The sequence below is a fragment of the Hyperolius riggenbachi genome, chromosome 9 (assembly GCF_040937935.1).
Source record: "Hyperolius riggenbachi isolate aHypRig1 chromosome 9, aHypRig1.pri, whole genome shotgun sequence".
Classification (NCBI taxonomy): Eukaryota; Metazoa; Chordata; class Amphibia; order Anura; family Hyperoliidae; genus Hyperolius; species Hyperolius riggenbachi.
The window spans coordinates 275,414,749-275,558,927 of record NC_090654.1 but is presented as its reverse complement, the minus strand read 5'-3'; the positions used below and the strand labels follow the sequence as shown (position 1 = coordinate 275,558,927).

Genomic DNA, 144,179 nt, shown 5'->3' with positions numbered 1-144,179 from the left:
TGTCTCAAGCCATAGTGTTACAATGAGACTGCTAGTTCTGGTTCCAGCCAGATGGGAACGTGCTTTCTTTGTGATAAATGAACAGTTAACTAAAGTAGCTAGGTTCAGTAGTCGACCAATAGAGATTACAGCATTGTTTAATTGGACCAATCACAGATAGTCTCGTGTTATACTGTGGGCCCAGCCCATTTCTTTATGTAAGGAGTTTTAGGCGGGAGTGGGTCATTCTGCCATTTTCACTTCACAGACACACACATACTTTCATACATACAGACATACAATCAATTTGTTCATTTTTTGTAATCATTTGTAATGTAACCAAGATTTGTACCTTTATTGATTTATTTTTGAATATTCATGGAAGATCAATAATGTTAAATAAATAACCACATCCTTTTAAATGATTTACTCTGGTCTCTGAAAGACTTTGTGTTCAAGTTACAAATCCCACATTTAACAAGCACTGTAACCATGGAGAGGACACAGGGGGCGCTGCAGGGTGATGTCAACGATGTACGCATGGAACCTGTGAGCGTCCTTTTGTATGGGCCGCTCGCTTCTGCAGAAGGATGGAGGAGAAGAGGATTTGCACTTTGGGCGGCTCGTGAGTCATGACACACCGCCTTTCCCAAACCAGCCGCCTGTAGGCACGTGCCTACTTTACTTAATGGTAAATCCGGCCCTGCCGCTCGCTCAGCCACACTATATAGCATTGTGTTTACTGCCACTCTGTGTACCTCGCTCAGCCACACTATATAGCATTCTGTTTACTGCCACTCTGTGTACCTCGCTCAGCCACACTATATAGCATTCTGTTTACTGCCACTCTGTGTCTGCTGGGAACAGTAGTACACCGCTCGCTCAGCCACACTATATAGCATTCTGTTTACTGCCACTCTGTGTACCTCGCTCAGCCACAGTATATAGCATTGTGTTTACTGCCACTTTGTGTCTGCTGGGAATAGTAGTACACCGCTCGCTCAGCCACACAATATAGCATTGTGTTTACTGCCACTCTGTGTACCTCGCTCAGCCACACTATATAGCATTGTGTTTACTGCCACTCTGTGTCTGCTGGGAATAGTAGTACACCGCTCGCTCAGCCACACTATATAGCATTGTGTTTACTGCCACTCTGTGTACCTCGCTCAGCCACACTATATAGCATTGTGTTTACTGCCACTCTGTGTACCTTGCTCAGCCACACTATATAGCATTGTGTTTACTGCCACTCTGTGTCTGCTGGGAACAGTAGTACACCGCTCACCCGCCACTGTATAGCATTGTGCTCTGTGTCGCTGCTGGGAATAGTGGTACACCGCTCACCCGCCACTGTATAGCATTGTGCTCTGTGTCGCTGCTGGGAATAGTGGTACACCGCTCACCCACCACTGTATAGTATTTCTGTACTGCCACTGTACTGCTGCCAGTCAGCGTGTACTTTAAGGATAAGTGAAATGAGGAAGAAATCCGGTGAAAGAGGGAGGGGCAAGGGAAGAGGTGTTTCCCCTGACGGTTCACGTACAGGCCACAGGGGAGCACCCAAGAAAACCCACTCAATACCGCCCATGTTGTCCAGGACAACAACCCTCACAAATCCAAAAGAACAGGACCAGATAATTACTTGGATGACCTCTCAAGCGTCCAGCAGTGGGTTAAGCAGCACCAGCACATCACGCACGAGGACCGAGTCCTCAGCCAGTTACAAGGAGCCAGTGGGCACAAAGCTGACACAACCGGCAGCGACACCACGCACACAACTGCCAGATAACCAGTCCGATGAATTACCTCAGGACACAATGGGGTATTCGCAGGAGCTATTCCCAGCCCAACAAACTTCCACCTTTCAAAGGTCAATGGAGGAACAGCCAGAAATGTTGTGCCCGGATTCACAACCATTAACTGTGGGAAATGCACCGCGCACTGAAATACAAGGCGAGTCCGAGGAGGACTCGGAAACCCAAATCCCAGAGCAAGTTGGGCAGGAGGGGTTGCAATTGCAGGAGGTCGGCCGACAAGATCTGGAAGACGACGTTGGAGTGAGCTGCGCAGAGGTTGTTCTGGGGAGCTCTACTCCACGGCAGCGGCCCCCCACAATGACATATGACGAGTTTCAGGAGATGGAAGAGGAGGGTATGGACAATGTGGACATAGACCCAGATTTTGTTTGTGAACGAGAACATCGCCATCGTAGCAGCAGCACAGATGAGTCTGTTGAAGAACCCACTGCTGCACGAGTTCGCCTTGTGCCACAAGGTAGGCGGCGCGCAATTTCAGGCACCACAAGCGTGGAAGTTCAAGTGAGAGGCAAAAGAGGCGCAAACAGAAATCGCCAGCAAGGCAGGTGTTCCAAAGTCTGGGCTTTCTTTGAAGACTGCACTGAGGATGTTACCATGGCGATTTGCAAGGTGTGCAAGACCCGCCTGAGCAGGGGGAAAAGTATTAACAACCTCTCCACCACCAGCATGAGCCGCCACATGCTATCCAAACATCCCACTCTGTGGGCAAACGCGGCAGGACAGGGTACCAGCAACACTACATCCCTTGGGGTCACCAGACTCACCACCAGACCCGCCTCAGCAGCAGCAGTAGCCCAGCCATTGCGTGGTTCACAACATTCACAAACATCAGACGCTGACACTGTCACTTTCCGGAGTAGTGCTCTTGAGGTCTCCCAGTGTTCATCAAACACAACAACCAACAGTCCTTCAGTGTGCAGCCCTACGATTCAGTTGTCTGTCTCGGAGATGTTTGATCGCAAGAGGAAATTGCCAGCAAATGACCCCCGGGCCGTGGCAGTAACAGCCAGCATAGCCAAGCTTCTGGCCTGCGAAATGCTGCCATATCCAGTGGTGGAGATAAACAGCTTCAAGGGCATGATGTCAGTGGCCATCCCACGTTACGTGGTTCCCAGCCGCTACCACTTTGCGCGCTCTGCAGTGCCTGAGTTGCATGAGCACGTGGTCAGCAAAATAACCCGAAGCTTGAAGAATGCCGTTGCCTGCAAGGTTCACCTCACCACTGACACCTGGACGAGTGCGTTCGGCCAGGGTCGATACATCTCCCTTACCGCGCACTGGGTGAACCTTGTGGAGCCTGGCAGCGATTCCTCACCTGCTACAGCGCGGGTGTTGCCCACGCCGCAAACAGCTGCACCGCCGTCCCTCCCACTGGATAACAACAGCAGCACCTACCTCTCTGACTCCTTCTCCTCCAACGCATCTCAAAGCTGTACCTCATCCGGAAACGCTAACCCAGCAGCAGTAGGATCGTGGAAGCAGTGCAGCACAGCTGTTGGCATGCGTCAGCAAGCGTTGCTGAAGCTGATCTGCCTTGGGGATAAGCAGCACACAGGGGAGGAAATTTGGAGGGGAATAAAGGAACAGACGGATTTGTGGCTGGCACCGCTGGACCTGAAACCGGGCATGGTTGTGTGTGATAATGGGAGTAATCTCATTCGCGCTTTAAGGTTGGCTAAGCTGACACACATCCCTTGCCTGGCGCACGTGATGAACCTAGCAGTTCAGCGGTTCCTGAGGACATACCCAGGCGTGGCCGATCTTCTGTTGAAGGTGCGACGAGTGGCCAAACATTGCAGAAATTCTAGTACTGCTTCGGGGGCACTCGCCAAGATGCAGGAGCGCTTCAATCTCCCCCACCATCACTTGCTGTGTGATGTCCCTACGCGCTGGAATTCTACGCTGCACATGCTAGCCCGCTTTTGTGAGCAGAAGAGTGCAGTGGTCCAGTACATGACAGCGCAGTACCGAGGCGCATCCGGACAGCTGCCAAGCTTCTGTGGATCCAATTGGGCCAACATGTTGGACCTCTGCCAAGTCCTCCAAAATTTTGAGCAATCCACGTTGCTTGTGAGCAGTGACAACTCTTCAGTCAGCATTACCATACCACTGCTGTGTTTACTGAAGAGGTCAATGTTGAAAATCAAGGACACAGCTGTCATGATGCAACTGGGGGAATCTGAAGGAGAAAACGATCAGCGTGATGGTACCAACATCAGGCCATCCGCATCTGGAAACGCTGGCCCCAGCAGCTATGACGAAGAAGAGGAGGAGGAACAGCTGGAGTTGGAGCAGGAATTTCCTGCCACCACTGACGAGGGCCAGAGCGGTGCACATTGGACTTCCACAATTCAGCGCGAATGGTCAGCAGAAGCAGACCAGGAAGAAGGTGACGACTATGATGCATCACAACAACTATCACAACGCTCACAAGAGGATGATGAGGATTCTGGCAGGACTCTGGCACACATGGCTCAATTCATGCTAGACTGCATTGAACGCGACCCACGCATTGTGCGCATTCTGGACAACACCAATTACTGGGTTTATACCCTTCTGGATCCACGGTACAAACACAATGTTCCAAAACTGCTTGAAGAAAGAGTCAGACAGGTCAAAATGGAAGAATACCAGCAGGCCCTTGTGGAGACTTTAGAGAGGAGATTGACATCCTCCCCCTCCTCTAGCCAGTTGTACGCCGACAGACTGACTTCCGCAAACCCAGGACGACCAGGAGGGCAGCAAACAACACAAGCCGCAGCTAGTGCCCAAAAGGGAATGGTATCGGCAGTGTCCTTGGAGTGGGAAAATTTTCTGACACCCATGCAGCAGCAGCCCACAGAACAGCAAGCGTGCAGATCCACCTCCAACACCGATCGCCTGGAGAAGATGGTCAAGGACTACATGTCAAATGGCGTAGCTGTGTTGAACAATCCATCTGCACCCTTCAACTATTGGGTATCAAAGCTAGACACCTGGCACGAACTGGCAATGTACGCAATAGAGGTGCTGGCTTGCCCGGCAGCCAGCGTTATGTCGGAACGCTGTTTCAGTGCTGCCGGAGGCATCGTCACAGATCGGCGTATCCGCCTCTCCACAGAAAATGCAGACCGTCTGACTCAAATTAAAATGAATCAATCCTGGATTGGAAACGACTACGCAACACTCCTGGACCCCAACCAAGTAACATGAACAATGACCATCTGTGATGGGTTAGCGTTTCCGGTCCCTGTTTATTGAACCTCTTATCTGTATTACATTTATGACTGCATGGCGGCAAAAAGCATTGCTATATCCGCACGCTATTTGTCCTCATGCAAGGCCTGGGATGCTGTGTCTCAAAAAGCGTGGCCTTCTCCTCCTGCGCCTCCTCCTGTTCCATCACGTGTGCTGCTGCTGCTGCTGCTGGGTTAGCGTTTCCGGTCCCTGTTTATTGAACCTCTCATCTTTATTACATTTATGACTGCATGGCGGAAAAAAGCATTGCTATATCCGCACGCTATTTGTCCTCATGCAAGGCATGGGATGTTGTGTCTCAAAAAGCGTGGCCTTCTCCTCCTGCGGCTCCTCCTATTCCCTCATGTGTGCTGCTGCTGCTGGGTTAGCGTTTCCGGTCCCTGTTTATTGAACCTCTCATCTTTATTACATTTATGACTGCATGGCGGCAAAAAGCATTGCTATATCCGCACGCTATTTGTCCTCATGCAAGGCCTGGGATGCTGTGTCTCAAAAAGCGTGGCCTTCTCCTCCTGCGCCTCCTCCTTTTCCATCACGTGTGCTGCTGCTGCTGGGTTAGCGTTTCCGGTCCCTGTTTATTGAACCTCTCATCTTTATTACATTTATGACTGCATGGCGGCAAAAAGCATTGCTATCCGCACGCTTCTTGTCCTCATGCAAGGCCTGGGTTGTGTCTCAAAGCGTGGCCTTCTCCTCCTGCACCGCCCTCCTCCTGTTCCATCACGTGTGCTGCTGCTGGGTTAGCGTTACCGGTCCCTTTTCCTGGAACCTCTTCTCTGTATTACATTTATGACTGCATGGCGACAAAAAGCATGTTACCTGTGCAAAGAAACATGACATTTTCTGCATTTAAAAGACAGTTTTTCCTTTGAAACTTTACAATCAATTTTCTCAAAAACTATAAGCTCTTTTTCAAATATTTTTTTTCCTCTTGTACCCACTCCCAAGGTGCACATACCCTGCAAATTTGGGGTATGTAGCATGTAAGGAAGCTTTACAAAGCACGAAAGTTCGGGTCCCCATTGACTTCCATTATGTTCGGAGTTCGGCGCGAACACCCGAACATCGCGGCGATGTTCGGCGAACATTCGCGAACCCGAACATCTAGGTGTTCGCCCAACACTAGTGAAACCCCTCCCACAGTGTGATGTCAGAACCATGGTTCTGACATCACGCTGTGGGAGCCCTGTTGCATTGTGGGAAACAGCAGCTGTTTACAGCTGTTTCCAACTGCCAAAAAAGCAAGCTGTATCTCCTTCTACTGACATCACCTGCCAGCAGTAAAAATGTCACCAGGTGATAAATGTCAGAATGTAAATCAGGGAGAGGAAATACTTTACAATGGGAGAACACTGACTTATTCATTTATACATAATTATTGTAAAAATTAAGCACTTTTGTTCATTACGTTACTTTCCCTGGAGTTCCTGGTTCACAGTTTTCCTATGCAGAAAATGCCCTTAGGAAAGATACAAATCAAACATCAAACAATGAAGTCCAATAAATTGAATTGCATAAACATTAGTATTAGAGATGATTGTAATGTGCTAATTATGATTTTGTGCACTTTACACACTTTTCATAAGTACGATTTACAATCGCAATGGAAAAATCTTAATTGCAGAAAATTATGTGAAATTTTGTGTAATTGCGACCATACACAGTTTTTTCATAATTACGATTGTTTTCGTGATGACATTACTAAAATGTTTGCAACTATGAGTATTTTGTGGGTCGAATTTTTGTGTACTTACTTACGGTAATCCTGTGTCTCCCACTGGAGCAAAGGGCCTCAACAAATGCATACCACCAGTTTCTGTCCTGGGCGTTTGCTTCTATCTTAGTCCATGATGTTCCTGCCTTCTTTATTTCTTCCTCCGCACTTCTTCTCTAAGTTATCTTCAGTCTTCCTCTTTTTCTGCTTCCTAAATGTAATTTTAAGGCTTCTTTCTCAATTGATTTGTCCTTGTGAAGGGTATGGCTAATCCTTCTCCACTTTCTGCGTTTCATCTGCAAGTCCACTTGCTGTTCTTGCGCTCTTTCCCACAGCTCTTTATTTGAAATTACATTTGGCCACCAGATGTTTAGTATTCTTCGAAGGCAGCGGTTTATGAAGGTTTGGACGCTTTTTGTTGTCTCTGTCTCACCGCCCATGTCTCACATCCATACAGGAGGACTGTCTTCACGTTACGCTCGAATATTCTCAGTTTGTTTTTTGTGGAAATATCATGGGATCTCCACATTTGATACAGTCATGCAAAGACTGTGTTTGCCTTCTTGATTTGGCTTTTCATATCAGCACTGGCACCACCATCCATTCTCATCAGGCTGCCCAGATACTGAAACTCAGTCACAGTATCTATACGTTTTCCATACCCACTCCCCCCCTCCTTTTATGCCCACCAACAGAGATGTATGTTGGTGGGCTCTGATCACTGCTGCCATGTTTGTTTATTTTTTTTATTAATTTATTTATGAATTTATTTTTTTATTAATACATTTTTAATTTATTTTTTCCCTCCCTCCCTCCCCCCGCCAGCCAATCACGGAAATCCTCTCTCACAGGCATCAGCCTAGGAGAGGGGATCGCTCTCTGAGCCTCTCCAGGGGACAGCCGAGTGACACAGCTGTTCCCAGTACAGTGCTGCCGTAGATCGCAGTGCTTTACAATCTCACAGTCTCCTAGCGGCGATCGGCGCTGGTAGACTGATCAGCGAATGCGATCCCCTGTAAAACCCCGCCCCAGGACTTGACGCCTATCGGAGTTAGGTGGCCGGAAAAGGATTAATTACGAAAATTTAAAAATTTTGGCGCATCCCTAAATTTGTACCGTACATAAACTGTACATACATCTGCAAACATTTCCCCTCTTGCAAAAATGTGGTTATGTTTTGTGCAGGAGTGTAACTACAAATAAATTATGACCCCCGCCCTCAGCAGAAATGTGATGCCTCCCACCAATGTTCTCACCCTTCCCTTACCTCCCTTTGATGAAACTCACAGCCTTGGAAGAACATACTGCAAGTGTCAAAAAATCAGAATCTTCACACCCATATCAAGAATAGCCACAAACACACCTGATCTGAAATGTGTACCCAGTGGTGCTCACCGCCAGGTCGTGATCACGCTTACGCGTGGATTCACGACCATTTTGACGCATTCCGCCTCGGACACGAAAATCCGTGAATAGATTTTCAACCACGAAAATCTACTTCGGCTTCGCGTCAATGCAGACAGAAATCCGCATTCACGCTCGTGAAACCCGGTGCTGAAGTCGTGGTTTGCGGAAATGCGTCAAACTATGCGGAAGTGACACATTGCAGGCCAATCAGAGTGCCCCAGCCAGGCCCTAGCAACCAATCACAGGAGGGGAGCTATGCCCTCCCCTCCTGAATATAAAGCGGCGGCCGTGATGGAAAAGCTCTGTCCTTGCTAGACTGTGGTGCTGAGAGGATTATCTCCAGGCCATTGTTGTTTGAGCAAGTGCATTTATTGTGTTAAAAACAAAGCGTTTTTTTTGCTAACACTGCTCTTATACTGTACACAGTTAGCTAGTCAGTGAGTGATTGCTGTAGTTAGTTGTAGTCAGTGTAGTGTAGTGGGAGTGTGGGAGTCTAGTGATTATTTAACTGTGTGTAGTGCTGTGCAGGCAGGTTCAGTGCTGCAGTGTAGTGGGAGTGGGGATTATCTGTGTGTAGTGCAGGCAGGCAGGTTAGTGCAGCTGCAGTGTTCACTTGTATATTCCAGTGACAGTTATACACTTGTACTATTTGCAGGCAGCCAGTCACACCGCCGGCGCCGCCACTCTCTGCCAGCGCTGTTCATTCATTCTGTCAGTGGCCTTGTGCCGTGCCCAGTGCCCACTGCTCGCTCGCTCACTGGCATATGAGCATCTCATTACACAGTGTGACATCCTTGTGTGCCCATTGCATCCTTCAGTGACCTAGTTGTATATCCAGTGCCCACTGCTGTGCCCACTGCATCCTTCAGTGACATTGTACTGTGGCCACTGCATCCTTCAGTGACCTAGTTGTATATCCAGTGGCTACTGCTGTGCCCACTGCATCCTTCAGTGACCTTGTACTGTGCCCACTGCATCCTTCAGTGACCTTGTACTGTGGCCACTGCATCCTTCAGTGACCTAGTTGTATATCCAGTGCCCACTGCATCCTTCAGTGACCTTGTACTGTGCCCACTGCATCCAGTGATTCATTACTAGCAACATGTCTGGCAGGGTTTCGCGGGGTGAGAGGAAAGGGAGTTCAATTGCCTCAGCCACTTCTGGGACTGCTCCACGTCCAGGGAGAGGACGCCCAGCTGTACGTGGTCGTGATGCAGCAGAAAGGGGGGCAGCAAAGCCTGGGCCGAGTCAGCGGACGCCATTGTCCAAATATTTTAAAGTTTCTGGTCCCCGTGTGGTGGTTGAGCAAATGGAACCTGACGTACTCATGGACATCATGACTTCCTCCCAGACCTCTACTGTGAGCACCACTCCAAGCAGTAGCAGCAGCAGCCAACATCCCACGCTTGTTGTGACATCCACCCCAGCACCCACTGGTCAGCAGCCCTCCCAGGATGACAGCGTTCTGTCCCTCAGTCCGGCATCTGGGAACCTGCTGATGCAAGAAGCTCAGGACTTACTGGGGACTGATGTGGCAGAGATTGAGATCGGGCCACAATCACAAGCGTTGTTGAGTTCTGGTGATGAAGAAGAGGGGTCTGTGTCTGGGGATGTAGGGACAGAAGAGGAGGCCAGGGAGTCAGAGGAAGAGCTGGATTATGATGATGCTGCTGATGATGACGACGTTGTGGACCCTAACTATGTGCAGCCTGCTGAGTCCGTGGAAGAATGGTCAGAGGCAGAGCAGGATGACGAGTCACCTCGGCCTAGGCAAGGATATCGCCATATGTCAGGCAGGGGCAGGGGCATCGGCAGCAGTGGGCGTGGAGGAAGTAGACAGGACACTGCTTCAGCCGGCACCACCACCATGCAACCCCCGGCAACTACTACCACACATTGCTCCTCTGCACCCTCTGCTAGTGGGGGCCGCAGTAAATTAAAGTCACCAGTGTGGGATTGCTTTGAGGAATGTACTGATGACAAAAGGTATGCGGTGTGCAGGTTATGCAGCAAAAGACTGAGCCGTGGGAAAAGTCTGAGCAAGATGGGTACCTCATCCCTCCAGGGCCACCTGAGAAGCCGCCACTGCCGCGAGTATGCGGACTTTAAGAGGAAGCAGGCACTGCTGGCAGGGGTTCCTGAGAGCAGAAGGCCCACCAGCGCAGCAGCATCCTCCCTCCCTCAGGGTCGAGAATCCCCCACAGCAGCAGCAGTAGTAGCACGCAAGCGCTCTTCCACCTCGGCTACTCAGGACACAGACATTGAGGCTGGCAGCCAGTGTTCGTCTCTCTCCTCTGTCTCCCCTGCATCCCAGCGTCGTCAGACCCTGCTGAGCGACACCTTTCAGGGTCTGACCAAGCCTCTGCCTCCAAGCCACAGGCGGATCCGCAAACTAAATGGCTTGCTGGTCCCCATGATTACTGCCACTCAGTGGACACTGATGCAGCAAGTATGCCTGGTGCTGAGTCCCTTCCTGGAGGCAACCAAGATGGTCAGTGAGGAGCGGGCCTCTGTGTGCCAGTGGGTGCCCTTGGTTTGTCTACTGGAGCAGGCAATGGACAATTTAATTGAGCGTGGGGATGAAGCCCTGAGGCAGTTGGAAGAACAGGAGCAGATGGCCGCACAGTCCAGCTCAGAGGAGGGCTCACAGCAGGTAGTGGAAGAGTTGGAGGTCCCTAACCTGAATGAGGAGGAGGAGGAGGAGCAGAGTGCAGCAGGCGTTGTACGTGGATGGCGGTTTGAGGAGGACAACGACATGGCACAGGAAGAGGACAGGCATGCGTTATGGGACAATGGCGAGGACGAGGAAGATCTTGCTGGCAGGGCCCACTTGTTTCCCATGGCTGTGCACATGTTGCGCTGCCTTCGCAGGGACCCCCGGGTGATCCAGATGCGTTCAAGGGAGGACATCTGGATTACCTTGATGCTTGATCCCCGTCTGAAGGGGAAGCTGGGAGACTTAATGACGCCATCCACCACCAAGCAACGCACAAGGGAGTTGAAGGAGGCCCTTGTGCGCAGACTACTGGAAGCATTCCCCCAGCCTTCCACCCCCACTGTAACTGCTCTGCCAAGCCAGCAAGAGGTGCCTGCCATTGCCACTAGCAGCACAACAACCACCACCAGCAGCAGCAGCAGCAACTGGCGCCCCGGAGACCTGAAGAGCCTAAGCAAGAGCCTGTATGCAGTGCAGCAGCCCAGAACAGAGGTGCCCGCCACAGCATCCACCACCAACCAGCACAAGCAACGACTGACCACCATGGTGTCTGACTATATGGGGTCATCCAGCGGGCTCAATGACACCGACAGCCCCGTGGACCCCTTGGAGTACTGGGTCAAGAGACTGGACATCTGGAGCGAGCTTTCCCAGTACGCCCTGGAACTCCTATCCTGCCCTCCTTCCAGTGTCCTCTCAGAGAGATGCTTTAGTGCGGCCGGTGGTGTGGTCACAGAGAAGCGCTCTCGGCTCTCCCACGCCTCTGTGGACAAACTCACCTTCCTGAAAATCAACCAGGCTTGGGTGGAAGGTGAGTTCCTGGCCCCTATTGTCGGACACAGGGGGACATGAAGTGGCTGCTGCATGTGCTGTTGTTAACTATGCCTGCCTTTATAAAGACATTTACTACCTGCCTAGTGCCTACCTTGGTTAATTTTTTGGTGTTATGGTACTACTACCAGTAAGTTGCCATGGTCCTCCTTCTGAGCTGCTGAACTGACCGCCCGCTTTGTCCTCCTGACTCAGTCGCTACTACACTCTGCGTTCACACTGCCCGGGTCACCGGGTGCATTTAATTTTTTGGCCAGCACTATGACGCTGTGCTGCTACTACTGTGCTGCTGCTGCTGAACTGACCGCCCGCTTTGTCCTCCTGACTCAGTCGCTACTACACTCTGCGTTCACACTGCCCGGGTCACCGGGTGCATTTAATTTTTTGGCCAGCACTATGACGCTGTGCTACTACTACTGTGCTGCTGAACTGACCGCCCGCTTTGTCCTCCTGACTCAGTCGCTACTACATTCTGCGTTCACACTGCCCGGGTCAGGGGCGTAACTAGAAATCACTGGGCCCCCCTGCGAATATTTGGATGGGGCCCCCCCATAGGTGCCAAATAATTGTAATGGGGCAGCGTTTCACTGTAAAGTAATTGTAAAGTGGGCAGCATTTTACCAGACAATCGTAATGTGGGCCAGAAAATTGTAATGTGGGCAGAGTTCACCAGAAAATCGTAATGTGGGCCTTTAGAAAATCATAATGTGGGCAGAGTTCACCAGAAAATCGTAATGTGGGCAGAGTTCACCAGAAAATCGTAATGTGGGCACCAGTCACCAGAAAATCGTAACGTGAGCAGCAGTCACCAGAAAATTGTAACGTGGACATCATTCACCAGACAATCGTAATGTGGGCAGCGTTCACCAGAATATCGTAATGTGGGACAGAAAATCGTAATGTGGGCAGAGTTCACCAGAAAATCGTAATGTGGACAGCGTTCACCAGAAAATTGTAACATGGACAGCATTCACCAGACAATCGTAACGTGGGCAGTGTTCACCAGAAAATCGTAATGTGGGCCAGAAAATCGTAATGTGGGCAGCGTTCACCAGAAAATCGTAACGTGGACAGCATTCACCAGACAATCGTAACGTGGGCAGTGTTCACCAAAAAATCGTAATGTGAGCCAGAAAATCGTAATGTGGGCAGAGTTCACCAGAAAATCGCCATGTGGGCAGCAGTCACCAGAAAATCGCCATGTGGGCAGCAGTCACCAGAAAATTGCAATGTGGGCATCAGTCACCAGAAAATCCTAATGTGGGCAGCAGTCACCAGAATATCGTAATGTGGGCAGCAGTCACCAGAAAATCCTAATGTGGGCAGCAGTCAGTCACCAGAATATCATAATGTGGGCAGCAGACACCAGGAAATCGCAATGTGGGCAGCAGACACCTGAAAATCGCAATGTGGGCAGCAGACACCTGAAAATCGTAATGTGGGCAGTAGACACCTGAAAATCGTAATGTGGGCAGCAGACACCTGAAAATCGTAATGTGGGCAAGCAGACACCTGAAAATCGTAATGTGGGCAGCAGACACCTGAAAATCGTAATGTGGACAGCAGTGACCAGAAAATCGCAATGTGGGCAGCAGTGACCAGAAAATCGCAATGTGGGCAGCAGTGACCAGAAAATTGTAATGTGGGCAGCAGACACCTGAAAATCGCAATGTAGGCAGCAGACACCCAAAAAATCGTAATATGGACAGCAGACACCAGAAAATTGCAATGTGGGCAGCAGACACCTGAAAATCGTAATGTGGGCAGCAGACACCAGAAAATCGCAATGTGGGCAGCAGACACCAGAAAATCGCAATCTGGGCAGCAGTGACCAGAAAATCGCAATGTGGGCAGCAGTGACCATAAAATCGTAATGTGGGCAGCAGACACCTGAAAATCGTAATGTGGGCAGAAGACACCAGAAAATCATAATGTAGGCAGCAGACACTAGAAAAAAAAATGCACCTGTGAAAAAAAAACAATTCACTTACCTGACAGAAGTCTTCTCCTCTCCCGGCATCTGGCTCGCAGCTCCCCGAGTCCTCCTGCAGCACATCTCCCGCGCTGACAGGCAGAGTGCAGGGCTATGGCAAGATGGCTGCCGAAGCCCTGTACTAGAGACACAAATAGTCTCCAGTGTAGGGCTTCTTCGGCGGCCATCTTGCCGTAGCCCTGCTCTGCCTGCCGGAGACTATGCAGGCTGCTGGAGCGGGGCTGCGGGGAATGAACTGGCGCAGCGTCTATTAGACTCTGCGGCCAGTTGAGCACCTTGCTGGGGGGTCCAGAGCAGCGCTCCCCCCACGCACAGTGAGCGGGCCCCAGAGCAGCCCCGGGCCCCCCTGCGGCTGAGGGGGTCGCATCCCCGGTAGGTACGCCGGTGGCCCGGGTCACCGGGTGCATTTAATTTTTTGGCCAGCACTATGACGCTGTGCTACTACTACTGTGCTGCTGCTGCTGAACTGACCGCCCGCTTTGTCCTCCTGACTCAGTCGCTACTACACTCTGCGTTCACACTGCCCGGGTCACCGGGTGCATTTAATTTTTTGGCCAGCACTATGACGCTGTGCTACTACTACTGTGCTGCTGCTGCTGAACTGACCGCCCGCTTTGTCCTCCTGACTCAGTCGCTACTACATTCTGCGTTCACACTGCCCGGGTCACCGGGTGCATTTAATTTTTTGGCCAGCACTATGACGCTGTGCTGCTACTACTACCACCAGTATGTTGCCGTGGTCCTTCTGTGCTGCTGAACTGACCGCCCGCATAGTCCTTCGTCTGACTCAGTCGCTACCACCACTGCACTCTGCGTTCACACTGCCCGTGTCCACTGACAACTCTGCTGCGATGTCATTGCTAATTGCTGCAAAAAAAAAACAAAAAAAAAAATTACAAAAACCTCTCTGGAGCGTTTTTGCCATCAGCCACTCATCCTCCTCCAGCGGTACCTTCGCTGCCAAGTGCCATTGGAACTCGCCTTCACCTCTTTGACTGCTTAACGCGTATATCCCTTTTTAAAACCACTTATTACCAATTAATAGCCCCATTTAAAGTGTTGATTTCACTTTAAAATCCATTTTCTCTAGAAAAAATTTTTTTGGGGGAATTTTTTATGTTGAAGTTATGTTGCCCCTTATCACCTCAATAATCCATGCTATTTGGGGGACTGTAGCATGTATGGGGGCTTTGTTATTAACATTAAAAGAAAATCCGCCTCCGGGCGTGAATCCACGCGTGATTACGCCATTCACGGGAAAAAATCCGCGTGGTTGCGTGGACGCGACCGCAAATCCGCATGCGGCGTGGCCGAATGCGGATTTTTTTTTTCAACCACGCGGATTTCCGAATTCGTGGATGAGGCCCATCCGAGCATCACTATGTGTACCCCTCTATCTAAGGGAGGGAAGGTTAGTAGTAGCTCTTGGCCTGGTACCCTATAGGCCTTGATTCATAATGCATTACCGCAGACATCAAACCAACAAATGTTGAGTCCGGAGAGTCTGAAGCCTCCTAAATTACCTCTTTTTTTTAAGCCAGTCTTCTTAAGCATTAATGGCTTAGCTGAAATGCCGCATTCCCATGATGAGGCTTTAATCACCCCGAAATCCCCGGGGTAAATTGTGGGGCTCCTTCCTGTTGGAGGCAGAGCTTTGAGCTACAGCTCTGCCGCCATTTTCTTCCTTAACTGAAAGGGGCGGGGGAGGTGGAGATCCCCGGGAGATTGAAGCAAATGGAGACAGAGCTGCAGCTCAAAGCTCTGCCTCCCTGAGCAGCAAAATCCAGGTGGAGCTACAGCACACGTGACTGGTTGAGGAAGTGAAATGTTAGGAGTGCACGAGCGAGCGTGGATCTGAGGTGGCATCTGCTGAGCGGTGACCCGGGGACCGAAAGTCTTATGCTTAATGCCTGTTTTCACTGCTGGAATGTGAGTGCACATTTGTTTTAGAATCTTTTAATACATTTTACAGTCTATACCAGGGGTCCCCAAACTTTTTTGGTCAAGGGCCGGGTCAAAATACTTCAGACTGCTTGAAGGCCAGTGAAAAAGCCTCAGGGGGCCGCATTCAGCCCGCGGGCCATAGTTTGAGGACCACTGGTCTATACAATGTCAGTACTTTCAGTTGCAGTGGTTTGTGAACTAATCCTGTGAACAGAGGAGCGGCTTGGCGGTTCCTTATCCCCCACACGCTGTCAATCCTACCTCTGGAGATTAAGGAGGTGAATAGGGTGAGTGCGGACACATTGGGGGAGTGTCCTTGCACTGGTGAGAGTTAAGGTGAGGGACGTGTTATACACGGGGAGAGGAGTGAAGATTTTTTTTAAACTCAATTATACACTTTGTTTTACTTCTGTGTCTTTGCATGTGTGACGTGAGAGTTCAGATTTGAGCCCTGCACAAGGAGGTTACTGGCCATAAACTGTGAGACTGTTAATCCCTCTCTTTCCTTCAGACTGTGTGTGCGTTTTCCCCTTTTCGAATCCCAGCCAGGTCAACATCTACAAGGAGTCTGCGTGGGTTTCCTCCGGGTACTCCCCTTTTCTCCCACATTCCAAAAACATACAGATAAGTTAATTGGCTTACCCCTAAAATTGGCCCTAGACTACGATACATGCACTACACAATACATACATAGACATAAAAGACTATGGTAGGGATTAGACTGTGAGCCCATCTGAGGGACAGTTAAATGACAAGACAATATATATACTCTGCACAGTGCTGCGGAAGATGTCGGCGCTATATAAATACTAAATAATAATAATAACAACATGATGTCACACAGTTATACTCCTTTGAAATGTAAAAATACTTTCTCAGTCCAATGAACTCTGGCAGCATTTGTCATTACAGATAAACACACTGTCAGGCCTGTCTGGTCAATGACTACAGTTCAGACCGTATACTCATGTGAATGACCCAGAGCCCAGCCCATAACGCCTGTGCAAAACTCCTACCTAACACAATACTATAACACAACCTGCAGCAGGGGCAAACCCAGGATTTTCAAGGGGGGGTTGTTATTCCTGAAAGGTATCCTCAGCTACGCAAAATACAGTATAATAATATGGTAGGACACAGTGGCGTAGCTTAGGAGCTGTGGGCCCCGATGCAAGTTTTACATGGGGCCCCCCCAAGCAATCTCCATACATATCAATTGATACGTCGCGCCAAAACCTGCCAATGGCAACTACAGTGTCAGAGGTGCAAGAAGGGAATAGTGAGCAGTTTGTTAATGGTTACCACTATTCAAATTATCTATAGAAGTGATTATTATGAGCACAGGACCAATAGAGAGCTGATACTGCAATTCTGGGAGGGCCCTACGGGGCCCCTCTGGCCCAAGGGCCCCGATGCGGTCGCTACCTCTGCACCCCCTATTGCTACGCCCCTGGTAGGACATCATGCTAGGTACACATTTCCTGCCCAAGAGGATCTGACAATTATTTCCTAAAGTTTCCCAGAGCTTCCCCATGCTCTGTACACACACTGCTGCTCCATGTTCTGTACACACACTGCTGCCCCATGCTCTGTACACACACTGCTGCTCCATGCTCTGTACACACACTGCTGCCCCATGCTCTGTACACACACTGCTGCTCCATGCTCTGTACACACACTGCTGCCCCATGCTCTGTATACACACTGCTGTCCCATGCTCTGTACACACACTGCTGCCCCATGCTCTGTATACACACTGCTGCCCCATGCTCTGTATACACACTGCTGCTCCATGCTCTGTATACACACTGCTGCTCCATGCTCTGTACACACACTGCTGCTCCATCCAAAGTAAACTGTAGCAGGGAAAGAAAGGGGACAGTGCTGTGAGCTGCAAGATGCCTGCAGATGTTCTGGTGTCTCAACTTGTGCCTGTCCCCAAACACTGCACTGGCCCTGGTCTGAGGGGGGATTCTGGGCAGCTGTAATCCCCCCCTGCGTTGCCTATGCTGCAGGTAGATGTAACTTACAAATTGACAGGTAGTAATCCACTGAACAGAACCTGATTATACTTGGCAAGCAATGGGCACAGTAGTAATATAAGTATATATGTAATAGTCACCTGAGGCCGAGTGGATGAGGCTATCCAGACGAATGAATCAGATGACAGCAATACTTTCCAGAAATGCCATAGTCAAGGTAAGCCCAGGTCGGTCCAGGCTGAGTTCATGCAAATCCGTGTCCAAGCAAGGTTCAATCCAGGAGGGCTGGGGAGTCGGAGTCGTGGAGTCGGAGCAATTTTGGGTGCCTGGAGTCGGAGTCGGGAAAAAACGCACCGACTCCGAGCTCCGACTACTAATTAATTTAAATTCTAATTAAAATAGAAGATATGATAAAATAAATAATGTATATATACAGTAATAGCTGTGCTTAGTCCACAAAAATGAAATAAACCAATCAAAATTAGTTACTTGTGCTGCTTCAATAAAGCAGTCTTTAAAGTCAGATATACATATCTGATTGTGACTGTACAGTATATATGATGTGTACACAGGAATCTCTTATATATACTAAATAACATCTATGCTGTAAGAATAAAGCCTGATGTGTAGCTGTGTCACTAATAGAGATGGTCAATGAGATGGAAATAGTTCTGTGTTGATTCTGACTTATGCAAATGTACTTTCTTTGCTCATGAAATCAAATAATTTGATGTTGTTAAAACTTGGTTTGGTGACTACGAATTAAAGGGTACCTGAGATGGATGAAAAGAAAAGTTTTTTTACATACCTGGGGCTTCCCCCAGCCCCCTTCAAACCAATCAGTCCCTTGCTGCCCTCCTCCACCACCTGGATCTTCTGCTATGAGTCCCGGTAATTCAGCCAGTCAGCGCGGTCCGGCCGCATGCTGCTCCTACAGCCAGGAGCAATAGTGCTGCGCAGGTGTAGTACGCTCCCGGCGGCGGAGTGTGTGCATGCACATTACGCCAGACTGGCTCAAGTACCTGGACTCGTAGCAGAAGATCAGGGTGGCGGAGGAGGACTGCAAGGGACTGATTAGCCTGAAGGGGGCTGGAGGAAGCCCCAAGTATGTATAAAACTTTAATTTCATCTGTCTCAGATTTACTTTGTTACACAGTAGTACTATACTCTACATATGCATTTCCCAAAGAGCTGCAGGGAATCCACTGAGAATGTTGTGCACATTGAACACAGAGGTGTTGTCTAGACAGTCTAGACTATCACCCATAAACCTGGTTCAGATTGTGCATGAAGAGTGTGTAATAGAGGAAGAATCTCCTCATTCCCCTGCAGAGTACCTACATATCATTCTTTCATGTACCCACAGTTACTGTTAAGCTTGGAGGTGTAATCTCCACAGTCAGCATGCAACACATAAGCTGACGTGAAGGAGGTACACACACCAGCACAAGGAATCAGGATATCCCCAGTTTAGTGGAGGAGAGGACTGACTCCAATAGGAGATTGTGGTGCACAGAGCCGGTGCAGATCCGAACAGCCACAAACAACACTTTCGTAATAACGTCTTAGCGCAAAGTAGCGCTGAGCGCATAAACCAGGACTGAGGAGATCAGGACAGGTAGACAGAATGAACGTTTGCTTAACTAGCCACTACTTAGTGACAGCAAGCGTCCACAATAAAACAGACTGGAATGAGGTAGCCAATGCGTTTGCAGCAATGGCGTGCCTCACCAAGACAGGACAGGATAGTCAGGAAATAGCAGGATCAAGATAGATGAACGTAACACAGATAAATATACAATAAGTATGATATCCTAGCGTATTACAATTACAGCTATCAATGAAACTATTTGTAACGTCTGACTAACATATGTATATATCGGCAATGAACCGATATATGACATAAGCAGGAACTCTGACCAAGACTGGAGTAATACAGGGGACAGGACTCAGAAGGATTCGCTATCTCTTCGCAGAGATGAACGCAATCCACAAACAGGACCAGGAACAGGATAACTAGCTCAGCGTGCTGGAACGCTGACTAACGGAACACAGGATATAAACAGTTCGTGTACGTATATATCAGCGACACTGATGTATCAACGTAACACGAATACAAGGAAAATAATAAACGTGCAAGTATGCGTATATATTGGCGATGAACCAATATATGACACAAGACAAGCAAAGTAACAACTTCTAGAACAAGAGCAGAACTAGGAGGACTCGCTGACCCCTTCGCAGGAGTCAGCGCAGTCCACACGGACCAGGAACGAGGTGGGGCACGAGCAGAGTAACAGACAGAATCTGAGACTATGGTAGCCCATGAGGCATTGCAGGAAGCAGTTCTTTATACTGAGGTCATCCAATGGGAGCAGACCTGCAGATTCCCACACAAGTGAATGGTAATTAATCACAGGCTGATAGCAGGAAAAGGCAGACAATGATATGCAGCCTGCAGGAAAGGGACCGCCCCTCCACTGCAGCAGACAATGTTTGTTTACACAAAAGCATATTAAACTGTCATTAACTTCAGAGCGACTGCAGATGGAATCAGCAACTAGTTTAAGTGCAAACCAAACTATGCAAGCAAATGCATGTAATGACATTAGAACTGCTTGGTTTGCAATACCACTGCAGTCAGCAGTAAACGCTGCAGAAGCGATCATAACAGTTACATTGCCTAGGGCCTGATAGATGTTCTCTGTGTCGGTCTGTACCTTTTTCAAGTACTCTTACCAAGGACTAGTTTTAGTCTATTACTAAAGGGAATAAATATGGCAGTCTACATATCCTTCTCACTTCAGTTGTCTTTTAAAATTCCTAAGTGTTGGCAGTTAAGAGACGAATTTCATGTTACATAATTTCAATCAACAAGATTGTAATATGCAAGTTAGGGGAGTCGGAGTCGAGGAGTTGGAGGCAGAGTCGGAGGAATCCTAAACTTAGGAGTCGGAATCGGAGTCAGTGGATTTTTGTACCGACTCCACAGCCCTGCAGTCCAGGCAGCAAGGCAAGGCGTACTCCAGGTACAAAGCAAGGTTGGCAACAGGAAATCCAGGAGAGTTCAACGTGGTCAGGATACAGGCAGAAGTCAGCAACAGGACTCAAGTAGAGGTTAAACGTGGTCAAGATACAAGGCAAAGTTCAGCAACAGGAGTCCACTGACAGTGAGCGCTCACCCAGCAACAAGCCAAAGCTAATGCTATCATGGGCGATGACTGGGGGGCAGGGGCCCTCACCAGGTTTAAATACAAGAACTAACCAATGAACATAAGCAGAATTGAAAACAACCAATAATGATCCAGAAACGCGTCCTCCGCTTATCCAGAGAACCACCCTGCGTTCCACTGATGTCAGCGGCTCGCCGAGACCCGGAAGTAGAGTTGTCTTGAACCTCTGATTTTAGATTCGCAAACCTCCAACCCGAACATGCGAAAAAAGTTTGCGAACATGCGAACTTTCGAACCGTCATAGACTTCAATGGGCAGGTGAACCTTCAAAACTACAAACATTAATCGTGGCCACTAAAGTGATGGAAAAGATGTTTCAAGGGGTCTAACACCTGTAGGGGGGCATGGCGGAGTTTGATAGACGCCAAAAGTCCCGGGGAAAAATCCGGATTTGACGTACAGCAGGGTTTAAGGGCAGAAATCACAAGCCTAAAGTGCTTTAAAACATCTTGCATGTGTATACATCAATCAGGTAGTGTAATTAGTGTACTGCTTCACACTGACAGACTAAACTCACTGTGTAATGCACCGCAAACAGCTGTTTGTGTAGTGACGGCCGTGCTGGACTGGTGCGCACCATGGCGAGAGTGCAGGCGATTGCGGTTCTCAAGCCCATATGGTCGGGCTGAGGTAGCTCAATGACAGAACAACAGTGACTGAGTGTCCAGCTGATCGAATTTGGTCTGTCCACAATGAAGCAACGACCTTATTATCTCCTTGGGTCAGGTGTGCCCCCCAACCCCAACACACTAATTTAGCCGGTCATTGCTTCATTGCGATATGCAAGCCCCTTCACCATGGCAAGGTAATGATCACGAAGGAGAATTGACACATGTACATGCCTTTTGTTTTGTTGTTGCAGCCGCAGTGCAGCCAGAAAAATTAGGCAGGCATGTACATGCACCAGACAAATTATTATAGTGGCCGCTGGTAGCAGCGGCCTTAAAAATTTAGGAATCCACATGGAGTCCTGGACCCTGTTGGTGGTGGCGGAGAAGGCAGTCAAGCGGCCTGCAGGCAGAGATGCTGTGTGGGGACTGACTTAGTCTTGGAGCAGGAAGTATCTTACACTGTGGTGTATGGCTTTGCTTTTGTGTGCTGCTTTTCCTCAGGTGGTCACCCCATTGCAGTTTGTGCTTTGGGTCTTGGTCTTTCCATGGCTCAGTTTTTGGAGGCAGAGAGTACAGATGGCATTGCTCTCATCTGAGGCACACACACACAAAAATTTCCACACCTGAGCCCTGGGATGATGGCACTTTGGTGATGGTTGCGGACGGAGTGTTAAGTGGGGTGCTAGAATCATAGCAGGAGGAGGAAGATATGTTCCGCTTCCGTGCGAAAGCTGAAGAAGATGAGGTGTTCTGTGTTAAATAGTCAACTACGTCCTGACAATATTGGGGATTGATGGCACGTGCCTACTTCTGAACACTGTACTTTGGTCGAGGGCCGCACAAAATCACGACAGTGCGACCTTGAACAGACTGGCCGGGTGGCCTGCCTCTGGCTCTGCCTCTTGTTTTGTCCATATTGGGGGGGTGGGGGGGGAATGAAGTGAAAGGTATGCACTGACTTGACTAATACGATGTGTGGTTACACAGGTGCAGTGAAAAGGTTGCAGTGACTGCTGTTACAACAATGTGCGGTTACACAGGTGCAGTGAACAGGTTGCAGTGACTGCTGGTAGAACAATGTGCTGTTACACAGGTGCAGTGAAAAGGTTGCAGTGACTGCTGGTACAAGAATGTGCGGTTACACAGGTGCAATGAACAGGTATGCAGTGACTGCTGGTAGAACAATGTGCAGTCACACAGGTTCAGTAAAAGGTATGCAGTTACTGCTGGTATATAATACAATGTGCAGTCAGTCACAGGTGCAGTTACAGGTATGCACGGACTGGTATTACACAATACAATGTGCAGCTGTCACACATACAGGTCCAGTGAAAATGAAGGCACTGACTGCTGGTATATAACAATGCGTGCTGTCACGCAGGTGCAGTGAACAGGAATGCAGTAACTGGTATCAATACAGTGTGCAGCTGTCACACGCACACAGGTGCAGTGAACATGAACAGGTATGCACGGTCGGACTGGTATTACATATGTGCAGCTTTCACACACAGAGGTGCAGTGAAAAGGTAGGCACCAAATGTGCTGGGCCTTGCACAGTATAGCAATAAGCAAGGGCCAGCTGCGACACGCAGGGCTGTATAATGCAGTGTCAGTGGCACAAAAAAACCCCATAAAGACTTCACAAGAGCATTAGCTCTGAAAAGAGCTCTTTTTGTGGTGCTTTTCAACAACAAATATCAGCTAGGAGCACGCTACAAGAGCCTAGCTAAGCTTTCCCTATCTCTGCAGCAGGTTCCTCTCCCTTCTCTCACTACTGCAGCAACACCGAGTAAGAAAATGGCCGACGCAGCTGCCTTATATGGGAGGGAGGGGGGGGGCTCCAGGAGGGAGTGCAGCCTGATTGGCTGTCATATCTCTGCTGACTGTAATGTAGAGGGTAAAAGTTTAGCCCAATGATGTAGTCTAGCGGCGGGTCGCCATAAAGTTCGCGTTTCGACGCGAACGCGAACCACCGATGTTCGCGCAAATAAGTTTGCGGCCAAACCGTTCGGGACAACTCTACCCGGTAGTCAGAACTGCAGGCTGGGTCTCGTCATAACGCCACCGCCGGAACGCAACGAACCTTACACACACACAATAATCAACTTATCTCTCAGCCAGAGAGCCTCTGTCCTTTCAAAGGTTGTTTTTGTTATACTGCCTCTGCTCCCTCTGAGTCTGTCACTGGTCGATTTCAGCCATTGATCGATCGATCTATTCTATTCAATCAAGCAGAAATAGATTCTTTAAAATCTATCGATTGATCGATTTGTGGCCGATTTTGATTGGATTTGATCTGACAGGATGGAAAATCTAGGTCGATCTGCTGCTGGCAGCAAATCCATGGCCCATAGAGTTACATTAGATCTAATGGTCCAATATTGCATTTAGATATATTTCCAATAGATTTTACTCTGAAATCTATTGGAAATCTGTTCTTTGTGTGTGGCACACATCAGATAGATTCCTGTCAGATTCGACTTGACAAGCATCTGCCAGATATTTATCTGATGGTCGAATCTGCTGCAAACCTATAAGTGTATGGTCACCTTAAAGGAATACTGTAGGGGGGGTCGGGGAAAATGAGTTGAACTTACCCGGGGCTTCTAATGGTCCCCCGCAGACATCCTGTGCCCCCGCAGCCACTCACCGATGCTCCGGCCCTGCCTCCACTTCACTTCTGGAATTTCCGACTTTAAAGTCTGAAAACCACTACGCCTGCGTTGCCGTGTCCTCGATCCCGCTGATGTCAGCAGGAGCGTACTGCGCAGGCCCAGTATGGTCTGTGCCTGCGCAGTACGCTTCTGGTGAAGTCAGCGGGAGTAAGGATACGGCAAAGCAGGCGCAGTGGTTTTCAGACTTTAAAGTCGGAAATTCCAGAAGTGAACCGGAGGCGGGGCCGGAGCATCAGTGAGTGGCTGCGCGGGCACAGGATGTCTGCGGGGGACCATTAGAAGCCCCGGGTAAGTTCAACTCAATTTCCCCGACCCCCCTACAGTATTCCTTTAAGGAAGTCTTTTTACATTTCAAAGGGGGCACAACTGTGTGCCATCATGTCAGATTCAGAGGCTTAGCTAGGCTTTCCAGTGCCTTGGGACAAAGACAGTTTTTGCATGCCCTCTGGACAAATTGGGCATGGCCATGCATCAGAATGTGGGTGTGGTCATGAGTGGAGTAAAATTCTGCTTAGATAGCCCGATGTGCCCCCCCTTCCCCCGTTTGGATAGCCAGCCAAATGTGTCCCTCTTTAGATAGCCAGATGTACCCCCTATAGTTAGCTAGATGTGCCCCACTTGTTTTGCTGCTGTTCACACTGCTGCACTCCTCTGCAGAGGGAGGGAGAGAAGCAGGGGCACTTCGGGCAGCCAGTTAGCTGCCTCTCTCTCACTGGGAGGTGCAGTGGCCATGCTCTGCGCCCCCTTACAGCGCTGCGCCCTGGGACATGTGTACCCCCTTGCTCACCCATAGATACGCCTTTGGTCAGATTGAGCCCAAACTTCTCTTTGTACGGTTCTGAACCAGTTCTGTATAATGTCTGAAGAAGAAACAGTTAATCATTAAAGGTATCACCGAAATCAATGTTTCTTGGTTCGATGTCTGCATTTATGCTCCTCGACTAACAACGGACCACACTTCACTTGCCAAAGCATTACCGCATGAGAGAATCCTGAAAACAGCTGACTTTACCAAGCACTTAGGAAACTGTCAGTTCATAAAGGTTGTTACCGCATGGAAAGCTAAAATTACTGAGCGGTAAAGTAAAGTACTGACTTGTTCGGTAAATACCTCAACTCCTCAGTAAATGTCAATTCATAAAGACTACAACATGCAGTAAAGACCAGAAACATGTGTCGTGATTACCGGCAGTGCTGGTCTGTGGTAAACAGTGCAGAGACTGTGCGGGATCCATGACTTACAGAAGCAGAGAGGGATTACCTATGGCTGACAGGAGCAGAGAGCCAACAGAAACAGCCCATCTCCTGCAAGTCCCTGTGATAAGAACCAAAGCCTTCTTGGGAGGAACAAGCTTCTCTTCCCCCCGGCAACAGGTGAGAGAGAACGGACAAAAAGAGTAGCCCTTCAGATGTTTAACCCTTTAGATTCCTGTTTAAAGATGCAGAGGAGCTAGTGGGGAAATCACTTAAGCATGGCATGTTTAATGTTTCTTGCAGTTCATTTAACCTCCCTAGTGTTCTGGATGAGCTAGGCTCATCCAAAGACGCCGGAGGTCACTGCTCAGGCCCCGCTGGGCCGATTTGAATAATTTTTTTTAAAACACGCAGCAAGCACTTTGCTTGCTGCGTGCCTCACCCGATCGCCGCCGCCGATCCGCCGCTACCCGCCGCAATGCAGGGCCCCCCCAGGTGAGACCCTGTGCGCTGCCTGGCCAATCATTGCCAGGCAGAGCTGAGGGGTGGATCGGGTCTCCCTGTGACGTCATGACGTCGCCGACGTCACGACGTGCATTGTCATGGCGACGGGGGAAGCCCTCCTGGAAATCCCGTTCAGAACGGGATTTCCGGATGGGTGATTGCGCCGGTGGGGATCGGAGGGGTGGGAGGGACGCCGCAGTGAGGGGGGAATCATGTGCAAAAAACGTGGCCGCGGGAATCAGAACGCCAGGGAGGTTAAGCTGTGACAATAAAGTAAAATGTTAAAGACTAATGGACAGACTCAGAGGGAGCAGAGGCAGTATAACAAACATGTACATTCCAAAGGGATGTTGGGGATGCCTCTTACTATTGTAATGCTCTCACTGCACAGAACAGCATGTAACAACACAGAGACAGCTCCACAGTCTTCTGCAGTTACCGAACAGGTTTTTGTCAATTGAAGCTGGTACATTATCAAACCTCTACTGCACCTGTGAAATGTTTTATGAATTAGCACACAAAAGTCTATAATAACAAATACGGTATTTAAAAAAACAGATTTTTTTTTTTTAAATCGCACAGCCCTTTATGAATCGAGGCCATAGTTAACAAGTGTAAGCAATACAAGTATAGCCACATGAACACCTGATCTGGAGAATGGACTCCTGTATTGGAGGGAGTCAAGGTTAGCAGCCAGTTGAGGGTCATCCACAGTGCTGGGCCCCCTTGCAATTCCAGGGATGTTTCCGCCATAGTTATGCCCCCAGTTTTGCAAATTACACAAATTCCTGCTTTGCAGGAGCACTAGTCTGTTACACAGATCAGCAAAATCAATGCTGGTCCTTAATTGGGGGGGGGGGGGGGGGGTCATCAAGTGGTTAAAGGCCAGCTTTAGCATGTAGTGTGGTTGGTGGTCTAGAGGGTAGGACAGATACCTACTACACACTGATACCTGGGTTCAAATCCTGGCAAAGGTATGTAAGCTTAGCTTTTAAAAAAGTACAAATCCTTAATCATGCTACTTTTTCTATTGAATTGATGATAATGGTACATGCTAGGCCAGCTTTAGCATGTAGTGTGGTTGATGGTCTAGTGGGTAAGACAGATACCTACTACACACTCAAGCCTGGGTTCAAATCCCAGCTATGGTATGTAAGCTGTTTTGAAAAACTGCAATTCTCTAGAGAGAGAGAGAGAGAGAGAGAGAGAGAGAGAGAGAGAGAGAGAGAGAGAGAGAGAGAGAGAGAGAGAAAATTTCCGCGGAATTCCGTGGAACAGCTCCAGAATTTAGGATCTGCGGAATTACCGTTGAACGGAAAATTGCAATTCCGAGCATCCCTAGAAAAAAATAAAAAGTGGTTTATGCATAAACTATTAAACATCCTTCTAAAATAGTGTAAAAAGTTCTTTTTTTAAATTAATGGCTTCAGCAATACAACATTAATTGTAAATAATGACAGCTGGGAGGCTAATCCATTTGTTAGGGGTGGTGTTTTTTTTACTTTCTTTTCACAAACATAGCTCCTGCCTAAGTAGTTTTCAGTGGTAAAACCCACTTCTAGCAGGAATCGCTGTTATAGCCCTAACCTCTTAGCTCCACTGAGCTGCTAAATATGTGTTTACATTGTTGCTAGGAAACCAGAGGCAGTGCAGAGACTCGTTTGTGAAAAAGAGTCATAAGGTGCTGGGAGAATGAGTCAGTCCCATCTACACCATATGATTCTTTGTCAGATTCGATTCAATTTAATTTGATTCATTGATTTGATGTGATTCAATCTGACATGTCCGATTCATGATTTAATTCAATTTAAATCGAATTGAATCGAATCATGAATTGGACATGTCAGATTGACTCAAATCAATGAATAAAATCAAATTGAATCGACAAAGAATCATATGGTGTAGATGGGACTGATTCATTCTCCCAGCACCTTATGACTCTTTTTCACAAAGGAGTCTCTGCATGGCCTCTGGTTTCCTAGCAACAATGTAAACACATAATGAGGAGCTCATCAGAGCTCAGCTGTTAGGGCTATAATGGCTATTCCTGCTAGAAGTGGGTTATACCACTGAAAACTACCTAGGCAGGAGTTATGTTTGTGAAAAGAAAGTAAAAAAAAACACCCCTAACAAATGGATTAGCCTCCAAGTCCTTCATACGTCCAGGGGCGCCTTTACCGGCTGGCACTACAAGCGGGTGCCTGAAGCGGCATGAAGAAAGGGGGGCGCGCTGCTGCGGGGGGTTAGACTGCGTGCGTGCGGCTGATCGCCGCTATTAAAATCACCTGCAGCTGCGCTTGTCGGCGAACGTGGTTTATTTACACCACGTGGTGCTCTGCCTCTTCTATGCACGCCCCCCCCCCCCCCCCGCCCAGCCAATAGACTTGGTGGAAAGTCCCGCCCACTCCACCTCCTCCAAATCGCCTTGCCGGCCGGCCGGGCTTGCCCGCCCACCGCCCCTCTCCCTAGCAGCAGCCGCAGTTTGTTTTCTGCGTGGTGCGGCGCTGCCTCTAACTCCGCCCCCCGCCTGAAGGCAGCGTGTAGTGATGGGAATTCCGGCTCTTCCGACCCATCACTAGCAGCGTGACTCTACTGGCTGGCGCGACGGCGCCACATGCCTGAGGCTGGGGACAGGGAGATTGCACTATTGTGTGTCGTCTGTGACCCCTGCTGAGCCCCCCCTTGGCCGGCCTTGCATGTGTTCCGCGCTCTATCCCCCTCCCCTCCCCCCCCAAACAAGTGGCTGCATTAGGAGTGCAGTGCTGCTGAGGCAAGTAAGGTAAGCCCATACTAGGCTAAAGTTGTGAACATTGCGGGCCCCCCACCCGGATAGCTACCCACCCACCCACCCGGCTACCTACCTACCTACCTACCCACCCGGCTACCTAACCACCCACCTGGCTACCTACCCACCCGGCTACCTACCCACCCACCAGGCTACCTACCTACCCACCCACCAGGCTACCTACCTACCTACCCACCCGGCTACCTACCTAACCACCCACCCACCCAGCTACCTACCTAACCTAACCACCCACCCACCCGGCTACCTACCTATCGGGCTAGTTACCTACCCACCCACCAGGCTACCTACCCACCCGGCTACCCAGCCACCCACCAGGCTACCTACCCACCCGGCTAAACCCACCCACCAGGCTGCCTACCGACCCACCCACCAGGCTACCTACCGGGCTAGTTACCAACCCACCCACCCACCAGGCTACCTAACCACCCACCCACCAGGCTACCTACCCACCCACCCACCAGGCTACCTACCCACCTGGCTACCTACCCACCAGGCTACCCACCCACCCACCAGGCTACCTACCCACCCACCCACCCACCAGGCTACCTACCCACCCACTAGGCTACCCACCCACCCGGCTACCTACCCACCCAGCTACCCAGCCACCCACCCGGCTACCTACCCACCCGGCTAAGGGCTACCTACCTACCCACCAGGCTACCTATCCACCCAACCACCCATGGGAGCTGCGCGCCGGATGGAGGCTGGGACAGGAGGTCTGCTGCTGCAGGTGAGTAAATGTTTTTTTTTTATTTACATTAGCAGGTGTATGTTCTGGGCAGGTCTGCCACATGATTGCATGTATTTTCTGGGCAAATCTGCTACATGATTGCATGTATTTTCTGGGCAAATCTGCCGATATGATTGCATGAATTTTCTGGGCATATCTGCCGACATGATTGCACGTATTTTCTGGGCAAATCTGCCGATATGATTGCATGAATTTTCTGGGCATATCTGCCGACATGATTGCACGTATTTTCTGGGCATATCTGCCGACATGATTGCACGTATTTTCTGGGCATATCTGCCGACATGATTGCACGTATTTTCTGGGCATATCTGCCGACACGATTGCACGTATTTTCTGGGCATATCTGCCGACATGATTGAATGTATTTTCTGGGCATATCTGCCGACATTATGTGTATTTTCTTGAGAAAACCTGCACAATTATGTGAATTTACTGGGGAAAGGGTCACCAAAACTTGGGCCCACTGTCTTTGCGTTGCATTTTTCAAGGGAACCTGAGGTGAAAATAATATTGAGGCTGCCATATTTCTCTCCTTTTAAGTAATACCAGTTGCCTGGCTGCCGTGCTGGTCCTCTGCCTCTTATTCTTTCAACCATAGACCCTGTACAAGCATGCAGCAGGTCAGGGGTTTCTGACAATATTGTCAGAACTGAGAAGATTAGCTGCATGCTTGTTGCTGGTGTAATTCAGTTTATTACTGCAGCCAAATAGATCAGCAGGACCGCCAGGCAACTAGTATTGTTTAAAAGGAAATAAATATGGCAGCCTCCATATCACTCTCACCCCGGGTTCACTTTAAATTACAGTTAGCTCCGCCCTCATCCGGTCATTGCCATGCCCATTTTTTGCTGCGGTGCTACGCGCTGCAGGTTCTGTCCACACCCATTTTTTGCCACAGCGCGCTTTGCGCGCTGCAGGTCACAAGGGCCCACAATTGCAATTTTGCACAGGGGCCCACTGCTGGCTGTGTCCGCCACTGAATAGTGCTACCCAGTATGCCTCTATTCTGCTCATATCTATCTGCTCATGCATGTCATCAATTCTCACCCTCTACCACCCTTCCTCCCTCCATTCTACTTCTCTTATCTTGTCTCACTTACACTACAAACACACTGTGCTTATTTCCAGAATGGGTTATGAATTGCTAAACTATTATACCATCTGACTATGTCAAACCTTTAATGTCATGATGTACCCACTCCAGTACTATCCTAACAGGCGGTAACATATCTCATAATGTTTGTGAAAAAGTATGCTGGAATCAGGGGCACCTGATCCACAAGGCCATACAGGCGGTCACTTGGAGCGATGTGCGGGGGGCTGGGCCACCCCCCAGCCGGTAAACTGGCTTGTGCCGTCTGATAGACGCAGCACCAGTTCACCAGCCGCAGCCCGCAGCTCACCTTCAGCCTGTGGAGTCTTTGGCAGGCAGAACAGGGCAGGCAGCCGCATCACATTTATTTTCATGAGGAGGCACCACAGGGGCGGTGGGGAGCATGTCGGGGTGCCACGGGAAGAGGGGTGGGGGGCACCACAGGTTTTCTCGCCTGGAGTGACAAGATGGCTAGAGGCGCCCCTGCATACGTCACTATTTACAATACATGTTGTATTGATCAAACCATTCATTTTTTTAAAAAAAACTTTTTTACACCATTTTAAAAGGATGTTTAATAGTTTATGCATAAACCACTTTTTATTTGTTTCCTCATTCGCAGAAGAACCCCTTTAAGAGAGAGCATAGGATGTGTCCCACGATGCATCACTGCTGAATATGCAAATCACCCCCTTTGCTTCCCTGTAGGCTTACATTATGGTCAGGAGCTTTTATAGTCCGAAAAATACAGTGTATTCCTCAGTATCCAAATGAGCATCCCGAGGCATCATTCTGATTCAAAACTTCTTGCTAATAAAGAGTATCATCCTTTCGCAGCGGGTCGGAGCTTGATTTACTAAAGGGTTTATGTATAAAGCAGAGATAGGCAGTTTAATGGCCATTATGGTGCATTGCTCTGCTGTGCATATAAAGTATAATTTACTAATGGAACTTCCCTCAACAAGCATGCAGCTCTTTCATAGAACATATTGTACATCTTAGGTAATATGTCTTTCTTGGCCCTGCAATGATGATATTGATGTCTGGTTTACAGGTCAATAAGTAAAGAATTCCCCAAAGTTAAACTTTATACCTGCGTGTATGAAATAGTGGAGATGTTTTCTGTGGGGTTCACACTGCGCACCTACACAGAGGTAAGTTGTCATTTTTCTTGAAGAACAGAGAGGTCTGTGGGTGGGGATTGGTCTACCAGTCATGGTTTCTTTGCAGTGTATTCGGGAATGGTTGGTGGGTGAGGTTTTATTCACACTTCCTCCTGTGGTTGCCTTTGGAGGGAATGAAATCCAAAGGGGAATGTGTTTGTCCAGCTAGACTGGGCCACCAGGAACACTGGAGAATTCCCGGTAGGCCTAGCCTCTTGTACTTTAAATGGTCCCTCCCAGGCCCTGCACCAAGCAGCAGGAGGGTGTATCGCAGGAAGGGGGGCTTGGGCACACAGTGGCAGGGAGGTTGCCCAACTCTCCCCTCCCTCACCTATGGCCCCCCTTTCTGCACTCCCCCCTCCAGGAGTGCTGGAAACTTTGCAGGTGGGCCCTTAGCATCCCAGTCCATCCCTGGCTAGACCCCATAGGATGAGGGTGATGTGAGGGGTGGTCAGGTACTCGAGGAATGACCCTAGGATTTCAATCCCAACTTTCAAGTGTAGCACACCCTTTTATGGTACAGAATATCTCATTTGTAAGGTAAACAGTTAAAATGTTGGGAAACACATTTTTCTGGGGATAGGGCTTTAGAATGTAGTACCTTTCAGAATGGGATGCATTTTGCAAATCAGACACGGGCCGCCATATCTCTGACACATCTGGGTATCTAAGTTTGCAGATGGTATTTTTAGACCCCACCACCCAGGGTTTAAATTCCGGCTCAAGCCAGTACAGAAAAGCATAAGGAGTTTTCGGGCAAGGTTTCATAATTGTCCTGGACACCGGTGCAGCATGCCGTAAGTGGCTGCAGCTCTAAAGCACTTTAAGTCCGCCAGGGGAAAAGCACAATATAAGTGTTATGTGTCTTGTCCAGGGACGCCTTCAGGCCAGTAGAACCCATGCTCCTGTATGGGGCCGGAAAAGAGACTGGGGCCCAACCAAGGCAGGCTTTAAATAAGTTATACAAGCCTCTGCTCTAGCAGAATGGAGGCTTGTACTTCAGGAAGCAGTCATGATGCATCGCTCCGACTCTGCCCCCTCCCTTTCTCCGGGAGATTATAAATCTCTGCACTGGCTGCTGCTTAGTAAGGGGGCTTTTAGGACCATTGTAGTCCCTTACACACTCCAATGAGTTCTGGGTCACCATGAGCTTGCTGGTTAGTCTGTGCCTCTCGGATTCACAAGCCCTACTCCATAGAGCCAAATTAATCCATGCCATGCACTGATGAGGATCAAACAGTCCGAAACAGTCTGTATGCATGTTGGATTATTATGGCTCTGTACAAATTAACAAGCTGACACATCATTGCAATCCAGCGGTTCTGGAGGTGTGTTTAGCTTCTAAGGGTACAATGGTTAATTTGCATATATTCAGCAGTGTTGCTCTGGGAGACATCTCAAGCTCACTCCAACCTGAATTATCGCAAATTCTTTCCGTTTTAGGAAAGCAAACTTTTGTTTTTCTTAACATCTTAGTAAGGGGGCTTTTAGGACCATTGTAGTCCCTTACACACTCCAATGAGTTCTGGGTCACCATGAGCTTGCTGGTTAGTCTGTGCCTCTCGGATTCACAAGCCCTACTCCATAGAGCCAAATTAATCCATGCCATGCACTGATGAGGATCAAACAGTCCGAAACAGTCTGTATGCATGTTGGATTATTATGGCTCTGTACAAATTAACAAGATGACACATCATTGCAATCCAGCGGTTCTGGAGGTGTGTTTAGCTTCTAAGGGTACAATGGTTAATTTGCATATATTCAGCAGTGTTGCTCTGGGAGACATCTCAAGCTCACTCCAACCTGAATTATCGCAAATTCTTTCCGTTTTAGGAAAGCAAACTTTTGTTTTTCTTAACATCTTAGTAAGGGGGCTTTTACACACTCCAATGAGTTCTGGGTCACCATGAGCTTGCTGGTTAGTCTGTGCCTGGCTGCTGTTACACAGCACTGCATGGCCCAGGCACACACAGTCTTGTGTTCGGCTGTGCTCTGCAGAAATGGTTTCTTTTCTTTTCTGAAAATCCTTCGGCAGGACCGTTTATGGCCTTTTTCTCACCCCAGGCAAGAAAACCTGTGGTGCCCATCCCGCCCGCACCACAATATTAAAGTTCAGCTGTTGATATACAGTACTTTCAAGGTACTTTTTATTTCATTTGGGCCCACCAAATGCACTTTTTGCCATTTCTAAATGACCTGGTACCAAACAGGATAAAATTTGCAATTATGTTTATTATATTTTATCTTAATTACATTTTAATTTAAAACACATCCCATATATAAACCATGTGCCATATGAAACATACTGCCTCCATGTCCATGAAATAAAAACAGATAACATGTTCACTACAAAAAAATGATGTCCCCCACAGACAGGATGCACATATCAATTACACATGGCATGTCCCCCACATATCAAATGCACATGATATCATGTCCCCAACAGCTCAAATGAGGATGTCATGACCCCCCCCAAGCTCAAATGCAGATACCATATCCCCCGCAGCTCAAATGCACATGACATGCTCCCAACAGTTCAAATACAGATATCATGTCCCCCACAGGTTAAATCTAGATACTGTATCATGCTCCTATAGATTAAATTTACATGATACGTCCTCATACATCAGATCCATACAAATGTCTCCACAGATTATGGCAAATGCAGATATAATACCCATGCAGATCAAATGCAGATATCATGCCTCCGCAGATCAAATGCACATATCATGCCCCCCTTCCCCCCAGATCAAGTGCAGATATCATGCCCCCACAGATCAAATGCAGATATCATGCCCCCACAGATCAAATGCACACATCATGCCCCCCTCCCCCCCCCCCAGATCAAATGCAGATATCATGCCTCCACAGATCAAATGCACATATCATGCCCCCACATATCAAAAGCAGATATCATGTCCCCACAGATCAAATGCAGATATCATGCCCCCATAGATTAAATGCAGATATCATGCCTCCACAGATCAAATGCACATATCATGCCCCCCTTCCCCCCAGATCAAGTGCAGATATCATGCCCCCACAGATCAAATGCAGATATCATGCCCCCACAGATCAAATGCACACATCATGCCCCCCTCCCCCCCCCAGATCAAATGCAGATATCATGTCCCCACAGATCAAATGCACATATCATGCCTCCCTCCCCCCCCCTGATAGAGTGCAGATATCATGCCCCCACAGATCAAATGCAGATATCATGCCCCCACAGATCAAATGCAGCTATCATGCCCCCACAGATCAAATGCAGCTATCATGCCCCCACAGATCAAATACAGATATCATGTCCCCACAGATCAAATGCAGATATCATGTCCCCACATATTAAAAGCAGATATCATGTCCCCACAGATCAAATGCAGATATCATGCCCCCATAGATCAAATGCAGATATCATGCCTCCACAGATCAAATGCACATATCATGCCCCCCTTCCCCCCAGATCAAGTGCAGATATCATGCCCCCACAGATCAAATGCAGATATCATGCCCCCCTTCCCCGACAGATCAAGTGCAGATATCATGCCCCCACAGATAAAATGCAGATACCATGCCCCCACAGATAAAATGCAGATATCATGTCCCCACAGATCAAATGCAGATATCATGCCCCCGCAGACCAAATGCCTATATCATGCCCCCGCAGATCAAATGCTGATATCATGCCCCCAATAGATCAAATGCAGATATCAGGCCCCCACAGATCAAATGCATATATCATGTCCCCACAGATTCCAGTAGATGCAGATATCATGTCCCCACAGATTACGGTAGATGCAGATATCATGCCCCCACAGTTCAAATGCAGATATAATACCCATACAGATCAAATGCAGATATCATGCCCCCAAAGATCAAATGCAGATATCATGTCCCCACAGATCAAATGCAGATATCATGCCCCCACAGATTAAATGTAGATGACACACCCCCATAGATAAGATCCAAACATTATGCCTACACATATCAAATGCAGATGATATGCCCCCACAGATCAAATGCAGATATCATGTTCCACATATGAAGCAAGGCATTTGTCTTTGAAATTGCAAGTGCACTCTTTAGTTCTGAATTTATTTGCACAAACAGGAAGTATGCACAAATAAGTGGCAATGTGCCAGAATAGATGTGTTGTGGACCATTTATACTTACCTGGGGCTTGCTCCAGCCCTATGAAGGCCCAGACCATCCTCACCATCCTCCTGGGCTTCTCCATTGTCCCGTGGTCAGCATATACAATTTTGGCAAAATGTCAAAACCTGACCATGGGGCAAAGAAGAAGGATGGTGAGGGAGCCTGCATGGGGCTGGAGGAAACCCCAGGTAAGTATTAATGGGGAGCTACTGTTCTTCTCAGGTGCACTTTAAAGTATTAAGGCCCCACAGTATTGTCATTGGCAAAGAGGTGAGGCATTGAACTTTGCCAATATAGCCCAATATAGCCCCTTCTAGTGATGAGCACAAATTTTGCATAGTAAGAATTTTGCATTGTAATTGTAAATTACGATGCAAAATTGCGATGTGAAATTTTGTGGAAATTTGTACTAAAATTTTGCATGTAAACATAACCCATCCATTATTTTGCCTAATTTCACGCAATTTCAACTTTGGCAGTTAATAGCAAAGCCCCCGTACATGCTACCATCACCAAAATCGCAAAGGGGAAAACTGGGAACAAGTCAAATCATTTTTCAAAAAGACCTTGAAGTTTTTGAGAAAATTGATTTAAAAACGCAAAGGAAACGTGGTTTTTAAACTGTCACTTTTCCGAGTTTAAAAGCCATTTTTCCTTGTACTTTTAAAATCTATTCTCCTTAAAGAGACTCTGTAACATTAAAAAGATCCCCTGGGGGATACTCACCTCGGGTGGGGGAAGCCTCCGGATCCTAATGAGGCTTCCCACGCCGTCCTCTGTCCCACGGGGTCTCGCCGCAGCCCTCCGAACAGCCGGCGACTGTGACGACTGTCAGTTCAATATTTACCTTTGCTGGCTCCAGCGGGGGCGCTGTGGCGACTTTCGGCACGGAAATAGACGGAAATACCCGATCTCCGTCGGGTCCGCTCTACTGCGCAGGTGCCGGAAACTTGCGCCTGCGCAGTAGAGCAGACCCGACGGCGATCGGGTATTTCCGCCTACTTCGGCGCCGACAGCCGTCAGAGCGCCTGCGCAGGAGCCAGGAAGGTAAATATTACGTCACCGCTGCACGGAGGGCTGCAGCGAGACCCCTGACGGATGGAGGACGGCGTGGGAAGCCTCATTAGGATCCGGAGGCTTCCCCCACCCGAGGTGAGTACCCCCAGGGGCCGTTTTGTCGTTACAGTTCCTCTTTAAGGGCTGGAACCCACTAGAGCGATTTTCTGAGCGTTTAGGGAGCTATTCAAAGCGTTAGCGATTTCCCTTAAAGAGACACTGAAGCGAAAAAAAAAATATGATATAATGAATTGGTTGTGTACTATGAATAATTACTAGACGATTAGCAGCAAAGAAAATATTCTCATATTTTTATTTTCAGGTATATAGTGTGTTTTCTAACATTGCATCATTCTCTAATACGTGCAGATTACACAACACTCAGCATTCAAAATGATTCTTTCAGAGCAGTTTGTGAACTAATGACCTCTCCTCTGGCAGAGAAAAATAAAACTGTTCACTTACAGTTGAGATAATAAGTCAGAAGACAGCCCTCTCCACGACTTTGAAAGTCGTAGAGATTAATGGCTTTTTTGCATAGAGATAACAAATGGAGTTTCTCAACTCTTCCTGTACTGGAAACAATTACACTGAAGTATCTGATCTTAATGTTTTATTTCTTAGCTGTGCTACATATACAAATCATAATATAATAAAAAAAATTTCACTTCAGTGTCTCTTTAACGCTCAGCTAATGTTAATGGGTGGGCCAAATTCCACTGGATCGATTGCGATTACCAAATCACAAAACTCAGAACATGCAGCATTTTTGAGTGTCAGCGATTAGCGTTAGTGTTTCTGCAATGTCAAGTATATAAATGCTGGCGTAATCGCTCGTCAAAACCTACACAGAGTGATTTTGCTAGCGTTTTTACAATACTGCACACTGTAAAAAAAATGTACATTAATTGAAAGGACCAGAATCAGAATTAAAAAAGCTAACTGTTAATCGCTACACAATCGCTTGCAAAACGCTTGCACTTTTTTAAATCGCTACCCAAATCACTAGAAAACGCCCATGTAATTGCTTACAAAATGCTTATACAAAACGCTAGCGATTATGATTAGCGATTTGTACTGGGTTCCAGGGCAGGCCTAACTAATGTAGCAGTTTTGGTGTCAATAGCATGTATGGGGACTTTGCTAAAGTCAGCACAAAATTATGTGAAAATGATGCGAAATTAAGAATGCGTATATGAAATCACTTGAATTCACAAATTGTAATCACGCAATTGCAAAAAAAGTATGCAAAATTTCTCGTAATTAGTTGATTAGTAGCATCACTAGCCCCTTCATTGTGTACTCAGGTCCTAATACTAAAAGGTTTGCTAAGATTTGTACTGATAAATGATTTGATTCACTATAACAAATAGCGTGCCTTATCAGAGTTAACATGCCTTAGAGTTAGCGTGCCTTATCAAAGTTAGGCCTATTGGCCCAATAGGCTGCCTGTCAACTTTCCTGTCAAGTGACAGGCAGCCTATTGGGCCAATCGAAGCGCGGGGATAATGTCCTTTAAAGTGAATGGACCCACAGGGGCTCAGGGCAGGACGAGTGGAGCTCTCGTCATTGCCAATTAGCAGGCATAGGTTCGTAACGCTCGCTATGCTACTCTGATAAGGCACGCTGACTCTGATAAGGCACGCTAACTTTGACAAGGCACGCTAACTCTGATAAGGCATGTTATTTGTTATAGTGAATCAACCCCAATGTACTGTGAAATAATGGCCACCTTTAGGCCTCATTCACACTATATGCTGTGCTGTGTGCATTTTGGCAGCACGTATAGTGTGTGATCAACGAGAACATCAGCAGTGCATAGACAACACTTCTGACATTTAGACTCTGCAAGCTGCGCAGCAGTGTGATGTGCTATCGCACTGCTGCACGCATTTTTGCAAAGCGCACTGCTGATCCCAATTATTGTAATGAATGGGATCAGCAGCGCTACACACGCTTGCGAGGCTTGCAATCGGGTGTGCTTGTGTCCCAAACGCACGCCCATACATGTTGCCTAATGTCAGAGCCGGATTAAGGCTAAATGGGGCCCTAAGCAAAGTAACTGATTTGCCCCCCCCTCCCCATCATGTCGTAATAGAATCAGAAGATGCAGCTGTACAGCAACATGCCACACACACCGGGGCAGCCGAGCTACTGGTTGCTATGGGCAACAGCCCGCTTTCCTCTGTGGGTGCACAATGCAGGGAATAGCAGCGGCAAAATGCAGAGTGAGAGATGAATGGCTGGGACATTTGCACTCAGGGGATGGGGCAACCCTGTGAAGAGGGCGCCAGATATCACAGCAGCAGCACTCTCCCCCTGCATCTCCAGCCTGGCAATAGCAGAAAGCTCTAGACACCGCCAAACCGGAAGCCGTTCCCCAGACAGACTTACATAACCACCCCCACCACCGAACAACCGATTTCCTCCCAAACTAGACAGCCACCATGCAGCCTCCATCCCAGTGAATACGATAGTCCAGCAGAGAAGGCAGCCGCATCGGGGGAGAATGACAGCACCAGATGACTCACTTTCACCTATTGCGATCCAAGCAATAGAGGTCCCATCATCCGGAGCCCATCTGTCTCCTCTAGAGTGCTGCCGCTCTGTTACTACTACTATTACTACTTCCTACTTCCTGTCTGATCTGAGAATTAGGAAGTTCAGAGTGAGCAGCTGCACTGTAGAAGAGACAGATGGGTTTCAGATGACGAGATCTCTATCGCTTGGATCATGGATAGGCGAGTGAGTGTTTGCCATCTGCTGCTATCATTCTTGCTGCAGCTGTGGTTCTCTGTGAGAAGGGAGGGAGGAGTGGGCAGCGGCAGAGCGCACAGTAGTAGGAGGGGGACCTAGGAGAAGAGCCTGGCTCTGAAGACAATCAGCAGCGCACGGCATCATTTGACAAGACAAGACAAGAAAAATAACATTTATATCACGCTTTTCTCCTGGCGGACTCAAAGCACCAGAGCTGCAGCCACTAGGACGCGCCCTATAGGCAGTAGCAGTGTTAGAGAGACTTGCCTAAGGTCTCCTACTGAATAGGTGCTGGCTTACTGAACAGGCAGAGCCGAGAGTCGAACCCTGGTCTCCTGTGTCAGAGGCAGAGCCCTTAAAGGGACTCCGAGCAGTACCTGTGGGTATGCCTTTAAGCATACCCACAACTAATTAATTACATCCTCACACCTACCAGCATGATGTTTGTAATTATATGCCCCTAGGTTCCTTATATTTCATTGCTTTGTGCTGAATCAAGCTGCCGACTTTGGAGAAAAGTCGTCCTGTGTAATACAATGTAACTATTGAAAGATGCATATCATTTTGAAGCTCTCTCTCTCCTCTTTCCAATGACGTTGCCGCCTTGAAAGATAAACTGCCACCCTCCGCCTTTTAGTTTGCTATTTTCGCAATCGAAATTGCAGTGGCCGCGATTTCGATCGCGAAAATAGCGACAACTAAAAGGCATAGGGTGGCGGTTTATATATTATTGGAAAGAGGAGAAAGAGAGCTTTAAAATGATATGCATTTTTCCATAGTTACTGCACTGCTCAGAGTCCCTTTAACCATTATACCATCCAGCCACCGCTGACAGGATGGCGAGGGCTGGTTTATGTACTGATGGGGCCCCTTTGACTCTGAATGGGGCCCCAAGCGACTGCTTTTGTTGCCTGGTCGGTAATCCGGTCCTGCCTAATGTGAACGAGGCCTTAGTAATATTTTGATCCTAAAGTCTGATTTAAAGGAGTTATCAAGTGCTATTTACCCGGGGCTTCGAACAGCCCCAAGCTCCCAGCATGTCCCTCGCCACAGCTCTGTTGTCAGCCGTTCGCCGCCGATGCCTCCTGGTCCCCGGCGATGACGTCAGGCCGACCTGGAGGTCAGCCTGTACTGCGCCTGCGCGAGCGGCGCTGTCAATCACTGCCACGTGGACCGGAGCGTACTGCGCAGCCGCAGAACTACTGCGCTTGCGCAGTACGCTCTGGTCCACATGGCAGTGATTGACAGCGCCGCTCATGCTGGTGCAGTACAGGCCAGGATCTGTTGAAAAGGGCTCCTGAGCTGCCTGTATGAAAAGGGCTCCTCCATAGACAATGTTATTTCTGCAAATATGGGCTACAAGTTGGTGAAAAGGGTTCCCGAGTTTTGATATAGGCTACAAGCGGGCGCCCTTTTGTAGCCCATATTTTTTTTTCGGCTACAGTAGGGCACCCCTTTGTAGCCCATATTTTTTATTCGGCTACAAGGTTTTCGGCTACAAAAGGGCACCCCTTTGTAGCCCATCTTTTAGGTTTAGGCATCCTAAGCGGGGGGGGGGGGTTCTTAGGGTTAGGCACCACCTGGGGGGGTCTTAGGGTTAGGCACCACCTGGGGGTCTTAGGATTAGGCACCACCTGGGGGGTCTTAGGTTTAGGCACCACCTGGGGGGTAAGGGTTAGGCACCATCAGGGGAGGGTTCTGTGTGAGAGTAGGGAGCAGTTAGGTCATAATAATCACTTTTTTTTTAGCTATATCTAGAGCCCTTTTATAGCCCAACAAATTTTGCCTATAACAGCATCCTTTTTATAAACTAAAACGAACGGTTTCCACTACACCAGGTGCCCTTTGTAGCCGAATTTGGCATATATGGGCTACACCAGGCACCCTTTGTAGCCGAAGTTGGCATATATGGGCTACACCAGGTGCCTTTTTGTAGCCGAATTTGGTATATATGGGCTACACCAGGAGCTCTTTTTTCCAGGAGCCCTTTTCAAATAGACGCGTACAGGCCGACCTCCAGGTCGGCCTGATGTCATCGCCGGGGACTGGGAGGCATCGGCGGCGAACGGCTGATGGCAGAGCTGCGGCGAGGGACATGCTGGGAGCTTGGGGCTGGACGAAGCCCCAGGTAAGTAGCACTTATTTTCTTTAAAAACGTCTGATAACTCCTTTAAGTCTGTAGTATTTATTTTGTGTTTTTATTCTTTTTATAGTATGGATTCATGATATCATTAACTTATGGTGGATACGTGTAGACAAACCCACAAAGACGTTTCTTCAGACTCCCTCAGCTCATACATGAAGCAATGTATTCATCTCTGGAAGTCACTCTGAGGGCAGCAATCCAATAAAGTAATACATCCAAAATTATTCTTCATCCAGCCTTGTGTGTTGTCTTTTCTTACAATAAAGTTTAATAGAAATCACTGTGATAGAATCTGATAGAAATCTACTACCCCAACATGTCCAACTGATCTCATTTTAAATCGATTTTGACCTAAAATATATTAAAAAGACAAAAACTACCGACTGTACAGGACCAAAAATTTTAGGAGTGGTGACCAATCATCAGGGTTGCTCAAATCCGATCCGGGAGATAGCCGGATAGTTGCACAAGCTTACCTGTCTGACATCTTCTTAGGTATGTCCCTCGGCGCCTCCCACGGTGCGCTCCACGCGGCGGTCACGTGAGTACAAACAGAGCCGGGACAAGGTCCTTCAGCACCCAAGGCTGAGACAGCAAAGTGCGCCCCTCCATTCCTGCCTCCCCAGCCGTCACACACTGATTGCTATTAGACTAAGAGGCGCCACAGGGCCCACAACCTCCCCAACACCTTAATATCTAGTTATCTGGCTTGCAGTCACTGCCATGTATCCCCTTTTATTATTTCTTTCTGCTTTAAACACAATTAGGAATGACAGCTGAATGAATTCTGCGCCCCCTCCTACACTGCGCCCTGAGGCTGGAGCCTCTCCAGCCTATGCCTCGGCCCGGCCCTGAGTACAAACACTTCCTCCTTCTGGGTTGAAGGAGGAAGTGTTTGTAATCGACGTCAGACAGGTAAGCTTGACCCCCGCCCCACCCCGCACAGCTTTCCTGGGAGATATCCGGATAGCAACTATCCGGCTATCTCCCGGATCGGATTTGAGCAACCCTGCCAATCATTGGCCATAGTGGCGAATTGCATCAAAGGGAAATGGCTTGACCGATTTGAACGAAACTTGGTATACAGATCTCTTACTACCTGGGATGATCTGTTCTCGGGGTTTCGCTTCCCCCCTGCTTACCTGGGCGGAGCTAAAAACAGCAAATCAGATTTCACCCATTCATGTCAATGGAAAAAATGGAAAAGGCTGCCATTCTCACAGTAACCAAGCCAGAGTCCCCACCAGGGTTGCCCGAATGTACCCCAATTCGATTCGAGTACATTAGAATTCGGGTCTGGGTCAAATCCGGATTCGGCCGTGATCACGATCATAGAATTCGATTCAAATTCGAGTCGTGATCACTAATTGAATTCAGGTAATAGTCGTGATCACGGATTCGGATGTCCTTAAAACTATTTTTTTTAAAGGGAAATCACAATTAAATAGGTGTAATTAAAAAAATGGATCCTCCTCCTCCTCATGTTTTTTCCCTTACAGAACTCAACTATTTTACATTTTTTTCTTCAACAGCATAGCTAAATTTGTGGTGTAATAATAGCTAGTGGCGCATGGCAGCACCGCATAATTCTGTGGACCCTGGCGGTGGGAACGCAGACAGCAGAAGGTTAAATGCAGCAGCAGCAGGAAGAGGAGTGACGTGTGGCAGCAGGCAATGTAACAGGCCAGGGCACTTAGCGTTGGTACCATGGCTGTAATAAACACCAACAGCAGGAGGTTCTGGAAAGCAGTCGTGAAGCCCACAACAAAATGTAGCTATTGTAGTGACATAATAGCTAGTGGCGCATGGCAGCAGTGCATAATTCTGTGGACCCTGGGGGTGGGAACACAGACAGCAGGAGGTTAAATGCAGCAGCAGGAGGAGTGATGTGTGGCAGCAGGCAATGTAACAGGCCATGGCACCTAGCGTTGGTACCACGGCTGTAATAAACACCAACAGCAGGAGGTTCTGGACAGCAGTCGTGAAGCCCACATTGTGCCCAATACACAACTAGGAACGCACAGTTTTCAACCCAGACACCTCATTTTTTTTAACAACAAAATGAAGCTATTGTTGTGGCATAATAGCTAGTGGTGCATGGCAGCACCGCATAATTCTGTGGACCCTGGCGGTGGGAACAAAGACAGCAGGATGTTAAATGCAGCAGCAGCAGGAGGAGGAGGAGTGACGTGTGGCAGCAGGCAATGTAACAGGCCAGGGCACTTAGCGTTGGTACCACGGCTGTAATAAACACCAACAGCAGGAGGTTCTGGACAGCAGTCGTGCAGCCCACATTGTGTCCAATACACAACTGGGACAGCACAGTTTTCAACCCAGACACCTCATTTTTTTTTACAACAAAATGTAGCTATTGTAGTGGCATAATAGCTAATGGTGCATGGCAGCAGCACATAATTCTGTGGACCCTGGCGGTGGGAACACAAACAGCAGGATGTTAAATGCAGCAGCAGGAGGAGGAGGAGTGAGCAGGCAATGTAACAGGCCATGGCACCTAGCGTTGGTAACAGGGCTGTAATAAACACCATACAGCAGGAGGTTCCGGACAGCAGTCGTGCAGCCCACATTGTGTCCAATACACAACTAGGACAGCACAGTTTTTTTTTGTTTTTTTTTACACAAGAACATAAATAATAGGTATTTTGAGGGTGTGTTAAATAGCTAGTGGCAGCAGCGCATAACGGAGTGGACCTTGGTGGTGGTGGTGGGAACACAGACAGGAGGTTTAATGCAGCAGCAGAAGGACATACATGGCAGCAGGCAGCCTAGGCCATGGCACCTAGCGGTGGTACCACAGCACCTAAAGAAAAACCAGGCCAAATTTGCAGGGGACTGAAGGTTGATGTTGTGAAAAAATAATTCCCAGGCAACTCATGTCCTCCTGTCGCCGACAACAGGTGCCGGAACGTGTCTTCAATCCAGGCCTGGTTGATCTTCAAAAATGTGAGTCTGTCCACGGACTCTGTGGACAGACGAGAGTGCTTCTCGGTGACCACGCCACCGGCCACACTGAAGCACCTCTTGGACAGCACGCTTGAAGGGGGGCAAGACAGGACTTCCAGGGTGTACTGCGCCAGCTCACTCCAGATCTGCAAGCGCTCGACCCAGTACTCCAATGGGTCCACAGGCTCCTCGCTGCCGGTGTCAAGCCCGCTGAAGGATCCCATGTACTCGGCCACTATCTGGGTCAGGCGCTGGCTGTGACTTTGAGAGGAAGATGCTGCTGCACGCACCTCCTCTCTTGGCTGCTCTACCGTCATGTAGAGTGCCTTAGTCAAGGACAGCAGGTCTCCTGGGTGCCTGAAGCTGCTGCTGCTGCTGCAGGCACCGACTGCTGTGCTGGCTGGACAGGAACAGAGGGGGTGAAAGGCTGGGGGAAGGCTTCCACCAATCACCGAACAAAGATCTGCTGCAACTCCCTTGTTTGCTGCTCACGGTCTCCAGCAGGCAGGAACTGAGCCACCTTCCCCTTCAGCCGTGGGTCCAGGATCATGCTGATGCAGGCGTCCTCCCGAGCTTGCATCTGCTTAACCCTGGGGTCTGTGCGCAGGCACCGCAGCATGTGTCTTGCCATGGTGAACAGGGTGGACCATCCAGCAGAGACATCAGGGTCAGTGGCCACAAGTTCACTGTCCTCCTCCTCTGGCCCCTGAGCCTCTTCCTCCTCTCTCCACCCTCGCACCACTGCTGCTGTGCTCCGCTGTTCCCCCTCGTCAGCAATGTCCAGCACCTCCAACTCCTCCTCCTCCACCAACTCAAAATCCTGCGCAGAAGTGGACTGCGCAGGCGGCTGCTGTTCCAGCTGGATCAGGGCCTCCTCTCCCACATCCATCAGATCACAAAGTGCCCTGTCCAGCAGACAAAGGACAACCACTGGCAGAGGGATGCCTGTTCTGCCAGTGGGTCTGCAGGCACGAGGTACCCAACTTGTTCAGATCGCAACCTCTGCTCAGACTGTCACCGCAACTGTGGCAAACGGCACGGGTCTTATCGTCAGAGCACACAGTGAAGTAATGCCAGACTGGGGATTTCAACTTGCCCTTCTTGCGTTTTTTCCCCCTTTGCTTGAAGGAGGTTTGGTGCAGGTAGTGGTAGCGGCTGAAGCAGCAGGCTGTGGTTCCTGCTTTCCAGGCCCTGTGCCGGCCACCATGCTGCTGCTGCGCCTCTGTGCCAGAGACGCCTCCTCCTACGATGACGAGCTGCCTTCACCCAACTGTGGTAGTGGCACATAGGGACGATCCAGCACCTCATCATCATCATCCCCAAACATCTCCTCTGAGCCCCCAACCAACTCTTCTGCCCCAACATCCCCTGCATCAGGCCCCTCCTCCTCAGGAAATTCAGGTTCTTGTGCGCCGAAAACAAACTCCTCCACCTCAAACTCCTCCTCCTCCTCCTTGCATTTCCCCATCACCTCCTCCTGAAAATGGGCAACCACATCCCTCAAAGCGCTCGTGGTCCCTGGGGTAAAGAGTGCGCTCATTGAGGGCAGGCTGGCCGCTGGGGTCGACGTGACCTCAAGCGGTGGTGGAAGGCTGGTGCTGCGGACCGGAGTGCTGGGTGGTGGCACTGGTCTCGCTGGCGCTGGAGGTCTGGCTGGAAACGGGTTGCTGCTCCGCCAACATTTGCACCACAGTCTGTGGCTGACTCTCCGCAATGGGCCGGGGGTGACGACCCATCTCAAAGATGGGCACAACACGCTGCTGTTGTGCCTCTGCTCCCTACTCCCTGCGGTCAGTGGCTGACGGCGGACCAGTCACAGACCTGCTGCTGCTGGCAGTGGCTGCAGCAATGGCGCTGCCTCTCCTGGTGGTACCTCGCCCTTTACCTCTGCCAGCCATTGTGCAATAATATACAAATACAATAAGTAGTGTAGTCTACAGTAGTCGATAACTAACTCGTGTGACAGAGAGTGACAAATATAAGTCTGTCATACACGGACACAATCAATAGGGTCAGGCAGATGGCAGTCACAGATCACAACAGATGCTGGCCTGTGAAGTAACTATTACACAGTAGTGAAGCTGCGGCACTAAATAAACTCACAGACTAGCAGTACACATTAAAGAACTAGTACGTAGGTAACAACTAACTATGATCCCTAGTAGTAGTGTAGTAGTCGATAACTAACTCGTGTGACAGACAGCGACAATAAAAGTCTGTCACACACGGACGCAATCAGTAGGGTCAGGCAAATGACAGGTAGTCACAGATCACAACCGATGCTGGCCTGTAAAGTAACTAACACAGTACTGAAGCTAATAAACTCACAGACTAACAGTACAAATTAACTAAACTAGTAAGAGTACACAACTAACTATAATCCCTAACCTACCTAAGCTAGTAGACTAAGGCTACCTAGACTAGCAGGCCTTGGCCTGCACACAGACCGAACACTAGCCTAGCACCAGGGGCGTAGGAATAGGCCCTGCAGCCCCTGCGCCCGCGGGGGGGGCCGGCCCGCCCCCCCTGGGGCCCGCTTGGGGCCGTTTTGTGGGTGCTGGAGGGGTGGCAGCATGAGGGGAAAGCCTTGCCCACAGTCGGCGGGGAGAGGGGTAGTTCCCCCCTCTCCCTCACCTCGGGGCTCTCCCCTCTGTGCTCCCCTCCAGCTCGTAAGTGTCTGTGGGGCTGTGGTGGGCAGCGAGCGGCGGGCAGATACATACCTGTTTCCGTGCGTTCCATTGGAGACTTCTCCCTCTAGCGGCTGACGTCACTTCCGGAAGTGACGTCAGCCGCTAGAGGGAGAAGTCTCCGATGGAACGCACGGAAGCAGGTATGTATCTGCCCGCCGCTCGCTGCCCACCACAGCCCCACAGACACTTACGAGCTGGAGGGGAGCACAGAGGGGAGAGCCCCGAGGTGAGGGAGAGGGGGGAACTACCCCTCCCCCCGCCGACTGTGGGCAAGGCTTTCCCCTCATGCTGCCACCCCTCCAGCACCCACAAAACGGCCCCAAGCGGGCCCCGGGGGGGGGGGCCCGCTCAGAAAATCTGCAGGGGGGCCCGGTGGGGCCTAGTTACGCCCCTGCCTAGCACAGTATACAGTAGACTACACTAACTGACTGAACTATAACAATCAAATCACTATCTATCTATAAAACAATACAATTAATGTGTTTAGAATGTGTGTAGGATGCAAAACGCTGGGTTTAACAGTGAAAAGGCACTTGCTCAGACGATCAGCAGCATTGAAGATGCTCTCAGTACCACAGAGTCACACAGCAAGGACGCATTCCCTAAGATGGCCGCCGCTTTATATAGAGGAGGGGAGGGCCAGCTCCCCCCCTTTGATTGGTTGCTAGGGCCTCGGCTGAGGGCCTTCTGATTGGCCCAATGACGTCATCCCCTGGATACCGAATCCTAAAATTTGTGATCACGGGTTAACAGGGTTAACACTCGCGATCACGGCTGAATTCGAGAGTGACTATTCAGATACATTCAAATTCGAATGCGGGATCAGTATCGATCTTCGAATTCGAGTTCTGGAATAATGAAAAACGTGTAAATTCGAATTTGCGATCACTGGCGAGCACAGTTGGTCACTTGGTGACCGAGGTTACAAATCCAGGAAAAGTGGGTGGAGCATAAAACAGCCAATCAAATTTCAGCCATTCATTTAAAATGGGAAAATTTAAACTGCAGCCATTTTTAGACCTGTAATCGCAGGGTTCTAAAACTTGCCACACTTGGTCACTGGGTGAATGAGATTAAGATTCAGGAAAGTGGGTGGAGCATTCAACAGCCAATCAAAATTCACCTATTGATTTTCAAGGGGAATATTTAAACTGCTGCTATTCTTACACTGTTCATGGCAGAGGCTTCAAACTTGCTGCAGTCGGTCATTGGGTGACCTGGATTCCAAAGCCCCTAAAGGGGCGGGGCCACAAACATCCAGTCAGATTTCCTTGGTGGATAAACTGCTTCCATTCACATATTTTTGATGCCAGGAACCTGAAAACTCGCAAACTTGGTCATTGAGTGACTGTCTGTCAAGGTTACAAAGAGTGAGCAGAGCCAAAAACAAATTTCACTGGGAAAATATAAACTGCAGCCATTCTTACCCTGTTAATGGCATGTTTCTCAAACTTTGCAAAGTTGGTCACTGGATGACTGGAATTAATATTGAAAAGGGGGTGGGATACAAACAGCCAATCAGATTTGTTTATTTTCAATGGGAAAATGCAACTAATACAGCTGTGGGTCAGACAACCGGTTTTAGACAAGGTACATGATATACATCGATCAATAAGAAACAACAATATTATATAGTCACAAGTACAAATTATGAACATGATAAAAATGATAGAACGGAGCAGTCTGTAGCATTACAAACAACAGAACTTAACCACGTCGCATCCAGACCTTGTTTTCCACTTATTGACCAGAGCAGTTTTGACAGTTTAGCTATGTCCTTATTTAATCAGAAATAACTTCATCCCTACTTAGGACACAGAAATGAAATATATATTGTTTTTTTCAAGACAAACTAGGCTTTCATTTTATGTCATTTTCTCCCTCGAACATTTTTTTTTTATGAATTTTAATGGGAAAACAAAGAAAAAATAGAAACAACATTTATTTCTCAGTTTTACCAATTCCAGTTTAAAAATAAAAAGTGCTACTGTAGATAAAAAACACAAATTTTGTTTGGCTATTCTTACTGCTTATCACAAAACTTAGATTATGTTCCTGTCACAATTTATGGTGAAGATATTTGATTCTGAAATAATGCCACAGAGAATTTTTACTATGAAATGAGAAAATAAAAGTATTTTTAATGGTAAAAATCTATCTCATTAGCTCAGGAAGCATATATTCCCCTTCACCAATTAGTGCTGCATCAGATAGTGCCTGAGGTGTGCACAGGAGCAATCCCAATCCTGCACAGCACTGCTTCTGCTACAAGACGTATATCTACTGACTCGTGGCTTAGATGAAGTCACAGAGGACGTAGATATACTGTAGTGGTGGATAAAGTGATTAATGGGCAGTGGTTGATTGGATAATAACGGGATTCAATACATGTGATATAACATTATCAGTAACACTATAAATGGGATGTGGTCAATTGAGTAGTAAGTGTGTTGGTAGATATTAGTATAGTTTATATTAATTGCATTAGGGAATGGAGATGCTGGGATTGATATGGGGAGGAAGGGAGGGAGAGGGAGGAATCAAAGGGAAAACAGAGAGGGTAGGCGGCTGGAATGAGGGAGGGCTGGGAGGAAGGGTTAGTGTGAGAGCTTCAGGGGGACCTTAATAGAGGTTTGGGTGGTGACAAGCAAAGCTAAAATTGTGTCAGAACAAAAAGTATCAAGGTAAAACTCACTAAAAGCTGTCTAATGCTGGGTACACACTATGGGATTTTCTGGTCGATTTACTGTCAGATCGATTATATCCAACATGTTCGATTTGCTTTCCGATCAATTTCCGAGCATTTTCCGATCGATTTCCGATCACTGTAATAGGAAATCGATCGGAAAATGCTCGGAAATCGATCGGAAAGCAAATCGAACATGTTGGAAATAATCGATCTGACAGTAAATCGGCCAGAAAATCGTCCAGAAAATCTCATAGTGTGTACCCAGCATTAGTCTAGGAGGAGATGCAGCAGATCAGATGTTTCTGAGATTATTGTCTGACAAGATTAGCTGCATGCTTGTTTCTGGTGTGATGCAGACACTACTGCAGCCAAATAGACTAGCAGGGCTGCCAGGCAACTGGTATTGTTTAAAGCGGTATTGTCACCATAAAAATCAAATTTCAACAGCAAATGGTCCGAGTCTTTTGTGTAATAAGGATTCTTATCCAGTATTTAAAATTTTTAAAAAATATGTCTGCAGTTATGGTTTGGGGTATTGCAGCTGCACTGGACCTTTATTTCGCCTTCGCCAGCGGCTCTCCAATCTATAATATATTCACTCATTTCCCCTCCTTCTAACCCACCCACCCCTCCCCTGCTTCCCCACCCACATCGCTCCTCTTCCCTGGTTGGCTGACACCGCATGTGACGTCTATACTAGACGCCACAGGTGTCAGTCACAGCCACCGTGGGAAGAGGAGCTTTCACCGCTGGAGGAAGCCTGCCACTGCCCAGAGCCCACATCACCGCTGCTGCCCGGAGACTGTGCAGCCACCAGGGGAGAAGAAGTGGAGCCCCATCGCTGCTGGAGGAAGAGGACGGGACACGTACCCACCGCCGCCCGCAGGCAGAGGAGTATGCATCACCGCCGCTGCCCGGAGCCTGTTCAGCCACCAGGGGAGAAGAAGTGGAGCCCTATTGCTGCTGGAGGAAGAGACACAAGACATGTACCACCTGCAGGCAGAGGAGCCGATATAGCCACGGCCCGGTTGAAAGCCTGCGCAGCTGCCGGGAGAAGTGGAGCCCTGGAGGGCGAGGATCCCTTGGACGCAGCTCTCACTCTCTTATACTCAATCTCTCATACTCTGACTTTCACACTCACGCTCATACTCTGACCCTCACTCCCACACTCTCTCACATCCTCACACTCTCTCTCATTCTCTCACACTCACTCACTCTCACACTCACTCTCACCCTCACTCAATCTCACACTCACTCACTCTCACACTCACTCACTTTCACACTCACTATCACACTCACTCACTCTCACTCACTATCACACTCACTCACTCTCACTCCCTCTCTCACATCCTCACACTCTCTCACATTCTCTGACTCACGCTCTCTCTCTCCCATTCTCTCTCTCTTTCTCACATCCTCACACTCTCTTTCACATTCTCTCACTCTTACACTCACACACACACACACACACACACACACACACACACACACACACACACACACACACACACACACACACACACACACACACACACACACACACACACACTCACTCTCTGACTCACACTCTCTGACTCACACTCTCTCTCACACACTATCTCTCTCACACTCTCTCTCACACTCTCTCTCACACACTCTCTCACACACTCTCTCACACACTCTCTCACACACTCTCTCACACACTCTCTCACACTCTCTCTCTCACACTCTCTCTCTCACACTCTCTCTCTCACACTCTCTCTCTCACACTCTCTCTCACACTCTCTCTCACACTCTCTCTCTCTCTCTCACACTCGCGTACGTTAAAAAGGGGCGCTGGGAAATAAGGGCGCCGGGTTTTAAACGATAAACATGGATAACGTTTAAAAATATAATGTACTATATTTCGTTTAAAAATAATGGTTTATAAAGTTATAAATCATTAAATAATGTGCATGAAATTGGCAATTGTGAAAACGTTAATCTTCCGTTTAAAAAGTGAAACGTATAATAACGTTTAAAAAAAAATAGTAAGTAACCCTCCCTGTACCTACCCCTAACCCCTAGATCCCCGTGTTGGTGCCTAAACCTAAGACCCCCCTGGTGGTGCCTAAACCTAAGACTCCCCTGATGGTGCCTAAACCTAAGACTCCCCTGGTGGTGCCTAAACCTAAGACTCCCCTGGTGGTGCCTAAACCTAAGACCCCCCTGTTGATGCCTAAACCTAAGACCCCCCTGGTGGTGCCTAAACCTAAGACCCCCCTGTGATAAGCATTAATAACGTGTGGAAAAAATATTGTGCTGTTTTTCGTTTAAAAATAATGTTTTAAAAAAGATTGTACTGTTTTTCGTTTAAAAATAATGTTTAAAAAATTATAAATCATAAAATAATGTGTAATCATGAGAAGCAGTTATAAAACAGTAAAAGTCTCCGGGCGCTGCTTATAAAACGTTATTTTTCTCCGGCGCCCTTTTTTCCTGTCGGGCGCCCATTAAACGATATTTATTATGGGAGTGAATGGCGGCGCCCGATTTGTCCACTTGCCTCAGGCGCCCGAATTTACTGTTACCCTCACACTCTCCCACACTCTCTCTCCCACACTCTCTCTCCCACACACACTCTCTCACTCTCACATTGTGACTCTCTCTCCCACACACACTCTCTCACATTGTGACTCTCACTCCTTCACACTCTCTCACATTCTCACACTGTCTCTCTCTCACACTCTCTCTCTCACACTCTCTCTCTCACACTCCCTCTCTCACACTCCCTCTCTCTCTCACACTCTCTCTCTCACACACTCTCTCTTACATTCTCTCACATCCTCACACTCTCTCTCACTCTTACACTCTCTCACTCACTCTCACACACACACTCACTCACTCAAATAAATATGGCAGCTGCCATAGTCCTCTCACTTCAGTTGTCCTTTAAATGGGCACTACAGCGAAAAATTATAAAATGTAAAATATGTGCAAACATACACAAATAAGAAGCACACTTTCTCCAGTGTAAAATGAGCCATGAATTACTTTTCTTCTATGTCGCTATTACTTACAGTAGGCAGTAGAAATCTGACAGAAGTGTCAGGTTTTGGACTCATCCATCTCTTCATAGGGGATTCTCAGCAGGGTTTTTATTCTTTACTAGCTGGACGCCCGGCGTTGCCCGGGTATGTATTTGGCTGGTGTTGGCTCCGCCCACTTTTCCTAACCCTAAAACACAATTGCTCAATTATTTAATGACCAAGTTTGTGAGCTTTGCGGTCTTTGACATCAATAATTTGCATTGAAATAAAATAAATCTGTTTGGATGTGGCTCCACCCCTTTTCTAAATTTGAACCCCAATCACCCAATGGCCAACTGTATCAGGTACAGGTAGTAATGCACTAGCACAGAATGCTGCGATATGCACAAGCACACACCGCCAAGCATGCGCAACAGAGCACACAGCCAGCCCGGTACACCAGCCCCAAGCCGGATCACAGCCAGCAGTATAGGTGGTAAGTTATGTCAGTGCGCCGCTGCAAAAAATGGGCGTGGTCATGACATCATGTGGGCGAGGCTAATTGTAATGTAACGCATAACAGTGAGGCGGCAGGTCAGAGTTTCCTCCCACAACAGTTAGGCAAAGTGACTCTAAGGTTCCCTGCACACTGCAAATCCAACTTTCCCTGAATGCTATCAACAGAATGATGCAGAAAAAACACAGCATGCAGTGACAATTAAGAATCTGAATCACATGTAAAAAAAAAATCACATGTAAGAAAAATCGGAATCGCATGCAGTGTGCAGGGAGCCTAAGGGTAATTAGACATCATTCCACAAACACATAAGGAAGAAGTGTTTCTGCCATGATGTGGTGAGACAGAAGATTTGCATCATGGATGTGCAGATGATAAATCAGCAGAAACTGATGCTATTTATTAGCATACCATTTAGTAATCATGAGACGACAACAGAATGTCAATGTAAGGCCCTTCAGAGTACCTGCTCACAAATCAGCTCCAATGCCCCAATCTATCACCACACGCTTCACCCTATGTGGCGCGTCCCCGCTTGAACAGGAGGTGAGGAAGTAACACCTACCTGACTTCGGTTACACCCAGGCCTTAAGTGTGCAAAGTATTGGAGCTGAATGCAGGGTGAGCAGATAAACCTCCAGGCCAAACAAGACACACAGAATATATCGAGTCCAGAACAGTCCAGGGTCATACACGTGAGATCAGATATGCAAGGTACAGAGCGGTAGGCAATAAGCAGAGTCTAATAACAATCCGAGTCAGGGCAGGCGGCAAGCAATAACAGAGTCCAGTAACAATCCGAGTCTAGGCAGGTGGCAGGCAATAACAGAGTCCAGTAACAATCCGAGTTTAGGCAGGCGGCAGGCAAGAGTGGTCGAGGTACAGGCAAAGGTCAAAATCCAGGAATCCAATGACACAGAAGTATAACAGCACCCAGGCAACTAGCAAAAGCTAACGCTATCACGGGCAATGACAGGAAGCACTCAGCAGGCTTATATTCTACATGCAACCAATCAGTGGCCGGCCACATGCACCCAACAGCCAATCACACACAGGCATTAATCAGCTGACAGTGAGGTCAGCTGAAACAGATGACCACAACAAGCCAACTGACCCACCCAATACTGACCAGCAAACCTTTCTGACAGTATTAGTCATAGCACAGTGGTCAAACTCACCACCTCCGACGTGGGAGACCAGGGTTCAATCCCAGGCAGGGTCAGAAATTATTATTATTTCATATTTAAATAAAACCCCTGCTAAGTGTCAGCTGACTACCTCAGTCGTCGCCTCAGACCATACTGCGGCCGAGAGGAGCGGATCCTTACAGTACCCCTCCCCTGAGGAGTGGTCTCCGAACACTCCAACCTGGGTTTATCTGGAAATTTGCTATAAAATTCTTTAATTACCTCATCAGCGTGAACATCTCTGGCCGGAACCCAAGATCTCTCCTCTGGTCCATAACCCTTCCAGTCAATGAGAAACTGAAGGGATTTCCTGACAACACGAGAATCTAAAATTCTCTCGACCTCGTACTCCGGATTACCATCAATTTCTACAGGAGGAGGGGGACTGGACTGATCACTCTTTGCTGCAGACTTTAAAAGAGAAACATGAAAAGAATCCACACCCCGAACAGACGAAGGCATCCTAACCCTGTAAGTAACTTTATTGATTTGTTCAATCACTGGGTACGGACCAATAAATTTAGGACCTAACTTAGATGAAGGTTGTCTTAAAGGGATGTTTCGTGTGGACACCCATACCAAATCCCCTGGGGCAAAGACTGGTTCCGGAGTACGATGATGATCAGAAAAAAATTTTTGTCGTTTTGTAGCAACCTCAAGATTAGTTTTTACCTGTTGCCAGACAGATGTCATATGTAAAAACCAATTTTCCAAACTTGGAAGATCAGATGGAGGACCAGAGAGAGAACAGAACTTGGGATTCCGTCCAAAAACAACCTGAAAAGGAGACATTTTAGTAGAAGCATTAATTAAATTATTCATGGCAAATTCTGCGAAAGGCAAATACTCCGACCAATTTTCCTGCTGACTGGCTACAAAACATCGTAAAAACTGTTCCAACGATTGATTCGTTCTTTCTGTCTGACCGTTAGACTCAGGATGGAACCCAGAGGAAAATGACAGAGTGATTCCAATTCGATCACAAAATGCACGCCAAAATCGTGACACGAACTGGACCCCCCTGTCAGATACAATATTCTCAGGTATTCCATGTAATCTGAATATGTTCTCAATAAATAAAATTGCCAGCTCTTTGGCTGTAGGCAGCTTGGCAAGAGGTACAAAGTGACACATTTTGCTAAATCTGTCTACCACTACCCAAACTACGGTATAACCTTGAGAAGGAGGCAACTCAACAATGAAGTCCATAGAGATTTGAGACCATGGCTTAGATGGTATGGGTAATGGCAGAAGAGACCCTTGAGGAGATTTACGTACTGCTTTACTCCTGGCACACACAGGACAGGCTTTTACAAATTCCTGAGCATCCCTTCTTAAGGAAGGCCACCAAACATGTCTCTTTAAAAGATCAATAGTTTTAGTCTCCCCAGGATGACCCGCACTCTTGGACTCGTGAAATTGTTGGAGAACCTGCAACCTAAGGTTAAGCGGAACAAACAATTTATCAGACGGTTTTCCTGCAGGAGCTTCACTCTGGCAGGCCCTCAAACTCTCAGAAAGATCAAGAGACAGAGTGATATTTGCAGACACAATACAATGGGAAGGTATAATGGGTGTATCAGACTTAGACAGCACACATGACTTCTCAAAACAACGGGATAAGGCGTCTGCCTTGACATTTTTAGAACCCGGTTTATACGTAATCCTGAAATTGAAGCGTGAGAAAAATAATGACCAGCGTGCCTGACGAGGATTCAACCTCTTAGCATTTTCAATATATTCTAAGTTCTTATGGTCGGTGTAAACAGTGACTGGATGCATAGCCCCCTCTAACCAATGACGCCACTCCTCAAAAGCCAGTTTTACACCCAATAGTTCCCTGTTTCCAATATCGTAATTTTGCTCGGCAGCTGAAAACTTTTTAGAAAAAAAAGCACAAGGGTGAAGTAGTTCAGGAGTACCTGCAAATTGAGACAAGACAGCTCCCACCCCCCGCTCAGAAGCATCCACTTCCAGGAAAAAAGGGCGCTGCACATCAGGATGCACCAGGATGGGGGCGGAGCAAAAGGCCTCCTTGAGAATTTTGAAGGCCTTAAGAGCAGAAGGTCCCCAATTAGAAGGATCCGCCCCCTTCTTAGTGAGATCAGTCAATGGAGCGACCTTGATGGAAAAACCTTTGATAAATTTCCTATAAAAGTTAGCAAATCCTAAAAATCTCTGTAAGGACTTCAAATCAGTAGGTTGTGGCCACTCCAGGACTGCTGACACTTTAGCTGGATCCATGGCCAAGCCAGAATCAGACATGACATAACCAAGGAAAGAAACTTCATTTTTCTCAAACTCACATTTTTCCAACTTAGCATATAAGGAATTCTCCCTTAATTTTTGAAGAACCTGTTGTACATGCCTACGATGTTCAGGTAATGAAGAAGAAAAAATTAATATGTCATCAAGATACACAACAATAAATCGACCCAAAAATTCACGGAAAATATCATTTACGAAATCCTGGAAAACGGCTGGGGCATTACATAAACCAAATGGCATTACCAAGTATTCATAATGCCCGTCTTTGGTGTTGAAGGCCGTCTTCCACTCATCACCTTGCCTAATCCTGATTAAATTGTAAGCTCCCCTAAGATCCAACTTGGTAAAAATGCGAGCCCCTGCCACCTGAGTAAACAAATCGTCAATAAGAGGTAAAGGATACCGATTTTTTACTGTAATTTTGTTGAGACCCCTGTAATCAATACAGGGTCTAAGACCACCATCCTTTTTTTCTACAAAAAAAAACCCGGCACCTGCTGGAGAGGTCGAAGGACGAATAAATCCCTTCTCCAAATTTTCTTTTATATAATCTTTCATAGCCTGATCCTCAGGACCCGAAAGATTATACAAATGACCACGTGGTGGCATGGTTCCTGGTAAGAGATCAATAGGGCAGTCATAAGACCTGTGGGGAGGTAGTTTGTCAGCAGCCTGTGGACAGAAAACATCAGCATATTCATGATACACATAAGGTAATTTATCATCAATAAGGACTGTATTCAATTGCACATTATTGAGACAATGATTAACACAATGGGATGACCATTTGACTAGTTGTCCTGTCTGCCAATCAATAATAGGATTATGAAGCTTCAACCAAGGGAACCCCAAAATGATTGGACTGGAGGGAATGTTTAGCACAAAAAATTTTAAACTTTCTGAATGAAGTGCCCTAATTTTTATCGAAATGTCTGGCGTGACAGAAATTGGTTGACCATCCTGTAAAGGTGTATCATCAATGGCAGTCACATATAGTTTTTCAGGCGAGGCTGAAACAGGAATACCGAGCTCCTGGGCCAAAGACAAATCCATAAAGTTACCAGCAGCGCCACAATCAATAAATGCCTGCCCCTGATAATCTTTCTTATCCCCTTTGACACTAATGGGCAATAAGACACGTTCATATATGAGAGGAAATACCTGCTCGCCTAGATGGGTTTCCTCGACCCCACCTAAGCGCTGAAGTTTTCCGGCTTCCTTTTAACTGGACACACTCGAGCAAGATGCCCTGCCCCACCACAGTACAGGCACAACCCCTCTGTACGTCTCCTTAACTTCTCAGCAGAAGACAATTTTGAGGAACCTATTTGCATAGGCTCCTCGTGGACGGAAGATGAAGTGGCTCCAAAAGGGCTTATAGATGAGGTGGAGACAACTGAAGGAGACCTTCCTTGACATCTCTGACGAACTCGACGGTCAATTCTGATGACCAGCGTGATGGCTTCTTCAAGAGAAACTGGAACTGGGTGGCTTAACAAAATGTCTTTGATAGTGTCGGAAAGACCGAACAGAAATTGATCAAGCAGAGCGGCCTCGTTCCACTTAGTAAGTACAGACCATCGCCGAAAATCAGAGGCATATTCTTCGGCTGACCTGCGACCCTGTCGGAGATCTCTGATCTTTTGAACGGCTGTGGTGAAAATGTCAGGATCAGCATATAATACAGACATTGCTTTAAAAAATTCTTCCACTGAAGATAAGGCGACATGCTCCTGTGGCAGACCAAAAGCCCAGGTCTGAGGTTCCCCTTGCAATAAGGAGATAACCAAAGCCACTCTCTGAGACTCAGAGCCGGATGCAATAGGCCGAACCCGGAAATACATCAGACAGGTGTTCATAAAATTGCTGAACTGCTCGCGGGAACCTGAAAATTTCTCCGGTAATGGCAACTTGGGTTCCACAAAAGACCCCGGAGGCAGAGGTCGAACTGGAGAGGTGGAGGAAGAAGCATCAGAAGGTGCAGAAGCTTGATTATGTCCTTGCAGGGTGGTAACCATCTGGGTCAGCTGATTTACAGCTCCTGTTAACTGTAAAACTTGATGACGTAGCTCCTCCATGTATATATATTTTTAGGCCCGTGATAATGTAAGGCCCTTCAGAGTACCTGCTCACAAATCAGCTCCAATGCCCCAATCTATCACCACACGCTTCACCCTATGTGGCGCGTCCCCGCTTGAACAGGAGGTGAGGAAGTAACACCTACCTGACTTCGGTTACACCCAGGCCTTAAGTGTGCAAAGTATTGGAGCTGAATGCAGGGTGAGCAGATAAACCTCCAGGCCAAACAAGACACACAGAATATATCGAGTCCAGAACAGTCCAGGGTCATACACGTGAGATCAGATATGCAAGGTACAGAGCGGTAGGCAATAAGCAGAGTCTAATAACAATCCGAGTCAGGGCAGGCGGCAAGCAATAACAGAGTCCAGTAACAATCCGAGTCTAGGCAGGTGGCAGGCAATAACAGAGTCCAGTAACAATCCGAGTTTAGGCAGGCGGCAGGCAAGAGTGGTCGAGGTACAGGCAAAGGTCAAAATCCAGGAATCCAATGACACAGAAGTATAACAGCACCCAGGCAACTAGCAAAAGCTAACGCTATCACGGGCAATGACAGGAAGCACTCAGCAGGCTTATATTCTACATGCAACCAATCAGTGGCCGGCCACATGCACCCAACAGCCAATCACACACAGGCATTAATCAGCTGACAGTGAGGTCAGCTGAAACAGATGACCACAACAAGCCAACTGACCCACCCAATACTGACCAGCAAACCTTTCTGACAGTATTAGTCATAGCACAGTGGTCAAACTCACCACCTCCGACGTGGGAGACCAGGGTTCAATCCCAGGCAGGGTCAGAAATTATTATTATTTCATATTTAAATAAAACCCCTGGTAAGTGTCAGCTGACTACCTCAGTCGTCGCCTCAGACCATACTGCGGCCGAGAGGAGCGGATCCTTACAGTCAAATGCTGCAACAATGATCCCAAAGCAGCAAATGTAGCCAACTATGACCATCAAGTGATAAATGCAGCAACTGTTACCTCTGACATAAACTGCAACAACCGTTACCTCCGACACATCAAATGCAAGAACCATTACCTCTGACACATGATATGCAACAACCCCTACTTCTCACACATGATATGCAAAAACCCTTCTTCCGACACATGATAAGCAACAACCCCTACTTCTGACTATATGCAACAACCCCTACTTCCGACACATGATATGCAAGAACTATTACCTCCAATACATGAAATGCAAGAACCATTACCTCTGAAACATGATATGCAACAACCCCTACTTCCGACACATGATATGCAACCAGTGGTGTTCGAATGTACCCAAATTCGATTTGAGTACATTCGAATTCGGGTCCGGGTCAAATTCGGGTTCGGCCGTGGTCACGACCAGTAGAATTCGATCCGTGATCAATAATTGAATTCGGGTATTACCTCGAATTCATGATCACGAATTCGCCTTAAAGCTAATTTTTTTTAAAGGGAAATCACAATTAAATAGGTGTAATTAAAAAAAAAATTGATGGAAAACTTTTTTCTGCATTTCTTGTTTATTCTTCTTCTCATTATTCACCACCATTTTTTTTTTGGTTTTTTGTTTGTGTTCATATTCTTCATCTTGTCCCCAATTTAATGTTTTTTCCCTTACAGAACTCCACTATTTTAAAATTTGTTCTTCAACAGCATAGCTAAAATTGTAGCATAATAATAGCTAGTGGCACATGGCAGCAGCGCATAATTCTGCAGACCCTGGCGGCACGAACACAGACAGCAGGAGGTGAAATGTGGCGGCAGGAGGAGGAGTGACATGTGGCAGCAGGCAATGTAACGGGCCGTGGTACCTAGCGTTGGTACCACAGCTGTAATTATAAACATCAACAGCAGGAGGTTCCGGACAGCAGTCGTGAAGCCCACATTGTGTCCAATACACAACTGGGACAGCACAGTTTTCAACCCAGACACCTCAGTATTTATTTTTTATTTTTTTTAAATGTAGCTATTGTAGTGGCGTAATAGCTAGTGGAGCATGGCAGCAGCGCTTAATTCTGTGGACCCTGGCGGTGGGAACACAGACAGCAGGAGGTTAATTACAGCAACAGGAGGAGGAGGACTGACATGTGGCAGCAGGAAATGCAACAGGCCATGGTCCCTAGCGTTGGTACCATGGCTGTAATAATAAACACCAACAGCAGGAGGTTCTGGACAGCAGTAGAGATGACCCGAACCTCCGATTTTAGGTTCACGAACCTCCGCAAACGTTCGCGAACGTGGGAACTTTCGCGAAACGCAATAGACTTCAATGGGGAGGCGAACTTTGAAAACTAGAAACATTTATGCTGGCCACAAAAGTGATGGAATACATGTTTCAAGGGGTCTAACACCTGGAGGGGAGCATGGCGGAGTGGGATACATGCCAAAAGTCCCGGGGGAAAATCTGGATTTGACGCAAAGCAGCGTTTTAAGGGCAGAAATCACATTGAATGCTAAATTGCAGGCCTAAAGTGCTTTAAAACATCTTGCATGTGTATACATCAATCAGGGAGTATAATTAGTGTACTGCTTCACACTGACACACCAAACTCACTGTGTAACACACTGCAAAGAGCTGTTTGTGTAGTGATGGCCGTGCTGGATTGGTGCGCACCATGGCGAGATTTCTCTTCCTCACTCAGTTATGTCAGGTAATGTCTGACTGCCTTATCAACTTTCTCTACCATAGTTAAAGCTTACATCTATTTTTTTTCATTACTTTTTCTGCTGGCTCTACTGTGTACCTTCAATGAAAATGTTAGAGAGGATAAGTCTGGCATCCATTCAACTGTGCGATAAACGTTCTTTGGTACTTTCTCAGTACCATGGTGTCCATGGCGGGTAACAGGCCGGGGAATCCTGCTTCGATTCCGGTCCGGAGTGGGAGCCTAAGAAACGGCTACCACCACAAGGAAGGCAGCAGGCACGCTGTGGGCAAAGGAGCAGGAACGGCTACCACCACACATTCAAGGAAGGCAGCGTCATGCAATTCCTGACTGTGAGAGCAGAAGGAATAACAGAACAGGACTTTTTCGAGGCAGGCAGCGTCACGCAAGTCCTGACTGTGAGAGCAGAAGGAATAACAGAACAGAACTTTTTCGAAGCAGGCAGCGTCGTCACGCAAGTCCTGACTGTGAGAGCAGAAGGAATAACAGAACAGGACTTTTTCGAGGCAGGCAGCGTCACACAAGTCCTGACTGTAAGAGCAGAAGGAATAACAGAACAGGACTTTTTCGAGGCCCTGCTGTATAGGACGAGCTGCAGAGATCTACAGCTTAGGTGGGGGAATCTGTCCATAGGACAACTATTAGTCGTGACTCGTTAATGGTGGATGACCGGAGTGCTGGTGGTTGCACTGTGTCGCTGGCACTGGAGGTCTGGCTAGAAACGGTGGCTTGCTGCTCCGCCATCATTTCCACCACAGTCTGTGCCTGACTCGCCGCAATGGGCCGGGGACAATGACCCAAGGCAAAGATGGGCGCAACACGCTGCTGCTGCGCCTCTGCTCCCTCCTCCACAACTCTGCGGTCAGTGGCTGGCAGCGGACCAGTCATAGACCTGCCGGCAGTGGCTTTGGCAAAGGCGCTGCCTCGCCTGGTGGTGCCTCTACCTCTGCCAGTCATCGTACAATTATACAAATACAGTAAGAAAAACAAAAACAATATATGTAGAAAGGGCGGGAAAGGGTATAAACTTTAATAAAGAGTCTGGGTTGGTGGGTGAGTGACCAAAAGAATCTGAGTGACCAAAAGTTTCACTTACCAGGGGCTTTCCCAAGCCTCCTGCAGCCGTCCTGTGCCCGCACAGCTCCTCCAGTGTCCTCCGGTCCCCCGCCACGGCTTAGTTTCATTTTCGGCCAACTGCCAGTCGTCCTCCGGCAACGCGTCCTATTCTTCCGCATTACCCGACGTAAAGTGCCGTAAAGCGTGTCCATGGAACGCATTCCCCGACGTAAAGCACCGTAAAGCGCGTCATTCGGCCGCGCTTTGCGGCAGGGAATGCGTTCCATGGACGCGCTTTACGGCACTTTACGTCAGGGAATGCGGAAGAATAGGACGCGTTGCCGGAGGATGACTGGCAGTCGGCCGAAAACGAAACTAAGCCGCGACGGGGGACCGGAGGACACTGGAGGAGCTGCGTGGGCACAGGACGGCTGCAGGAGGTTTGGGAAAGCCCCAGGTAAGTGAAACTTTTTTTTTTGAACCACGGTTAAGGTTCCCTTTAAATACTAGTAAACAGACAGTACTAGTAGTGTAGTCTACAGTAGTCGATAACTAACTCGTGTGACCGAGAGTGGCAATCAAAGTCTGTCACACACGGACGCAATCAATAGGGTCAGGCAGAGATGACAGGCAGTCACAGATTACAACAGATGCTGCCCTCTGTACAGTAACTAACACAGTACTGAAGCTAATAAACTCAACAACTAACAGTAGAAATTAAGTAAACTAGTACGTAGGTAAATAACAACTAACTTTAATCACTAGTAGTAGTAGTGTAGTAGACTAGTAGTCGATAACTAACTTGTGTGACCGAGAGTGACAATCAAAGTCTGTCACACACGGACGCAATCAATAGGGTCAGGCAGAGATGACTGGCAGTCACAGATCACAACAGATGCTGGCCTGTACAGTAACTAACACAGTACTGAAGCTAATAAACTCACAGACTAACAGTACAAATTAAGTAAACTAGTACTAGTACACAACTAACTATAATCCCTAACCTACCTAAGCTAGTAGTAGGCTAAGGCTACCTAGGCTAGCAGGCCTAACCTGCACACAGACCTAACACTAGCCTAGCACAGTATACAGTACATACACTACACTAGCTGACTGAACTATAACACTCAAATCACTATCTAACTATACAGCAATATAATATATGTGTTCAGAATGTGTATAGGAGGCAAAACGCTCTGTTTTAACAGTTGCAAAGCACTTGCTAGAAATGCAGCAGCACTGGAGATGCTCTCAGTACCACTCACTCCGCAACATGGCCACCTCCTTATATACAGAAGGGGAGGGCCAGGCTCCCCTCCTCTGATTGGCTGCTAGTGCCTCAGCTGGGGGCCTTCTGATTAGCCCAATGACATCATCACCTGGATACCGAATCCGAATTTGTGATCACACGTTAACACCCGTGATCGCGGCCGAATTCGAGAGGCACTATTCGGGTAACTTCGACTTCGAACACGGGAGCAGGATCGCTATTCGGATTCAGATTCGGCAAACATGAAAATCTACCCGTGATTAGTGTTGGGCGAACACCTGGATGTTCGGGTTCGGGAAAGTTCGCCGAACATGGCCGCAATGTTCGGCATGTTCGGGCCGAACCCCGAACTCCCCGAACATCCCGCTTTTGGGGGCCCTATGGGGTCGCAGGCATAAGGGGGGAGCATGCCCCGATCGCGGGGGGGGTCAGAAATTCCCCCCACCCCCTCCGCTAGCGCTCCCCCCTCTGCCCGCTTCCCCATTCAAAAGTTAGGAAGTGAAACTGTACCTGTGCGGCCGGTAGTGGGTGACTGGCAGTGGGCGGCACTATGGAGAGACTGAGGAGGAGGAGGAGTCCGGAGAGTGACGCGTTGAGGGAGGCCGGGCAGCGGGCGGATCAGCAGTAGTACCGTACTACTGCTGATCCGCCCACTGCCCGGCCTCCCTCAACGCGTCACTCTCCGGACTCCTCCTCCTCCTCAGTCTCTCCATAGTGCCGCCCACTGCCAGTCACCCACTACCGGCCGCACAGGTACAGTTTCACTTCCTAACTTTTGAATGGGGAAGCGGGCAGAGGGGGGAGCGCTAGCGGAGGGGGTGGGGGGGAATTTCCGACCCCCCCCCCCGCGATCGGGGCATGCTCCCCCCTTATGCCTGCGACCCCATAGGGGGCCAGTATTCGGGCGAACAGGGCCCTGTTCGTGCCGAACAGGGGCCCTGTTCGGCCAGGCAATGAGCCGTTCGGGCGAACCCGAACAGTTTGGCCGAACACCACCAGGTGTTCGGCCGAACGCGAACATCACCCGAACAGGGTGATGTTCTGCAGAACCCGAACAGTGGCGAACACTGTTCGCCCAACACTACCCGTGATCACGGGTAGAATTTGAATTCGCGAATTTGGAGAGCAACCCTGTATGCAAGAATGATTACCTCCAATATATGAAATGCAAGAACCAATACCTCTGAAACACGATATGCAACAACCCCAACTTCCGACAAATGAATGCAGCAAATGATTTCCCTAACACATGGAATACGGCAAACGTTACTTTTGACATATGAAATGCAGCAAATTGGAAATTAGGCAAATATTACCTCCCATACATGTTAAAATTCAGTAAGCATTATCCCCACACATGAAAAATACACATATAAAAATTCAGCAAATGTTACCTTAGACATAATTTAAATGTTCCAGCCCACTGGGTGCTGGCGGGATGAAGCTGCTGAGTAGGGTGAGAGAGTGACACTGGATGCGGCTGAGAGGGTGACACTGGGTGGAAGGTGGGTGACATTGCCTGGAAGGGGAGGAGGATGACACTAGGTGGGGAGAGAGTGACACTGACTGGGTTGGGAGGTGGGTGATACTAATGGGGTGTGGAGGAGGGTGACAGACACTAAGTGCAGGGCCGGAGCTACCATAGGAACAAATGGGCAGTTGCCCCAGGGCCCCAGAGCCTGTAGGGGCCCCCAAGGTGTCCCTCCCTATCTAAGCTGTTGCTCCCCAGGGACTCTGCAGAGTCTGTCAAGTTGGGAGGTGATTGGGGGAGGGTCAGCAGGGCCTCTAATTACGCTTTTTGGTCGGGGGTGTCTGTTGGGGGGCCCCCAGGCTAATTTTGCCCTAGGGACCAATTGTTACTTGAACCGGCCCTGACTAAGTGGGGAGGAGGGTAATAGGTAGGTGCCCCTGTACGTAGCTAGGCGTAGGTAGGTGCCTCTGTAGGTAGCTAGGCGTAGGTGCCCCCATAGGTAGCTAGGCGTAGGTAGGTGTCCCCGTTGGTAGCGATGCATAGGTAGGTGCCTCCATAAGTAGCTAGAAACACCAAATTTGCCAGAAATGTTAAGTGGTAAATACATTAACTGTCATTTACCGCATTTAAATGTATACTTTTTTCCTTTGAAACTTTAAAATCAATTTTCTCAGAAACTATACGGTCTTTTTTGAAAAAGAAAATCCTCTTGTTCCCACTGTTCTCCTTAACATATCCTGAAAATTTGGTGTTTCTAGCATGTAAGGGGGCGATGCTATTAACCGCTAAAGTCGGCGGGTTTTCAGGTAATAATCACTGCCGTGATCACGGCAAAATCTGTTATCATGAGCCAGATTTCGGATTTGGACCACGATCACAATTGCATTCGGAACTGAATCTGTGATTGAGAGGCGATCACGAATTTGGAATCTGACCTCGTGATCAGGAAAAACAGCTCGTGATCACGGGTTACCCGTGATCATGAGGCCATGGAGAGCATCACTGCCCACAGCTGAACTCTGTTCCCCTACTTTTTGTGTGTCCCTACCTCTCCATCTAGATTGTGAGCCTTCAGACAGGGTCCTCCTCCTTTTGTGTCCTACCTGTTAATTGTAATGATCCGCTCAGCTGTCTGCACAGACAGACAGCTGTTTGACCATTCCTTAAGTCTGAGGGCTGCAGGTCTCTGGAAAAGAGACCTGTCTTTGCTTTGCAAGTTTCAGACCTGCTCTGCTGCTGAGGAATTTGCATATATTTGTTATGCAGATTGCCTAGCTGCCTCCATTGAAGGCTGGCAGTATAAATACCATGTTCTACCAGAATCCTTTGCTGGTCATCTTCATGGTTTGTTACTGATGAACTCTCCTAGAGTATCAGCCCTGTTTGTTTGTTAAAGTTTATCTTAGAGTAATTTCTTGGGACTGCACTAGACAGCTCCTCTAGTGCAGTCAGATTGCATTATCTGTTTTGCCTGTGTTGTCTCTCTGCTGCGATTGTCCTGCCGTCAGTGGCAGTCGACAGGAAATCGTTCTGTCTGTCTGGGGGTGCTAACCAGAGCAGCGGTTGCTACTGGTAGCCCCTTCTGTTCATCTGTCTGGATTGCATTAGCCCTAATGGTAGTGGCAGTGCTTCCTTCTGTGTCTCGATTACCTTGTCGCCAGCGGCGGTCGACAGGGAATTGTTCTGTCTGTCTGGGAGTGTAGGCCAGAGCTGTGGTTGCTGCTGGCTGCTCCATCTGTCTGGATCGCACTTGCCCTAGTGGTAGTGGCAGTGCCTCCTTCTGTATCTCAGCCTTTGGAGTGTTAACCAGAGCAGCGGTTGCTACTGGAGGCCCCTTCTGTTTATCTGTTTGGATCGCACTTGCCCTAGTGGTAGTGGCAGTGCCTCCTTCTGTATCTCTGCCTTAGGGGTGCTAGCCAGAGCAGCGGTTGCTACTGGCAGCCCCACCTGTCTGTTTGTCTGTCTTGTCTGATACGAACGCTTGCTGTAGGCTCGGTGAGGTAACCGTTTAGCAAGCGTTCGCGTTCTCTATTTCGTGTTTGTCTGTCATTGGTCAGTTAGTGTGGCACGCTTATCACTGGGCGCCTAACGCGCGGTGATCGTGCAGAAACGCGTTCGCTGTTGCAAATGAGTGCGGTGTTCGCGTTTAGCTAGCGTTTGTTATTTTCCTTATCTTCTGATTGTTGTTTGCTGTGCCTTTGCTACTCTCATGCTCTGTTCTGTTCAGCCTTGTGTCACTTCTGGCAATCGCCTCTCTCCTGCGATTGCATTCCCGCTTTTGTTTCTGCAGATGTGTGTTCACCGTCGCTTTGTGGCGGCTAGACTGGGGAACACACATTTAGTCTGTCTCTGTGCTCTCTCTCTTAGAGGACTATCGTGCCTTATCTGTACAATTCCCATCTGACATCTGTGGCCGTGCAGAGGCTGTGCTCGTCTGCACTCCACAGCTCCATCTGCTGGTGCGAATTGCCCTCTACTGGTGCATTGCACCTAACCTGGGTTCTCCAAATTACATGTTTGTGGAGGATTTCCGCTGTGTCAGCGCGCATCTTGTGCGCTGACCACGGAGATAGAAACCCACAAAAGTTACATTCATGCACTTTCATTACCATACACCCATCCTATGAATCTGAGTGAACTATTGAGTGAACTCGACTTGCCTAATCTCCATGCTCGCATCCAGTGACTGACTAAGCATTACCTGGTACTCATACTGTGCTGCATGATATGGTCTTTCTTGTATTCCTGTATTGTCATATTGCCTGTATGTCACCCCTAAATATTGTCTGTAACCTAAACTAATGTCCAGTGCTGTGTAATATGTTGGCGCTTTATAAATTAACTAAATGAATAAATAAAAGTTGTGTTTAATGCTTTAGACCACAGACAAGATTTTAGTTCATACTGTATTTCTTTAAAGGGGCAATGTGGCGAAAAGTAAAATGAGCCATAAATTACTTTTCTCCTATGTTGCTTTCACTTACAGTAGATAGTAGAAATCTGACAGAAGCGACAGGTTTTGGACTAGTCCATCTCTTCACAGGGGATTCTCAGCAAGGCTTTTATTCTTTATAAAGATATTCCCGAAAAAGGATTTAAACAATGATGCTGGCCAGCTTCACTGCTCGCTACAGTTTTTTGGCAGTTGGACGGAGCAACTGCCATTCACTAATTGCTTTTGAAAATAAATAAATCCCTGAGAATCCCCCCAAGACGATATGGACTAGTCCAAAACCTGTCACTTCTGTCAGATTTCTACTACTTACTGTAAGTGACAGCAACATAGGAGAAAAGTAATTTATGGCTCATTTTACGCTGGGAAAATCTTGTTTCTTATTTGTTTATGTTTGCACATATTTTAAATTTTACAATTTTCTCCATAGTGCCACTTTAATGCAAAGGCATGAGTGTTACTAACCCTCCCTACTTCAGTTCCCTTCCCAGCCCCCCCCCCCCCCCCCCCCCCCCCTAAAAAGCACACACATTGCTCTCCTGATATCTATGTAGCAATGTTTGATAATGTTATGACTGTCCTTCTAGCTGGGCCAGGTCATGACAACCTCTTAATAAATGTGATCTATTTTACAGGCAGTATAAACAGAAAGCTCACAAAGATTTGTGTTGCTGTCAGAGAAGACCATTGCATAGGTAAGTAAGTAACCCAGTGGTAACATTGGGGTTAAGTTTCAAAAATTACCTGATTAATTATTTCTCATCTTATCTGGTAAATAATATAGTAAAAATAATATTAATGATAATTAAACTCTAAACTTGGTTTTCCATAATCTGGTTGTATTATTATAATATTTTATTTGTTTGTTGCTTAAATATCTATAAAGGTTCCGTACAGGTTAAGCTTAACCTTTTCGGGACCGGCCACCTACCCCCCCTTAAGGACCAGGCATTTTGCGCGCGCGTTTGGGGGGGTCAGGCGGCCGGATCCCGTCTGTGGCTGCCTGGATTTGTGTCCCCCCATGGTGGCCTGGGCCCCCCCTTCTGCCAGCAGCCTTCACTTACCTTCCAGGCTCCAGCGATGAGCCGCACGGGACCCTCTTCTCCAGCCGGCATCTCCGTTCTGTCTGATGATCAGTTCTGGGACCCGGCGCTGACGTCAGACGGAGCGGAGATGCCGGCCAGAGCGGAGGGGGGCGCCGATCGTCGCTGGAACGGCAGGGAGGTGAGTGGATCCTCTTCTTTCCCCCCTGCCATCACAGCTGTCAAGCTGATCACTACGAACCGACGGCGATCGTAGTGATCATGTGATCAGCAGCCATACGCGATGGCTGCTGATCACTCGGGGGAGATGTCGGCTGTCATATGACAGCTTAATCTCCCTTCTCGGGTGCGCACGATCGCATCGGGAGCGGAAACTGCGGGCCGGCGTAGATGCTACGCCGCATCAGGCTAGAACAGCCACAAGTGCGGCCTAGGATCTCATAGAGGCGGTCCCAAAAAGGTTAAAGGGGCCCATATGCAATTAGCCTTTTCTCCTGAGTTTACTCCTAAGTGATACTTTCAAACGTGTCAATAAATGCCTTTTAAGTTACCAGCAAGCAAGAAAATACTTAAAATAGTTTTGATAGTACTTTTCCACTTACTTTTTGGTACTTTTTCAATTGCAAAGTGCAGAAAAATTATTCTAAATAGAAGATGAAAAATTATCTCCTAGAAGAAAACTCGAGAAAGTTAATTGCATACGGGCCAAGGGTCCTTACTCAATTCCCCTTTCCTCCAGTCCTGAGTTTTCTGCTAGGTGATATTTTCACACCGTATAAATAAAATGCCTTTGAAGCCACCAGTAACCAAGAAAATACTTAAAATAATTTTGACAGTACTTTTTACCTACCTTTTATTTTCCGCCGTATAAGACGCACCCAGGTTTACAGGGCAAAATCCGTGTAAAAATGTATATACTAAACCTGGTGCATTCATGTTCCAGGAGCGTCTTGTACATGTTCTCCCCCAAATAGTGTCCTTCTGTGTCCCTTATGTGTCCTCCTGTGTCCCTTATGTGTCCTCTGGTGCCCCTTATGTGTCCTCCGGTGCCCCTTATGTGTCCTCTGGTGTCCCTTATGTGTCCTCCGGTGTGCCTTATGTGTCCTCTCGTGTCCCTTATGTGTCCTCCAGTGTTCCTTATGTGTCCTCTCGTGTCCCTTATGTGTCCTCCAGTGTCCCTTATGTGTCCTCCGGTGTCCCTTATGTGTCCCTTATGTGTCCTGCTGTGCCCCTTATGTGTCCTCCTGTGTCCCTTATGTGTCCTCCGGTGTCCCTTATGTGTCCTCCGGTGTCCCTTATGTGTCCTCCGGTGTCCCTTATGTGTCCTCCTGTGTCCCTTATGTGTCCTCTGGTGTCCCTTATGTGTCCTCTGGTGTGCCTTATGTGTCCTCTCGTGTCCCTTATGTGTCCTCCAGTGTCCCTTATGTGTCCTCTCGTGTCCCTTATGTGTCCTCCAGTGCCCCTTATGTGTCCTCCTGTGTCCTGTATGTGTCCTCCGGTGTCCCTTATGTGTCCTCTGGTGTCCCTTATGTGTCCTCCTGTGTCCCTTATGTGTCCTCTGGTGTCCCTTGTGTCCTCCTGTGTCCCTTATGTGTCCTCCTGTGTCCCTTATGTGTCCTCCTGTGTCCCTTATGTGTCCTCCTGTGTCCCTTATGTGTCCTCTGGTGTCCCTTATGTGTCCTCCTGTGTCCCTTATGTGTCCTCCGGTGTCCCTTATGTGTCCTCTGGTGTCCCTTATGTGTCCTCTGGTGTCCCTTATGTGTCCTCCTGTGTCCCTTATGTGTCCTCTGGTGTCCCTTATGTGTCCTCCGTGTGTCCCTTATGTGCCCTCTGGTGTCCCCCTTGATCGCGTCATCAGTACAAGACTTTCACTATAGCCTGCCGCAGGGGGGACTCATGTCTGCTATACCGGGGCACATGGACAAAAGTAAGCTGGGCTGCCCGATCACTTGTACAATTAAACGGGGGGGTCTGAGTGGAGATGCATGGAGGGAGAGCTAGGCACAAGGGGGAATCCCATGTATGCAGTCTCAGGGGGCATGTACTAGGTAAGCTGGGCTGCCCGATCACAGGCGGTGGGTGTTTGCAGATACACGGGGGAGAGAGGGCGAGGCACACAGTGGAGCAGCCACAAAGAGGCAGGAAATCTCCAATGTGGCGGGGGGTCGGTGGTTCGTATCGGCGGCCGTTTTGGAAGTTTCTACCCATTTTTGGGGGAGAAAAACTGGGTCTTATACGGAGGAAAATACGGTACTTTTTCCATTGCAGAATGCGGAAAAGTTATTTTAACCACTTTTTTATTTTTATTTTAACTACTTTGTCCTCCTTGACGTATAAAACCGTCAAGGAGGACAGGCGCGCTCCCTCATCCATGTCCTCATCCATGCCCTCATAATTTCCCGCCTTGACTACTGCAATGCCCTGCTGTCTGGTCTCCCCACTGCAGTCCATCATGAATGCAGCAGCCAGAATTATCCACTGCTCCCATCGCTCCACCATGGCGGATCCCCTCCTTGAATCCCTCCACTGGCTTCCTATCCAGTCCAGAATCAGATTCAAGATACTGTTTCTGCCCTACAAATCTGTCCACAAAACCTGTCCAACCTACATTTCCGATCTTACTCAGAGGTACACACCTAGCCGCTCACTCCGCTCTTCTAATGAACTTCGCCTAACCGCCCCCCGCATCACCCAGTCCCATGCACGCCTCCAGGACTTCTCAAAAGCTGCTCCAACACTATGGAACTCCCTACCTCCACCCATTAGGGCAGCCCCCTCCTTCAACATCTTCAAGAAAGCCCTCAAAACTCACCTTTTCACTCTGGCCTACTACCCCTCACAAGTGCTCTAAACCCACAGCTGAACTCTGGTCTCCTACCTCTCGTGTCCCTACCTCTCCCTTTAGATTGTAAGCCTTTGGGCAGGGTCCTCCTCCTTTCGTGTCCAACCTGATCATGCACCTCCATTACTGTAAACCCATGCTAGGCATCTGAGTGAACCTAACTTGCCTAATCTCCATGCTCCCCTCCAGTGACTGACTGTGAGAAAACGCGGAAAAGCCGCCGCAGATACTCAGAGTAGGGCGGCTGATTCCGCCTTCAACATGGCAGCTTGCGCGCAGGGACCTGCATTCACTGGCCTGACAGAACGCGGAGAAACCACCGCATGCCCAGAGAACAGGGCGGCGGATTCCGTGTCCGACGCGGCGGTTTGCACGCATAGGCCTCCCTCTATCAGTACTGCTGAATGTGGAGAAAACGCTGCACGTTCTGTCAGCGGTGCGGCGGATTCCGCATCCAATACAGCAGAGGCATTACAACACATGTCTGGTGTGGCTGGGACTGATAGTCCACACTGGTTCAGAAGGACGCGTGCGCGCGCGGAGAGGCAGAGCATTTATGACAGTCAGAGGGGTGTCAGCTGACCAGGCCGGTCAGCTGACAATTATTCCTGTTCTCATTGGTCCAGCACTTAGGGGAGGCGCAGGAGAGCGCTGGTGTATTATACTGGGTGCTGGTCATTTCTCTGGTGTCTGGCGTTGCGATCCCTACGTGGTAGCACTCAGAGCCTGTCAGTATCTGTGTTACTTTAGACCAGTTTCTTTGGTGTTGATGATCATGGAGCTCACACCTTAGTCTAGGAATTCTGTATTATTGTGTTATTATCTAGACCAGTTTCCAAGGTGTTGACGATCAAGGAATTTACACCTTAGTCTAGGAATTGTTGATTATTTGTTATGACCTTCTGCTTCCCTGACCATTCTTCTGATCTCTGATTTTGTACCTTTGTCATTCTGATACTCTGTTGCTGAACTCGGCTAGTCTCTAGATTCTGCATCTGCGTCCTGTCTCTGTACCTGATCTGTCTGTCTGTTGCCGACCTGGCCTGTCCGACCTCGAGAACTATCTTCCCTGTTTGGAGATAGTTCACAGACCTGTCAGTGACACTTCACCATTGGTGTCACTCACTCTCTGGTCCTTCCCACTCTCAGCTTGGCTCCGCCCCTTGGGGAGCATCAGGCCATTGGAAGGAATCTGTTCTCTGAGCAGTATCTCTTACTGTACCCCTTTTTACGGGGATCCTCCTCTAAGTATTACTGTTGTGTCAAACACTCATATTACTCAGGTGTCCAGAGGTTAGAGATATATCTGATTATCGGTGATACTGCAGATCATCAATAATCGGGTATATAGCTGCATTCTCGGTGATACTGCAGATCACCGGTAATCAGATCCTCTCTGTGTTACACCGATCGTTACAGAACGCCAGACCAAAAAACAAATGGATGCACACAGCCGTCTGGGCACACTTACCACTTCGGTGGAGAACATCAACCAAGTACTGGGTGGTCATCAGACTTTAATAGACGCATTGTCTGAATCCGTACGCACCCTCCAGACAGCTGTCGATGAAGTGCGATCCCCTCCTAGCACAGACATACGTATGCCTGTACCTGAAAAATTTTCTGGTCACAGATCTGACTTTCGAAATTTTAGGAGTAGAGTGTTGTCATACTTTGAGTTGAGACCTAGATCTTCAGGAACCATGGCCCAAAGGGTCACATTTATTAAAACTTTGTTGCCAGGCAATTCTCAGACCTGGGCATACAGTCTGCCCATCGGAGACTTAGCTTTAACCTCCGTAGATGAATTTTTTAAGGCTATGGCAGTAATTTACGTCGATCCAGACATTGCCTCGACTTCTGAGCGGAAGCTCAAGTTGTTGCGTCAAGGCAAAAGTCCGGTCGAGGAGTATGCTGCTGAATTCAGAAGGTGGTCAGTATCAGCCAGGTGGGACACCTATGCTCTGTTAGACTGTTTCTTATCAGGATTATCAGATGAGGTCTCAGACCTTATGTTAAGTCAGCCTGAACCCAAAACCGTCGATGAGGCCATTTCCTCGGCCATCAGGATTGATCGCAGATTACGCTATTAAAAGCAGACCCGGGGTAGGAACAGTGTTAAAATGGTGTCCTACGCTGCGCCTCCTGTGACTCCATCTCCTCCCGTCTCGCCTCCACCCGAGTCAATGCAGATTGGTCGGTCTAAACTGTCTCAAGTGGAGCGGAGACGCAGGATTTCTGAGCAATTGTGTCTTTATTGTGCAGAGGGGGGTCATAGAGTACGAAATTGCCCTAAAAAGTCGGGAAACGCTACTGCCTAGGAGTAGTTGGGGGTAATACCCTAGGCGTACAGCTTTTACCCCTAGAGGATAAGCGATTACTTCTTCCTTGTATGATTACATGGGAGGATAAATCTGAAGTCTCTGAGGCCTTCGTTGATTCAGGCTCAGCAGCTAATTTTATGGACTACAAATTTGCTTTGAAATTAGGTGTTCCGCTCACTCCGGTTAAACCACCCCTCCAGGTTACGGCAGTGGATGATTCACCACTGCAGCGTAACCATCCTCTGTCCCAGACACCAGAGGTGGAAGTCACTATAGGGGTGCTGCCTAGAGAGAAATTGCAGTTTTTTGTATTGCGCATGACAACCTCCACAGTCATCCTTGGCATGCCATGGCTACACCTTCACTCCCCTCAGATAAATTGGGTCAGCTAACCAGCTGGTCGGCCCACTGTTTTCGTCATTGTTTAGTGAAGGTGACCTTAGGCCAGACCAGGATTCATGTGGAGGGAGTTCCGTGAAAACTTAGCTAAGGGATTAATTCGCCCTTCCCGGTCCCCTGCCTTCGGCCATGCATTGATTACCGGGGACTGAATAAGATCACAGTCAAAAATCGTTACCCGTTACCTTTGATAGACGATTTATTCACCCAAGTCACCAATGCTAAGGTTTTTTCAAAATTGGATTTGAGGGGTGCATACAACCTGGTGCGGATCAGAGAGGGCGATGAATGGAAGACGGCCTTCAACACACCCGACGGGCATTACGAGTACCTGGTGATGCCCTTCGGGTTGTGTAACGCCCCGGCCGTCTTTCAGGAACTCATCAATGAAGTTTTCAGGGAGGTGTTGGGTAGATTTTTTTTAATATACCTGGATGATATATTAATCTTTTCAGACAACCTCTCTGAGCACAGGTCTCATGTCAAATTCATGCTGGACAGGCTTAGACAAAACAGACTTTATGCCAAATTGGAGAAATGCATTTTTGAGGTGACATCTGTCGCTTTTCTGGGTTATATAATTTCCACCTCGGGCCTTTCTATGGATCCCGCCAAAGTCTCTGCTGTCCTGGAATGGCCTCAGCCAGTAGGACTCAAATCCCTTCAGAGATTTTTAGGTTTTGCTAATTACTACAGAAGGTTCATAAAGGGGTACTCCACAGTTGTAGCACCCCTCACCAGTCTCACTAAGAAAGGGGCAGATACCAATCACTGGTCCCCCGAAGCCCTGGCTGCTTTCTCCACTTTGAAAGAACTGTTTTGCTCTGCACCCATTTTGAGGCACGTAGACACCTCCTATCCATTTATTGTAGAGGTTGACGCCTCTGAAGTTGGGGTAGGGGCTGTGCTGTCTCAACGCTCTGGGCTGCAGGGAAGGTTACACCCGTGTGCCTATTTTTCTCGGAGATTTTCACCGGCAGAGAAAAACTACGATATATAGGCAACAGGGAGCTCCTGGCCATTAAATTGGCCTTTGAGGAATGGCGTCATTGGCTAGAAGGGGCAGAACATACGATTACAGTTTACACTGATCACAAAAATTTGGAATACATTGAGGGGGCTAAGAGATTGAGTCCCCGACAGGCTCGGTGGTCACTGTTTTTCTCGAGATTTAGATTTGTAATTACGTATACTCCAGGGAGTAAAAACGTCAAGGCAGATGCCTTGTCCAGATGTTTTGAGCCGGAGACAGCACAGCCCTCAGACCCAGAGACCATTGTCCCACAGAGAGTAGTGCTGGGAGTCACAGAAACCTGGAAAGACTAGAAGGAGACGTTAAGTCCATTCCAGCAGGATGTCCCTGAGGGTAAGCCGGAAAGGGTTATGTTTATTCCACTGCCATTTCGCCTTCAGATTCTGCAATTGTTCCACTCGCACAAGAATGCTGGGCATCCAGGGGCTTCCAGAACACAAGACTTGGTTGCTAGGTGTGCTTGGTGGCCTTCGCTGGCAACTGACTGCAAGGAGTATGTTAGAGAGTGTGCAGTATGTGCCAAAAGCAAACCCTCCTGTCTGGCACCTGTGGGAACGTTGCAGCCTTTACCCACCCCGAGTGAACCATGGACCCATTTGTCCATGGATTTTGTAGATGAGCTTCCGAGATCTGAAGGCATGTCGGTCATTTGGGTGGTAGTCGACCGTTTCAGTAAAATGGCCCATTTTGTGCCCTTGAAAGGACTCCCCTCGGCCCAGGAGTTGGCCGATCTTTTCATCATCCACGTTTTCCGACTGCATGGCATTCCGGAAAACATAGTGTCAGATCGGGGAGTCCAATTTGTTTCTAGATTTTGGAGGGCATATTGTCATCAAATGGGCATGGAACTGTCATTTTCGTCGGGCTACCACCCACAGACTAATAGTCAGACGGAGAGGGTTAATCAGTCTTTGGAACAGTTTTTAAGGTGTTATGTTGCGGAGGTGCAAAATGATTGGGTCAAGTTCTTGCCATATGCAGAATTTGCGCACAATAATTTGAAAAGCTCTTCCTCTGGATTTTCCCCGTTTCAGGTGGTAACCGGAAAGTTGCCCAAGTTCTCCCCATTGCCAGTAGCTTCCACTCTGTTTCCAGATCTGGAGGCTTGGCAAAAGTCATTTAAAACCACTTGGGGAATTGTGAAAAATAATTTGGAGAAGGCTTTTCAAAGTCAGAAAGGTCAAGCTGACAAGAAACGATCCGTGGAGTGGAAGTTTCGACCAGGAGACCTGGTCTGGGTCTCCACACGTCATTTGACCCTGAAACAACCCTCGCCCAAGTTAGGTCCCAGGTTTGTGGGCCCTTTTTCTATAACCAGGAAGATAAACAATGTTACTTATGCCATTGATCTTCCTGCCAGCATGCGTGGTGTAAGATCTTTTCATGTGTCCCTGCTTAAACCAGCAGTCCATGTGGGTGCCACTCCTCCTCCTCCTGTGATGGTAGACAACCAACCTGAGTACGAAGTAGAAAAGATTTTAGACTCACGAGTAGTGCAGAACTCAGTACAGTATCTAGTGCACTGGAAGGGGTATGGTATCGAGGAGAGAACATGGGTACCTGAGTGTCGCATGCATGCGGACAAATTAAGAAGGGAATTCCACGCTCTATATCCTGAGAAACCGGGTAGGAGCTGTCCGAAGTCCACTTCTCAGGGGGGGGGGGGGTACTGTGAGAAAACGCGGAAAAGCCGCCGCAAGTACTCAGAGTAGGGCGGCTGATTCCGCCTTCAACATGGCAGCTTGCACGCAGGGACCTGCATTCACTGGCCTGACGGAACGCGGAGAAACCGCTGCATGCCCAGAGAACAGGTCCGACGCGGCGGTTTGCACGCATAGGCCTCACTCTCTCAGTACTGCTGAATGCGGAGAAAACGCTGCACGCTCTGTCAGCGGTGCGGCGGATTCCGCATCCAATACAGCAGAGGCATTACAACACATGTCTGGTGTGGCTGGGACTGATAGTCCACACTGGTTCAGAAGGACGCATGTGCGCGCGGAGAGGCAGAGCATTTATGACAGTCAGAGGGGTGTCAGCTGACCAGGGCGGTCAGCTGACAATTATTCCTGTTCTCATTGGTCCAGCACTTAGGGGAGGCACAGGAGAGCGCTGGTGTATATATACTGGGTGCTGGTCATTTCTCTGGTGTCTGGCGTTGCGATCACTTTGTGGTAGCACTCAGACCCTGTCGGTATCTGTGTTACTTTAGACCAGTTTCTTAGGTGTTGGTGATCACGGAGCTCACACCTTAGTCTAGGAATTCTGTATTATTGTGTTATTATCTAGACCAGTTTCCAAGGTGTTGACGATCAAGGAACTCACACCTTAGTCTAGGAATTGTTGATTATTTGTTATGACCTTCTGCTTCCCTGACCATTCTTCTGATCTCTGATTTTGTACCTTTGTCATTCTGATACTCTGTTGCTGAACTCGGCTAGTCTCTAGATTCTGCATCTGCGTCCTGTCTCTGTACCTGATCTGTCTGTCTGTCTGTTGCCGACCTGGCCTGTCCGACCTCGAGAACTATCTTCCCTGTTTGGAGATAGTTCACAGACCTGTCAGTGACACTTCACCATTGGTGTCACTCACTCTCTGGTCCTTCCCACTCTCAGCTTGGCTCCACCCCTTGGGGAGCATCAGGCCATTGGAAGGAATCTGTTCTCTGAGCAGTATCTCTTACTGTACCCCTTTTATGGGGATCCTCCTCTAAGTATTACTGTTGTGTCAAACACTCATATTACTCAGGTGTCCAGAGGTTAGAGATATATCTGATTATCGGTGATACTGCAGATCATCAATAATCGGGTATATATCTGCATTCTCGGTGATACTGCAGATCACCAGTAATCAGATCCTCTCTGTGTTACACCGATCGTTACACTGACTAAGCATTACCTTGTACTCATACTGTGCTGCATGATCTGATGTTTCTTGTATTCAGGTATTGTCATTTTGCTGTATGTCACACCTAAATATTGTATGTATCCCTATTTATTGTCCAGCGCTGCGTAATATGTTGGCGCTTTATAAATACAATAAATACAATAAATAAATGTATCGGGCTATGGTGCCCGATCACTGATTTCTCTCCCCCGCTGAAAAAGCGACAGCTTCTCTAGGAAGCTACGCTTTTTCTGAGACTATGTCCCTCTAAGCGTACATTGTACGCTTAGAGTGACGTCATGTAAACAAACCCGAGGTTGCCATCTTGTGGCCAAAGAGTAAAACTACATCTAAAAGTTAAAAAAAAAATTACATTACACACACTTTCCCCTAAATAAAACACTTTTTACTCCCCCCCCCCCTCCCAAAAATACCCACATAAAATGTTTCATTAAAAAAAAACAAAAAACATTACAATTTAAAAAAAACAAAACACATAAATATTTACCCAAGGGTTTAAATTATTTAAATATCTATGTAAAGATGAAATATATATATATATATATATATATATATATATATATATATTTTATAAGCTTGTAAATAGTGATGGATGCAAAATGGGAAAAATGCTCTTTTATTTCCAAATAAAATATTGTCGCCATACATTGTGATAGGGACATAATTTAAACGGTGAAATAACTGTGACAAATGGGCAATTACAATACGTGGGTTTTAATTATGGAGGCATGTATTATTTTAAAACTACAATGGCCGAAAACTGAGAAATAAAAAATTGTTTCCGTTTTTTTCTTATTCTTACTGTCAAAATGCATTTACAGTAAGGTAGCTCTTAGCAAAATGTACCCCCCAAAGAAAGCCTAATTAGTGGCGGAAAAAACAAGATATAGATCAGTTCATTGTGATAAGTAGTGATAAAGTTATAGGCGAATGAATGGGAGGTGAACATTGCTCGGATGCATAAAGTGAAAACGACTGAGGGCTTAAGTGGTTAAAGAAAAGATGAAAAATTGTCTCCTAGGAAAAACTTCAGAGGAAAAGTGAATTAAATAAGGGCCACAAGGAGTTAATTCAAGAGAAACATTTGTGAGTCAGCCTTATGGGTATGTAGGGTGGATAGACAGAAGACTGGAACACAATGCAAAAAAACAAACAAAAAAAAACCTGTTAGTCCGATAAAACTCCTCTGTTTGCTCAGTTTAGATTCAAGTTATTACAGAAACATTTTATTTTTTTTTGTAATTGCTTTTTTGTACAATTGTACTGCAAATAATGGGAAAAGTTTGTTGTTTCTGGTGCATAGTCCCTTTACTTCTTCTCCTTGCCACTCGCCTATGGATTTAATACAATATATTGCACACAAAAAAGAAAAAGGACAATGGTGTTGAAAAACCCAAAAGCTAACACCTAATTCTTTAAAAAAAATGTTTTGCTTAAAGCGGATCCGAGATGAAAAACTAACTATAACAATTAACTTGTCTATATATCTTATCTAAAGTTGAGATAGTTTACACAGCATATCTAGCTGCACATAGCTTCAATAGAATATGATTAATTATTCCTGTGATACAATGAGAGCGGCCATGTTCCGTTTGTCATCATTACACAGGTAATCTGCAACTGCATCTCCAGCCCTCATCTCACTCCCTCCTCCTCCTCCCTCCTCCCCCCTGCCTCTGAAATCAGTGACTACTAGCCGAAAACTGAAAAATAATGATTTTTTTCCCCATATTTTTTCCTATTTTCCCATTAACACATTTAGAATAAAATAATTCTTGACATAATGTCCCACCTAAAGAAAGCCTAATTGGTGGTGAGAAAAACAAGATATAGTTCATTTCATTGCGATAAGTAACGATAAAGTTATAGATGAATGGAAGGAGCGCTGATAGGGACCATCTGTATGTGCCTCAGACCTCGGAAAACATGTTGTATCGTGTGTTTAGGTACTAAAATCTGAGTTCCCACTGCCCAGGTCCACGGATGCATATAATTTTTTGGGCAGCACTATCAAACTGTGATACTACCAGTGAGTTGTCATGGTCCTTCTGTGCTGCCGAACTGACCGGCCGCTTTGACCTCCTGACTCAGTCGCTACTAAAGTCTGCGTTCACACTGCCCGGGTCCACTGACAACTTTGCTGTTATGTCATTGCTACTCGCTGCAACCTCCCCCCCTCCCTCCAAAAAAATTACAAAAACCTCTCTGAGTCTTTTTGGCATCAGCCACTCCTCCTCCTCCAGTGGTACCATCACTGCCAAGTGCCATTGGGACTCACCTTCACCTCTGTGATTGCTTGACGTGTATTTCCCTGTTTAAAACCACTTATTACCAATTAATAGCCCCATTTAAAGTGTTGATTTCACTTTAAAATCCATTTTCTCAAAAACAAAAAATTATTTTTGGAATTTTGTTTTGTTGAAGTTGTAGCCCCTTATCACCTTGATAATCCATGCAATTTGGGGGATTGTAGCATGTATGGGGGCTTTGGTATTAACGTTAAAAGAAAATCCGGATTCGGCCGTGGATCCGGCCGTGATTGCCTCATTCACGACCGAAAATCCGCGTCGTGGCGTGGATGCGTATAACAATACGGAACTAATCGTGCCGGAGGCGGGGTTTTTTTGGCAACGGCCGTGGTTGCCGAATTCGGGGATCGAGACATCCGAGCATCACTGCAATTTATTACATTATGCATATTTCTACAAAGGGGGGGGTCTAGGGGTGAGAGGGATAGGGAGAGATCTGTGTGAGAGTAAAGTTGGTGTAGTTGCAGTAAAATACCTGTAATATGTACAATTGTATTTACTATGGTTAAAACAAGTGTAAATATCGTTTTTTGTTATAGACAGTATTTTGCCATTTCATTTCCAATATCATTTGTTGTTATACACAGTATTTTGCCATGTCATTTCCATTTATCCAACATATCTAGCATTGATTTTCGTTTATAAGCTATTAACAAAAAATGTTTTAGATAGAAACTTATAATTTAGCAAAATTGGCCACTGCAGCTTTAAGGCCAAGCTGCAGGGCCGCACAACTCAGCACATAAGTGATCCCCCGCCCCTTTTCTCCCCACCAACAGAGCTCTCTGTTGGTGGGGTCTGATCGCTCCCCCATGTTTATTTTTTTTTAAATAAATATTATTGTTTGTTTTTTTTCTTGAAAAACCCCTGTTTCTTTAAATTTCTTCCCTCCCTTCCCTCCCTCCCTCCCCACAGCCGGCCAATTATGGCGATCGGCTGTCATAGGCTTCTGCCTATGAGAGCCGATCGCTCTCTTGTCCCCCATGGGGACAGCTGTGTCACACGGCTGTCCCCAGTGCAGCGCTGCACCTAGTAAATAGACGGCGTGATCGCCGTCTAACAGTCTCCCGAGCTGCAATAGCCGCTCGGAGACTGAAGGCGGGGCGGAGCTCCGCCCTCCGAGCATGAGATGCGCGCGCACCATGCGCGCGATCTCATGCAAAACAGAGCCCCAGGACTTTACGCCAATTGGCGTTAGGGGGTCCTGGGGCTGCCGCCGCGGCCACGCCTGCTGGCGTGACGCGGGCGGCAGAAGGTTAAAGGAAAACTGTAGTGAAAGGTATATGGAGGCTGCCATCTTTATTTCCTTTTAAGCAATACCAGTTGCCTGGCAGCCCTGCTGGTCTATTTGGCTGAAGATGTGTCTGAATCACACCAGAAACAAGCATGCAGCTAATCTTGTCAGATCTGTCAAAAATGTCAGAAACACCTGACCTGCTGCTAGTGTTGGGCGAACAGTGTTCGCCACTGTTCGGGTTCTGCAGAACATCACCCTGTTCGGGTGATGTTCGAGTTCGGCCGAACACCTGGTGGTGTTCGGCCAAACTGTTCGCGTTCGCCCGAACTGCCAAATTACTAGCCGAACAGGGCCCCTGTTCGGCCGAACAGGGCCCTGTTCGGCCGAATACGGCCCCCCTATGGGGTCGCAGGCATAAGGGGGGAGCATGCCCCGATCGCGGGGGGGTCGGAAATTCCCCCCACCCCCTCCGCTAGCGCTCCCCCCTCTGCCCGCTTCCCCATACAAAAGTTGCAAGAAGTACCTGTGTCCGGGTGGTAGTGGGTGGCTGCCTGGCTGGCAGTGGGCGGCACTATGCAGTGACTAAATGAGGAGGAGGAGTCCGGAGAGTGACGCGTTGAGGGAGGCCGGGCAGCGGGCGGTTCAGCAGTAGTACTGCTGAACCGCCCGCTGCCCGGCCTCCCTCAACGCGTCACTCTCCGGACTCCTCCTCCTCATTTAGTCACTGCATAGTGCCGCCCACTGCCAGCCAGACAGCCACCCACTACCACCCGGACACAGGTACTTCTTGCAACTTTTGTATGGGGAAGCGGGCAGAGGGGGGAGCGCTAGCGGAGGGGGTGGGGGGAATTTCCGACCCCCCCCGCGATCGGGGCATGCTCCCCCCTTATGCCTGCGACCCCATAGGGCCCCTACAAGCGGGATGTTCGGGGAGTTCGGGGTTCGGCCCGAACATGCCGAACATTGCGGCCATGTTCGGCGAACTTTCCCGAACCCGAACATCCAGGTGTTCGCCCAACACTACCTGCTGCATGCTTGTTCAGGGCCAATGGCTGAAAGTATTAGAGGCAGAGGATTAGCAGGACAGCCAGGCAACTGGTATTGCTTAAATGGAAACAAATATGGCAGCCTCCATATACCTCTCACTACAGTTCTCCTTTAAAAGGAAATAAACATGGCAGACTTCATATGCTTCTCACTTCAGGTTCCCTTTAAAGTGGACCTGAACTCTAGCACAAGACACAAGGAAAACAGGAAGAAATACACCCTGTGTGATTTTAGTGAGAAGAGCCTGTCTAATTCCCCCTCATCTGTAAGGAATCACAAGTGTAATTTGATCTCTTAGCTGTGTCAGCACAGAAAGTCAAGAGTCTCAGCAGACAAAGCTAATATGTAAACACAGGATGTTAACCCTTTGTCTGCTTCCACGAAAGCAAGGAGTAGACACATTGCAGATTTATTGCAGAAGTTCTATAAACTGTAACAAAGAATTTTTTTTTCTTTAAAGGAAACGTCAGGCAATCTATGTTACCCCCAGAACTACTTAACCGGGACTTCCTCAAGCCCCTTGCAGCCAACATGTCCCTCGTCACAGCTCCAATCCCAGCCGTTGGCCCAGGGTCCCCACTGGAGCAGAGGCCGATCTTGTAGTTCTGCGCCTGCGCAGAACACTCCAGCCCACGTGCGAGTGACTGACAGCGGCGCTTGCGCAGGCACAGTAGAGGACAACCACGTGTGGTCAGCCTCTTCACCAGCGGGGAACCCAGGCAGGCGGCTGGGAGTGGAGCTGCGATGAGGGACATGTTGGCTGCAAGAGGCTGGAGGAAGCCCCAGGTAAGTAGATCTGGGGGTAGCATAGATTACCTGATGCTTCCTTTAAAGGGAATGTCCAAGCAAAATAAAAAAATGAGTTTCACTTACCTGGGGCTTCTACCAGCCCCATGCAGCCATCCTGTGCTCTCGTAGTCACTCATCGGACCTCTGGTCCCCCGCTGGCAGCTTGCCGACCTCGGAGGTCGGCGGGACGCATTGCGTACATTTTTACGCATTCCCGCTAGTGCAGGAACATTAACACATACATTTTTACGCATTATTGGTTCAATGCGTAAAAATGTACGCATTGAACCAGTAACGCGTAAAAATGTATGTGTTAATGTTCCTGCACTAGCGGGAATGCGTAAAAATGTACGCAATGCGTCCCGCCGACCTCCGAGGTCGGCAAGCTGGCAGCGGGGGACTGGAGCAGCAGTGAGTGACTACGAGGGCACAGGATGGCTGCATGGGGCTGGTAGAAGCCCCAGGTAAGTGAAACTCATTTTTTTATTTTGCTTGAACCTTCCCTTTAAAGGTTATTATGCTGATGCTTATCTTTTAGAGCAGAGAGGAAGTTCTGAGTTCAGGTCTGGTTTAAGTTGTCTTGTTTTCAATCACCCCACCCTATCTAAAACTGAGATAAAACATTTGGCTGAAGTGTGACAAAGTCGGCATTCTGTTCTCTGCTGTGGAATGCTGGGATATGTGGTTGATCAGCTGCAAGTATTGTGGCCCCCACAGTGTAATGACGTTTGATGCTTTAGGATGATAGTCACCAACTTGATTTCTCCATTTTCCACAGTTGTGAGCCTGTAGAGGAAAGATGAAGACTCTTCTCCTTTTGGTAACCATCTGCTTGGCCTTTGCTGATGACGAAAGGCAGAAGACCTGTGTCCACGACAACGTGTCCAATGCCCTTATGGAATTCACACTGAGGTCATATAAAATACTTTCCTCTAAAACGGCATCATATAAACGACTTTCCCCCAAGACGGCAATACAAATACCAAACCTATTTTACTCGCCTATTACCGTCTATACCACTTTGGCCGAGCTGGCACTTGGGGCTCGGTCACTAACCCGAACGCACATTCTGGAAGGCATGTGCTTGGACCCAACTTTAACCGATACAGAGCTGCACGGGAAGTATAGTAAGCTACTTCGATCCCTAAATCGGGAGGAAAGTGACTTAAAAATTAAGTACGTCAACGAGCTCTTCATAACCAACTCTGCAAAAATTCAGCCAAAATATCAACAGAATGTCATGGACTACTACAATGCTACCATTCACAGCATCGACTTCAACGACCCCAAACGAGCAGAGGAGAAAATCAATACATATATCCAAAAGAAGTCAAAGGGCAGAATAGATAAACTGGTGAAAGACCTGTGTAATACAACAGTCATAGTTCCGATTGATTACGCCATGTTTGAAGGTAAGCCTATTTTACTTCCGACTAAATTCCAGTAATCTAGAAAAAGAAAAAAAAAAAGCATACACTGAACTTCCTCCTGGTTAATAGGCAAGCCTAATTTCTCAATCCCAATATAGACTTTACACTACCCCTAAACTATCTCTGGCCGCAGTGTTGAATGAGTCTAGTGCCCCAACAATGGTGCTGGTGGTCTTGTTGTTCTTAGCGAAGGAGATACAAAGGGAAACCTATAGCCCAATAGTGTAGTATATTATGGATGGATAGAACAAATATAGGCAACATTAAAGTCACAAACGAGGGTTACCACACAGGCAACCACTGTACAGGCAAGTGGGGAGATTAGACCTGACTAGTGATGAGCAGAAATTACGCCCATGTGTAATTAGGCACTGTAATACGCAATTACGCATCATAATCATAATGCGACATTTCGGGGGAATAGCGTAATGAAGTTTGTAGGTAATTGTTCCTATTCGCAATTACGCATGAATTTACGCGTAATTTCGTGCTGACTTTGGCAGTAAATCGCAAAGCCCCCATATATGCCATTGCTACCAAAATTGCTACATATGTCAAGAAAAATAGATACAAATTACAAAAAGAATTGTTCAAAAATACAAAAAAAATGGTTTTAAACTGTAATTTTTCTGGGTTTAAAAACCATTTTTCTTTGCATTTTTAAAATCGATTTTCTCAAAAACTACAAGATCTTTTTGAAAAACTATTTTTTTGTCTTATTCCCAATATGCTTCTTAACATACAGTATGTAGTAATTTTGGTAGCAATAGCATGTATGGGGGTTTTGCTACCGCCAAAGTCGGCATAAAATTACACATAAATTATGCATGCATAATTATGAATGATTATACAAAGTAAATTGAATTACGAATTTGTAATTACATGTATGCGTAATTGCGAAAAATTACTCCTAATTTTGCATAATCGTAATTTGCAAATTACGATCATCAATAGACCTGACCCCACTCAGATTAAAAAGTCGCTCTCTGTAGAAAGGGAATGGGGTTACACCCCACCACCAAGGGTGGACTAGACAGTAAACTGGAACAGGAACAGAGGCCCCAGGATAAAATGCATTAAAAACTGTTTAACCCCCCTGGCGGTATAATTCCTGCGGCTGCGCAGCCGCGGGAGGTTTTTTTTCGCCTTTTTTTTATTTTTTAGCATGTAGCTAGCCTAGCGCTAGCTACATGCTTCCCTCCTCCCCGCGGCATCCGCCCGTCACCTTCGATCGCCACCGGCGCCGCTTGCCCATAAGGAAATCCCGTTCTAAACGGAATTCCTTGAGGGCTTCCCCCGTCGCCATGGCGACGAATGGAGTGACGTCATCGACGTCACGGACGTCGTGACGTCACAGGGAGTCCCGATCCACCCCTCAGTGCAGCCTGGCGGCGATTGGCCAGGCTGCGCAAGGGGTATGCGGGGAGGGGGCCTGTTTCCGCGGCGGGTAGCGGCGCATCGGCGGCGGGCGGCAGCGATCAGACCAAACACGCAGCTAGCAAAGTGCTAGCTGCGTGTTTGAAAAAAAAATTATGTAAATCGGCCCAGCAGGGCCTGAGCGGCACCCTCCGGCGGCTTACCCCGTGTCACACACAGGGTTACCGCCAAGGAGGTTAAATCATAACTGTCAGGTATAAAATCAAAAATCAATTCTTTATTTCTATTTTATAAACAAGTATTAAGGGTGCTAACCAGGAAATCCAAAAGTTAAAAATCACTCTTACTTTTGTTGTTGTTAAAAGATCATTCCCCAGTTTACCTGACTTTTATTTGGTACATTGCTGCACAAAGGAAGTTGCAGGGCATGCTGGGTTGTCTTTTTTGCTTCTTTACTTTCCCCTCAGACTTAACTAATGCAGCTTGATTGACTGATGTTAGCATATGCCAGAGACTTTTGTAAGTCTTTAGCTGACACTCTAGGATTCTTCTTCACCTCATTAAGCATTCTGTGCTGTGCTCTTGCAGTCATCTTTACAGGAAGGCCACTCCTAGGGAGAGTAGCAGCAGTGCTGAACTTTTTCCATTTACAGACAATTTGTTTTACTGTGGACTAATGAACAGCAAGGCTTTAGGAGATACTTTTATAACCCTTTCGTGCTTTATGCAAGTCAAAATTCTTAATTGTAGGTCTTCTGTTCTGAGAGCTCTTTTGTGCGAGGCATCATTCACATCAGGCAATGCTTCTTAAGAAAAGCAAACCCAAAACTGGTGTGTGTTTTTTATAGGGCAGGACCGCTGTAACCTACACCTTCAATCTCATCTCATTGATTGGACTCCAGCTGGCTAACACTTCATTCTAATTAGCTCTTGGAGATGTCATTAGTCTTTGGGTTCACATACTTTTTACTACTACTGTATGTTATGTACGTAGAACAAGTATGTATCTACCTCTATATGTGTTCTTTTTTTGAGATAGTATAGCAGACAGATCCTCTTTAAAAGAGGAGGTAGTGGTGGACTTACCTCCAGAATCAGTAGACACAGTTTCCGTCAATGTTTTGGTCAACAACAATTTATTCAACAAAACTCAATGCAACGCGTTTCACAGGTTCAATCTCACTTCATCAGGCAAAAATGGGAGCATAAAAACAAGTACAGGTCAATAGAAGAGCCAACACACAGATCCCTGTTGGCCATCAGATCCCTGTTGGCCATGTCGACCATTGTAAGGCCACCTTAAAGGATACCCGAACTGACGTGACATGATGAGATAGACATGTGTATGTACAGTGCCTAGAACACAAATAACTATGCTGTGTTCCTTTTTTTCTTTCTCTGCCTGAAAGAGGTAAATATCAGGTATGTAAGTGACTGACTCACTCCTGACAGGAAGTGACTACAGTGTGACCCTCACTGATAAGAAATTCCCCTTTTTGCCTCTTTCTTGCTCTCAGAAGCCATTTTCTGCTAGGAAAGTGTTTTATATTTTGAATTTCTTATCAGTAAGGGTCACACTGTAGTCACTTCCTGTCTGAGTCAGGACTGAGTCAGCCACTTACATACCTGATATTTAACTCTTTCAGGCAGAGAAAGAAAAAAAGGAACACAGCATAGTCATTTGTGTGCTAGGCACTGTACATACACATGTCTATCTCATCATGTCACATGTTAGTTCGGGTATCCTTTAAGAGTAATTACTGACATTTTTGTTTTAGAAGTATACCCCAACTATAAATCTACTGTGTTTCACATTAATTCTCACAATTTATAGAGGCTTTTTAGTTACACAAAAAGTGTACCTTCCCTTTGGGCTATTTAAAGGTGGTCACTAACGATCCAATTTCCAGCGAAAAATCATTTGAGCGATCAGAAATTCTGATCGGATTGGTTGTAAATAAGCTCCGTTCATAGGCATCATCGATTACGAATGATTATAAAAAATAGTCGTCCGATTGGATTTTCGCCAAAACCAAAATTTGGATTTTCTTGTCGGTAGTGATAGGAAGCAAAGGTCGGTTTGTTGATGGTGCAGGGAACAATTTTTCTTCCAATCAGAATTATCTGATCGCTCGAACGATTTTTTTTTCTAGAAATTGGATCATTAATGACCACGTTTAGGTGTCGATCTTTAATCTGTCATAACGGAACACTTTGTTTTTTTCCTCCAGCCAGATGGGCAAGTCCCTTTGATCCATCGAACACAAGAGACGGGGAATTCAAAGTGAATAAAATAAAGACTGTTTCAGTACCAATGATGTACCAGCGTGGCTACTTCAAAGCAACCTCAACAGACAACAACAAAAACAAGATCATACAAGTGCCGTACAGTGACAACATGGTCCTCCTTATTGTTGTGCCACCGCTGGAAAAACTGTACTATTTGGAACGCTCTCTGACCACCAGCTCTGTAAGAAAATTCCTAAAGGATTCAAACGCCAAGTAAGCAGAAACATGGCTTACAGATTAAATTTATGCACAAACGTTTTCCTAGTAGAGTTGTCACGAATGGTTTGCACATGAACATATTCGCGCGAACATTGTGGATTAGCGTTCGCGGCTGAACACAAACTTTGTGCGAGTTCGACCCGCCCCCTATACTACATCATTGGGCCAAACTTTGACCCTCCACATCACAGTCAGCAGACACATGGCAGCCAATCAGGCTGCACTCCCTGCTGGAGCCTCCCCCCCCCCCCCCCCCCTTATATAAGGCAGTGGCGTCGGCCATGTTCTCACTCTGTGTGCTGCTGTATTAGTGAGAGAAGGGAGAGAGGTTGCTGCAGAGATAGGGAAGGCTTAGTTAGGCTCTTGTTAGCTTGCTCCTTGCTGATATTTGTTGCTGAAAAGCACCAACGAAACAGCTCTTTTAAGAGCTAATGTTCTTGTGATGTGTTTTTTCTTTTTTTTTTGTGTGTGTGTGGCCCACTGACACTCCATATACAACCGTCTGTCACAGCTGGCCCTTGCTAATTGCTATTCAGTGCCTAGTGTGACTGCTGCAGCAATATTGACAAAAAGAAAAAGAAGCTGGCCCTGCAAAAACCGCACCACAAGGAATTGAAGTACAAAAAATAGCCTTTATTCAAACCATACCAACAATAAAACTAGTTAAAAACAATCACACTGTATGGATAATGCCCTCAAACATTGCACTGTAAATACTCAGTGGTGCAGTAGTAAATGCGTATTATAAATTATTTATAATGTAATCATGCCGCTGCAAGCCAGTAGCAGAATAAAAGTGAAGGGGTGAATGCAGGGAAGATCAGAGGATGGAAATGAACCAACCTGTAAAAGTGAAGTGCACCAAGTAGGGAAAAATGATAAGAAGTGGGTGGCAGTGTCCGAGGTGCAACGGAAGAAGCCGCTTGTAGCGGCGAATCGCGATGGCCTCCACACGCTAGTCCCTCCGCACAGCTGCCTGCCGGTAAGCCTCTCATTCACGGTTGATCATTCACGGTTGATTCTTCGCATTCAATTTCTTTCACTTGGCCCAATCTGGCCCCTATCACTCGGATTTCCGTTGCACCTCGGACACTGCCACCCACTTCTTATCATTTTTCCCTACTTGGTGTACTTCACTTTTACAGGTTGGTTCATTTCCATCCTCTGATCTTCCCTGCATTCACTCCTTCACTTTTATTCTGCTACTGGCTTGCAGCGGCATGATTACATTATAAATAATTTATAATACGCGTTTACTACTGCACCACTGAGTATTTACAGTGCAATGTTTGAGGGCATTATCCATACAGTGTGATTGTTTTTAACTAGTTTTATTGTTGGTATGGTTTGAATAAAGGCTATTTTTTGTAGTTCAATTCCTTGTGGTCCGTTTTTTGCAGGGCCAGCTTCTTTTTCTTTTTGTCAATATTGCTGCAGCTATGGCCGGCCTTTCTGCACACAATGGTTGTTATATTGTCATATTATATTAGCCTGATATATAATATTATTTTTTGATGGTGCTGTTTTAGTGTGACTGCTGCACATATAATACCAGTCCGTGCATACCTTTTTTACTGCACCTGTGTGACCGCATGCTGTTTTATATACCAGCAGTCAGTGCATCCATTTTCACTGCACCTTTGTGACCGCATGCTGTTTTATATACCAGCAGTCAGTGCATCCATTTTCACTGCACCTGTGTGACCGCATGCTGTTTTATATACCAGCAGTCAGTGCATCCATTTTCACTGCACCTTTGTGACCGCATGCTGTTTTATATACCAGCAGTCAGTGCATCCATTTTCACTGCACCTGTGTGACCGCATGCTGTTTTATATACCAGCAGTCAGTGCATCCATTTTCACTGCACCTTTGTGACCGCATGCTGTTTTATATACCAGCAGTGCATCCATTTTCACTGCACCTGTGTGACCGCATGCTGTTTTATATACCAGCAGTCAGTGCATCCATTTTCACTGCACCTTTGTGACCGCATGCTGTTTTATATACCAGCAGTCAGTGCATCCATTTTCACTGCACCTGTGTGACCGCATGCTGTTTTATATACCAGCAGTCAGTGCATCCATTTTCACTGCACCTTTGTGACCGCATGCTGTTTTATATACCAGCAGTGCATCCATTTTCACTGCACCTGTGTGACCGCATGCTGTTTTATATACCAGCAGTCAGTGCATCCATTTTCACTGCACCTTTGTGACCGCATGCTGTTTTATATACCAGCAGTCAGTGCATCCATTTTCACTGCACCTGTGTGACCGCATGCTGATTTATATACCAGCAGTCAGTGCATCCATTTTCACTGCACCTTTGTGACCGCATGCTGTTTTATATACCAGCAGTCAGTGCATACCTTTTTACTGCACCTGTGTGACCGCATGATGTTTTATATACCAGTCTGTGCATACCTTTCACTGCACCTGTGTGACCGCACGCTGTTTTATATACCAGTCCGTGCATACCTTTTTACTGCACCTGTGTGACCGCATGCTGTTTTATATACCAGTCCGTGCATACCTTTCACTGCACCTGTGTGACCGGATGATGTTTTATATACCAGTCTGTGCATACCTTTCACTGCACCTGTGTGACTGCACGCTGTTTTTTATACCAGCAGTCAGTGCATCCATTTTCACTGCACCTTTGTGACCGCATGCTGTTTTATATACCAGTCCGTGCATACCTTTTCACTGCACCTGTGTGACCGCATGCTGTTTTATATACCAGTCCGTGCATACCTTTTCACTGCACCTGTGTGACCGCATGCTGTTTTATATACCATTCCGTGCATACCTTTCACTGCACCAGTGTGACCGCACGCTGTTTTATATACCATTCCATGCATACCTTTTCACTGCACCTGTGTGACCGCACGCTGTTTTATATACCATTCCATGCATACCTTTTCACTGCACCTGTGTGACCGCACGCTGTTTTTTATACCAGCAGTCAGTGCATCCATTTTCCCTGCACCTGTGTGAGCGCACACAGTTTTATATAGCAGTCACTGCATACATTTCACTGCATATGTGTGACCGCATGCTGTTTTATATACCAGCAGTCAGTGCATCCACTTTCACTGCACCTGTGTGACTTCACATTGTTCTACCAGCAGTCACTGCATACCTTTCACTGCACGTATGTGACTGCACATTGTATTATACCAGCAGTCAGTATATACCTTTCACTGCATCTGTGTGACTGCACATTGTTATACCAGCAGTCACTGCAAACTTTTCACTGCACCTGTGTGACCACACACTGTTATACCAGCAGTTACTGCAACCTATTTACTGCACCTGTGTGACTGCACATTGTTATACCAGCAGTCATTGCATACCTTTCACTGCATCTGTGTGACCGCACGTTGTTTTATATACCAGCAGTCAGTGCATCCTTTTTCACTGCACCTGTGTGACTGCACATTGTATTAGTCAGGTCAGTGCATACCTTTCACTTCATCCCCCCCCCCCCCCCCCCCCCCAATACGGACAAAACAAAAGTCAGAGGCAGAGGCAAGCCACCCGGCAGGTCTGTTCGAGGTCGTACTGATGTGATTTCGTGTGGCCCTGAACCAAAGTACAGTGTTCACAAGGCACGTGCCATCAACTCCCAAGATTGTTAGGACATAGTTGACTATTTAACACAGAACACATCTTCTGCAGCCACTACTGCTATTACTTGCACCACATCTGCTCTCTTTGACACTTCGCAGGAGTTATTTGGTGGCGAATTAACTGATTCACAGCCATTATTGTTACAAGATGACGGCGCTAAGCATGTTACACCACCACCTCATACGTCTGAGTCAGGCATCACTATGGACGTAAGGTGTGAGGATGATGAAGTACCTGTTGTTGGTGCAGTTTTGGAGGTGTCTAATACAAGCGAAGCTGTGGAGGATGACTATGATAATGATGATGATACTGCCACGGATGTCACGTGGGATCCCAATACACATGATGACCAGGGAGAGTTCAAAGGGGGAGTCAGAGAGGAGTAGGAGGAGACGAGTTACTGAAAGAAGCAGGGGGAGGTCGTTGTCAGAAACAGCTTGTGGAAGTGTCCAGCGGCATGTATCGCCACCTATGGACAGCCAGTGAGCATGCCCTTCAAGGTCAGCTGCAGACGTCACCACCAAAGTGCCATCATTCCAGGGCTCAGCAGTGTGGATTTCTTTTTATGTGTCTGCCTCAGATGAGAGCGATGTCATCCGTGTTCTCTGCCACCAAAAATTGAGTCGTGGAAAGACCAAGACCCACGTAGGGACAACTGCCTTACGAAGGCACATGGTGAGAAAGCACAAACGGCAATGGGAAGACCACCTGAGGGAAAGCAGCATACAAACGCAAAGCCACCCTCCGCCTCATCTTCCTTCTTCAGGTGCAGCATCTTCAGCCGCTTTCTCCCTTGCACCTTCACAGCCACCCTCCTCCACTCCTCTCACCTTGAGCGGTTCCTGCTCCTCTGCCCACAGCAGCCAGGTGTCCGTGAGGGAAATCTTTGAGCGAAAGAAGCCAATGTATTCCAGTCACCCCCTTGACCAGCGTCTGACAGGTGGCTTGGCGGAACTGTAAGCTCTCCAGCTATTACCATACCAGCTGGTGGACTCTGAGGCCTTCCGAAAATTTGTGGTGATTGGGACACCGCAGTGGAAGATACCAGGCCGCAATTATTTCTCAAAAAAGGTGATACCCAAACTGTACCGTGATGTTGAAAGGCAAGTGGTATCATTTCTGGCACACAGCGTTGGGTCAAGTGTCCATCTGACCACGGATTCCTGGTCTGCCAAGCACGGTCAGGGCAGGTACATTATTTATACGGCACATTGGGTCAACCTGGTAACCGCTGGCAAGCAGGGAATACGTGGCTGTGCAGCGGACCTAGTTGTGACACCTCCACGGCTTGCAGGCAGGCCTGCTGCCACCTCCTCTCCTTCTCCTCCTACTCCTGCTACATCCTCTTCGCTGTCATCCTCCTCCTCCTCGGCTGAGTGCTACTCTACTGCTGCATTCTCTCAAGCTGCACACCCCCAGCTCCCCAGGGCCTATGCTGCATGCCAGCTATGTCAGTGTCACGCCATCTTGGACATGTCTTTCCTCACAGCCGAGAGTCACACTGGAGCAGCTCTCCTGGCTGCTCTGAACAAACAGGTGGCTCAGTGGCTGACCCCGCACCAACTGGAGATCGGCAACGTGGTGTGTGACAACGGCAGCAATCTCTTGTTGACTTTAAGTATGGGAAAGTTGACACATATACCCACCATGGCACATGTGCTCAATCTTATAATCCAAAGATTTGTGCGCAAGTACCCAGGCTTACAGGGGGTCCTGAAGCAGTCCAGGAAGGTGTGTGGGCATTTCAAGCATCCCTACCTGGCCATGGCGCACTTGGCCGATATTTAGCGGAGAAACAACTTGCCGGTGAGGCGCTTGATTTGCGATAGCCTGACTCGCTGGAATTCAATGCTCCTCATGTTTGACCGCCTGCTACAACAGAAGAAAGCCGTCAACGACTATCTGTACAACTTCAGTGAAAGGTCATGCTTTGGGGAGCTGGGGATGCTATGGCCAAAGTACTGGACACTCATGCGTAATGCCTGCAGGCTCATGCATCTGTTTGAGGAGGTGACAAACCTGGTGAGTCGTAGTGAAGGCACCATCAGCGACTTGATCCCTTATGCTTTCTTCCTGGAGTGTGCCATGCGTAGAGTGGCGGATCAAGATGTAGAGGAACGTGACCAGGAACAGGAGGAGGAAGAGTTTTTGGAAACATCACCTGCGGCATCATCCACATCTGCGGCAGCACAGAGGAGGGGGAGGAGGGGGGAGGTGGAGGAGGAGTCGTCTGGGGAAGAGGAGTCAGATGAGGAAGGTGTTTTTTTTTTTAGGAGGAGGCAGAAGAACAACCAAAGCAGGCGTCGCAGGGGGCTTGTGCTGCTCAACTTTCCCGTGGTATTTGTGGCTGGGGGGAGGACAAGAACTTAACTGACATCATTGAGGAAGAGCAAGACAAGATGGCTAGTACGTCGGCATCCGACTTTGTGCAAATTGCATCTTTCATGTTGTCCAGCCTGTTGAGGGACCCCCGTATAAAAAAAACTCAAGGGGAATGACCTGTACTGGGTGGCAATGTTACTAGACCCTTGGTATGAGCACAAAGTGGAAGACATGTTACCAAATAACCACAAGGCTGAAAGGATGCAGCACTTGCAACACAATTTGGCAAGTATACTTTACGGTGCCAAGAAAAATGCATACAAATCCACAGCCCTTGGTACTCAAATTGGCATCTGCAGTAACCCCACAGTGCTCAAAAGTACATTTCCACAGTGACCATCACCAGAAATAAATCGAGAAAGTTCACTTCTCCATCCAAGAATCACATAAACATTTATTAGAAGCTGAATCTACATCACATATACAATGACTTACTTCCAGGGTCCTTTTGACAGGGACCCTTAGTAGTTAAAAGCATATAGTGTAACCCAGTACACATTTAAAATCCAAAAAACGATCTCATATAAGTTGCCCAGTCTCCAGTTCTTACCAGTCTCGGCCTTTCAGGGAACACTGGAGACTGAGCTGTGGGCAAAATATATAAAGATTACCTTGTAATCACTCGATCGGGGCCATTGCAGGCTCTCAGCAGAAAGTTTTCCACTTGCCGGTAATGCGCATGGCTGATAGGCTCATTCCGGTCAGGTGGTTAGGTGCAAGTGGCTTTGGGATGGTGTGACATCACTACAGAGCTAGGGCCAGAAAGCGATTGGTCGGGCTGGTCACATGAGCCAGCACGCTCGCGCCTAATTGGCTGAAAGAGACGCTAAGGATGTTGGGAAGTGTAGTTTCCAGTCTCTCCACGCTCAGCAACTCAATTACATAAAAATAACACAACAGCATGGGCAGCACGGTGGCACAGCGGCCAGCGCTCCCGCCTTGCAATGCCGGGTCCCTGGTTCGAATCCCAGCAATACTTAAATAAATAAAATAAATAAATACATACATTAAAAGGCACATATTACTAAAAAACATATATAAATTGCGTAGTATACTGCACACCCTATAAATACACTTATAACGCTGTCTCCCATAGAGTTCCCTTGGTTGCTGCCATCTTGTAAATAAATAGATTATTGCACTCAGGAATTGTCTATAAAGCAGTTTATATTAAAATCAATGTTCAAACCTCTTGGTTGCATAGTCTTTAATGTAAAAATCCACTTAGTTTCAAGTTTGTATAATTCTCTATCTTTATTTGATCCTCTCCAGTCTGTTTTTACTTGGTCGATGATAAAAATTTTTAAAACTGAAGGATCTTTGCTATGGACAGTTTTGAAATGATTGGGGACAGAGTGGTCTATTTCAGCTTTTCCAATATTATAGACATGTTCGTATAGTCACCTCCTGAACTCTCTCTCTGTTTTCCCTACATATTGGAGCCCGCATGGACACTCCAAAAGGTATACCACATACATACTATTGCAGTTGTAAAAACGTTTAATCTGAAATGTTTCTCCTGTATAATTACTAGTAAAAGAGGTGATCTTCCTTGGTTGGTTGGTACATGTGCGACATCCAAAACATCTTTTGCACTTGAAAAAACCTTCTAACTCCAGAAAGGTGTTACTGGTAGTTGGCTGCTTATATATGGTACTGCTTGTAATCCGGCTCTGAAGATTTGGGGCCTTCCTGAATATAACTTGTGGTTTTTCAGTAATAATTGCAGTTAGATCAGGATCTAGTCTCAAAATAGGCCAATGTTTCCCTACAAGCCTTTTAATGTCCCTATATTGTGTATTAAAATCAGTAATAAAAGCACATTTGAACTGATTTTCCACATTCTGTCTTGTTCCTGTGCCAAGGTTTTGGATCATGTCCAATCTATTCCGTGTGCCAATTTCATCTCGCAATTTTATTAGACAATCAAAATCATATACTTTTTCTACAAATCGTTTAATTAAAACATTCGATTGAGTAAAAAAATCTTCATTATGCGTACAATTTCTAAAAACCCTTAAAAACTGGCTAGATGGTATCGCCTTAAGCCAGCTGGGGTGATGGCAACTTTCCAACGGAATATAACTATTACGGTCTGTCGTTTTGAAAAATGTACTGCATTTTTCCACGAAGTAAAATAAAAAAAAAAAGATGAAGGAAACAGGACAGTGCAAGACCCGTAAGCCAAGCCCTGTCCATATTGGGTCTCCTTCATCCCAGGTTCTGAGGACCATGTACAAGGTTGAGGACCAAGAGCCAAGTTTGTGCAGATGCAGCAGACACAGAGCCCAAGACCCTAGATACTAAAGTAAACAAATGTTTGTAGATATCCTCTTGGACATAGTCCTCTGAACCTGGGAACGAGGAAACAGGAGATGGCAAGACCAGAGGCCAAGCCAGGTCCTCATACGTTTCCTTAATTCCAGGTTCTGAAGGCTATGTCCAAGGGGAATGACCAAGAGCTACATAGTCGTTTACTATTTGGGTTCTGCACCAGTTCCATGAAAAAGAAGGCTAGGTGAAGCTGGGAAATCTGAAGTGTCAGGGGTACTCACACTGGAAGTGCTTGACCCTCCTGTTGTCAACTGTGTGTATGTACCTCCTCTGTAACCCTGGTAGCTTTGGGACAATGATGTCCAGGGGACAGTTGTTGTTGCTCTAAACCCAGGCTGTTGACTGAACTGTTGTTCCATGTGCAGTTTGACAGCCTCTAGTAAGCTGGAGTGGCACGCTAGCATGTTGATAGCTGGTACTTTGTCCAAAAACGGAATTAAGGACATTAGGGTATGGTAGCCGGGGTGTGTCTGCTGTCGCATCAGGTCACAATTTTCTGCTGCATCTGCTGCATCTGTTGCTGCATCTGGGACACTTGTTGGTGGTGTTCAAGTAGCAATTGTTCAAACTGGGAACGATATTGCTCATGCAAAAATTTAGGCTCGTCTTGGTAGTGCTTATGCACAGTCTCTAACGCTCTCTGCAGAGACTCAATATGTGCCCGATACTGCTCCATTAAATGCCCTCTGTCACCATCTTTCAGCTGCCTGGTCAGTATAGTCTCCTGGCTACGCAGAATGCCTAGTAGGCCTGAAATTGCCCCAGACATTTCTGCCTCCGTCTCTCTTCTGGTAGGGACAGGTCCAGGTCTTTGCCTGCTTGGTGGTGTGTTGTCCTCAGTTCTGACTCTTCTTTGGGTGGGCGTAGTGCGACGGGGCTGTTGCACCGGAATGTCCTCTGTTGGTGCTTCCTCACCTGGCTCATTGGTCTCAGCCACGTCAGGGGCTGGGGTATCCCCGACTTCTTGGTCTGCAACAAACTCATAGCTAGACCTCCTTGAGTCGGAGGAGTCCTGTCTTCTTGTTGTTGGAACGTAGTTGGCATCTGTCACCGGATCGTCGATCATCTCCTCCCCACTTGTGTCTAGAAGCTTATGTGGTTCTTGGTCCTCAAAGTTGTCTTCCGTCCTGTAGATAATACAAGGGAGAATGTTAACATCATATATTATGTTGTCAGTCATATCATATACAATGTCGATAAATGGTCAAAGTAGTGGTACTTACTTTCTCGGTTCCCCCGAGTGTCGCAGGAAGGACAACTGTCTCGCATAGCAGTACTGTAACGATTGGTGTCAGCAACACAGATATTTCTCATTATTGGTGATCTGCAGTATCACCAATAATACAGATGCTATACCTGATTATGTAGTGATCTGCAGAATCGCCAATAATACTAGTATAGCCACCCAATGTGGTAAAGTGTTTGGTGCAACAGTAAGGAAAGGTTATCTCCCGAGGATCGGGAGATATAGACTGTACTGCAGCCAAGGATTTCCTGATGGATTGGGAATCAGACTGTACTGCAGCCAAAGATTCCCTGATGGACTGGGAATCAGACTGAACTACAGCCAGTGGCCTCCTAAAGGGTAGAGACCACTGACTGAACTGCAAGATGGTCTTCCTGAGGAGCAGGTTGCCCTTGCAGCTAATGGACACCTAGAGAGTTAGTGTCACAAGTAGTACAGTAAGGCTGATCACCCAAGGAATAAGTGACAGCCAGAAGAGTCAGACAGGCCAGGTCGGCAACACACGGGCAGACAAAGTACAGAGACAGGAGACTGATTCGGTATCCGGGTTCAGGCCAAGTCGGTAACAAGTAGACAGATAGGCAAAGGTACCGAATCAGTAAGCAGGAGAGTGGTCAGGAAAGCCAGAGATCATAATGGGTAACAGTATCTTTCAATCCTATGTAAGCGAACAAGGAAAGGGCACTATGATGTAAATAACCTATATTGTGTGTTGGTGTCTCAACACCAACACTGATTGCTTACTTTAGATAAAATTAATCCTAATCCATAATCTAACATGCACCATGTCAGCAAAGATATATAGCAAAAACATGTAAAGAACGGCTGACTCTTGGGTGCATGCTAGAATACTTTTAATGTGAAAAATTGCTGTACAAAAATTACTTTACAAAAACACACATATACATGTACAAATACTAAGGACATATACCACATAAATTGTTAAAACAGGGACAATGGAGCCCTGAAAGAAGCCAAAAACCCAACACCCCAGAGCTTGATCTCTTAGAGGCTGCAGTCCTCCAAGAGAATATATTACGGGGTACATCCGGAGCTACTCGTATATGGAACTTAGTTCTGTCAGCTTCACAATTTTGGAAAAGAGCACCTCAGGTTAAATGCCACTTTTAGATTGTAGATGTATTAGCTGAGGTAATTATATATCCAGAAGATACATGTATGTATTTAGTTCCTCATATCTCAAATGGATTCCAAAACCATCCCAACCATGTCTGTAATTATGGATAGCAAGGATTATTTTTCAATTAGACTCAATCGCAGTCGTGTAAGAAAGTCGGTTACCCCCACTTTCTATGCTCTACCTAAAGTACATAAGAACCTATCCAGGCCCCCTGGACGTCCCATTGTGTCGGGGTGCGGAGCTTTAACAGAGAAGGCCAGCATTTACGTAGATCAGCATCTGCAGCCACACGTCCTGAGTATCCCGTCATATGTCAAGGACACCTCCCATCTCCTTACTATTTTAGAGGGCTTGCAGTTGCCCCCTGGTTCTCTTTTGGTCACCTTGGATGTGGAGGCTCTCTATTCGAGCATACCACAGGAGAAGGGGGTCGCTGCAGTGGGAAAATTTCTATCTGAATTGGACGTTTCTGAGTATCAACACAATTGCTTCATCTTGGAGCTGTTGTCATTTATTCTGAGCAACAATGTTTTTCTTTTTGATGGCTCCTACTACCTCCAGGTGCAGGGGGCGGCGATGGGCACCACGTGTGCTCCGTCTTTCGCCAACCTGTACCTGGGGGATTGGGAGCGAGCCCTATTTGGGAGTGACAGTTTGGTCATGTACCTGTGCCATATTGTCTCATGGCACAGGTACATAGACGATATTTTGATGTTCTGGACGGGGGGCAGGGACCTCCTTGATGAATTTATATCAAGGCTTAACAGGAATGCGTTGAACTTGAGGTTTACCATGAATTGTGATGCAACATCTGTACCTTTTTTGGACCTAAGGGTCAGTGTGGATACGGACGGTTGTATCTTTACACAGCTGTTCCGCAAAGAGACGGCAACTAATTCTTTCTTGAGAGCAGAAAGCCTGCACCCCAGGCATACAATACGTGGAATTCCCATTGGGCAGTATCTGCGAATTCGCAGAAACTGCTCTAAAGACGCAGATTTCGAAAAGGAGGCCAAAGCCCTACGTGCACGGTTCCTCGAGAGAGGATACAAAGACAGATGGCTGAAAAAAGCGTACAAGCGCGCCAAAGCAACCGATAGATACATGTTGCTAGGTCAATCAGATAGGAGGCAGACTATAAATAGTGATGATAACAAAGTACGCCTGATCACCAGATATTGTGATCAGGAAGACCAAATACATAAGATTTTAAGTCGTCACTGGAACCTACTCTACACTGACCCTTCGGTCCGGGAATTTGTATCTCCCAGACCGCTGGTGACTTTTAAACGTTCACACACTCTACGAGATTCCTTGACAAATAGCCATTTCCGTTCGAGGACAGCCTCAAAACACTGCACAGTGCTCGGAACTTATAGTTGTGGTGGTTGTGTGTACTGTAGATACTTGCAGGTGGGGGGTGAGGTTGCACTCCCCAATGGACGTACTTGGAGGCTGCGCCATTTTGTAAATTGCAACACCACCTGCGTAATCTACTTGATGACATGCAGATGTGGATGCTTCTATGTAGGTAAGACTAATAGGGCGTTCAAAGAACGCATCAAAGAACATGTTGGCGACATTGGGGGGTGCAACTTTAGGTCCCCCATCTCGAGACACATCAACTTGACACATAGAGGGGACTCCAGTTTTGTCCGCTTTGTAGGTTTGGATAGAGCACATCCACACGAAAGAGGAGGTAATGTAGATAAGGTTCTTTTACAGATGGAGTTGAGGTGGATCTTCACCCTCGATGCGACCAGAGGAAAGGGCCTCAATGATGCGGTCCACTATGGTGCCTTTCTTCCCGTGTAGGCATGAACCCACCCACCCTCTATCCCTTCCTTCCCCTCCCCCCCCTTTCCCCCCCCCCCCCCCCCTTCCCCCTTCCCTCATACCTCTATCCAGTTCTTTTTTTTTTTTTTTTTTTTTCTTTCTTTTCACTGACTCTCCCTCTCTTGGGCCCAAGTCCCTGACTATCCTCACTCAAATTCAAATCCTATGGGAAACAATTTGACCGTTCGTGGTCTCATCCACTTTCCCTCTGTATATATGTTGTGCTTATGTACATGACATTTGCAAACACATATGGAAGTATAGAATAGCCTATAATATCTCTTTGGAGGACTCTATTATGTGTGCAATAGATATATATAGAGGTCTAGTGTGGTTCATGTCCACTCTGCTATTATTAACATTTCTGTTTCAACTAATAGGATTCTGTTCATTTATGAAAGTAATTTGAGGAAGTGTCTAGTATAGAAAAAATTTTTCCGTTAAATTGTGAGTTTTTGTTAGTTTATGAGGTTAACTATGTTTGGTAAGCATTATAAATTGTAAACATAAGCGCCTACTTCTGGCCGTTGGGTCTCTCGCGGTGACGCTCCTCTCCTTGCAGTCAGTGGGACGCTTCCTATTTGCGTCCCACTGTGGAGCGCATGGCACGCACACCCATATGCGCCGCTACGTGCGGTGTGTGGTGGGCGGAGACCGGCGCTCATGCCTGGCCAAGATTCATTGGCCGAGGCTTCCAGGAAGGAGGTGGGCGGGCCCCGGCGAGATGCCTTGAACACTCGCGGTTCGGCGCTTTCAATATGTAGACGCAAATCTCCGAAGAGGCCGTTATGTCAGACGGCGAAACATGTCAGATATAATAGCGTCTGACGCCTCACCCCACACCCCTTAACCATCCAATTGGATCATCCAGAACATACCTCCAACTCTACTCTGTACACCAGCGGTATGGTAACTATGAACTGTGAACTGTGAACGCTGCATCCCGCTACTAACTACAGTCAATCAGTGTGCATGTGGATATCAGTTGATTACTGTGCATGAGCTTCGCACTAACAGTATTGATCGCCACTTATGATTGCTTCGCTGAGGACACTTGCTGCCAGTTTCCATCATACCTGTGCAGTTCATATCTATGCTTTGCCATGCCTGTTTGAATCGATTCATCACTCCATATCACCCACTGTGATTTTGATGCCTTTATGAAGTATCACTTGGAGACTTGTCTATGTGTCATTGGGGACTGCGATTGAGTCCATACCTCCTACAGAGTCAATAGGCACAGACTTTCTTACACGACTGCGATTGAGTCTAATTGAAAAATAATCCTTGCTATCCATAATTACAGACATGGTTGGGATGGTTTTGGAATCCATTTGAGATATGAGGAACTGAATACATACATGTATCTTCTGGATATATAATTACCTCAGCTAATACATCTACAATCTAAAAGTGGCATTTAACCTGAGGTGCTCTTTTCCAAAATTGTGAAGCTGACAGAACTAAGTTCCATATACGAGTAGCTCCGGATGTACCCCGTAATATATTCTCTTGGAGGACTGCAGCCTCTAAGAGATCAAGCTCTGGGGTGTTGGGTTTTTGGCTTCTTTCAGGGCTCCATTGTCCCTGTTTTAACAATTTATGTGGTATATGTCCTTAGTATTTGTACATGTATATGTGTGTTTTTGTAAAGTAATTTTTGTACAGCAATTTTTCACATTAAAAGTATTCTAGCATGCACCCAAGAGTCAGCCGTTCTTTACATGTTTTTGCTAGCTATCTTTCAATCCTAGTCTTAGGTGTGAGGTCCTTGGTCTCAACACCTGGGAGCTAGTCTAATAGATAACAGTAGCAAACAGCAATCTCCTAGTCTTAGGTGTGAGGTCCTTGGTCTCAACACCTGGGAACTAGTCTAGTAGATAACAGTAGCAAACAATAATCTCCTAGTCTTAGGTGTGATGTCCTTGGTCTCAACACCTGGGAACTAGTCTAATAGATATCAGTAGCAGACAACAATCTCCTAGTTTTAGGTGTGAGGTCCTTGGTCTCAACACCTGGGAACTAGTCTAATACATACACAATACAATAATACAATAGAGGCTATTAACGGAATCTGACTAAGTGTGAATTCCCAGCTCCGGCTGGTTCTAACACACTGTAAGATCTGACTGAGGTCTGAGTGCTAACACATAAGCATTCGCAATGGCAGACAACTTGCAACTAACAGGCAAGTCCTATATATACCTACAGCGCTCCACAGCGCCGCCCCAGCCACTCAGCCAATCCGGAGCCTAGCTGGAATCAGCTGATCGGAATGATCAGCTGATTCCCCTTCTGCTAGCATAAAGGTCCTGTCGCCTGGCGCGCGCGCGCGCGTAACTCTCCATCTGTGTGCACTAGAAGGACCAGGCGAACCAGTGACATGTTGCTGCGCGGCAGAGGCCGCCGGCTGGAACGTGGAGATAGCCGCCCTGCCGCTTCTACGCGCGGCGGTATCTCCGCTATTCATTACAGTAACCCCGCCCTGAGGAGTGGACTCCGGACACTTCCCACCCGGCTTCCCAGGGTGTAAGTCATGAAACTCTTTTTTTAATTCTTCAGCATGCATGCGACAATCTGGCACCCAAGTTCTCTCCTCCAGACCATACCCCTTTCAGTGAACCAGATACTGCACAGAATTTTGCACTAAGCGAGAATCTAGAATCTTCTCGATCTCATACTCAGGTTGGTCATCACAGGGGGGGGGGGGGGGGGAGAGGAATCCACGTTCACTGCCGGCTTCAACAGAGACACATGGAATGATCTCACACCTCTCATGCTGGCTGGGAGATCAATCGCATAAGTGACATTCTTAATCTTCATGGTCACTGGGTATGGTCCTATAAATCTAGGTCCTAGTTTGGGTGACGGTTGTTTTAAAGCTAAATGCCGAGTAGATACCCACACCATGTCCCCTGGAGAAAAGTTCCACTCTAAAGACCGCCTTTTATCTGCCTGGTCTGGAAGGCTTTCCCCAAATTCCTCTTAACCATACCCCAAATCTCCCTCAATGCCCTCTGCCAATCCTCCAGGGCCGGAAATGGGGTAGATGCCACAGGTAACGGGGCAAACTTGGGAGATCTTCCCGAAACCACCTGAAATGGGGAAAATCCAGAAGAGGAACTCTTCAGATTGTTATGTGCAAATTCCGCAAATGGCAAAAATTTTACCCAATCGGACTGTGCATCTGCCACATAACATCTGAGAAACTGCTCCAGGGACTGGTTAACTCTCTCGGTCTGACCATTGGTCTGTGGGTGGTAGCCTGATGAAAATGAAAGGTCCATACCCAGCTGATGGCAAAAGGCCTTCCAAAATTTTGACACAAACTGGACTCCCCGATCTGACACCACATTCTCCGGAATGCCATGCAGCCGGAAAATGTGCTGGATGAAGAGATCAGCCAACTCCTGGGCCGAGGGGAGTCTTTTCAAAGGAACAAAATGAGCCATCTTACTGAACCTATCTACTACCACCCAAATGACCGTTTTGCCCTCAGACCTGGGGAATTCTCCTACAAAATCCATTGACAAATGAGTCCATGGTTCACTTGGCACTGGCAAGGGTTGTAGTGTACACACAGGTGCCTGGTGAGAGGACTTGCTTCTAGCACAAACTGCACACTCCCTTACAAACTCCTTACAATCCGTTGCTAGCGTAGGCCACCAAGCGCATCTAGCTAACAAATCCTGAGTTCTGGCAGCCCCAGGATGCCCTGCATTTTTATGGGAATGTAACAGTTGTAAGAGTTGCAGGCGGAAAGTTAGTGGTACAAACATAACTCCCTCAGGCTTCCCCTCTGGAACATCCTGTTGAAAAGGACCCAGAGTAGCAGTCCAGTCTTTCCAGGTCTCAGTAGCTGCCAGGACTACTTTCTGAGGTAGGATGGTTTCAGGGGTTGAAGGTTGTACTGTCTCGGGCTCAAAACACCTAGACAAGGCGTCAGCTTTGAGGTTCTTACTACCTGGTGTATACGTTATAACAAATCAGAATCTTGAAAAGAATAAAGACCAATGGGCCTGACGAGGACTAAGTCTTTTGGCCCCTCTATGTACTCCAAGTTCTTATGATCTGTATAAACTGTGATAGTATGCTCTGCCCCTTCCAGCCAATGTCGCCACTCCTCAAAAGCTAGTTTAATGGCCAAAAGCTCTCGGTTGCCAATATCATAGTTTTTCTCTGCAGGAGAGAACCTCCGAGAAAAGTAAGCACAAGGGTGAAGCTTACCCTGCAAACCAGAGCGTTGAGACAGTACAGCCCCAACCCCAACCTCTGAGGCATCAACCTACACTATAAAGGGGAAGGTGACATCCACATGTCCCAAAATGGGAGCAGAACAGAACAGATTTTTCAGTGTAGAAGAAGCAGAATATGCCTCTGCTGACCAGTGGTAAGTGTCAGCCCCTTTCTTGGTAAGACTGGTGAGGGGTGACACTACTGAGGAGTACCCCTTGATGAATCTCCTGTAGTAATTGGCAAAGCCCAAGAATCTTTGGAGTGCCTTCAAACCTACAGGCTGAGGCCACTCCAAAACAGCAGATACTTTTTCTGGATCCATGGAAAGACCAGAGGTAGAAATAATATAACCCAAAAAGGGAACAGACGTAACCTCGAAGAGGCACTTTTCTAACTTGGCATAGAGTGAGTTCTGTCTTAATTTCTTTAACACGAATTTGACATGTTTACGATGTTCCATCAGATTGGGAGAAAAAATCAGTATGTCGTCTAGATACACTAGCACAAATCTCCCCAGCACCTCCCTAAAAACCTCATTTATCAACTCCTGGAAGACGGCTGGGGCGTTACACAACCCGAAGGGTATAACCAGATACTCGTAGTGCCCGTTGGGCGTGTTGAACGCCGTCTTCCATTCGTCACCATCTCTAATTCGTACCAGGTTGTATGCACCTCTTAAATCCAATTTAGAGAAAATCCTGGCATTGGTCACCTGAGCGAACAAATCGTCAACCAAAGGCAATGGGTAATGATTTTTCACTGTAATCTTATTTAAACCTCTGTAGTCAATGCAGGGTCGGAGGCCTCCATCTTTTTTCTGTACGAAAAAGAATCCTGCCCCAGCTGGGGAGCGAGAAGGGCGGATAAAGCCTTTGGCCAAATTTTCTTTGATGTACTCCTGCATTGCCACTTTCTCAGGTCCTGACCGATAATAGAGGTGACCCCTTGGAGGCATACAACCAGATCTTAAATCAATGGGACAATCAAAAGTACGGTGAGGTGGGAGTTTATCTGCAGATTTGGGACAGAACACATCAGCGAATTCCGCGTACTGTACTGGCACACCTTTAACCTGAATCTTGGTGGCACAAACGGCTACCTTTTACAAACAGTGATGATGACAATGGGCCGACCAGTCTTTTAGCTGTTCTGAAGCCCAGTCAATCTGAGGGGAGTGAAGTTGTAACCATGGCATACCTAGAATAATGGTGGAGGTTGTCATATGCAGGACAAGGAATTGTAATCTCTCTTTGTGTAGCACCCCGACATTACACACCAATGAAGGGGTCTGAGAAAGAGGTTGTCTACTCTGCAGAGGAGAGTCATCTACTGCAGTGACCAAAATTTGTTGGTCTAAAGGGAGTAAGGGGATTCCCAATCTTTTTGCAAAATCATAATCTATGAAGTTAGCCGCAGAACCAGAGTCTATGAAAGCTTTAGTGGGGACAGTCTGCCCTCCCACGTGATAGAGCAGGGAAGGAGCAGACGATTATCGTTTAGAGGTAAAGACTGCTCGCCTAGGGTATTACCTCTGACTACACCTAGGCGGCGCCGTTTCCTGACTTTTTAGGACAATTCTGAACCTTCTGACCCTCCTCAGCACACTATAAACAGAGTCTTTCTGATTTCCTGCGATTCTTTTCCACCTGCGTCAATCTAGAGTGTCCGATTTGCATCGGCTCACATGGAGGTGATGACGGTGGAGAGGAGGCGCAGGAGACATATCTTACAGCATTTCTACCCCGGGTCTGCTTTTGATAGCGTAAACGGCGATCTACCCGTACTGCCAAAGAGATTGCCTCGTCAATGGATTTGGACTCAGGATGTCCTAACATCAAGTCAGAAACTGCATCAGATAAACCTGACAAAAAAAGTCTAACAGTGCATATGTTCCCCATCTAGCTGATACAGCCCACTTCCTAAATTCTGCTGCGTAAATCTCTACCAGATCTTGACCCTGGTGCAGAGTCTTAAGCTTCCGTTCAGCGGTGGAAGCAATATCCGGATCATCATATATAATGGCCATAGCCTTAAAGAATTCCTGAACTGATGATAAAGCCTCGTGCTCTGCATGAAGACTATATGCCCATGTTTGAGAGTCCCCTGATAAAAGGGTCTTAATAAATGTTATTCTCTGAGTTTCAGTTCCCGACAGGTTAGGCCTTAACTCAAAATAGGACAGCACTCGATTTCTAAAGTTCTGAAAGTCAGGTCTATGTCCAGAAAACTTTTCAGGTACAGACATTCGAAGGTCTGTAACTGGAGGGGATCACACTTCATTCACAGCCGTTTGGAGTACCTGTATTGACCCAGACAAAGTGGTGATCTGAGTCTGTTGGCCATCAAGTACCCTGATGAAATTAGCCAACAAAGTGGCTAATCCGTCAATACGGCTGTGGAGTGCGTCCATATTGTTTTTGGTCTGCCGTTCTGTAACGATTGGTGTCAGCAACACAGATATTTCTGATTATTTGTGATCTGCAGTATCACCAATAATACAGATGCTATACCTGATTATGTAGTGATCTGCAGAATCACCAATCATACTAGTATAGCTTGACACAGAACACCCAATGTGGTAAAGTGTTTGGTGCAACAGTAAGGAAAGGTTATCTCTTGAGGAGCGGGAGATAAAGACTGTACTGCAGCCAAGGATTTCCTGATGGATTGGGAATCAGACTGTACTGCAGCCAAAGATTCCCTGATGGACTGGGAATCAGACTGAACTACAGCCAGTGGCCTCCTAAAGGGTAGAGACCACTGACTGAACTGCAAGATGGTCTTCCTGAGGAGCAGGTTGCCCTTGCAGCTAATGGACACCTAGAGAGTTAGTGTCACAAGTAGTACAGTAAGGCTGATCACCCAAGGAATGAGTGACAGCCAGAAGAGTCAGACAGGCCAGGTCGGCAACACACGAGCAGACAAAGTACAGAGACAGGAGACTGATTCGGTATCCGGGTTCAGGCCAAGTCGGTAACAAGTAGACAGATAGGCAAAGGTACTGAATCAGTAAGCAGGAGAGTGGCTAGGAAAGCCAGAGATCATAACGGGTAACAGCATCTTTCAATCCTAGTCTTAGGTGTGAGGTCCTTGGTCTCAACACCTGGGAACTAGTCTAATAGATAACAGTAGCAAACAGCTATCTCCTAGTCTTAGGTGTGAGGTCCGTGGTCTCAACACCTGGGAACTAGTCTAGTAGATAACAGTAGCAAACAACAATCTCCTAGTCTTAGGTGTGAGGTCCTTGGTCTCAACACCTGGGAACTAGTCTAGTAGATATCAGTAGCAGACAGCAATCTCCTAGTCTTAGGTGTGAGGTCCTTGATCTCAACACCTGGGAACTAGTCTAATACATACACAATACAATAATACAATAGAGGCTATTAACGGAATCTGACTAAGTGTGAATTCCCAGCTCCGGCTGGTTCTAACACACTGTAAGATCTGACTGAGGTCTGAGTGCTAACACATAAGCATTTGCAACGGCAGACAACTTGCAACTAACAGGCAAGTCCTATATATACCTACAGCGCTCTGCAGCGCCGCCCCAGCCACTCAGCCAATCCGGAGCCTAGCTGGAATCAGCTGATCGGCATGATCAGCAGATTCCCCTTCTGCTAGCATAAAGGTCCTGTCGCCTGGCGCGCGCGCGCGTAGCTCTCCATCTGTGTGCACTAGAAGGACCAGGCGAACCAGTGACATGTTGCTGCACGGCAGAGGCCGCCCTGCCGCTTGTCCGCGCGGCGGTATCTCGGCTATTCATTACAAGTACGGTTGCCTTCTGGAGGACCCACTCCCGCTTCTCTGCTCCTTGTTGGTCAGCCTAAGGTCTTTGACGTAGGCGTCCCTGACGCTCCGCCATCTTGTTTTGAATTTTTCCACTGCAAAGACAAAAAAAATAAATTTGATTATTTCTCTCGTAGGTACATCGCGACTTGACAAACAAATGCATCACTACATGTCACATTCCGGATTGTGAAGAGCACGGTGGCAGGCATTGTTGTTAGGACCTCCAGAATCCTATGGAGAAGGCTGAGGGCCAGATATATGCATGTGCCGGACACCAAGAAATGGAAGGAGATCGCCCAGCTCTTCTTGACCGTGTGCAAGTTTCCAAATTGTGTTGGTGTGCTGGACGGAAAACACATCAGGATTCAAAAACCCTTGAGGAGTGGCAGCCATCACTTCAATTATAAAAAATACTTTAGCATTGTCCTAATGGCTGTGGCGGATGCGGACTATAAGTTTGTCTACGTGAATGTGGGGTCATATGGAAGTTCCAATGACTCTGGAATATTCCAACGTATGACCCTGTGCCAGCGGATGGAGGAAGGAACACTGCAGCTACCCAGAGACAGACCGTGGCCTGGGAGAAGGGGACCCGCCTACCCCTTTGTGTTTGTCGGAGACGAAGCTTTCGCCTTGTCCGGCCACGTGATGCGGCCATACCGAGACAGGGGCCTCAGTGCAAGGCAGACCCACTTCAATGCTCCCATTTGGGATCCTGGTGTCCAAATGGAGTATGTTCCACACGCCATTGCTGCTGAAACCGGCCAACGCGGTCGAAGTTGTGAAGACAGCGTGCATCCTCCACAACTTTGTGCGCCAGGAGGAAGTGGACGTTCCACACCCGCCAAATGCACTTCCACTGCAGCCAATGAGGAGATATGCTACAAGGGCCTGAACAGTCTGCCTCCAAAATAGGGACAGATTGGCAGACTACCTTGTGAGCCCTGAGGGACAAGCAATTTTGTAAATATCTACATACTTGGTTTTATTTTATGTATACTTGGTTTTATTTTTGGTAATTTGTAATGTTCTTTTTAATAAATGTTTGGTTTTTGTTTAAAGTGGACATCCTGTATGTTGTGTGTGTGTGCGCAGAGCATGCGTGTCTAGGCCGCAGGACGATAGCCCTTGCACCTGTGGCCCAGACACACATGCATGATACAAACGTGGCACTGAACGTGGGAGGGCCACGGCTGGCAGGGACACGGGTGGCAGGGACACGGGTGGGTGGGCAAGGTAAAACACATCACAAGCAAACAAAACAAATGCACCTGGACAATCAAGTACTCAATGGAATATTCCCTGAGCTCTGCCATGTTCCCAAACAGCTCTATGAGAAACTGGGAGCTGTCCCACTCACACAACGCTGGGCACATGTCACTATTCAAGATGGCCGCCTGTACCATTGAAAACACACAGGAAGTGAGATAGAACGTCCGGCTTTTATCAGGCAGTGTGTTGTGACACTTCCGTTTTCTATTGGTTCCTGTTGTGCTGGTTTTTTTGTCCGGATCCGTTCCAGCGGCGGCGGACGGAGGTACCGGTCAGGAAAAAAGGCACAGGTTGGAAAATTCCGGACCGCAGGCCGGACCGCAAAACGCATCTGGATCCGGATGCGGTGGAACGGACGAGTGCGTACTGATCCATTGATTAACATTGGACCCTTTCTCGTCCGTTCCGTTTCCGTTGTATGCGGTCCGGCTGCGGTCCGCAAAATAACGCCAATGTGAACCGGGCCTTAAGCCATGGGACCTAGCAGTGGTCCCATGGCGGTTATTTTGGCACTGCAGGAGGTGTCGCTTAAGCCATGGCGGTGGTCCCATGGCGGTGGTTTTGGCACCGCAGGAGGTGTCGCGTAAGCTTTGGGACCTGGCGGTGGTCCCATGGCGGTCGTTTTGGCAGTGCAGGAGGTGTCACGTAAGCTATGGGACCTGACGGTGATCCCATGGTGGTCGTTTTGGCACCGCAGGAGGTGTCGCATAAGCTTTGGGACCTGGCGGTGGTTCCATGGCGGTGGTTTTTGCGACGCAGGAGGAGTCGAATAAGCTTTGGGACCTATACAAAATGGTTGGGATAGGTGAGATAGCTAGGGAGCTGGTTGCTAACATAGGATTGATTGGTTTTTGTTAACACTGTAATTGGTGCTGCTGAAATAATTCCGATTGCAGAAATCCATTTGGGTGGTTTTTGTAAGCCTCTGATTGGTGGAGAAATGCCGATTTTTATGATGAAATCCTGTTGTTTTCACTTTAAACTTGTTCTAGGGGCTTGCTTGTGATTGGCTTACAAAATTCCGCATTCCGCCGGAATTACGCATCGTTCCGCGGAAATTCCACAATAGCGCTAAGGCTATTTCGTTCCGATGCGATGGAATGGAATCACCAAATTCCGTCCGGAATCGCGGAACAATGAACTCCGCGGAACGCGGTGACCATCCCTATTCATAGGCCTTGTTCTTCCTCCTCCAAACATAGCGTTGATCCATGGGCCCAAACAGGGGATCAGTAAATAATGGCGCACAGTGCCTATGCATAGAAATGGCGCCGCATTAAAAAGATACGCTTATCGCTATTTATCGTTAGTACTGCATAATAATGGCGCACAGGGAAAAAAAGAAGAAAAACGGCACACTGTAACGTTATTTATCAATAGTGGCACACACTAACGTTATTTATCAATAGTGGCACACACTAACGTTATTTATCAATAGCGCCCTACATAAGCCAAACTGCAGAAGTTATTTAACTGCAAAACGATGAATGGATTTAATGTAACACTGTCAAGGTTAAGGTTAGGCACCACCAGGGGGGTGGTTAGGGTTAGGCACCACCAGGGGGGTGGTTAGGGTTAGGCACCACCAGGGGGTGGTTAGGGTTAGGCACCACCAGGGGGTGGTTAGGGTTAGGCACCACTGGGGGTGGGTCTTAGGGTTAGGCACCACCAGGGGGGTGGTTAGGGTTAGGCACCACCAGGGGGGTGGTTAGGGTTAGGCACCACCGGGGGGTTTAGGGGTTAGGGATAGGTACAGAGAGGGTTCTGTGTGTTAACGCTATATAACAATAAGGCTTTAACGCTAAATAACAATAAGGCTTTAACGCTAAATAACAATAAGGCTTTAACGTTAAATAGCGATAAGCGGCAAACGGATTAGCGGCAACACTGTGCGCCATTATTCACAGGCGCCATTTTCAGATGGATGCCAAAACAGTTCTAATTTTGTTTCATCAGTCCACAGAACACTATGCCAAAACTTTTGTGGTAGTGTAACCTGGTCAGTGCACCTACGTGACCGCAAGCAGTGTTATATTATATACCAGTCACTGCACACCTGTTTACGGTACTTGTGTGTGTGAGACAGCTGCACATTTGTAATACCAATCACTGCATACCTGTAACCTGTTCAGTGCACCTACGTGACCGCAAGCAGTGTTATATTATATACCGGTCACTGCACACCTGTTCACGGTACCTGTGTGTGTGAGACAGCTGCACATTTGTAATACCAATCCCTGCACACCTGTGCAGTGCACCTATATACGTAACCACACGCAGTATTATATACCAGTCACTGCACCTGTTAACGGTACCTGTGTGTGTGTGACAGCTGCACATTTGTAATACCAATCCCTGCATACCTGTGCAGTGCACCTACATACGTGACCACTCGCAGTGTTATATACCAGTCACTGCACCTGTTCATGGTACCTGTGTGTGTGTGTGTGTGTGTGTGTGTGTGTGTGTGTGTGTGTGTGTGTGTGTGTGTGTGTGTGACAGCTGCACATTTGTAATACCAATCACTGCATACCTGTGCAGTGCACCTACCTACGTGACCACACGCAGTGTTATATACCAGTCACTGCACCTGTTCACGGTACCTGTGTGTGTGTGTGTGTCTGACTGCTGCACATTTGTAATACCAGTTACTGTGTACAGCAGAAGGAAATGGCAGCGCTTCCAAACAGACGCTGCACCTGAATTGACTACCTGCACAAGTATGCAGAGCTCGACTAACGGGCAGGTTACACACCTTGCATTCAAAACAGGTACAGTAAAGGGGGCGTTAGCTTCAGCATAAGTTGTGCACAAATTATCCCTAATAGACTCTCCTACGGCGGTGACGTGCCCCAACAGGAGAGAAACTAACCACTAATCTAGCAGTGAAACATATCAAAAAGTGAAGCATGTTCAAACAATGAAAGTTGTCCAAAAAAAAAAAAGGGTTAAAACCTCAAACTAATGTAACAGTGAAGCATATTCAACAGTGAAACATATCCAACAGTGAACCCTAGCTAGTCTAAAATTAAAATCATAATCCTTACCTGGTGCAGCTAGCCATAAATGGTATACACATTTGTTCAAAAGACAGCAAGCAAATGGGCAGCGCTCACAGGCTGCAAGTGAAGTGAAAGCTCCAGAGATATGCCCAGCCCCTTGGGGCTAAATACATACCTTGAATACAAATCAGATGCAAATTATGTGCTAACACTAATCTAAATTCTAAAATTTGAATGCAAGCTGACACCCCTGGAGGCAGCTAGCCTGAAGTATACTTAAGTTTTGTACAGCAGAAGGAAATGGCAGCGCTTCCAAACAGACGCTGCACCTGAATTGAGGGGTGTCAGCTTGCATTCAAATTTTAGAATTTAGATTAGTGTTAGCACATAATTTGCATCTGATTTGTATTCAAGGTATGTATTTAGCCCCAAGGGGCTGGGCATATCTCTGTAACTTTCACTTCACTTGCAGCCTGTGAGCGCTGCCCATTGCTTGCTGTCTTTTGAACAAATGTGAATACCAGTTACTGCATACCTGTTCACTGCACTTGTGTGACCGCACGCTGTTTTATATACCAGTCCGTGCATACCTGTTAACTGCACCTGTGTAATCGCACATTGTTGTACCAGCAGCCACTGCAACCCTTTCACTGCACCTGTGTAACCGCACATTGTATTAGTCAAGTGGACAAACAAGAGGCAGAGCAAGAGGATGGCCACCCGGCAGGTCTGTTCGAGGTCGCACTGTCGTGATTTTGTGCGGCCCTCGACCAAAGTACAGTGTTCAGAAGAAGGCACGTGCCATCAAGCCCCAATATTGTCAGGACGTAGTTGACTATTTAACACAGAACACCTCATCTTCCTCAGCTTCCGCACGGAAGCGTGACATATCTTTCTCGTGGCACTTGGCACTTTGCACGTGGCAGGTGGCACATGTCACGTGGCATGTGTCACATGGCACATGCAAAGTGACATCTGCAAAGTGCCACGTGCAAAGTGCCACGTGCAAAGTGCTATGTGCCAGGTGCAAAGTGCCATGTGCCAAGTACAAAGTGCCATGTGCAAAGTGCCACGTGCCAAAGTGCCAAGTGCCACGTGCAAAGTGCCACATACCAAGTGCCAAGGGCCACGTGCCAAGGGCCACGTGCCAGGTGCCACGTGTCACTGCCAAGTGCCACGTCCGGCATGCTCCTGGCAGACGTTACACCTGCTGCTGCTGCATTGCCCTGCTCCTGCTGACTTTGCTGCTCACACCGCCGGGGTACCACAGGCCACTGCTGCTGTGCTGATACCACCTATATTTAACCCAAAACACAATTGCTGTGTAATTTTTTGGAGGTGTCTGGGATGAAAACTGTCATGTCCCAGTTGTGCGGTTGGAATTTGGACACAATAGGCTTGATTCACAAAGCCGTGCAAACTGTTTAGCATGGGTGTGCTAAACAGTTAGCACGTGAAGTGCCGTTCGCGGACTTTTGCGCATGCAAAGTTCCGCGGTTCACGCGATTGCGGACTTTTGCGCAAAAGGCGGCGTTCGCGCAAATCGCGGCACTTTGCGCTCGAGAAAAGTCTGCGAACGGCACTTCACGTGCTAACTGTTTAGCACACCCGTGCTAAACAGTTTGAACGGCTTTGTGAATCAAGCCCAATGTGGGCAGCACGACTGCTGTCTGGAACCTAGTCCTGATGTTAATTGACAGCCATTGTTTTTTGGGTTTTTTTGGGGGGGGGGGATTTGAACTCCCCACATCATCAATTAGTGTTCCCCTTTAAAAAGTAATGATGCTACATGCCTCATTTACCGTAAAAAAAAAACGTTTTTAAAGCAATTTAAAGGCCACTTCAGTTTTTTTCTATCCAGATATCCGAATTTGCCTGGATACCCCGGATACTGAGGTCGGATATCCGATCCAGATCGGAAAATTTTGAACTCGGATATCCGACCCGGATCAGATATCTGGGTATCTGGATCCAATCCGGATTTTGAAAAGGGATATCCGAGCACCACTGGATCACGGCACATACACACATACATACACACATACATACATACACACATGCATCTGATTTTACATATATAGAAAATAAAAGGTGCTACAATAGATAAAACACACACCTTTTTTTCTTGCCCATTTATCCTGGTTATTACAATGTTTAAAATGTGTTTCTAGTACAATCTATAGTGATAATATTTTATTTGGAAATAAAGGACTATTTTTTTTCCGTTTAGTGGTTTTTATTCTTTATCAATAATTACAAGCCTTAATTTACAAAAAAAACCTGTAATATACCCTTATAACATACATCTTAAAAATTCCTTAAAGGACTTCCGAGGCCAAAAATCAAAATTTTGATGAGTACCTGTCTCTTTTTCAAATCCATGGGCAAGTTCCTCCTCTCCCTCCGCTCTGTTCCGCGCAAATGTATTCTTTTCACTGCCCCCAGGTCGGGGCCCGACCCCACTGCACGGGTCGGCTCGTACTCCACTCGCAAGATGGCCGCCGATCAGAGCCGTTGCTGCGCAGTACATATGAAGGCAAGTGCGGCTGCGCAGCTCTCCTCGCGCAAGATGGCCGCCGATCAGAGCCGCGGCTGCGCAGTACATGTGGAGGCAAGTGCGGCTGAGCAGCTCTCCGCCCCCCGTCCAGCAGAGAAAAGAATACATTTGCGCGGAACAGAGCGGAGGGAGAGGAGGAACTTGCCCATGGATTTAAAAAAGAGACAGGTACTCATCAAAATTTTGATTTTTGGCCTCGGAAGTCCTTTAAGTTAACTATTCATGTATTTTTTTCTTATATTTTTCTTCTTAATGATGTCATTTTTTCTTACAAGTGTTTTATTTTGGTAACTATAGTGTATGAGTGAAAGGGGTTAAAAATTAATAAAAAACTGTATGTATTTTTCTTTCTAATAGTGTCCAAGGGTGCACTCTTACTTTTTGGCCAAAAGATGGCACTACACTTAATTTCCGAGTATTGTAAACAGTACACAGAAGTACTGTTTACTTTCACTTTTGTGAATGAAAGCCTGCGTCTCGCTGACACCAGCTCTCATTCATCAAAGGCACTGTGATCGGGTTTGGGAACAAGCTGTTCCCATTCACTGATCATGGAATGGGGGGAATGTGATCGGGACATTGTACAGTGCTATGGGAGATGTTGGCACTATACAGTTAAAAAAATGTATACTAATACTGTGAGCATTTTGCACTATTTTTACAGCTGTGCTGTCTGGCTGAGATGTGGATGGAGTTCAGGGCATTGGAGGATGGTGTGTATTCCATCCTATAGCCTTAAAGGGAACCTGAAGTGAAAGGAATACAGAGGCTGCCATCTTCATTCCCTTTATATGCCAGGCAACTGGCATATAAAGAATGCCAGTTGCTTGACTGTCATGCTGAGCTTCTGGCTTTAGTTGTGCCTGAATCACACACCTGCACCAAGCATGCAATCAGTGGAGTCCCAGTGTCTGATCTGCATGCACATTCCGGACCAGTGACTTATAACATTAGAGGCAGAGCATCAGCATAGAAGTCAGGCAACCGGCATTGTTTATTAGAGAATGAAGATGGCAGCCTCCGCATTCCTCTCACTTCAAGTTGTCCTAAAGGGAAGGTTCAGGGACTATCAAAAAAAAAAATCCACATCCACTTACCTGGGGCTTCCTCCAGCCCGTGGCAGGCAGGAGGTGCCCTCGGCGCCGCTTCACAGGCTCCCGGTGGTCTCCGGTGGCGCGCCCAACCTGGCCAGGCTGGCGGCCAGGTTGGTCTTCTTCTGCGCTCCAATCTGCGTCTGACTCGGTCACGCTGACGTCATCGGACGTCCTCCGGGCTGTACTGCGCAGGCTCAGAACTACTGAGCCTGCGCAGTACAGCTCGGAGGACTTCCGATGACGTCAGCGAGCACCAGTGAGACGCAGATTGGAGCGCAGAAGAAGCCCGACCTGGCCGCCAGCCTGGCCAGGTCGGGCGCGCCACCGGAAGCCTGTGGAGCGGCGCCGAGGGAACCTCCTGCCTGCCACGGGCTGGAGGAAGCCCCAGGTAAGTGGATGTGGATTTTTATTTTTTTTTGATAGTCCCTGAACCTTCCCTTTAAAGTATCAAAACATTTATTAATTTATAAGCAGGCCATGGTATAACTGATATTAAAGAGAAACCGTAACCAAGAATTGAACTTCATCTCCATCAGAAGCTGATACCCCCTTTTTTATGAGAATTTTTTTTACTTTTCTCAAAAGGATCATCGGGGGGCTTTGTATGGCTTATATTGTGATGAAAGCCCTTCCACAGTGTGATGTCAGGATCATGGTCTCTAGAGTTTCCTGTCTTTGAACCTCATTGCATTGTGGGAAATAACAGCTGTTTACAGCTGTTTCCAACTGCCAAAAAAGCAAGCAGCATCTTCTTCCACTGACATCACCTGCCAGCAGTAAAAATGTCACCATGTGTTAAATGTCAGAATGTAAATCAGGGTGAGGAAAGATTTTACAATGGAAAAACACTGACTAAATCATATAAACATAATTATTGTAAAAATGAAGCACTTACATTATTACATTGGAGTTCCTCTAACACTGTTGTCTATCTTCTATTTTCTGCAGTGCTTTAGTGGATTTCTATTTACCTCGATTCTTTATCCACGGTCGAATTGATGTCAATGATGCTCTGCTAAACATGGACATGTCGAGTATATACAGCAGTCAAAATGCAGTATTCTCCAAGATTACCGACAAGCCAAAGTTTAAGATAACTGATGTAAGTTCACCCCACCCTCCCCCTTCCAAAATCTTATCAGCTGGGTTGATAAAGTCATTCCAATGGGTTTATAGGCCCAGTGCACACCAAAACTGCTAGCAGATCCGCAATACGCTAGCGGTTTTGGGAGTTGATTTCAGAGCGATTCTAGGTATGTTTAGAGAGGTTTTCTAAACATACCTAGCGGTTTTGCGTGCGTTTTTGTGTAGCAGATTACACATATTGTTACAGTAAAAGCTGTTACTGAACAGCTACTGTAACAAAAATGCCTGGCAAACCGCTCTGAACTAGCGTTTTTCAGAGCGGTTTGCGTTTTTCCTATACTTTACATTGAGGACGAAACGCTTCCGAAAACCGCAAACGCGCAGCAGGAGGCGCATTTGCGGCTTGGCAAAAACCGCAAACCGCCGGTGTGCACCATCCCATTGCAATACATTAGACAAGCGTTTTTAGAGGCGGATGCGGCCGGCGGATCGCTCCAAAAAACGCTCGGTGTGCACTGGGCCATATTCTATGAAAGCTAAAGGCTTGGTACCTGTTTATCTCAGTGCAGAGCTGTCACTTAACATTTAAAGTGATACTTAAAGAGAACCTGTAACAAAAAAAAAGTTCCCCTGGGGGGTACTCACCTCGGGAGGGGGAAGCCTCAGGGTCCCAATGAGGCTTCCCCCTCCCCTGTAGCTGCAGGCAGTCCAGCTCTGGCTCCCCCGAAGTGTCCCGCAATCCTCCCTCGACAAGGCTGACAAGCGCTGATTTATTTACCTTCCCCGCTCCAGCAGGGGCGCTGTTGCGGCTCTCCACACGGAGATAGGCGAAAATAGCCGACCTCTGTTAGGTCCGCTCTACTGCGGCGCCTGCGCAGTAGAGCGGCCCGACAGCAATCAGCTATTTCCACCTATCTTCTAGCGGAGAGAGCCGATACTGCGCCTGCGCTGGAGACGGGAAGGTAAATATTTACATCCCCACTGTTCGGAGGCCTTTATCGCCGCCGCCGCGGGACTGAGGAGGATGGGGAAACCTCAATAGGATTCGGAGGCTTCCCCCACCCGAGGTGAGTACCCCCAGGGGAGGTTTTTTCGTTACAGGTTTTCTTTAAAGCGGACCTGTACTCAGAATTTCCTCTGTGCTCCGAATGATAAGCAACAGCATAATATCCTTTAACCACTTCACCTCCACAGTTTTTCCCCTTAATCACCAAATAATAGCACTCCTTCCATTCATTTGCCTATAACGTTATTACTACTTATCAAAACAATCGTTATTACTACAACCAAACAATCCATATCTTGTTGTTGTTTTTTTTCGCCACCAATTAGGCTTTCTTTGTATGGTACTTTTTGCTCAGAATTATTTTATTTTAATGGTAATAATAAGAAAGGAATGGGAAAAATTCATTATTTCTCCGTTTTCGGCCATTATAGTTTTAAAATAATACATGCTACCATAATTAAAACCCACACATTTTATTTGCCTATTTGTCCCGGTTATTGCATCATTTAAAATTTTCCCTAGTACAATGTATGGTGCAAAAATATTATTTGGAAATAAAAGTGCATTTTTTTTCAATTTTGCATCCCTCGCGATTTACAAGCCCATGATTTAAAAAATAACAGTAAAATACCCTCTTGACATACATATTTAAAAAAAAAACTTCAGTCCCTTAGGGCCCGTTTCCACTAGAGCGAATCCGCATGCGTTGTCTGCATGCGGATTCGCATAACCAATACAAGTGGATGAGACTGTTTCCACTTGTCAGTTTTTTGGTGCGTTTTTCTGTGCAGGATTTTTCTGCACGGTAGGGCCTGCAGAATTCGCCTGCGTGAGGAATGCAGGCGATTCGCAGGCTATGTATTTAATAGGGAAAACGCACATGCGTTTTTTGCCGCGATTTCGCGTGCGAATTCGCACGAAAACTAATGCAAATTGAACCAGGCAGTGACCTGGTTAAATTCGCATATACCCTGCCTATGCGAAATCGCATGCGAAATCGCGGCAAAAAACGCACACGGAATCGCATCCGCATGCGATTTCGTCAGTGGTGGAATCCCGGTGATTCGCACCGCACTAGTGGAAACGGGCCCTAAGGTAACTATTTATGTTTTTTTATGTACATTTTTTTTTTACAAAATACAAACAAACTGGGAACTATGGGAGAGTGTGGGAAGGAAAGATTTAATTTTAAATGTAAATGTGGGACTTTTGATTAAAAAATTGTATGTTGGTAAATTTTTATATTTGGCCACAAGATGTCCTCGTGCATTCCTTTCTGTTGCGTACTATTACTACGCTAAACAGGAAGCACTGTGTGGCCACGTTGTTTTCTCTTTTTGTGAATGACGCGGCATCTAATTGATCGCTGGCGCTCATTCACACAACGACTTGGATTAATGAATGTGAACGTCCCCCCTCTACTAATCAGCGGCGAGAACAAGTGCAGGAACGAGCGCAGGAGCGAGCGAGAGAGCACAGACGCAAGGGAAGAGTATCTACGTCCCTGCAAGGTAAAGCAGGGACATAGATACACATGCCGGGGGAGGGGAAGTGGTTAAAGAAAAACATTTCTTTGTTACAGCTAATACAAATCCTGCAATACATGTGCAGTTTATCTACTTCCTGCTTTCATAGAAGCAGACATTGTTAAAATCCTGTGCTTTCAAATGAGCTCATCTGTCGTGGCAGTCTGGTGACACAGGAGACAGATAAAATGACAACTTATGATTAGTCATAGATGAGGGGGAATTAGACTCACTAAAACTTACTAAATACATACAGGGTGCATTTCTCTATGTTCTTCTTCTGTCCTGAGTTCAGGTTCACTTTAAGTGAAAATATACTGATGAGATAAACAATTTGTATCTATCCTCCTATTCCTAAAAAAATGCTTTTTAGATATCCCACAGTTTTATGCTATGTTTAAAAACTTAAACTGCAGACATTAGCAGTTAATAGCTAAGCCGCATGCATGCTATCTTTTTCCACTACACAGCTGAATCGCAACATCGCAAATCGCTAGTGATTTTTAAATCGCTAGGGTTGCTACTTTATCATAGAAATCATTAGAAGTATTTTCCACTATAGTGATTGGATTTGGAAATCGCAAATTGCAATCGCTTTCTGGAGCAATTTTAACCACTTCAGCCTACAGTGTTGTTCACCTTATGCATCCGAGCAACTTTCACCTCCCATTATATCGCCAATAACTTTATCACTACTTTTTACACTGAAATGATCTACATCTTGTTTTTTCCGCCACTAATTAGGCTTTGTCTGGGTGGTACATTTTGCTAAGAATAATTTTTTTCTAAATCCATTTTAACAGGAAGATTACCGTATATACTCGCATATAAGCCGACCCCCCAACTTTTACCTGAAAAAACAGGGGAAAATGATTGACCCCCATATAAGCCGGGGGTAGGAAATGCTGGCCGCCTTATTCCCCTAGTGTGTCCCAGTATAGCTAGTAAAGTGCCCAGTATGGGTAGGTAGTGCCCCAGTATAGCTAATATAGTGCCCAGTATAGCTAGTATACGTGCTCAGTTTAGCTAGTATATGTGGAGATATATTGAGGTGCTGATGATATTAAGGATAACAGGAACATATTTCCTTCATTTTTTGACTGTAACATATGGGATTGTCTGTTAGCCAGTCTTCCTGGAATTCCGTATAAAGTGTAAATTACCTATCATTGTCTGCTTCTAATGAGGAAACCCTTAATTAGACAGTTGCTGTGAAGCCTATACAGGTGGTCAGACCATGTTGTCTGAATAATGCCTCAGATGTGTATTGGGCTTGGGAGTAATTGGTCACCTGGCCAGAGTAAACTGAAGTCTGTCTAATGTAATTCTGTATGTAGATGTCCATTACCTCTGCCCCATTGTCCAGCAGGGGAAACTGTGTCTACTGCTAATTACCTGCCAATTGAGGAAGAATAGGCTGGTCGGCATGGCTTTTGAGTCTGGTGTCAGCCATTGGGACAAGGCAAGCCTGCTAGAGTCTTGGGGGCAGGGGGAAGCTGACACCTGAATGTTTGAAATGTATTTGACAGCCTACTGGAAATTATTGAAGAGGTGAAGTCCTTTTGATACCATTTTCTACCTGTGGAAATTGAATTATTGGTGGAGTTGAAAAGCCTCATTTAACAATCTCTTGATGTAAAGACATTGTAACCTGGGGGAAATTGGGCTAAGGAAGTCTTTTGTTGGGTGTGTGGACTATAGTGGATGTTGGATCTCTGGAAATCCAATTATGACTGAGGATGTAATTAAATCCAGCTTCCCCCCCCCGTCCACACAGGCTTACAGCCTCGAGGCGAATATTTCATTATAAAAACCAGGGGACAGCTACCTCAAGGCAGTTCTCTTCTGACGGTAGTGGCAGCCGGTCTCCTGGCCCAAGCTAGTGAACTCCTGGTCTAGCCAGACTGTGTCCGTCCACACCAAAGTCCACGATTCTTCTATCGGGATCCCTTTATTTTGGTAAGCAAAATCGCTTTGTGTGTTATCTTTGTACATTTTATCTTGTAACTATTTTTACTTTGTTTTTTTGTAATCTTTTTGTATATATTCAGTTCTGCCCTGTTCTATGTTTTTTCTGGAATATTAAATTATTATTTAATAAGTTTGACTTCTGCCGGACTAAACTAACACTCATAGCCTAGAAGAGACTGAAGTGTAACCGTGTATAAGTTTCATGCCTAATTGTACGCTTGAGCAACACTACCGTATGAAATTGTAATTGCATTGTGTGTGGGGGCGTTTGTCATACGTTGGCCTAAGCGCGCAGCTGACCCAACGTACGAACAACGCCAGTGCGAGTAGCGACAGCAGAGTGGCTAACAGTATCGTTCGGAACGACTGTTAATGGGTCTTTGCTTCACGACAGTGTAAGATTGCAACTGTGTGTGTGTGTGGGTGCGTGGCGTTCCCGTATTTGGCCTAAGCGCAAAGCTGACCCAAATACGAAAACGCGGAGTGCGCGCTGAGGACTCGACAGCAGAGTGGAAGTGTCTAGCGAACAGCTAGTGGTGGCAGTGAGAAGTGTTTGAGGGGTTCCAGCCTTGTTTGTAGCTTAAATAAGGCTGTTCCCCGCTTAATCTGGTCAAACCCGCAGTCGGGAACCGTATACGCAGGCGTGCCGCGGGCCGGTTCCTGACATAATTGGTGGCAGTGGTGGGATCGTTTGGTACATTAGTACGCAGTTTAGCTCGCTATTCTGAGTACTAAAGGCTGGAAGCTTGCTAGAAGCAACTAGCCTACAGAAGTCTACTCAGTGCAGAATCTATATACGTTTTTTTTTGTTCAAAGATACACACTTGGTGTTTTGCTTTCCCTTCCCCCCCCTTTTTTTTTCTTTTATTTTTTGCAACACGATGGCTCAGAAAGCATCCAGCTATGCAAGGCAAAACAAGGAGATACTACTCAACCTGTGTGAGCACAAAGGCATCGAGACGGTGAGCGGCCAGACTAAGGAGCAGTTAGTTCGTGCGCTCGAGGAGCATGATGCGGCAGAGCAAGCCCGTGCTTCAACGTCAGCGGATGCAGCTCACGACACGACAGAGGAGGAATCGCTCCTGCCACAGAATGCGAGTGGAGACGATGTCCTGGATGATCCACCGAACTTGGAGATGACATCTCTGGAAGCCGACCTACAGCTACTAGGTTCGGCTGAGCCCGAACTGCGCCTAAAGCTGATCCTACTGCACCGACAGGCAGAGAAGGAACACGCGGAACGGCGACACCAGGCCGAGAGGGAAAGACACCAGGCCGAGAGGGAACAAGTTGCACAGCGACACCAGCTGGAGCTGGCTAAACTTCAGCAGCAGAACCGGTCTGCTGGACCCGCAGAACGCGAAGGTGAGCGAGTCTACAGAATCCCCCTGGATAAGTTCCCCGCTATGGACAAGGACTCTGACATAGACACTTTCCTACAGGGGTTTGAAAGGACTTGTCGGCAGTATGGGGTGCCCCGTGAGCAGTGGGCAAGATACCTCACACCAGGGCTGAGAGGCAAGGCCCTGGAGGCGTTTGTGAGTCTCCCCCAGGAGGAAGAAACAGACTTTGAGGCGATTAAGAAAGCCATCATTGCGCGATACCACCTCACGCCAGAGGTGTATCGAAAACGTTTCAGGACAGTGCAGCGAGGTCCTAATGACAGTTACCTGGATCATGCATGCAACCTGCGCACTGCCTTCCAGCAGTGGGTAAAAGGACTGGCGGTTGAGACCTTTGATGCCCTGCAGGAACTGATAATAAAAGACCAGTTCCTCCACACTTGTCCTGTTGAGGTCCGGCAGTTTGTACGGGACCGAGAGCCAAAGACCGTGGATGAGGCCGCGAAAGTTGCTGATGCCTACACGTCCAATCGAGCATCTGATTTTCGGAGGACTACGGCGCCCAGCTGGAAGGGAGAAAAGCCTGCGAGACCTTCTCCTCTGAGCACCCAGCGAAGCCAAGTCCCGCAGCCGCCTGGAGGTAGAACAGCCACCGTTGACACTCGGAGATGTTTTGCCTGTAACAAACCGGGTCACATCAGTGCTACGTGCCCAGAAAAGAAGAAGGAAGCCCCAAACTCTGGCGGGGCCCGGAATGCGTTGTGTGCCACCCGGAATGCAGGTAGCTATGCAGAGAATCTGCAACCTGTCACGGTTGGGGATACGGTTACCACCGGTCTAAGAGACACTGGAGCAGAGGTGACTCTAGTGCACCCCCAGCTTGTGAACCCTGAGGAGTACATTCCTGGCAAGACTATGGCTGTCAAAGGAGTTGGGGGCGTCACCCCTGCCATACCCACCGCCTTGGTCCACCTGGATTGGGGGGCCGGCAGCGGAATGAAAGAAGTGGGGGTAACGGATGCCATCCCCACGAACGTTTTGTTGGGTACTGACCTGGGACGGTTAGTGGCCCGGTATGAGCCTACTCCAAACCCCGTGGAGCCTGCATCCCCCGCAGAAGTTCAGGACTCTTGCAAGGTACTGTGTGATAATGCTGTGCAAGCGGGGAGTGCTGGTGAGGCCCCAGGGGCTACGGACTGTGTACTAGGAGCCAGCCCTAGTGAGTCTCCAGTGCCCAGGCCTGGAGGAGGACATGTTGTTACCATGAATGCAGATAATGTTGATGTAAAATGTGATGTGTTGCATAATGACATGTGTACAGTGAACGTTCCGTCAGCTGCAGTGGTGACCCGCAGTGCTCACCGGGCTGCAGCAGACGAATTGTCCACTGAAGGGGCTGATGTCACTGGGTCGGGCTCTTCCACTTCAGAGCCTGTCTCTGAGGACCCAGAGGCCTCTCAGTTTGCCACCTCCCTGGTGCCTGTGGCCGACAGCGCTGAGTTCTCCGAGGCTGTGCGACTTGATAGCAGCCTGGAAGAGCTCAGGAGTCTGGCGGACAGGGCACCGGTGGAGGGCGACAAAGTGAGGGTGTACTGGGAACACGGCAGACTGTACAGAGAGGTTATTCCCTCTGAGCCGTCTGAAGTGGAGGAGGCCGACCGGCAGTTGATTGTTCCCCACAGGTACAGGGAGCAGCTATTGAGAATAGCACATGAGGTGCCCCTGGCTGGTCACTTGGGGATCCGCAAGACCAAATCCCGGCTTGCCCACAATTTTTATTGGCCCCACATGGGGACAGATATTGCTGATTTTTGCCGGTCTTGTGTCGCCTGTCAGCGGGTCGGCAAAGCTGGTGACACCGACAAAGCCCCACTGAGGCCCTTACCCATAATAGAGGAGCCCTTCCAAAGGGTTGCTGTTGACATAATTGGGCCTCTAGCGATACCCAGCAGCACAGGGAAACGTTTCATTCTCACGGTGGTAGATTATGCAACTCGCTACCCTGAGGCTGTAGCCCTGAGCTCCATACGGGCAGACAAGGTTGCGGACGCATTGGTGCGCATTTTCTCACGGGTCGGTTTTCCCCGCGAAATGCTCACCGATCACGGCCCGCAATTCATGTCGCGCCTAATGGAATGCCTCTGTAAACAAATGCAGGTAGAACACATCATGGCCAGCCCTTACCACCCCCAGACAAATGGGTTATGTGAGCGGTTCAATGGTACTCTGAAACAGATGCTAAGGGTGTTTGTTGAATCGCAAGGGAGAGACTGGGAGCGATACCTGCCCCACTTGCTGTTTGCCTATCGTGAGGTGCCCCAGGCATCCACCGGGTTCTCACCCTTTGAGCTATTATATGGGAGGAGGGTACGCGGACCCCTCGATCTCATTCGAGAGGTCTGGGAGGGGCAGGATATGGGCCACGGGGTCTCCATAGTGGAATACGTTCTGAAGTTCCGGGAAAAGATGGACACCCTGGTGGGGTTAGTGCGAGAGAATCTGACTCAAGCCCAGGCCACCCAGAAGCAGTGGTATGACCACGGGGCTAGGGAGAGAGTTTATGAGGTAGGTCGCAAGGTATGGGTCCTAAACCCGATGCGACAGAATAAGCTGCAGGCCGCTTGGGATGGGCCCTATACCATACATAGGAAGATTAGTGATGTGACCTATGTGGTCGCGCTGGATGACCGAGGTAAGCAGCTGAAAACATACCATGTAAATATGTTAAAGGAACATCATGCTAGAACCGCTTGCGCTCTCCCTGTCTGCAGTTTGCTACCGGACGGTGAAGCAGAGGCCCTGGTTGACATCCTGGCATCCACCCAGGAAACCGACTCTGTTACCGAGGTGCAGATCAATCCGGAGTTGACAGCAGAGCAGCAGGCTGGGCTATCTGATGTGCTGATCCTTTACCGTGGTACCTTTACAGCCCGCCCTGGTCTGACCAGCCTGGCTGTACACCATGTTGACACCGGAAATAACAAGCCGGTTAGACAGTCAGCCTATAGAGTCTCCCCTGAGGTTCAGGCCCACATCAGCAAGGAGATTGAGGAAATGCTGTCACTAGGGGTGATCCAACGGTCGCACAGCGCATGGGCATCACCTGTAGTGCTAGTACCCAAACGGGACCACACCACTCGGTTCTGTGTAGATTATCGAAAACTAAATTTGATAACTGCATCAGATGCTTACCCAATGCCGAGGGTCGACGAATTGTTAGATAAGCTAGCTGGTGCGCAATATCTAACAATCGTGGATTTGAGTCGGGGATACTGGCAGGTCCCTCTAACAGCTGAGGCACGGGAGAGGTCTGCCTTTATCACCCCCTCAGGTCTGTTTGAGTTTAATGTGATGCCTTTTGGGATGAAAAACGCCCCAGCCACCTTCCAAAGGGTTGTAAATGGTCTCCTGGAGGGTTTGGAAGACTGCGCTGTCGCCTACCTAGATGACATCGCCGTGTTTAGCGCCAACTGGAACGACCACTTAGCGCAGCTGTCACAGGTTTTGGGGCGCATCACTGCAGCAGGACTAACAGTCAAGCCTAGCAAGTGTCAGATAGGCATGAAACAGGTACAGTACCTGGGACATGTGGTGGGGGGGGGAGAGCTTCGTCCAGATACTGGGAAGGTAGATGCCATTGTGTCCTGGCCCACCCCCCACACGAAGAAGCAGATTCAGTCCTTCTTAGGGACTGCGGGGTACTATAGAAAGTTTGTCCCCAGCTACAGTGCCCTCGCCAAGCCCTTGACAGACCTCACAAAAAAGAAGCTGCCCAAGCAGATTCTCTGGACACCAGAATGTGAACAGTCATTCACAGCTCTGAAGAGGGCCCTAGCCAGCCCTCCCGTGTTGCAAGCGCCAGACTTCAGCCGACGGTTTGTAGTCCAGACGGACGCCTCAGCCTTTGGCCTAGGTGCTGTATTAAGCCAGGTAAACCAAACTGGGGAAGAACATCCGATTCTGTACTTAAGTCGGAAGCTGCTACCCCGGGAGGTAGCTTACGCCACCATAGAGAAGGAGTGCTTGGCAATTGTATGGGCCCTACAAAAGCTGCAGCACTATCTCTACGGTCGTGTATTCACCGTCGTAACCGACCACAACCCTCTTAGTTGGTTACATCGGGTTTCTGGGGACAATGGAAAACTGCTGAGATGGAGCTTAGTTCTCCAACAATATAGCTTCACCATTCAACATAGGAAGGGGAGCAATCATGGGAATGCTGATGGGCTGTCCCGTCAAGCAGAACCAACAGTGTAGGTGCAGGCAGGATGATCTGGGAAGATCATCTGCCTTGCACCAAGTTAACGGCGGAGGTGTGGAGATATATTGAGGTGCTGGTGATATTAAGGATAACAGGAACATATTTCCTTCATTTTTTGACTGTAACATATGGGATTGTCTGTTAGCCAGTCTTCCTGGAATTCCGTATAAAGTGTAAATTACCTATCATTGTCTGCTTCTAATGAGGAAACCCTTAATTAGACAGTTGCTGTGAAGCCTATACAGGTGGTCAGACCATGTTGTCTGAATAATGCCTCAGATGTGTATTGGGCTTGGGAGTAATTGGTCACCTGGCCAGAGTAAACTGAAGTCTGTCTAATGTAATTCTGTATGTAGATGTCCATTACCTCTGCCCCATTGTCCAGCAGGGGAAACTGTGTCTACTGCTAATTACCTGCCAATTGAGGAAGAATAGGCTGGTCGGCATGGCTTTTGAGTCTGGTGTCAGCCATTGGGACAAGGCAAGCCTGCTAGAGTCTTGGGGGCAGGGGGAAGCTGACACCTGAATGTTTGAAATGTATTTGACAGCCTACTGGAAATTATTGAAGAGGTGAAGTCCTTTTGATACCATTTTCTACCTGTGGAAATTGAATTATTGGTGGAGTTGAAAAGCCTCATTTAACAATCTCTTGATGTAAAGACATTGTAACCTGGGGGAAATTGGGCTAAGGAAGTCTTTTGTTGGGTGTGTGGACTATAGTGGATGTTGGATCTCTGGAAATCCAATTATGACTGAGGATGTAATTAAATCCAGCTTCCCCCCCCCCGTCCACACAGGCTTACAGCCTCGAGGCGAATATTTCATTATAAAAACCAGGGGACAGCTACCTCAAGGCAGTTCTCTTCTGACGGTAGTGGCAGCCGGTCTCCTGGCCCAAGCTAGTGAACTCCTGGTCTAGCCAGACTGTGTCCGTCCACACCAAAGTCCACGATTCTTCTATCGGGATCCCTTTATTTTGGTAAGCAAAATCGCTTTGTGTGTTATCTTTGTACATTTTATCTTAGTTTCAAACTTTTTATTTTGAAAAAAGGCAATAAAAACTTCTTACAGCATTGGAATAATGCCCCCAATGGGGCAAATTTCTGAATTAAACATAGTATGTCATAAACAGAAAAATAACGGTACTACAAATATAGCAGCATTTGATACAGGTTACTCAATATAAAAATAGCAAACAAGGTCAAGGAGAGGTATATTCTAATTTTAAATGGAGAATGCACAGGATCGAAGGCCTAGTAGGGTAGAGGCGTTCATCCAAGGCTGCCATGTTTTGATGAATGATTCAAATGTGTCATTTGTGATGGCAAGCAACCTCTCCGAAATTACAATATCTAGTAAGATCTGATCTACCATTTGTATTGAGAGTGTTGGCTGTAGCCACTGTCGGGCAATATGTGATCTGGCAGCCTTGGCTATATGTTGTGCTAGACGATGTGGTGGGTGCTTCCACTTTTGAGGTTTATCTCCAAACAGGAGAAGTGCTGGGTCAGGACTTAGGGAGGTCTCAAGTGCTGTATTAATTACTGATGTGATTTTGGCCCAGAAGTTCTGAACCTTCGGACAGTACCACCATATGTGTGCTATGTCTCCAATTCTTCCACAGTTTCTAAAGCAAAGATTAGTTTTGGAGGCATCGATAGCGTGAAGTTTTAAGGGGGTGATATATGTACGATGGAGAATTTTGTAGTTTGTTTCGGTGTGGGAGTAGTAGTTACTGCCTTTTGACAGGGTAGTGCAGCACTTAGACCATCTCTCTGGAGTGAGGGTAATCCCAAGGTCCGATTCCCAAGATATCATGGTCTTAAGTTTTTGTGGTTGGGAAGGCTGTGAAAGGGTAGAGTATAGTAAGGATATGAGGCCCCCTTCTAATGGTCTAAGGTCACACCACGCCTCATATGATGAGCGTTGGGGTACAGTTGTGCCTTTTGAGCCTATGGATGTGATAAAGTGATATAACTGCATTGCTGCAAAGTATTCAGATGGTGGCATGTCCATTTTGGATTTAAACTGGTCCCATGTGGGGATCCTGCCGTTAATTACCAGGTGCTTTATTTGGGTGATTTCTTTATCCTTCCACCATTTGAAAGCTTTAGGATCCAGTCCTGGAGGAAACATAGGGTTACCAAACAGTGGGAGTATTAAGGGAATTTTTGTCTGTAATTCTTTTTTATATCTGGAGTAACGCCATATGTGGAGAGAATGGGCAGATAAGGGAGAATTGTGCTTTAATGATGCAGGTAAGGGAGTCATGGACCACTGTAATGCTGGCAAGGTGAATGGATGTAGGAGGTCGGATTCTATTTGTGCCCATAGAGGGAAATTGAATTTGGAGTGTGTCTGTGCAAGTTGTGCTATCTGGGCAGCCCTGTAGTACGTCATGAGATTAGGGACTCCCAAGCCCCCCCTCGCTCGGTTAAGATACATGAGAGTGCGATTTATACGGCTCCTTTTGTTATTATTAATAAATTTAAAGATTTCATCTTGTAGGCCTTTAAGTTTTTGCTGAGTGACTAGAATTGGAAGAGTGCGAAATAAGTAGAGCAAGCGAGGGAGAAGGTTCATACGGATTGCCTGCACTCTACCTGTCCAGGAAATGGTCGGGAGATTCCACCTCGACAAGTCCCCGATCAGTTTCGAGATCATAGGTTTGTAATTAAGCTCATAGAGATCAGTTGGGTTGGTAGAAATTTTTATCCCTAGATATGTAATGTATTTACGCTGAAGGATAAGGCCCAATGAGGACGCTAAATGCTCTGCCTGGACCTGTGGTAGATTAGTAAACATGATTTCTGTTTTGGCTACATTGAGTTGCAGGCCTGATATATGTACATTTTATCTTGTAACTATTTTTACTTTGTTTTTTTGTAATCTTTTTGTATATATTCAGTTCTGCCCTGTTCTATGTTTTTTCTGGAATATTAAATTATTATTTAATAAGTTTGACTTCTGCCGGACTAAACTAACACTCATAGCCTAGAAGAGACTGAAGTGTAACCGTGTATAAGTTTCATGCCTAATTGTACGCTTGAGCAACACTACCGTATGAAATTGTAATTGCATTGTGTGTGGGGGCGTTTGTCATACGTTGGCCTAAGCGCGCAGCTGACCCAACGTACGAACAACGCCTGTGCGAGTAGCGACAGCAGAGTGGCTAACAGTATCGTTCGGAACGACTGTTAATGGGTCTTTGCTTCACGACAGTGTAAGATTGCAACTGTGTGTGTGTGTGGGTGCGTGGCGTTCCCGTATTTGGCCTAAGCGCAAAGCTGACCCAAATACGAAAACGCGGAGTGCGCGCTGAGGACTCGACAGCAGAGTGGAAGTGTCTAGCGAACAGCTAGTGGTGGCAGTGAGAAGTGTTTGAGGGGTTCCAGCCTTGTTTGTAGCTTAAATAAGGCTGTTCCCCGCTTAATCTGGTCAAACCCGCAGTCGGGAACCGTATACGCAGGCGTGCCGCGGGCCGGTTCCTGACAGTATAGTGCTCAGTATAGCTAGTATAGTGCCCCAGTTTAGCTAGTATAGTGCTCAGTATAGCTAGTATAGTGCTCAGTATAGCTAGTATAGTGCCCCAGTTTAGCTAGTATAGTGCTCAGTATAGCTAGTATAGTGCTCAGTATAGCTAGTATAGTGCTCAGTATAGCTAGTATAGTGCCCCAGTTTAGCTAGTATAGTGCTCAGTATAGCTAGTATAGTGCCCCAGTTTAGCTAGTATAGTGCTCAGTATAGCTAGTATAGTGCCCCAGTTTAGCTAGTATAGTGCTCAGTATAGCTAGTATAGTGCTCAGTATAGCTAGTATAGTGCCCCAGTTTAGCTAGTATAGTGCTCAGTATAGCTAGTATAGTGCCCCAGTTTAGCTAGTATAGTGCTCAGTATAGCTAGTAAAGTGCTCAGTATAGCTAGTATAGTGCTCAGTATAGCTAGTATAATGCCCAGTATAGCTAGTATAGTGCCCCAGTTTAGCTAGTATAGTGCTCAGTATAGCTAGTAGAGTGCCCCAGTTTAGCTAGTATAGTGCTCAGTATAGCTAGTATAGTGCCCAGTGTAGTGCCCTGCCCCGCACGCTCCCTCCCTCCCTCCGCGGCCGCTGCTGCTGCTATTACCTGCTTTAGGCAGCGGCCGCTTCCTAATCCGGGTTCCCCTCTTCATCCTGCGGACTCCGTAACTGTATCACAGCAGCGCGCCCGGCGCTGCTGCTGTGACGATGCAGGGGCCAGGAAAGAGCGGTTCCCCTGGTAACGGCGATGCGCCGTTACCATGGGAACCGCTCTTTCCTGCCCCCTGCATCGTCACAGCAGCAGCGCCGGGCGCGCTGCTGTGATACAGTTACGGAGTCCGCAGGATGAAGAGGGGAACCCGGATTAGGAAGCGGCCGCTGAAGCAGGTAATTTAGCAGCAGCGGCGGCCGCGGAGGGAGGGAGGGGGCGAGCGAGCAGGCGGGCGAGCGAGCGGGCGGGCAGGGGGCGCAGACCACCACCCACGACTCGCATACAAGCCGACCCCCCAACTTTTGGCCCCCTTTTTGGGGGTCAAAAATTCGGCTTGTATGCGAGTATATACGGTAAGTAAGAAATGGAAAAAATTCATTATTTCTCAGATTTTGGCCACTATAGTTTGAAATTAATACATGCTACCATAATTAAAACTCATGTATTTTATTTGCCCATTTGTCCTGGTTATTACACCATTTAAATGATACCCCATTACAATTTATGGCGCCGATATTTTATTTACAAATAAAGGTGCAGTTTTTCAATTTGCGTCCATCACTATTTACAAGCTTATAATTTAAAAAAATATAATAATATACTCTCTTGACATGCATATTTAAAAAGTTCAGACCCTCAGGTAACTATTTATGTTGTGTTTTTTTAATTGTAATTTTTTGTTATTATTAAAACATTTATTTGGGTAATGTTTGGTGTGGGAGGTAAACAGCTAATTTTAAATGTAATATAATGTAATTATTTAATAAAAAATGTATGTGGGTGTAGTTTACTATTTACTACTTACAGTCAAAAAGTCCTGGAAGCAAACGATCTTGCTTCCAGGAACAAGAAAGAGGACGGGAAAGGTTTTTTTTGCAAAAAGACCGTGGCCTCTGATAAGAGACCGTCGGTTTTTCTGCGGTAGACTTAGATCGATGAATAGGAAGTATATTCCCATTGATTGATCGGGGGCTAACGGCCAGTGGCATGAGCGCGCGCGGGAGAGTGCCTCAGGCAGCAGGAGCAGCAGTCTATCTGGATGGATATATCCGTCCAGATAGACTTAAGTGTTTAAGAGGGATAATGCAATGCAAATTGACCACTTCAGTCTATCTGGACGGATATATCTGTCCAGATAGACTGTGCTGCTGAGTGAGGCGCGCAATTGCCTGAGTACTTCCGAAGATTGCCAAAGCCCAGGGGAAGGGGACAAGAGCGGTCTACAACTGCTAACGGGGGAGCCTGTGGGAGAACATGGACCCCGTCAGGACCCATAGGACAGAGCATTCCCTCTCCTTAGGTGAGTATCTGGTTTTTTTTTCACTTTAGACTCTCTTTAAAGGCACAGTGCATGCATTAAAACTGCAGTACCAGATTACGCAAGCGCTGAACTGATCATACCATATACTCGAAACTAGAAGGAAACTCTCAAGGCCCTGTCACACCAGATAGCCGTGATCGTGATTTTAAAAAAAAATGATCACGGCAATTTTGCCAAGATTTTGATGCAAGTCAATGGTGGTTTTTAAAGAGAACCCGAGGCGAGGTTCTAACAATAAAATCCCCATACAGAGGCTGGGTCTGCTTATAGAACCCAGCCTCTGTTGCTATTTAGATTCCCCCTAACCTCCCCCTGCGCTCAGCAAGACCCCATAATGTGTCAGCAGCGGCTGTGTTTACCTTTGTAATGCCAGTCTCCGCTCTCCCCCGCCACCTGCATCGCTCCGGTCCCCGCCCACGTCCCTTCCCTGCACGCTGATTGGAGGGAAGGGACGCGGGCGGGGACCGGAGCTCTGCAGGAGGCGGGGGAGAGCAGAGACTGACGTTACAAAAGTAAACACAGCCGTACAGCACGGCTGTGAATTATGGGGTCTCGCTGAGTGCAGGGGGAAGTTAGGGGGAATCTAAATAGCAACAGAGGCTGGGTTCTATAAGCAGACCCAGCCTCTGTATGGGGATTTCATTGTTAGAACCTCGCCTCAGGTTCTCTTTAAAAAAAAAAAAAAAATGAAAACAACCCTAGAAACGCCCTTTGATGTGTCTGCTGCCTCATTTTCACATAATAATTCAACATTGCACTGATTGTTCAATGTGTTTTCCCATTTACTTTTTAAAATAGATTTTCTCAAAAACTATAAGGTCTTTAAAGTAAAAAGTTCCCTAAGTTAGATATGCATAGCATAATTGGTGTAGATATATATTGGGGCTCAAATCAATCAGGATAATATCAGCCCCATTCAGTTCAAATGTGATAAAATTGGGAATTTTAGCTGCAATTTGCTGTGAGCAGAGGCATAGCAATAGGAGGTGCAGAGGTTGCGACCGCATCAGGGCCCTTGGCCTGAGGGGCCCTTACTCAACCGCAGTATGGGCTCTTTATTATTGGTCCTGTGCTAGTAATAATCACGTCTATAGATGTTTTAGAAATAGTAGTAATCATGAACAAACTGTTCCCAATCCCCATCCAGAGGCGTATCTAGGCAATATAGCGCCCATGGCAAACACTGAGATTGCGCCCCCCCCCAACCAAGTAGTCACATGCCTCCAGATTAGTAGTAGTTTTTATTAAGTAGTTACACACCTCCAGATGCAATAATTCAGTAACCAGGTGCCTGACAATAAGCATTACAGTCAGGGGCATCAAGATCAAATAATTAGGTAGCCAAGTGCGGCAGAAGTTAGATTGTAAGCGCCTCTTGCACAGCCAGCCCAATCCCCCCCCCCCTCCCCCCTCCCCACACAAGGTATACCTGCACCCCTGTAACAGAATTAGCAAATGCGTTGCAGATGACAAATGATTCCGATGAAAAATCACAACTAAATGATATCCCTGTGATGGTAAATTAGATGAGACAACAGAGTCTAACAGCATCTAATTCTGGAAATCCTGCTACTCTAACATCGTCACTCCACTAATGCCAAGCATTGCTTCATACAAGAGTCCCAGGAATCAGCCTCCTGTGATGTAAAGGAAACCTGCCTATATTGAGCAGAATAGTGAACTGTGAATAATAAAACGTGATTCTGTAATATTATACATTGTTATTATACCACCAAAAGTGTGGATGGAATCACACAAGCAAATTACAAGGAAAACAAGAGGCCCTGTAGTGACATATAGTAGAATGCAGTAAAGAGGTCCTGTAGTGACATACAGCAGAATGCAGTAAAGAGGCCCTGTAGTGACAGAGTAGAAAGCAGTAAAAAGGGCCCTGTAGTGACATATAGCAGAATGCAGTAAAGAGGCCCTGTAGTGACATAGAAGAATGCAGTAAAGAGGCCCTGTAGTGACATAGAAGAATGCAGTAAAGAGGCCCTGTAGTGACATAGAAGAATGCAGTAAAGAGGCCCTGTAGTGACATATAGCAGAATGCAGTAAAAAGGGCTCTGTAGTGACATATAGCAGAATGCAGTAAAGAGGCCCTGTAGTGACATAGAAGAATGCAGTAAAAAGGCCCTGTAGTGACATAGAAGAATGCAGTAAAGAGGTCCTGTAGTGACATAGAAGAATGCAGTAAAGAGGCCCTGTAGTGACATAGCAGAATGCAGTAAAGAGGTCCTGTAGTGACATATAGCAGAATGCAGTAAAGAGGTCCGTATAGAGACATATAGCAGAATGCATTAAAGAGGCCTTGTAGTGACATATAGCAGAATGCAGTAAAGAGGCCCTGTAGTGACATATAGAAGAATGCAGTAAATAGGCCCTGTAGTGACATATAGCAGAATGCAGTAAAGAGGCTCTGTAGTGACATATAGCAGAATGCAGTAAAGAGGCCCTGTAGTGACATATAGCAGAATGCAGTAAAGAGGCCCTGTAGTGACATATAGCAGAATGCAGTAAAGAGGCCCTGTAGTGACATATAGCAGAATGCAGTAAAGAGGCCCTGTAGTGACATATAGCCGAATGCAGTAAAGAGGCCCTGTAGTGACATATAGCAGAATGCAGTAAAGAGGTCCTGTAGTGACATATAGCAGAATGCAGTAAAGAGGCCCTGTAGTGACATATAGCAGAATGCAGTAAAGAGGCCCTGTAGTGACATATAGCAGAATGCAGTAAAGAGGTCCTGTAGTGACATATAGCAGAATGCAGTAAAGAGGCCCTGTAGTGACATATAGCAGAATGCAGTAAAGAGGCCCTGTAGTGACATATAGCAGAATGCAGTAAAGAGGTCCTATAGTGACATATAGTAGAATGCAGTAAAGAGGCCCTGTAGTGACATATAGCAGAATGCAGTAAAGAGGCCCTGTAGTGACCTATAGTAGAATGCAGTAAAGAGGACCTGTAGTGACATATAGCAGAATGCAGTAAAGAGGCCCTGTAGTGACGTATAGCAGAATGCAGTAAAGAGGCCCTGTAGTGACATATAGCAGAATGCAGTAAAGAGGCCCTGTGGTGACATATAGCAGAATGCAGTAAAGAGGTCCTGTAGTGACATATAGCAGAATGCAGTAAAGAGGCCCTGTAGTGACATATAGCAGAATGCAGTAAAGAGGCCCTGTAGTGACATATAGCAGAATGCAGTAAAGAGGTCCTATAGTAACATATAGTAGAATGCAGTAAAGAGGCCCTGTAGTGACATATAGCAGAATGCAGTAAAGAGGCCCTGTAGTGAAATATAGCAGAATGCAGTAAAGAGACCCTGTAGTGACATATAGCAGAATGCAGTAAAGAGGCCCTGTAGTGACATATAGCCGAATGCAGTAAAGAGGCCCTGTAGTGACATATAGCAGAATGCAGTAAAGAGGCCCTGTAGTGACATATAGCAGAATGCAGTAAAGAGGCCCTGTAGTGACATATAGCAGAATGCAGTAAAGAGGTCCTATAGTGACATATAGTAGAATGCAGTAAAGAGGCCCTGTAGTGACATATAGCAGAATGCAGTAAAAAGGGCTCTGTAGTGACATATAGCAGAATGCAGTAAAGAGGCCCTGTAGTGACATATAGCAGAATGCAGTAAAGAGGCCCTGTAGTGACATATAGCAGAATGCAGTAAAGAGGTCCTATAGTGACATATAGTAGAATGCAGTAAAGAGGCCCTGTAGTGACATATAGCAGAATGCAGTAAAAAGGGCTCTGTAGTGACATATAGCAGAATGCAGTAAAGAGGCCCTGTAGTGACATAGAAGAATGCAGTAAAAAGGCCCTGTAGTGACATAGAAGAATGCAGTAAAGAGGTCCTGTAGTGACATAGAAGAATGCAGTAAAGAGGTCCTGTAGTGACATAGCAGAATGCAGTAAAGAGGCCCTGTAGTGACCTATAGTAGAATGCAGTAAAGAGGCCCTGTAGTGACCTATAGTAGAATGCAGTAAAGAGGACCTGTAGTGACATATAGCAGAATGCAGTAAAGAGGCCCTGTAGTGACATATAGCAGAATGCAGTAAAGAGGCCCTGTAGTGACGTATAGCAGAATGCAGTAAAGAGGCCCTGTAGTGACATACAGTAGAATGCAGTAAAGAGGCCCTGTAGTGACATATAGCAGAATGCAGTAAAGAGGCCCTGTGGTGACATATAGTAGAATGCAGTAAGGAGGCCCTGTAGTGACATATAGCAGAATGCAGTAAAGAGGCCCTGTGGTGACATATAGTAGAATGCAGTAAAGAGGCCCTGTAGTGACATATAGCAGAATGCAGTAAAGAGGCCCTGTGGTGACATATAGTAGAATGCAGTAAAGAGGCCCTGTAGTGACATATAGCAGAATGCAGTAAAGAGGCCCTGTGGTGACATATAGCAGAATGCAGTAAAGAGGCCCTGTGGTGACATATAGCAGAATGCAGTAAAGAGGCCCTGTGGTGACATATAGCAGAATGCAGTAAAGAGGCCCTGTGGTGACATATAGCAGAATGCAGTAAAGAGGCCCTGTAGTGACATATAGCAGAATGCAGTAAAGAGACCCTGTGGTGACATATAGCAGAATGCAGTAAAGAGGCCCTGTAGTGACATATAGCAGAATGCAGTAAAGAGGCCCTGTGGTGACATATAGCAGAATGCAGTAAAGAGGCCCTGTGGTGACATACAGCAGAATGCAGCAGGGGTTAGATTATAAGGAGGAGGGGTGAAGTGCTCACCTCTACCACTGACATTCCCGGCTCTCTGTTCCTGGACCTGGCTTAGAGTTAGATGTTCGCCACCTCCGCATCTTGTGCGTTCCTCCCATGCTAGATGCCTCCGGTGGCCGGTCTTCCGCGCCCCCGCCCGCCGGCTCTCTGTCCCTGCTGTCTAACTTTAGTTTAGCAGCAAGAGGCGAGACAGAGAGGGCGCACACTTCCCGTCCGGTGCGCTTCAAATGCAGGAAGTGGTTGATGACGTCACTTCCGCATGTGACGCGACGGTGTATGGAGTGTGCCCTCTCTGTCTCGCCTCTTGCCGCTAAAGTAAAGTCTGACAGCAGGGACAGAGAGCCGGCGGGCGGGGGCGCGGAAGACCGGAGGCAGCATGGGAGGGAAGCGCAAGATGCGGAGGTGGGAAGGAACGGGGGAGGGGGCGCGGGGGACCGGAGGCATAGTAGAAGAGCGGCAAGGATGCAGAGGTGGCAGGCAGCATGGGGGCAGGCATGGCGCCCATGGTGTGCTGGCGCCCATGGCACTAGCCATGCCTGCACCCCTCTAGATCCGCCACTGTCCCCATCCCCTTCTTGCACCTCTGACACTGGTCGTCCTTGGCAGGTTTTGGTGTACCTTATCATCAATTGTTATGTATAGAGTACTTGGTGGGGTGGGGGGGGGATGTAAATCTTGCACTTGATCAAGTGTGGGAATTTCGTCTGCTCATCCCTGTTGATATACCCTTTAGTGATAATTCCTATAGTGATAGACCCCCTGTGGCATATGTCTAATGCTGGGAATACACGTTTCGTTTTTGCCTTCGTTTTAGCCTTCGTTTCGATTGTGCCTTTTGTCCTTTTCGATCCCGAAGTAATCGATCATACGGTTAATATCACCACCCACGGTTTCGTTTTTTTTTTTTCGATTCTGATGGTTTCGTTTTTCCAATGATCGAAGGCTGCAAAGAAACTAAACGTAGTACAGGGACGGACGGCATAAACGAATATATAATCGATCTGAACAGCCATCAAGCCTACCAATGGTTCGATTAGATGGATAAAGAGAGATAATATCAAACATGTTCGATCACTAGTCGTTCGTTTTTGGGGTCTATTAATCGAAACTATAATGAGATTATGACTATTTTCACATACGTTTTCAACACTCAATTCGTTTACCGAACGAATCGAAGGCTAAAACGAAGGCAAAAACGAAACGTGTATTCCCAGCATTAGTGGCAATCGCCACAGTTATAATCCCCATAGTGACAGACTGGACCACAATCTATTCAGGGTTCTGTGGAGTTTTTGGAACCAGTACTTTTACCTGGACTAATTTTTACTGTAAAAAAGCAATCAGTAAAATCATTCTGCGGTATTTTTTGATCAATCACTGTGTAAAGGTGCGTCTGAGTGTATTTATTTGTGCCCACAGGTTTTTCACCAGGCTTCCATCAAAGTAACGGAGGAGGGAACGTACTGGATTGGTGCGACGCCTTCAAATGGTGTCAAACTTATTAGCGCAGTTCCTAAATTCAAAGTCGATTCTCCATTCCTGGTGATATTTTTTGACAAGAAGACTGACACCATTGCCGGTATAGGCCGAGTCACCGATCCAACTTCAAGCTCATTTCATGTGGAAGAGGAGGAAGAGGAGGAAGACCAGTGTGCTGAAGTGAAAGGAAAATAAAACTAATAATGGGTATAATAAAATCCCATCCCATAATAAAGGGGACTTACTGAACACTTCCTGTTTTGTATTTTTTTTTGTCAATTTTTTTAGTTTTTAGGCAAGTAACTTGTCTATATATCTTATCTAAAGTTTAGATAGTTTTCACAGCAAATCTAGCTTCAAACAGCTTCAATAGAAAATGATTATTTCTTCCTGTGATACAATGACAGCAGCCATGTTATTTGTAAACATTACACACAGGCAAGCTTATCTGTATCTTGAACATTCAGCCTGTGAAAAAAAACTAATCCCCCCTCCTCCCCTCTGCCTCTGAAATCAATGGCTAGTAACACCTCCTCCTCCTCCTGCCCAGACTGAGCTCCCATGAGCCCTTGCTAGTGCCAAGGCTTTCTGAAAACCTGTGGGCGTGGTTTATTTAGTTTATAGGTAATTAGAGTATCAAAACAAAAACAAAAAAGTATTTGGCTTGAGGAATGCCCTACAAACAATAGGAAAGGAACACAATTATGCAATGAGTAAAAGTTCACCTCGGATCCACTTTAAGCCTGTGTAAAAAAAACAAAAAACAGTTTTACTCACATGGGGCTTCTTCCAGCCCCCTGCAGCTGTCCTGTGCCCTTGCAGTCACTCTCGGATCCTCCTGTCCCCTGCCGCCAGCCACTTTCTAAGCTGACAGGCTTACTGCACCAGCGCAGGCCTGGCCACGCGTCTCCTTCTACGCGTTCCTGTCCGCAAAAGCGTCCTGCGCGCTATTACGGACGTGAACATGTAGAGGCCTACATGTGGCCAGGCCTGTCAGCAAAACAAAGTAGCTGGCGGCGGGGCACAGGAGGATTCAAGAGTGACTGCGGGGGCACGGGACAGCTGCAGGGGACTGGTAGAAGCCCAGGTGAGCGAAACTAATTTTTTCCCCCAGCTAAGTGCCTATTTTAAATGTTCCAAGTGTTCATCTATAGCTGGGTTACACTGTAGCAATTAAAAAAAATAGCATATTTGCATGTAGCTGCATGAACACTATCCAAAAATTGATCTGTGCTACCGGCGGTGAGAGCAGAGGCGTAATTAAGGTTTTTAGCACCTGGGGACAAAGTCCGTTTTTGCGCCCCTCGTGACAAGGGGTGAACCATAAGGGGGTCCATCATGCTTTACCAGAGATGTTTCAGTTTTAGAATAATTTCCTACATGACCGATCTGCACATGATTAACAACAGGATCGATTTTCAGATCAGCACTGCACAAAATTGATCCTGTTCTTGATCATAATAGCAGATCGGACACGCCGGAAATGATCAATTTGACGCTACTGGCACTGCATTCCACCTGAATCCTTCCGTGTTTCAACTCCAATAGTCTGTGGCTGTGCATGCCCCGAGGTCTGTCCATGTTCAACACAGACATCAGTGAATCAGGACTATGCCTGTGATGGTGGGACATCACCAGAGCCGGGACAAGGTCCTCCTCCAGCACCCAAGGCTGAGACCGTGCACCCCTCCATCCCTCCCACCCCAACCGTCACACACTGATTGCTATTAGACTAAGAGGCACCCCAGGGCCTTTGACACCTGAATCTCTAGTTATCTGGCTTGCAGTCACTGCCATGTATTCCCATTTCTTATTTGCCTCTGCTTCAAACGCAATAGGGGAATGACAGCTAAGTAAGTTCCGCACCCCCTCATACACTGCGCCCTGAGGCTAGAGCCTCTCTCGCCTCTGCCCGGCGCCCCCTCCTACGCTGCGCCCTGAGGCTTGAGCCTCTCTCGCCTCTGCCTCGGCCCGGCCTTGGACATCACCACGAAAAGGTGCTGAGGGGGTAGTGACTGAGGATAGAATGGGGAAGAAAGGAGAAGATGAGGAGGGGAAGAGGAAGAACCTGAGACTGGGAGAATTGAGTGGGAAGGGGAACATAGAGCTCAGCAAGGTTCCCAGCCAGGGCCGAGGTAGAGGCAAGAGAGGCTGCAGCAGGGCGCAGTGTTGGAAGGGGAGCACAATTCACTCAGCTATCATTCCCCTATTGTGTTTGAAGCAGAGAGAAATAAGAAAAGGGGATACATGGCAGTGACTGCAAGCCAGATAACTAGAGATTAAGGTGTTGGGATGTTTGGGGCTCTGGGGCGCCTCTTAGTCTAATAGCAATCAGTGTGATGGCTGGGGTGGTAGGGATGAGGGGGCGCACTTTGGTGTCTCAGCCTTGGGTGCTGAAGGGCCTTGTCCCAGCTCTGTTCCCAGCAGTGCAAGTCCTGAATCATTTAGGACCAGGAATGCCCTGGCATGGTGCACATCTGCAAAGTACATAAAATGTCAGCACCGTGGAGTCGCCTAAAAAAAAACTAAAATAAACACAAACCTAGAGAAAGAAATAATAAATATGTAAATCTCAAAGGTACAGAAGTAATAGATAACTATTCTTTTGAAACATAAATCTATATATATATATAAAATCAGATGTACCGTATGTATGTGTCTGTGTACTGTGTGTATGTGTGTATGTGCCGCAATCACTCGAAACCGGCTTGACCGATTTGAACGAAACTTGGTATACAGCAGTGGTGGGCCAAAATTTCGCATATGCAAAATTTTGCATCAAAATTCGCAATTACGCATCGTAATCCTAATGCGAATTTTCAGAGAAAATTGTTATTACTTTCAAAATTGTGTGTCATTTTCGCGAAATTTCACATGATTTTTGTGCCGATTT

The 144,179-nt window shown here is 47.3% G+C and overlaps 2 protein-coding genes across 3 annotated transcripts in view; both read left to right on the top strand.

Annotated features, from left to right (window-relative positions):
• The window catches only part of LOC137532114 (serpin A12-like), a 74,450-nt gene extending 32,456 nt beyond the window's left edge, over positions 1-41,994 (top strand). For both annotated transcript variants that reach the window (XM_068252269.1, XM_068252271.1), the window contains exons 4-5: positions 31,548-31,647; positions 41,838-41,994. In XM_068252269.1, the coding sequence (XP_068108370.1) occupies positions 31,548-31,647; positions 41,838-41,879 (142 nt within the window). In that variant the 3' untranslated portion in view covers positions 41,880-41,994. The remainder of the gene's footprint in view (positions 1-31,547; positions 31,648-41,837) is intronic.
• A 26,729-nt stretch (positions 41,995-68,723) lies between these two features.
• LOC137533625 (alpha-1-antitrypsin-like protein GS55-MS) lies at positions 68,724-141,481 on the top strand. Its single transcript, XM_068254968.1, has 6 exons — positions 68,724-68,877; positions 69,199-69,258; positions 85,269-85,902; positions 89,529-89,799; positions 119,278-119,431; positions 141,227-141,481. The coding sequence occupies exons 3-6, from the start codon at positions 85,290-85,292 to the stop codon at positions 141,479-141,481; spliced, it is 1,293 nt and encodes a 430-aa protein (XP_068111069.1). The 5' UTR covers positions 68,724-68,877; positions 69,199-69,258; positions 85,269-85,289.
• Positions 141,482-144,179: the final 2,698 nt, after the last annotated feature.

Excerpts from the sequence above, each read along its gene's own strand:
- LOC137533625 (XM_068254968.1), top strand. The coding sequence starts at position 85,290 with ATGAAGACTCTTCTCCTTTTGGTAACCATCTGCTTGGCCTTTGCTGAT. Across the intron at positions 85,903-89,528 it reads TGATTACGCCATGTTTGAAG|CCAGATGGGCAAGTCCCTTT; the intron begins GTAAGCCTATTT and ends TTTTTCCTCCAG. Across the intron at positions 119,432-141,226 it reads CAAAGTTTAAGATAACTGAT|GTTTTTCACCAGGCTTCCAT; the intron begins GTAAGTTCACCC and ends TTGTGCCCACAG.